The sequence below is a fragment of the Halichondria panicea genome, chromosome 3 (assembly GCF_963675165.1).
Source record: "Halichondria panicea chromosome 3, odHalPani1.1, whole genome shotgun sequence".
NCBI lineage: Eukaryota > Metazoa > Porifera > Demospongiae > Suberitida > Halichondriidae > Halichondria > Halichondria panicea.
The window spans coordinates 1,661,602-1,788,808 of NC_087379.1; the positions used below are offsets into that span (position 1 = coordinate 1,661,602).

At 41.7% G+C, this 127,207-nt stretch overlaps 17 protein-coding genes and 3 long non-coding RNA genes across 35 annotated transcripts in view; 9 read left to right on the forward strand and 11 right to left on the reverse strand.

The window, feature by feature from the left end:
• LOC135334274 (uncharacterized) overlaps nucleotides 1-3,277 on the reverse strand; it is an 8,010-nt gene extending 4,733 nt beyond the window's left edge. The window contains exons 1-4 of one of the 2 annotated variants that reach the window (XM_064529400.1): nucleotides 899-3,277; nucleotides 695-851; nucleotides 194-629; nucleotides 24-146 (exon numbers count right to left, since the gene is read on the reverse strand). The gene's annotated coding sequence lies outside the window, so the exon portion shown is untranslated. Of the gene's footprint in view, nucleotides 1-23; nucleotides 630-694; nucleotides 852-898 lie in introns of both variants that reach the window. The other variant, XM_064529399.1, reaches the window with a different exon arrangement.
• Nucleotides 3,278-4,281: 1,004 nt separating this feature from the next.
• On the forward strand, nucleotides 4,282-11,552 carry LOC135334264 (kinase and exchange factor for Rac A-like). The gene is made up of 3 exons (XM_064529380.1): nucleotides 4,282-4,424; nucleotides 4,497-6,116; nucleotides 10,571-11,552. Exons 2-3 carry the CDS (start codon nucleotides 4,506-4,508, stop codon nucleotides 11,498-11,500), a joined length of 2,541 nt encoding a protein of 846 aa, XP_064385450.1. The 5' UTR covers nucleotides 4,282-4,424; nucleotides 4,497-4,505; the 3' UTR covers nucleotides 11,501-11,552.
• Nucleotides 11,553-12,349: 797 nt separating this feature from the next.
• On the reverse strand, nucleotides 12,350-15,094 carry LOC135334277 (CWF19-like protein 1). 2 transcript variants are annotated; one of them, XM_064529404.1, is made up of 7 exons: nucleotides 15,004-15,094; nucleotides 14,822-14,932; nucleotides 14,416-14,620; nucleotides 14,213-14,307; nucleotides 13,792-13,908; nucleotides 13,290-13,403; nucleotides 12,350-12,561 (listed from the first exon to the last, which is right to left on the reverse strand). In XM_064529404.1, the coding sequence occupies exons 3-7, from the start codon at nucleotides 14,504-14,506 to the stop codon at nucleotides 12,439-12,441; spliced, it is 540 nt and encodes a 179-aa protein (XP_064385474.1). In that variant the 5' UTR covers nucleotides 14,507-14,620; nucleotides 14,822-14,932; nucleotides 15,004-15,094; the 3' UTR covers nucleotides 12,350-12,438. The 2 variants fall into 2 exon arrangements, with proteins under 2 accessions (XP_064385474.1, XP_064385475.1); XM_064529405.1 differs by lacking the exon at nucleotides 15,004-15,094 and having other exon boundaries at nucleotides 14,822-14,990.
• A 4,954-nt stretch (nucleotides 15,095-20,048) lies between these two features.
• On the forward strand, nucleotides 20,049-23,462 carry LOC135334287 (probable serine/threonine-protein kinase drkD). The gene is made up of 3 exons (XM_064529417.1): nucleotides 20,049-20,188; nucleotides 20,271-21,607; nucleotides 22,491-23,462. Exons 2-3 carry the CDS (start codon nucleotides 20,282-20,284, stop codon nucleotides 23,412-23,414), a joined length of 2,250 nt encoding a protein of 749 aa, XP_064385487.1. The 5' UTR covers nucleotides 20,049-20,188; nucleotides 20,271-20,281; the 3' UTR covers nucleotides 23,415-23,462.
• Nucleotides 23,463-23,935: 473 nt separating this feature from the next.
• Nucleotides 23,936-26,379, reverse strand: LOC135333092 (CWF19-like protein 1). Its single transcript, XM_064528020.1, has 7 exons — nucleotides 26,245-26,379; nucleotides 25,833-26,141; nucleotides 25,638-25,730; nucleotides 25,217-25,333; nucleotides 24,714-24,827; nucleotides 24,201-24,551; nucleotides 23,936-24,139 (listed from the first exon to the last, which is right to left on the reverse strand). Exons 1-6 carry the CDS (start codon nucleotides 26,377-26,379, stop codon nucleotides 24,528-24,530), a joined length of 792 nt encoding a protein of 263 aa, XP_064384090.1. The 3' UTR covers nucleotides 23,936-24,139; nucleotides 24,201-24,527.
• A 78-nt stretch (nucleotides 26,380-26,457) lies between these two features.
• LOC135334291 (uncharacterized) lies at nucleotides 26,458-27,802 on the reverse strand. Its single transcript, XR_010394236.1, has 4 exons — nucleotides 27,332-27,802; nucleotides 27,162-27,268; nucleotides 26,786-27,100; nucleotides 26,458-26,514 (listed from the first exon to the last, which is right to left on the reverse strand). It is a non-coding gene; the product is annotated as an uncharacterized LOC135334291 (long non-coding RNA).
• Nucleotides 27,803-27,897: 95 nt separating this feature from the next.
• On the forward strand, nucleotides 27,898-34,088 carry LOC135334288 (serine/threonine-protein kinase dst1-like). 2 transcript variants are annotated; one of them, XM_064529419.1, is made up of 3 exons: nucleotides 27,898-27,975; nucleotides 30,560-32,181; nucleotides 32,921-34,088. In XM_064529419.1, exons 2-3 carry the CDS (start codon nucleotides 30,571-30,573, stop codon nucleotides 33,848-33,850), a joined length of 2,541 nt encoding a protein of 846 aa, XP_064385489.1. In that variant the 5' UTR covers nucleotides 27,898-27,975; nucleotides 30,560-30,570; the 3' UTR covers nucleotides 33,851-34,088. The 2 variants fall into 2 exon arrangements, with proteins under 2 accessions (XP_064385489.1, XP_064385488.1); XM_064529418.1 differs by lacking the exon at nucleotides 27,898-27,975 and adding an exon at nucleotides 29,303-29,611.
• A 4,282-nt stretch (nucleotides 34,089-38,370) lies between these two features.
• Nucleotides 38,371-39,366, forward strand: LOC135334290 (uncharacterized). The gene is made up of 2 exons (XM_064529421.1): nucleotides 38,371-38,476; nucleotides 38,639-39,366. The coding sequence occupies exon 2, from the start codon at nucleotides 38,650-38,652 to the stop codon at nucleotides 39,364-39,366; it is 717 nt and encodes a 238-aa protein (XP_064385491.1). The 5' UTR covers nucleotides 38,371-38,476; nucleotides 38,639-38,649.
• Nucleotides 39,294-45,171, forward strand: LOC135334289 (uncharacterized). The gene is made up of 6 exons (XM_064529420.1): nucleotides 39,294-40,154; nucleotides 41,605-42,802; nucleotides 43,032-43,174; nucleotides 43,384-43,479; nucleotides 44,088-44,251; nucleotides 45,023-45,171. Exons 1-2 carry the CDS (start codon nucleotides 39,432-39,434, stop codon nucleotides 42,601-42,603), a joined length of 1,722 nt encoding a protein of 573 aa, XP_064385490.1. The 5' UTR covers nucleotides 39,294-39,431; the 3' UTR covers nucleotides 42,604-42,802; nucleotides 43,032-43,174; nucleotides 43,384-43,479; nucleotides 44,088-44,251; nucleotides 45,023-45,171.
• Nucleotides 45,172-46,522: 1,351 nt separating this feature from the next.
• Nucleotides 46,523-56,247, forward strand: LOC135332818 (uncharacterized). Its single transcript, XM_064527739.1, has 3 exons — nucleotides 46,523-46,623; nucleotides 49,158-50,734; nucleotides 55,166-56,247. The coding sequence occupies exons 2-3, from the start codon at nucleotides 49,169-49,171 to the stop codon at nucleotides 56,084-56,086; spliced, it is 2,487 nt and encodes an 828-aa protein (XP_064383809.1). The 5' UTR covers nucleotides 46,523-46,623; nucleotides 49,158-49,168; the 3' UTR covers nucleotides 56,087-56,247.
• LOC135332820 (uncharacterized) lies at nucleotides 52,663-53,308 on the reverse strand. Its single transcript, XR_010393643.1, has 2 exons — nucleotides 52,866-53,308; nucleotides 52,663-52,820 (listed from the first exon to the last, which is right to left on the reverse strand). It is a non-coding gene; the product is annotated as an uncharacterized LOC135332820 (long non-coding RNA).
• Nucleotides 56,248-61,013: 4,766 nt separating the features above from the next.
• LOC135334306 (Bardet-Biedl syndrome 2 protein homolog) lies at nucleotides 61,014-84,613 on the reverse strand. The gene is made up of 17 exons (XM_064529442.1): nucleotides 84,440-84,613; nucleotides 83,935-84,177; nucleotides 83,435-83,560; nucleotides 83,194-83,317; nucleotides 82,483-82,604; nucleotides 82,142-82,306; nucleotides 81,580-81,741; nucleotides 81,410-81,451; nucleotides 81,166-81,297; nucleotides 63,716-63,749; nucleotides 63,531-63,594; nucleotides 63,100-63,337; nucleotides 62,692-62,832; nucleotides 62,439-62,513; nucleotides 62,050-62,225; nucleotides 61,597-61,745; nucleotides 61,014-61,248 (listed from the first exon to the last, which is right to left on the reverse strand). Exons 1-17 carry the CDS (start codon nucleotides 84,554-84,556, stop codon nucleotides 61,148-61,150), a joined length of 2,211 nt encoding a protein of 736 aa, XP_064385512.1. The 5' UTR covers nucleotides 84,557-84,613; the 3' UTR covers nucleotides 61,014-61,147.
• LOC135334336 (uncharacterized) lies at nucleotides 70,074-71,298 on the forward strand. The gene has a single exon (XM_064529489.1). It carries the CDS (start codon nucleotides 70,174-70,176, stop codon nucleotides 71,200-71,202), a length of 1,029 nt encoding a protein of 342 aa, XP_064385559.1. The 5' UTR covers nucleotides 70,074-70,173; the 3' UTR covers nucleotides 71,203-71,298.
• On the forward strand, nucleotides 78,414-79,712 carry LOC135334340 (uncharacterized). Its single transcript, XM_064529493.1, has one exon. It carries the CDS (start codon nucleotides 78,593-78,595, stop codon nucleotides 79,502-79,504), a length of 912 nt encoding a protein of 303 aa, XP_064385563.1. The 5' UTR covers nucleotides 78,414-78,592; the 3' UTR covers nucleotides 79,505-79,712.
• Nucleotides 84,614-86,365: 1,752 nt separating the features above from the next.
• Nucleotides 86,366-89,640, reverse strand: LOC135334331 (mucin-22-like). Of its 8 annotated transcripts, XM_064529473.1 has the most exons (13): nucleotides 88,372-89,640; nucleotides 88,242-88,304; nucleotides 88,117-88,188; nucleotides 87,970-88,023; nucleotides 87,652-87,741; nucleotides 87,506-87,595; nucleotides 87,360-87,449; nucleotides 87,214-87,303; nucleotides 87,068-87,157; nucleotides 86,922-87,011; nucleotides 86,776-86,865; nucleotides 86,630-86,719; nucleotides 86,371-86,579 (listed from the first exon to the last, which is right to left on the reverse strand). In XM_064529473.1, the coding sequence occupies exons 1-13, from the start codon at nucleotides 88,427-88,429 to the stop codon at nucleotides 86,413-86,415; spliced, it is 1,134 nt and encodes a 377-aa protein (XP_064385543.1). In that variant the 5' UTR covers nucleotides 88,430-89,640; the 3' UTR covers nucleotides 86,371-86,412. The 8 variants fall into 8 exon arrangements, with proteins under 8 accessions (XP_064385546.1, XP_064385549.1, XP_064385544.1 ...); XM_064529476.1 differs by lacking the exon at nucleotides 87,652-87,741 and having other exon boundaries at nucleotides 86,366-86,579; XM_064529474.1 differs by lacking the exon at nucleotides 87,970-88,023 and having other exon boundaries at nucleotides 86,367-86,579.
• A 5,625-nt stretch (nucleotides 89,641-95,265) lies between these two features.
• LOC135334317 (Bardet-Biedl syndrome 2 protein homolog) lies at nucleotides 95,266-100,125 on the reverse strand. Of its 3 annotated transcripts, XR_010394237.1 has the most exons (11): nucleotides 99,701-100,124; nucleotides 99,325-99,567; nucleotides 98,908-99,033; nucleotides 98,667-98,790; nucleotides 98,196-98,317; nucleotides 97,884-98,048; nucleotides 97,291-97,452; nucleotides 97,100-97,141; nucleotides 96,814-96,905; nucleotides 95,818-96,091; nucleotides 95,270-95,623 (listed from the first exon to the last, which is right to left on the reverse strand). XR_010394237.1 is itself a non-coding variant. In XM_064529457.1 (10 exons), the coding sequence occupies exons 1-10, from the start codon at nucleotides 99,878-99,880 to the stop codon at nucleotides 95,872-95,874; spliced, it is 1,476 nt and encodes a 491-aa protein (XP_064385527.1). In that variant the 5' UTR covers nucleotides 99,881-100,125; the 3' UTR covers nucleotides 95,266-95,871. The 3 variants fall into 3 exon arrangements, 2 of the variants coding, with proteins under 2 accessions (XP_064385527.1, XP_064385528.1); XM_064529457.1 differs by having other exon boundaries at nucleotides 95,266-96,091; nucleotides 99,701-100,125; XM_064529458.1 differs by lacking the exons at nucleotides 95,270-95,623; nucleotides 95,818-96,091 and having other exon boundaries at nucleotides 96,814-96,900; nucleotides 99,701-100,089.
• Nucleotides 100,126-104,565: 4,440 nt separating this feature from the next.
• LOC135334363 (uncharacterized) lies at nucleotides 104,566-106,644 on the reverse strand. Of its 3 annotated transcripts, XR_010394252.1 has the most exons (4): nucleotides 106,525-106,644; nucleotides 105,257-106,343; nucleotides 105,024-105,135; nucleotides 104,574-104,974 (listed from the first exon to the last, which is right to left on the reverse strand). It is a non-coding gene; the product is annotated as an uncharacterized LOC135334363 (long non-coding RNA). The 3 variants fall into 3 exon arrangements; XR_010394250.1 differs by having other exon boundaries at nucleotides 104,566-104,974; nucleotides 105,024-106,343; XR_010394251.1 differs by having other exon boundaries at nucleotides 104,570-105,135.
• Nucleotides 106,645-107,213: 569 nt separating this feature from the next.
• On the reverse strand, nucleotides 107,214-110,887 carry LOC135333095 (Bardet-Biedl syndrome 2 protein homolog). The gene is made up of 5 exons (XM_064528021.1): nucleotides 110,759-110,887; nucleotides 110,077-110,247; nucleotides 109,920-109,961; nucleotides 109,625-109,764; nucleotides 107,214-107,516 (listed from the first exon to the last, which is right to left on the reverse strand). The coding sequence occupies exons 1-5, from the start codon at nucleotides 110,885-110,887 to the stop codon at nucleotides 107,387-107,389; spliced, it is 612 nt and encodes a 203-aa protein (XP_064384091.1). The 3' UTR covers nucleotides 107,214-107,386.
• LOC135334351 (Bardet-Biedl syndrome 2 protein homolog) lies at nucleotides 110,108-112,948 on the reverse strand. Of its 2 annotated transcripts, XM_064529516.1 has the most exons (8): nucleotides 112,773-112,946; nucleotides 112,351-112,624; nucleotides 112,123-112,229; nucleotides 111,733-111,858; nucleotides 111,486-111,609; nucleotides 111,071-111,148; nucleotides 110,759-110,923; nucleotides 110,108-110,247 (listed from the first exon to the last, which is right to left on the reverse strand). In XM_064529516.1, exons 4-7 carry the CDS (start codon nucleotides 111,811-111,813, stop codon nucleotides 110,889-110,891), a joined length of 318 nt encoding a protein of 105 aa, XP_064385586.1. In that variant the 5' UTR covers nucleotides 111,814-111,858; nucleotides 112,123-112,229; nucleotides 112,351-112,624; nucleotides 112,773-112,946; the 3' UTR covers nucleotides 110,108-110,247; nucleotides 110,759-110,888. The 2 variants fall into 2 exon arrangements, with proteins under 2 accessions (XP_064385586.1, XP_064385585.1); XM_064529515.1 differs by having other exon boundaries at nucleotides 112,123-112,624; nucleotides 112,773-112,948.
• A 6,832-nt stretch (nucleotides 112,949-119,780) lies between these two features.
• LOC135334338 (uncharacterized) lies at nucleotides 119,781-121,149 on the forward strand. The gene has a single exon (XM_064529491.1). It carries the CDS (start codon nucleotides 119,946-119,948, stop codon nucleotides 120,948-120,950), a length of 1,005 nt encoding a protein of 334 aa, XP_064385561.1. The 5' UTR covers nucleotides 119,781-119,945; the 3' UTR covers nucleotides 120,951-121,149.
• The last annotated feature ends 6,058 nt before the right edge of the window (nucleotides 121,150-127,207 follow it).

A 127,207-nucleotide genomic window follows, 5' to 3' on the forward strand; every position in this document is an offset into this window, starting at 1 on the left:
CACCTTAATTCAATGAATAATACCTGGACTGACTGAGAAGTTGACATAATTTTCCACATTGGACCACAGAAGATTTTTACCCATTTCGTTTCGAAGAGAGTAAACATGGACACTAGCCACTTTCTGTAGTCATCAGGGCAACGAACCTTAAAAACACCAGGAGTACATGGCACTGTAATTATATTGAACATACTGTTGCATATCAGACAAACAGAAGAAATTAGAGCAATACTCAATGAGTCCCATTGGCATTCTTGAGACAGGTAGCCGTGATTCCTGACTGTTAGGTCTCTTCGTGCCTATTGCTTTCGCCAAGTTGTACATCACATTGGTTCTACCACCATGATCCAATTGCACCATAGCCTCAAGAGAGAGAATTAGATAATCGGAAGGATGAACTCTTTCATAATAAAGAAGTGCATATTCCTGGAACAGCTTAGTCACCACACCGATCTGTTCTTCTCGACAGAGCTCTGATATTGTCTGATCAGTGCCTGATAAAACACAATTGTTCATCATTGGGCAAGAAGAGTTTGTTTTATTGGTCAAATTGTATTCAGCCTTGGCATTGTCAGGAGAGGAAAAACGGTTTTGCAGCTCCCTCTGAACAGTGTTTCGACAGGCATCAGCTACAGTAGATGAGATAGAAAATTCACCATTATTTTTATGATACGAACATCTAGTAGCAGTTTACCTGTGCGTACTGCTTCCATGTTTACAAAGAGAAATTCAGAGGTATCTTTCCAAAACTGATGTTTTCTTCCAAATGCTGGCCACCTGTCTTTGAAGCCAGCACAACACACATAACTAGTTAGCTGCTCGAGCTCATCCAAACTCCATGCGATTGCGGCCTATATACATGCATCAAGACACATAATCAGTGAGCTATTGTTTTTACCCTTGATTGAGAATTTGTGAAGCTCAAACTCTTTCTTGCAGTACTTCTCAGTTGAGAATCAGGACTCTGTTGATTTAGAGACCTAACTGAAAGAGGGGACCGGACAAGTTGCTGTGTTGGAGGTCTGTGCCTTTTGGAAGGCTGTCTTGGAGTACTAGGGGAAGACTGGGAAGACACCCTTGGTTCAGTTTGTCCTTGTTCTCGAGATCTTTTCATTTCGCCTGCTGTCTAATCTGTACTTTGATTGCGCAATGCATGCACTGCACTGCTTTTGCTGAATCAGCATAATGATCTTTTTTTTTACTAAAGAGCGTTGCTTCAGAAAGCTCAGGCGCACTCTTGTCGGACCTCCTCTGCTATCTATGGTACATCCACTGTAACTATGTAGCTACCTCAAAGTCTTTGTTCTTGGAGAGGATGCTCTGGACTCTGCTAAACAGTTGCTTGAAGTGACCCTCCACATCTCCACACACCAGACTGAGTGAGAGGGAGTACACTTGCACTAGAGCTAGCTAACTTCTTTAATTCCGAGCGAAGCGAGGCTATAATCGGGTCACGTTGAGATTTTGGCGAAGAAAATGGACAATGTACTAAGGACTCAATGGAACTAGTGGCTCTGGTTGCTGCAGACCGTAACGGTTTGACTTCAAAGTTGGAGGACGCGTTAGCCACTGTACTGAGGACACCTCAGCTCCATTCTACAGCTCAGAAGGCCTTTTTTCAAGCGTTCTGCTCATAAGCTAGACAATGTTTCTTAAATTGACGATTCGTGACATTTCGATCATTACCTAGATCTATTCTTTTCTGTAATCTGAACATGGAACTAGTGGCTCTGGTTGCTGTTTGGCAAGAAGCAATAGAAATAGGTGAGAGCTATTACATAACTAACCTAACTGTCAGAGTATTTTGTGGCGAGTATTCTGTTTCCATGCCAGCAAATGGTTCGTCCGTAACTAAACTTGACAACATTGACGATGTTGACGAATGTCTAACCGAATCTAATGAACTTTCACTCATGGGTGCTACCGTCATTGCTGTCAAGAAGTTCGAAAAGTTCAATGCTTGCACTTACTGTAAAGGTAAAGTTAAAGTCGTTGAAGATGACATCGTCGAATGCTCAAAATGTGGTGCAACACTCCTACTGTCTCGTTGCCCTTTTAATCATATGGCTAAACTGGACTTGGAAGGGCCAGATACCACGTTTGTTACGGTTGTTGTTTACAACGATTTAATCAAAGCCATTGTCGAACAAGATCAGCAAACTACTACTTCCCTCCTGAAAGCTAAACCGTTCGATATTACATACAATCAATACCATGTAGCTACAAGTGTCTCTCGGCGACGTTGACACCAGGATCAAGCTACAACTATTAACATTTAACAATTCCTTTTTCCCATGTGCTGTTTCAACAATTATTACTCAAAAGCCTTACCTATGAATTAGCCTCGATCCCAAGACAATTAAAAAGGCCTTGGATTCGAGGCTAATAGTGCGTAGCGAGGTTGCACTCCAGTGAATCCTAGCCTCTAGCCTCGACTCCAGCCCCTTGAATAGTGGGCCTTTCTCAGCGGCTTGGAATCGAGGCTACCCTAGCCTCCTTCACCGGCCTTTGACTGCTATCAGAGATACAAAAGAAAGGGGATTGGAAACGAAATTTTTACGAAATTTTTGCGTGAAGCATTCCGCGTTATAGGGCGTGGCTAAAACTACAAAGGATTATATTTATAGTCAGCATGCTCATTACCAGTCTTGACTGCTCTACAATGTGCTGTACATAGAAACAGTGAAATTGATCATTTTTAATGTTGATTTTTCTAAAAAGTAAAGAGAATTTAGCTCTAAAAAGTCGACTAAGCCATGCAGCCACTATTACTAGACAAATAAATGCTATGCAAGAAGAAATAGCCTTTACTATGAAGTCGTAGGAGGGACAGGCCCGTGGCGTGTCTAAAAGTATACTAAAGCAGTTTGAAGGACTATACTGCAAACGTTTATGAACAGTACAGCTTATTTATAGCATGAAGCCATTCTATGTAGCACTTAGATACATAATAACCAAGTCAAGCAATGTCCTTTGCTGTTTTGACTTCACAGGAGGGACAGAGAAAAGTTGACATAGAGTAATTCAAGCTAAACTCAAAAAAATTGGAAACAGAGTAAAGACAACGGACTTAGAGCTTGTCAGTGGTATAAGCTTACTTCTCTCAAGTATCTCCCAGGCCCTGAGTGATCTCTAGTGGATAGGAGAGCTAGAAACCAGGGATACAAAACTTTTCCATGTAATTATTTGCGAGCGCAATAATTACACGGAGTGCTTCACCGGATGTCAGTCCTTTTACATAGGGCGTGGGCGATCGTTTCCAATCCCCTTTCTTTTGTATCTCTGCTGCTATCGACTGCTTGCGCATGCGCCAAATTATTGGATTTTTCCCCGTAAATATTCCTATAATACTGGATACATCAGAGAAAATATCCTAAAAGTCATACACAGAGCTATATAGCTAGCTAGCTAGAGACAGAGCTGTGTAGGTTTGTTGTACTGCTATTTTCTTCTGATAGAATCAGTAGCAGTAGTATAGTAGACTTTCACCAAAGTTAGTGTTAAATGGGCGTGGCCTGTCCATATAGGCTCTTATCAGCCGTCACTCCTTTCAGACAATCGTCATCCACACTGTTGCATGCTGTGAGTCTTTTGTTAACATTAACATAGCAGGCTAAGGGTAGCTATCAGAGAATGCTATCCAATGGGCTAGAAACCTTCAATCGAACTTTCTATCTACTTCCTTCAATCCACTTCCTTTCGTTGTGATGTCATAGTTTTACTGAGCATAAACGATGTTATCCAAAGCCCCCAGATACCGGGGGATATTAGCGCATGCGCAAGCAGTCGATACCAGGCCCACTTCCCTCAGAGGAGGACGCCAGGGTCAATAGGGTCACGTTTAATTAATGAAGGATTAAACATTCTTGTTCTGGGTACTTGACCTTTGCTGCATATAGCAGCTTAGCGCTTCTGTTCATTATTTGCCTGCTTGGCTATACCCAGTGCAGCAAGCCAGTACATCTAAATTTATACCCTAGCCACAGAAGGCTAATTTCCATATCTTGTGGTTTCGAAGAATGCAATAAAAGGTCAAAGGTTGCAATTAAATCCTGGATCTCCTCTCTCAAGCTGATTCCTCTGGGGCGCGATAGCTCAACCAATTTCTGTTGTGATTATAAAGAGGATATTGGTGGTGTATAAACTCAGGGGCGCGAGGGTAAACTCAGTTTTACATGTAAAACATAGGGCCACGTGGTGTTTTAATTAGTGACCTTTTGACACTGGCATTCCTCCTCTGCACTTCCCTAGTGGGGAAGTGCGGCCTGGGATCGACATTTTCGACTTGGTGGTGCATGTATTCTAAATAAAGCACCAGCCACACCCCCCTTTTGCGTTCTCTAGCTAGCTAGCTAGCTAGCTCTCTGTAACTTCACCTCGAGCCTCTCCGGCACCTCTCCTATCAAGCTTTCTATACAATACAGGTAAGATCAACTGAATAGCTTTTAACTGCATATGCGAGCCTCACTGTCTGTCATGCTTTTCTATTCCCACAGTAACGAGCAATGGCTGTAAATCCACAAGCTTTCGAGCAGTTCACTCTGAGACAAGTTCGCATCACTGAGAATGAGTTTGGACGAGGTTCCAACGCTGTTGTCATAGAGCTAGAGTATCGAGGACTGAAATGTGCCGGCAAGAAGCTTCACGGAGTTCTCTACGAAGCTGGAATCAGGTATGCAGCACAAAGGTATCTGGAGGAGTGTCACCTGCTCAGTCAAACTAGGCACCCCAACATTGTCCAGTTTCTGGGAGTCTGTTTTGAGGAAGGCTCTCAGTTCCCCATCCTAGTCATGGAGTTCCTCCCCACCAACTTGACCAGCTGTCTCGAGCGCTACGGTATTCTCCCCGATGAGATCAACTTCTCTATCCTCCATGACGTCTCACTGGGCCTGGTCTACCTCCATGACCAAACACCAGTCATTGCGCACAGAGACCTCTCAACCAACAATGTCCTCTTGTCCACCAACATGACGGCCAAGATATCCGATCTGGGGGTTGCTCGGATATTGAACCTCACCCCCCTTCAAGCGAGTCGAATGACGGAGACCCCTGGCACCCCAGCATACATGCCCCCTGAAGTGATGGTTGCCGACCCCCACTACGACACCAGTGTGGATGTGTTCTCCTTTGGGATCATGATGATTCACACCTTCACAGCAGAGTGGCCACTACCAAGTATCGGCCAGACACGAATCGATCCTGCTAATCCCAATGGTCTGATACCAGTGACGGAAGCGGAACGACGCGAAGAGTTTCTTCAAAAGATTCCCCCAGACCACCCTCTGATGGACCTCATCACGTGCTGTCTCAGCAACAACCCTCAGCGAAGGCCTAGAGCAGCGGAGATAGTGGGTCGGATGGTGGGTGTGGTACTTGAACACCCTCCCTCCTTTGAGAACAGAGTGGAGATGCTCCAGCGAGTGAGTGCCCTACTGACAGAGAAGAGGGAGCTTGAGGAGGAGGTTGTGAGGAAGGACTCAGCAATCCAAGAGAAAGCAGGAGAGAACGAGGCACTGGCGGAGGAGAAAAGACGAGAAAGTGAAAACATTGTTCAGCGTATGCAGTTGGTGCACTCTGTGGAAACTGATCAGTTTAAATTGGAAAACGACGATCTTAAAGGTCAACTCGAAGCTAAAGAGATAATTGTTAACACGAAAGATGAATTTATTATTTCAAGAAATGCTAGGATAGTGGAATTAGAAACTCGATGTAAGCAACTCACTGAAGAGGTGGAGCAACAAATTGCCAACGTCAACTACACTCAAAACAAGCTTGTATCTAAAGCTACGAAAATAGCTCAACTGGAAACAAATCTGGAACAGGAGCAAGCTTGTTTAGCTGACAAAAACTCTATTATTGCTCACAAAAATTTGACTATTGCTGACAAGCAAAACGAACTGGTATCAAATGCTCTGAAAATTACTCAACTGGAAACAGATGTCACCAATCTCACTGCACAAGTGGAACAAGAGCAAGCTTGTTTAGCTGACATTATTGCTCACAGAGAATTGACACTTGCCTTCAAGGACACTTCCCTTCAGAAGAATAAAACCACCATTCAGAGTTTAAACAACCGACTCACCAAAACTAGAGACTACCTGACCAGCAAACCACAGGTGAGCTCATCAACTAAGTGCAGTGGCAATGGGAGGGGGGCTCCAGGGGCTGGAGCCCCCCCCCCCATATTATAAGACTTATCAAAGCTGTACTATGTAGGTAGCCTTACTCAAAAAACTACAGCTCCCCCCCCCCCCCATTGAGAAATTGTTTCCTACGCGACTGCATCTAAACATGACTGTCATATCTCTTATTGTATCACCACTCTAATAGAAGTAACTAACTGTTTAATGTTCCAATCGATCGCCAAGTACATATAGAATGGAAGTCATATTAATATTCCACCAAGGTGTTTTGAAAATCATTTTTGCGATGCCTCGGCAATAAGAATCAATTGGCTACCGTATAATTTGTGAATATATTATGTTGCAGTATATGATAATCACCATTATATAAATAACCCGAATAATTTGTGTCCCACAGGATCAATTACTGATAATATTATTTGCTGCTATGGTAATACATTCCAAATGTCCTTAATTATGCCTCGAGGCGTAGCCGTACGAGGGATACGGTAAAGCTGACTGTGTGTGTGTGTGTGTCTGTGTGTGTGTGTGTGTGTGTATTCCAGCAGTAACTGCTCAACGGTTGCAATGCGACGAAAACTAACAGCTTCTATAGGCTTCTAGCCACGTTCTCTTGGATTTTGATTCGTGGATTAGCAAACTAAAGCTTCTTTCTCGAGTTATGGCTAGTTTGACTCACATTGAAGGCTGTTGCAGTCTCTTCAGAATCTTTCATAGCATCATCTGTCCGCACAAACTTTCTATTCAACATATGAGTTAGCCTTGCACTAAAGCGCTAGCTTTTTGTTAGCTACAATACTCAGAAATTCCAGGCCGCTTGAACAAGGCGGCCTGGTATACCTTGTATGCGCATGCGTGTACATTACCCCAAAAAGGGGGTAATCCGTGTATTTGTGGATACTGTCAGTAAAATAAACCGTATACTATTTGTATTCTGATTTTACAGTCCGTTACATAGAAGTATTGTGCAAAGATGACTGAGTTCTTACGCCCTTTATTGTATCAAGCCAAGTCTCTACTTAACGACACCCTACACTGTAAGGCTACAGATGTTATAGGAAAGGCATGATGTGTTCCTGTGGGTCCCCTGATGAGGCTGTGGTAATATAGACCAGGCAAGTGTTCTGCTACTAAATCTTGCCTTTATGTTCGACAAGAAGTCATTGCTGAAGATAAAGAAGCTAATGATTACTCCTGAAAGCTTTTAATAAGCTTTAACTCGACACTCAGGAAGTTATTCACTCAAGATCTACTGATGTATTAAAGAGTCCACCACTCTTCCTAGCTGGCAGCTCTAGCTGTCTGGGAGGCTTTCTTGAACTGTCTCTTTGATAAACAGAGCTAGAAGAAGCAACACTGCTGCAGCATAATTATTCTACTTTGATTAAGGCCAAGCAAAGTCAATTTGTAGTTTCTCTGGCTATTATTTTTAAAATAGCAAGCGGATTGAGGTATTTGATAAATATTAATGATAATGATACTCATAGAATTTTAATTGAAAACACACCCCTAACTTCCTCAATAAGCGGAAGTGCATAATTTTTATTTCATTAATTTTAGTCATAATTATATTCATGACCAAAAAACCATACAAATTTATCCTTTTCTTTTCTTTTAGTGCCTTTAATTTGAGGTCACGTGATATTTAACTTTTTTGTAAAGCTGCCAATTTCCAAGCGCGAGGGCCTGAGAAACTACAAATTGACTTTGCATGGCCTAATAGTGTCTCTGAAAGCTGCCATTGTGGTCACATTGTCATACGTATTATTCCCTTTTGTAACTTTGTCCGTTTTTTTACAATTTGTATGATGAAATTGTTGTCAGTTATTTCGCGCATGCGCATACAAGGATACCAGGCCGCCTTGTTCAAGCGGCCTGGAATCAAGGCTAAGCTAGCAGTAGCCTCAATCCCAGGCCGCACTTCCCACTAGGGAAGTGGGCCTGGTATCGACTGCTTGCGCATGCGCTAATATCCCCCCGGTATCTGGGGGCTTTGGATAACATCGTTTATGCTCAGTAAGACATCACAACGAAAGGAAGTGGATTGAAGGAAGTAGATAGAAAGTTCGATTGAAGGTTTCTAGCCCATCGGATAGCATTCTCTGATAGCTACCCTTAGCCTGCTATGTTAACAAAAGACTCACAGCCTGCAACAGTGTGGATGACGATCGTCTGAAAGGAGTGACGGCTGATAAGAGAGCCTATAATGGACAGGCCACGCCCATTTAACACTAACTTTGGTGAAAGTCTACTATACTACTGCTACTGATTCTATCAGAAGAAAATAGCAGTACAACAAACCTACACAGCTCTGTCTCTAGCTAGCTAGCTATATAGCTCTGTGTATGACTTTTAGGATATTTTCTCTGATGTATCCAGTATTATAGGAATATTTACGGGGAAAATCCAATAATTTGGCGCATGCGCAAGCAGTCGATAGCAGGCCTTCTTTCAAAGGCCGGTGAAGGAGGCTAAGCTACAGGGATTTGAGGAGTTCTTGCAACTGGAATGTCGAGAGCGGAAGTACCTGTCACGTGAACCTTGGTAACAAGATTGAATTTTGGCTCATTCCAAACCAATTTTTCTCCAATAGAGCCTATTCATTTTTGTTAAACTGGGAAAACATTGACTTACATCAGAAAGCTAAGATCAAGAGCCTTTGGTAAAGGCTTTGCACCACAGCAGGTTGTCAGCTGAAGCTATCCTTGAGATTCTAAATCGTTTTGTGAGCTACTACTTGCCCCAGCCTGCCCGTAAGCTGTTGAAAGTGTATCACTAGTCTCAGTAAAATCTCTCTTAGGCTAGCTCCAGCTGGATACACAGTTTGTGTGACAGACTAATAGTAATAGCTCACGATTGGGCTCAAGGATAGCTTTAGCTGTGGTGCAAAGGCTTGCAGATAATTATATGCAGAGCAAAGCCTCCTGTATAGGTCGATTCCCCCAAAATAAACAGGCCTAAAGGCTTTATTGGAGAAAAATTGGTTTGAAATGAGAAATGAGCCATAATTACGTAACTGTTCACGTGACAGGTACTTCCGCTCTCGACATTACAGTTGCAAGAACTCCTCTTATACCACACTTACGTCACCACAAATTGATCTCATTGGTCAACAGCTGTAGGATATATAGAATATTAGCATGCAGCCCCAGGCATGCACAGTTTTTCAAGTTGTTTTTTAGTTTTTTCATTTGTTCAAGAAAGTAAGCAAAGAGAAAAGAGCCATGCTTGACGGTACTAAGACTCAAAGCGACGGCAGAAACACAGAAGGTGCTCTCCAACAAGATGGCTAAGCTTCCATGGGTCCATGGGCGCGGTTTAGATACATTTTATCCAAGAAGAGCTTGCAACTCCAGTAAGGGACGTCGAATGATCAACGCTTGGACCAAGGAAGCTCTTGAGCATCTGTAGGAGTCAACATGTTGCTCAACTAGCTTATTGACGGCTGCAAAATCCGGCATAGTCTTGTTCTTTTTTGCAGTCTGCATCGTGATTGAATTGTTGCTAGGGGGAGGTCCTTTTATAGTGCTGCGGTCACGTGGTATAAGTCAGATATGCCACACCTACTCGGAGGATATGCACCCTATATATCCTCCGCTACCGTGGTTACATACCCCTCGGCTCCGCCTCGGAGTAACCACGGTAGCGGAGGATATATGGGTGCATATCCTCCTCTTAGGTGTGGTATATCCTATACAAATCCCTGTAGCAGTAGCCATTTGTGAAATTGATCTCTTTGGACACACCCTTTAATTATTCCTGTGGATGTAATGCGCATGCGCGCTCATTCCCCCATGTGTGAGAAATATATCCAAGATCCAGATCCAGATCCTCCTGGCAGAATCATCTTTGTCTTGAGGGCCTGGTAAGCCACAAAACACTACCATATAACAATATAGATAACAATATGCATGTACACAGGTCTTTTCTTCTTATACACTGAACTCCTGGAAGAATCAATTTTCTTCTTTCTTGAGGTCCTGGTAAGCCACATAATACAATAAATAACAACAATAGATGCATGTAAATAAGTCTTTTCTTCTCAGTGACTTTATATAGATAAACTAACTTTTAATATAAAATTTATTATAGAAACTAATATAACACTCTAATACTTTTGAGCGAAAGCAAAAACATGGCGAGAGGCATTAGCACAGCGCCAGCTTGAACACTAGTTACTATAGCTATGCAATCATAAAATGAATGTCTTCCAACGAAGCATTATTTTTGCAAATCCACAAATTAAAATCCAAGAAAACATGACTAGAAGCCTATATAATAGAAACTCTTACTTGCACTTGATTCATCCTTGAGCAGTCTACACACACAGACACACAAACACACTACCGTATATACCTCGCTTGCGCATGCGCACCGAGGCATAATCACATGCAACACACAAGTTATTGACTCTCTGTATTCTCCAGTCCCTACAGGTTCAGTTGTCCTGCAGTCAATGCTCTGAGGCTCCAGTCAAGATGTTTGGTGGACTAGCGGTAACCATCAATGGCAAGGTCTATTATGGTGGAGGAGTCTGTGATGACGATGATGACGAGTACTGTGTCCACTGTTACGATCCGCTACAAGACGTCTGGTCAACTCTGCCCAGACTTCCTGTACGCTATTTTGATCTAGGAGAGGTAAAAGGTCAACTGGTAGTAGTTGGTGGTAAGGATTCATCCGGCTCTAGATCCAATGTGGTACATGTGTTTAACAAAGGAAGGAACTGGAAACAGACGATCCCACCCATGCCCACAGCGAGGATTTCACCAGCAGTCGTTAGTCTCCCAACACATCTTGTCGTAGCAGGAGGTGTGGTCTCTGGTGACTACACTGATAATGTTGTTGAGATCTACAACATCAGCACCTCCCAGTGGAGCGAGACAGACAGACTACCGTATGCTTGTTGTGACCAAAGAGGAATTGTCTACAACAACACAGTGTACCTAATGGGGGGGGGATCTGACGGTAAGCATCTAAACAAGGTGTTAGCTGCTCAAGTCGACAAGCTCATCTCAGCAGAGCGACAGGATGATGGGAGTGCCAACAAAGCCGACTCAGTCTGGAATCCAATATCCAACACACCGTCTTATTATCCCTCCCCTGTAACGATATCCGACACCCTCTTTACTATTGGTGGAAAAGATAGTGGTGAAGCCACTCAAAGGATCTACGCCTACTCAACCTCGATGGACTCCTGGCTCTACGTTGATGATCTACCATCTCCTGTAGCATACGCTGCCACTGTGTCACTGTCTCCAACACAGTGCCTTATGATTGGGGGACGGAACAATGAAGGACAAAAACAATCTACCGTCTATAAAATTAGTAACGCAGGCGCAGCAACTATTTTTTGAGTGTTTATTTGGCTTAAGATTTATGTTCAAGGATAAAAATTGTCTTAAAAGATTGATGAAATGTTTACATTGCATGAACAGAAGCACGTTATTAATTGTGACAATCGGCTTCATGCAGTAGTCTCATGAATCCTCCGCCACGTACAGAGAGTCCGGCTGATTCATGAGACTAGGGCTTTAGCAGATTGCAAAATCATTATACCCATTTTGATCTACATTACCCATTGAATTACATATATATACTTGCATGCTGACAGATTATCAGTCTGATCACTAGCCTCGATCCCAGGCCGAGTTTTCGCTTTTATAACGGTTAGGCGAACAACTGGTTGTTCGCCTAACCGTTATAAAAGCGAAAACTCGGCCTGGGATCGAGGCTATCTGATCACACAATCATTTTTTCACATAAATATTGCTCGTATCATAATTATTATCATAATGACAATACAATAATTAAATCGGAAATAATTATCTACAGAAGTGAAGGTGAAAGCGAGACTGGATAAAATTAATCAATGTTGTCAATGGGAAGTCAAATTTCTTCCTCATTTCTAGAGCAGCTTTTTTCGCCTCGTCCTTTGTTGCCAGACACGACTTCCAGTTGATCCGATTGGGCAAATTCAGAACGAGAGGAGCAGCCAACACCTCCCTGCAGCCGATATTGCAACCAATAAAAGCATTCAACATGTCATTAATTGGTTTTTAATTACCTTCCAAATTGGAGAGAGAAACGTCCGTACGTATTGTTCCAGGAACTAGAACAGTTTGTGTGTTCACTCAATAGGTATGATGACAGATTTGTGGAAGAGACATTTGCTGAGTATGCAATAGAAAGGTTAGAGGTGTGCATTGTCGGTGTGACGAGACTCACGGATATGTTCTTACCTACTCACTTGAGAGTGCTGTTTACCTCATGAGCTCAAAGTAGTAGAAACATACTATAACCTATATTCAGTGATCTGGTTGTTTGTCTGCGTAAGTTGGTGAGAAAATGGTCTTGTGAACACATTTTTCCCATCATTAAACTCTGCCAGGAAGTATGGGACACCAGTGTACGCAAGCTGTGTGTGTGTATGCATGTGTGTGGGAGGGGGGGGGAGTGTGTGTAGCAGATTCTAGCAAAGAGAAGTATCGATCACTAAAAGGCTTAGCCTCGATTCCAAGCAGCATTAAAATACGGCCTGGTACCTATTGCATGGGTGATAGTGCGTGCGCATGCGCTTCAAAATTACAATAATTATGGGTAGTTACTACGAACGTAAAATCTTAGTAATTAAATTATACCGTTTACTAAGAATAATAACGTTTCTTTATCTCCATGACCGAGTTCTGTGAAGCTGTGGCTTATGTATTGGTCTAGAAGCCTTGAACACTAATTTAAAGACAGAAGAGGCTCTCATCTACTACGTCTAGGATGGTCCTATAGCCAGATTGTCTTCACAAGTAGCAGTTAAGAGGCACCATACACTTCCCATAGCCTGTACAGATCCAAGGTAAGACATCCTGACTATCCTGACCATACAACCGTCATAAAGGTAGATGAGAGCCTCTTCTGACTTTAGACTAGTGTGAAAGCCTTCTGAAACAACGCAATACTAAGCTGATGTACATAGATAGAAAATAGATGAGAGAAAAAAAGGAGGATTCCCCAGATTCTGGTGAATAAACTAACGCACTATCACCATGCAATAGGTACCAGGCCGTATTTTAATCGGCCTGGAATCGAGGCTATAAAAGGCTTAGAGAATGGTACGTAGAACATGGCACAGCTATGATGTGTGTGTATTACCTCTGAGGGTGGTGTTTCCCTGGGCACAGTCTCAAGCCACACCCCCATACTCCGCCCATAATCTATGAGGGCTTGTCTCAGAGCATCAGATAGAATCTTGGTCACTGGAATAACCTACAATGACCACCATTACCATCACACACTAACCATACACAACTATCAGTCAACACATCTACCATACACACACTAACATGTACCGTATTTATACAATGTTTCCACATAATTATGTAAGTTTGCGAATGCTAATGGCTTCACAAATACGATTTCAAAGACCTATATTGTATGACATCACGATCTTTGCTAAATGGCCTCTTCTAAAATCCTAAAACCGTTGAAATTAAAGTCAAGTTATGGCAGCTGAAAGAGTCCAAGAACCATTGAATGATTATAAAGAGAAATCACATTCCTCTGTTTGTCCTCAAAACCTTGTAGCCTAATCTCAACACACCAACCATACAGTATCAATCACATCACATGATAATACGGCCTTGACGGTACTGACCTGTAGTTGAAGATGCTGTGATTTGTAGTTTCTCTCAAAGATGACACACGACTGATCTTTGCTGTTGAAGTACTTCCTCAGAGCACTCTTAAACTTTCCAAGCTCCTCCAAAACCTCCTACAGTAATAGAGCACAGGTCATACAGTGTACATGCATGATATATGGTATAGTGATCTCTGCTTACACAGTGGGCAGACCAACAGTGGCTGTACTAAAGAGGTGGTCTGCTAACACAGGTCCAAACACATGCTATGGAGACTTTGGGGCCCATTAACCTGGCTGTATTATAGAGGGTGGCCTGCTTACAGGCTGACCACTACAGACTGCTAAATAGTACACACAGAGCATGGAAACATACTCTCCACAATACAAACAATGACTATACACACACAGCAGTGGTACACACAGCACATGAACTCACTGGTGGTGCGTCAGTGGAGGCTGCATATAGTGACCGATGGGTAGGACCAGCACATGCTCCGGTACCATCCCACCCTTGGATAAAGCCAGGTACGTCTATATAGGGTATACAATACAAACTATTAGCTATAGTGGTCTGCTATTTGTGAGCTACATTGTATTTTGTATGTGCAGTATTAGCAAGTACAACACACTCTATCTCACATGATCTCCGATGGAGACCACGAGATGTTTCTCCACCTCCTTGTCCCCCAGACAGAACCAGCACAGCCCCATGGGCTGGGGAGGGGGTCATCTCTTTGCAGGGGGTCCTCCGTCCTCTTGTCTCTTTTGTTTGCGATGAGCTGAATCAAGAGCTCTCTGATCAAAGAAGAAGTTAGGCCCATGCAGCCTCCTCTTGAGACTCCCTCTGCACAGTGTGTGGGAGTAGGTACACAATAAACTTTGACCTCTGCAAACATGGTGGATTTAAACTATAACACAAATGGTGATATCTAGAGATACATGTAGGACTCTCAGAGTGCTACATAACGCAAGTCTTTGTTTGGACATCTACATATATTTGTCCCTTCAACGATAGCTAGACATTATGGATAATAGTTTTCCTTACCAAAGATTTGACTAGTTCAGTGTAGGGACAGTTGGTGGCAGTGGGTGGTTGCTGAGTCAGCTCTTTCTCGTCCATGGAGCTCATGGGTGTGACAGAGAATGCATACAGGTACTGCAGGTATGAAGATGATGTCATCATTAATAACATGTAATACTAATGGGACTAGAATGATTTCAACTCACTCTTTTCTTCTTGTCTGGATTTCCCACTTGAGCCAAAGCTAAGAACCGTGTCACATGATGTGGCTTGCCTTGGAGGATTTTGTGATTCCTGCATGAAATGAAGCACAATACAGTTAGCATCAAAAGTTGTGGAGGTGTTACTGTGTAGGGATTTAAAGATGAGGACATGTAAGATGTACGTATAATTATAATGAACGGTCATAACTTTAGTTTCGTTGCTCAAATCATAATTCTGATTTTCTGAGAAAGATACATGCACCTTTCAGAATGAATAAAAAATGTATACTTATTTTCAGCCTGATTTCCTGTTCTAAATTTGGGACTTGAACGAACTCAGAAAATCAACAGGAGCAGACTCTAGTACTCTAATAATATAGGGATGGACGTACTGTACCTGTACGGTATTCTCTCATAGAAGGTTTGGTGTAGAGCTGCAAAATGGTAGCATGGCTTGAGACACATGGCCAGTTTACTCAGAGGCTTTGCCCCCACTGCACTCAGGTCCAGTCCGTCCTGCATGAGCATAAGGTATTATTAAGGTACTGGTCCATCCTACAATAACTGGGAGCTAGGTCTCACAGGAGCCACTGTGAACTTGTCCACTGCCCCGGGCCAATCAGAGGTGAGGAGAATGTCCACTCCACGGTAGCCCTCTCCACTGCACTGACCCTCCAGCCAGGACACATCAGAGTCAGTGAAATATGGTCGCTAGAGGGAGAAACAAAAACTAGTTCAACAACTTTTCCAGGTGATTGGGAAGAGAACTGACCAATAGATTATCTCCATTGTCTTGATGCTGATAGGTCCTCCCCTGGTAGCTCCCACTGAGATAGGCCACCCTCAGACCACTGGACGCACTGTACACTCCACGCTGACCTGTAATGGAGTGTGACTCATGTGTGTACTGATAGAGTGGTTAACAACATGCATACACTGTACCTAGACATGTGACATTGGGGCAAAGCTCTCCTCCATCACGTGACAAGTCTCCATAGAACTGGCCATGCTCAGTCCAACACGGGCCAAGGATGAACGTCGGTAGAGGCACTGTGCATGGGGATGTAATAAATGTCAGAGGAAGGTGATTTGATATCGTTTAATTACCTGTTTCCACCCCCTCCCGATACTTGCTCCACTCCTCCTGGCAGTCAGAGCTAAAGAAAGATCCAACACACAACAGCAGCTACATAAAGGGACAATAAATGCACTGGCACTGCAGTGAGTGTGTGCATCCATTGTATGTAGCTACCTCAAAGTCTTTGTTCTTGTCATCGTTTTATCCTTTACTGGTCAAATTGTTGTAAATTTTACAACAACCTGGGAGGGAGCGTGTTATCAACTTGTGAATGTTGCATGATATTGGCAGATTGGATGAACCGATTATCCTTTGAAGTTCTGCTGAGCTGTTCAATTAGGACACACAAAAAAAAAGGTTTAAAACAAGCTATACAGCATGTAGGACTGAGTAGTATCCATTGATAGACCCTCTGGACTATCTTGGTAGCCATAGAATATTTTCGAAGAGGAAGCAGCATGCCATTTTGTACACAGGCAATTCACAAGTGGACACAAGCTCTACAATAGTCTACATGCTTGCTAAGCAGCTTAGTTGACCAGAGTGCAGCTTTTAAAGGCCACACATACTTCCATCGAGGCAGCAGCAAGGCATAAAATCGATGGTTAGTTTGTGCACAGCCATTGACCCACGCCCGGCCGAGCGCCCATCTCAACATGCGCAACAAGACATAGCCACTTCATTGGGGGCGGCGATAACATCAAGCTAATTAATTTTGGTGGGTTGGGCTCAGATCATAGATATTGTACACTCCGTGGATGTGAAACACTTTTCCGCCCACTACCAAAAGTCCTGAAACACTCATTGCAACGGATGACACGGACGAAGTATCCGGAATTCCTTATAGTATACGGAATCTACTGCATGGATACAATAATAACAGTAACTACGTGTGAGTCAGTGATTGGATAACTGAAGCTCCCAGTCCAAGTTCTTCCAGTGCTAACTGATTCTCTGCGCAGGGAGAGCCAAGAGAGATGTTCATGAATGAAAGTGGAAATGCAGAAATCATATTGGAACCTGACAACTCTAGATCTAGCTACATGTACACTGCTGACTTAATTTTTGTGATGACATTGTATATAGCACAGCATGTATGCACACAGAATATTATATAGGCAGGCATCCATGCATGGAGATAGACCTTTAATAGACAACTAAATGGACAACTAAAACTGATTTAAAGTTGAAGGAGGATTCTTCTTTGTAATGCATTACCTAAATTAAAAAAGTATGTTAGAATGCACATAATAATTTACTCCGGCCGCTGTACGATCATGTATGCATTATCATCATACAGTACATTTGTATGAATAAACATGTTCACCACAAAAAGACACGCTTTCCTGAAATAACAAAACATTTACTGAGGGTCAAAATAGATTCTCCCGGTATAAGGACATCTATATTATTGAATGACCACATCATTTAAGTGATGGAGCTTTTTGTTGGCAAGATCGCCTAACCACAAGATAGGTACTGTTGAACACCTAATCTTGACCTATCATTCAGTTTGCTGCTAGCCGTATACATTTCCTTAAGTGCTGAACACATTCTCCCGGTACTTCACTTCATAGACTAACAGGAAAGCAAAGCGAAATGTTCCAACTATAAACCCAACCAAAGATCGCCTAACCACAAACTTGTCACCTAGTAAGTTACAGAAAAAAATGAGCTCCAAAAGGCTATCCACTAATAATGCAGGCTCAATATACATGCTCTATGATAGACTTACCTCCCACCTACGAGTACAGCAGACCTTCTCCTCAACTGAAGCCACAAGTGCGCAGCTGTGCAAGAAAAACAACACTAAAAGTGGCCATTTCTGCAGCTGGGTGCCGTTGCAGTGAGTGAACACGAATACTCCGTAATCTACCCGTATACTACCTACGTTTCACATCCACGGAGTGTACAGTATCTATGCTCAGATGCAAACTAAAGTGATGGAACTGTAGTCGAGCGCCGCCGCCCTCCTTGAAGGAGGTCGGGAATCAAGCCTATCCACAGTTTTGTTCTGGCCTGTTACGCAATAGTATCATGAATATCATTTATTCTATGTGGGATTTGGAGCTGGTGGAATTGTTGGATTTCCAACAACAGAACAAAACTGTGGATAGGCTTGATTCCTGACCTCCTTCCGGGCAACGGTAGAGGGCGGCGGCGCCCGACTAATGGAACTGTTCCAGGTTCCAGTAGTCTGGCCCCAGACCACTCCCTTGCACGTGATCTGACATGTGCTAGGGAGAGGGTCTGGCATTTAATTTAGAGTCACTTTTCTTGGTTCAGATGTCAAAATTTGACATCTCCAATCAGATTCGCAAGAATGCAATTAAACTGTCACATGATTCCACTTCACAGAGGAGGTTGATAGTACTTGACCTTTGTCATTTTTAAAACTATGCCAGTAGGCAATGGCTAACTTAAATTCCTGTATACATCAACTAAAAATGTTATTTCAAGTACAGAGAATCTTTCAAATCTCACTAAATCTGTATAGGAGTAGAGATAATAGCCAGCCAGTTTTAGCATCGTAACCACGCCCATTTCCGACACGCCCACTTTTGACTGTCTGAAAACCAAGAAAAGTGACTCTGTTTGCCAGACTCTCTCCCCCGGGAGGAGTCTGGCCTCGAGACTTAGGTTCCAGATTGTGTGCGATTGACCTGGAAAGGGTTACAGGGATTTGAGGAGTTCTTGCAACTGTAATGTCGAGAGCGGAAGTACCTGTCACGTGAACAGTTACGTAATTATGGCTCATTTCAAACCAATTTTTCTCCAATAAAGCCTTTAGGCCTGTTTATTTTGGGGGAAATCGACCTAGAGGCTTAGTCTCGAATACCCGCCTCAACCTAAAAGCTTGAGGCGGGTATTCGAGACTACAGGGAGGCTTTGCTCTGCATATAATTATCTGCAAGCCTTTGCACCACAGCTAAAGCTATTTGAGCCCAATCGTGAGCTTACTACTATTAGTCTGTCACACAAACTGTGTATCCAGCTGGAGCTAGCCTAAGAGAGATTTTACTGAGACTAGTGATACACTTTCAACAGCTTACGGGCAGGCTGGGGCAAGTAGTAGCTCACAAAACTAATAGAATCTCAAGGATAGCTTCAGCTGACAACCTGCTGTGGTGCAAAGCCTTTACCAAAGGCTCTTAGCTTTCTGATGTAAGTCGATGTTTTCCCAGTTTAACAAAAATGAATAGGCTCTATTGGAGAAAAATTGGTTTGGAATGAGCCAAAATTCAATCTTGTTACCAAGGTTCACGTGACAGGTACTTCCGCTCTCGACATTACAGTTAAGAACACCTCAAATCCCTGTATGTGCCAAGACGGAATTCAGTCTTGGCCAATCAGATTGCAAAAGTCCAGTCAGGTGATGAACTTGGAGGCAGCAAAGAACTGCACTTTGCTAAACGCATTTGGATAATCATTACGATGCATTACGCATGGTAAACACTTCGTATGTACATAGAAGCTGCTGCGAAGCATAAGCAAGCCAAGCAGGGGTCCTTTGGCAAGATTCAAATAGAGAGAGATGCCTTCGCTTGAAGATTTGTACATTTATAATTATTAATTAACAATTAGCAAATACGTGTGGGCGTAAGATCACAAATTTAATTACATTCCATTGGTTTTGTGAGCAATCAACATTCCATTTTGAATTGACTTCATGACAAGAGTGCTCAGACGGTGTTCCAAAGGAACGGCGGCTGATTCATGAGACTAAGCTTGTGCACTAAGCTTGTGCATGCATGGCTTAGCGATTTCATTATGTGGTTTCACACATCCGTCCTCTAACCACTAACCACTTATCAATGCAAACAGTGCACAAGTATAACTCATGTATCGTGGTGCTCTAAGTGGCTGATAAGTGTTTGTAGTAAGTTGTGAAACCACACAGTTGCAAGGCTTAGCTATTATGTGGTTTTACACATCCGTCCTCTAACCACTAACCACTTATCAATGCAAACATGCAGCCACTTGACTGCTGCACAACACAAGTAGCTCAAGCAGTGTAATTTACCAGACGATGATATATCGGCTGGTCCACGAGAATACACTCTGCTCTCTCTGTAAATTTACCTCTGATCAAGCTTTCTATATATACAGGTAAGATAAATTGCTTGAATACCATTTTAATTGGGCTTAGATATCCAGCTGGATTGCCTATTTAATATTGCTATTCCCACAGTAACGAAGACAATGGCTGTAAATCCACAAGCTTTCGAGCAGTTCACTCTGAGACAAATTCGCATCACTGAGAATGAGTTGGGACATGGTTCTTACGCTGTTGTCATGGAGCTAGAGTATCGAGGACTGAAATGTGCCGGCAAGAAGCTTTACCGAGTTCTCTACGAGACTGGAATCGGGCATGCAGCACGAAGGTATCTGGAGGAGTGTCACCTGCTCAGTCAAACTAGGCACCCCAACATTGTTCAGTTTCTGGGAGTCTGTTTTGAGGAAGGCTCTCAGTTCCCCATCCTAGTCATGGAATTCCTCCCCACCAACTTGACCAGCTGTCTCGAGCGCTACGGTATTCTCCCCGATGAGATCAACTTCTCCATCCTCCATGATGTCTCACTGGGCCTGGTCCACCTCCATGGCCAAACACCAGTCATTGTGCACAGAGACCTCTCAGCCAACAATGTCCTCTTGTCCACCAATATGACGGCCAAGATATCCGATCTGGGAGTTGCTCGAATATTGAACCTCACCCCCCTTCAAGTGAGTCGAATGACGGAGACCCCTGGTACCCCAGCGTACATGCCCCCCGAAGTGATGGTTGCCAACCCCCACTACGACACCAGTGTGGATGTGTTCTCCTTTGGAATCATGATGATTCACACCTTCACAGCAGAGTGGCCACTACCAAGTATCGGCCAGACACGAATCGATCCTGTTAATCCTGACAGACTGATACCAGTGACAGAAGCTGAACGACGTGAAGAGTTTCTTCGGAAGATTCCACCAGACCACCCTCTGATGGACCTCATCATGCGCTGTCTCAGCAACAACCCTCAGCGAAGGCCTAGAGCAGCGGAGATAGTGGGTCGGATGGTTGGTGTGGTACTTGAACACCCTCCCTCCTTTGAGAACAGAGTGGAGATGCTCCAGCGAGTGAGTGCTCTACTGACAGAGAATAGGGAGCTTGAGGAGGAGTTTGTGAGGAAGGACTCGGCAATCCAGGAGAAAGCAGGAGAGAATGAGGCACTGGCGGAGGAAAAAAGACGACAAGAGGAAGAAAGTGAAAACACTGTCGAGCGTATGCAGTTGGTGCACTCTGTTGAAGCCGAACAACATCAAGCTATCATTGAAAATCTTAAAGGCCAGTTGATTTTCAATCAGGACATGATGGCTAAACTAGAAACTCAATATATACAACTCACTGAAGAGGTGGAGCAACAAATTGCTCACAAAGATTTGATGCTTGCCTCTAAGGATTCTTACCTTCAGAAGAAGGAAGCCACCATTCAGAGTTTAAACGACCAGCTCACCAAAACCAGAGACTACCTGACCAGCAAACCACAGGTGAGCTCATCAACACTGTACCACTAAGTGCACACATCTAAAATATCCTTTTTCTTATTTTATCGCCACCCTAATTAATAGAAGTGCCAAGTCTGTTCCAATTGATTTTTTTTGCATTGTCTCGGTATGAAAATTGCCCTGTACATTATAGTGGCTTGTGTTCGGGGAAGGGCTATGTGTATTAACAATGGTGTACTCGTTATGTTCTTACGGTATACCATAGAATAAAGAATTGGAAGGAAGTGGTGCACGTGACCATTTAATACACAGAGGCCTCGAAAACTATCCGCTTTTCGTCATATTTTTGCCGGGTAATTCGCTCGTAATAAGAAAGCTGTGTTTCCCCGAGACATCATCCCTTCAGCAATTACGCCTTATTCTGTGAGCCACGTGTGGTACTAGCTAATGACTAACAACACCCAGTAAAAGGAAACATACACAGTAGAGTTATAAGCTTCAAAGTGATATTTTAGGGTCTTTGATTGCTAAACGTGTATATATATAAGCATCTTGGTAAAATAGGTATAGATCTTTAAATAGAAGTGAGCTGCACAGAATAAGCACATCTATTTATTCTCCACAGTGTGTAGAAATATAGGCATCAGCTTGGCTACCTCGCAAACCACGCCACTTACAGATGCTTGGCTAAAGACAGCCTCTATTGAACCGCGGGGAAGAGCGGATGTTCATTCAAGGGTACTTTCGTTTCCAATCCCTCTATCCTTTATCTCTGGGTATAATTATTATACTAAGCACCTCTAATATAATCTATCTATATAAGCGTCAAATTAGTTCGTATTTGTATCCAAATATATATTTTTTACCGCTATAAAAAATAACTTTGTATCAGAACTCTGTCATCTGGCAATGCCGTATTCTCCAGTCCCTACAGGTTCAGTTATCCTACAGTCAGTGCTCTGAGGCTCCAGTAGAGATGTATGGTGGACTAGCGGTAACCATCAATGGCAAGGTCTACTATGGTGGAGGAAACTGTGATGACGATGATGGCATATACTGTGTCCACTGTTACGATCCGCCACAAGATGTCTGGTTAACTCTGCCTAGACTTCCTGTACACTATGTTGGTCTAGGGGAGGTCAAAGGTGAACTGGTAGCAGTTGGCGGTGTGGATTCATCCCGCTCTATATCCAATGTAGTACATGTGTTTGACAAAGGAAGAAACTGGAAACGGACGATCCCACCCATGCCCACAGCGAGGTATTCAGCAGCATTTGTTAGTCTCCCAACACATCTGGTCGTAGCAGGAGGTCTGTTAGACTCTGGTGACTACACTGATAATGTTGAGATCTACAACATCAGCACCTCCCAGTGGAGTGAGACAGACAGACTACAGTATGCTTGTTTTGGCCCAAGAGGAATTGTCTACAACAACACAGTGTACCTAATGGGGGGACGTGTTGGCAAGAATCTAAACAAGGTGTGTGCTGCTCAAGTCGACAAGCTCATCTCAGCAGACCGACAGGATAATGGGAGTGCCAACAAAGCCGACTCTGTCTGGAATACACTATCCAACACACCGTCTTACCAGCCCTCCCCTGTAACGATATCCGACACCCTCTTTGCTGTTATTGGAAAGGATAGTGAAAATAAAACCACTCAAAAGATCTACGCCTACTCATCCTCGATGGACTCCTGGCTCTACATTGGTGATCTACCATCTCCTATAGCATACGCTGCCACTGTGTCACTGTCTCCAACAGAGTGCCTTGTAATCGGAGGACTGAACAATGAATGTGAAAGACAATCAACTGTGCATAAAATTAAAAGTGCAACAACCATTTCTTGAGTGTTTTGGTTTGTATAGCTCAAATGTTTATGATAATTGTTGAAATAATCATAATCATGTTGCATAGATACTTGCATGGTACACGATAGAGGTTACCATGCATGCAGTGCATCATACAACGTAGTCGGGCGCCGCCGCCCTCTACCGTTGCCCGGAAGGAGGTCGGGAATCAAGCCTATCCACAGTTTTGTTCTGTTGTGTTGGAATTCCAACAATTCCACCAGCTCCAATCAGATTGCAGTATCTCAAGGGGATTGATCACACCCACTCAACTGTACCACGTGTGAATTTTACACACGTTGGATTGACTGAGAGGCGAGGCCAACACCCACTTTAATAAATTATATTCATCGCTATTGGTTAGCACCCACATAGAATGAATGATATTTCATGATACTATTGCGTAACAGGCCAGAACAAAACTGTTGATGAACTTGATTCCCGACCTCCTTCAAGGAGGGCGGTGACGCTCGACTACATACAACGTACCATGCAGCCCTTCCCCCTTAATTATCATTGGACAACAAACACAAAACGTCAATTATACAAAAGTAAAAGTGAAAATAAACTTGATCATCGTTGTCAGTTGTAAGTTGTGAAATCATGATTCAAAGTTCTTCCTCATTTCTAGAGCAACTTTCGTCTTCTCGTCCTTTGTCGCAAGACACAACTTCCAGTTGATCTGATTGGGCAGATTCAGAACGAGAGGATCAGCCAACACCTCCCTGCAGCCGATATTGCAACCAATAAAAGCATTCAACATGTCATTAATCGGTTTTTAATTACCTTCCAAATTGGAGAGAGAAACGCCCGTACGTATTGTTCCAGGAACTAGAACAGTTTGTGTGTTCACTCGATAGGTATGATGACAGATTTGTGGAAGAGACATTTGCTGAGTATGCAATAGAAAGGTTAGAGGTGTGCATTGTCGGTGTGACGAGACTCACGGATATGTTCTTACCTACTCACTTGAGAGTGCTGTTTACCTCATGAGCTCACAGTAGTAGAAACATACTATAACCTATATTCAGTGATCTGGTTGTTTGTCTGCGTGAGTTGGTGAGGAAATGGTCTTGTGAACATATTTCCCCCATCATCAAATTCTGCCAGGATTTATGAAACACCAGTGTACGCAATCTGTGTGTGTGTGTGTGTGTGTGTGTGTGTGTGTGTGTGTGTGTGTGTGTGTGTGTGTGGTGGGAGTGTGCGTGTGTGTGTGTGTGTGTGTGTGTGTGGGGTGGGGTGTGTGTGTGTGTGGGGGAGCGGTGTGTGTAGCAAAACTAACTAGCAATGTGTTACCTCTGAGAGTGGTGTTTCCCTGGGCACAGTCTCAAGCCACACCCCCATACTCCACCCATAATCTATGAAGGCTTGTCTCAGAGCATCAGATGGAATCTTGGTCACTGGAATAACCTACAGTGACCACCATTACCATCACACACTAACCATACACAACTATCAGTCAACACATCTACCATACACACACTAACATGTACCGTATTTATACAATGTTTCCACATAATTATGTAAGTTTGCGAATGCTAATGGCTTCACATATACAATTTCAAATACCTATAATATTGTATGACATTATGATCTTTGCTAGATGGTCTCTTTCTAAATCGTTTAAATTGATTTCACAGAATTCAAGTTATGGCAGCTGAGTGAAAGACTCCTGAATCATTAATAAAACAGAGAAATCGCATTACAACTTCCCCTCAAAACATTGTAGCCTAATCTCAACACACCAACCATACAGTATCAATCACATCACATGATAATACGGCCTTGACGGTACTGACCTGTAGTTGAAGATGTTGTGATTTGTAGTTTCTCTCGAAGATGACACACAACTGATCTTTGCTGTTGAAGTACTTCCTCAGAGCACTCTTAAACTTTCCAAGCTCCTCCAAAACCTCCTACAGTAATAGAGCACGGGTCATACAGTGTACATGCATGATATATGGTATAGTGATCTCTGCTTACACAGTGGGCATACCAACAGTGGCTGTACTAAAGAGGTGGTCTGCTAACACAGGTCCAAACACATGCTATGGAGACTTTGGGGCCCATTAACCTGGCTGTATTATAGAGGGTGGTCTGCTTACAGGCTGACCACTACAGACTGCTAAATAGTACACACAGAGCATGGAAACATACTCTCCACAATACAAACAATGACTATACACACACAGCAGTGGTACACACAGCACATGAACTCACTGGTGGTGCGTCAGTGGAGGCTGCATAGTGACCGATGGGTAGGACCAGCACATGCTCTGGTACAATCCCACCCTTGGATAAAGCCAGGTACGTCTATATAGGGTATACAATACAAACTGTTAGTGGTCTGCTATTTGTGAGCTACATTGTATTTTGTATGTGCAGTATTAGCAAGTACAACACACTCTATCTCACATGATCTCCGATGGAGACCACGAGATGTTTCTCCACCTCCTTGCCCCCCAGACAGAACCAGCACGGCCCCCTGGGCTGGGGAGGGGGTCGTCTCTTTGCAGGAGGTCCTCCGTCCTGTTGTCTCTTCTGTTTGCGATGAGCTGAATCAAGAGCTCTCTGATCAAAGAAGAAGTTAGGCCCAGCCTCCTCTTGAGACTCCCTCTGCACAGTGTGTGGGAGTAGGTACACAATAAACTTTGACCTCTGCAAACATAGTGGATTAAAACTACAACACAAATGGTGATATCTAGAGATAGGACTCTCAGAGTGCTACATAACGCAAGTCTTTGTTTGGAAAATTGGACAATCAATACACATGTATATTGTCCCTTCAACGATGGCTAGACATTATGGGATAATAGTTTTTTTTTACCAAAGATTTGACTAGTTCAGTGTAGGGACAGTTGGTGGCAGTGGGTGGTTGCTGAGTCAGTTCTTTCTCGTCCATGGAGCTCATGGGTGTGACAGAGAATGCATACAGGTACTGCAGGTATGAAGATGATGTCATCATTAATAACATGTAATACTAATGGGACTAGAATGATTTCAACTCACTCTTTTCTTCTTGTCTGGATTTCCCACTTGAGCCAAAGTTAAGAATCGTGTCACATGATGTGGCTTGCCTTGAAGGATTTTATGATTCCTGCATGAAATGAAGCACAATACAGTTAGCATCAAAAGTTGTGGAGGTATTACTGTGTAGGGATTTAAAGATGAGGATATGTAACATGTACGTATAATTATAATTAAGCGTTAAATGAAGTATCTTTGAACGGTCAAAACTTAACCGTTGGTCAAATCACATTGAAAAATTTAACATACCATCTGAACAGACTTCAAAAAATTAGATAACAGAACTCTGTTAAAGGAGCAAACTCAAGTACTCTAATATTACAGGAATGGACGTACTGTACCTGTACGGTATTCTCTCATAGAAGGTTTGGTGTAGAGCTGCAAAAATGGTAGCGTGGCTTGAGACACATGGCCAGTTTACTCAGAGGCTTTGCCCCCGCTGCACTCAGGTCCAGTCCGTCCTGCATGAGCATAAGGTATTATTAAGGTATTGGTCCATCCTACAATAACTGGGAGCTAGGTCTCATAGGAGTCACTGTGAACTTGTCCACTGCCCCGGGCCAATCAGAGGTGAGGAGAATGTCCACTCCACGGTAGCCCTCTCCACTGCACTGACCCTCCAGCCAGGACACATCAGAGTCAGTGAAATATGGTCGCTAGAGGGAGAAACAAAAACTAGTTCAACAACTTCTCCAGGTGATTGGGAAGAGAACTGACCAATTGATTATCTCCCTTGTTTTGATGCAGATAGGTCCTCCCCTGGTAGCTCCCACTGAGATAGGCCACCCTCAGACCACTGGATGCACTGTACACTCCACGCTGACCTGTAATGGAGTGTGACTCATGTGTGTACTGATAGAGTGGTTAACAACATGCATACACTGTACCTAGACATGTGACATTGGGGCAAAGCTCTCCTCCATCACGTGACAAGTCTCCATAGAACTAGCCATGCTCAGTCCAACACGAGCCAAGGATGAACGTTGGTAGAGGCACTGTGCATGGGGGTGTAATAAATGTCAGAGAAAGGTGATTTAATATCGTTTAATTACCTGTTTCCACCCCCTCCCGATACTTGCTCCACTCCTTCTGGCAGTCAGAGCTAAAGAAAGATCCAACACACAACAGCAGCTACATAAAGGGACAATAAATGCACTGGCACTGCAGTGAGTGTGTGCATCCATTGTATGTAGCTACCTCAAAGTCTTTGTTCTTGGAGAGGATGCTCTGGACTCTGCTAAACAGTTGCTTGAAGTGACCCTCCACATCTCCACACACCAGACTGAGTGAGGGGGAGAAGGAGATCTAGGTGAGTACACTTGCACTAGACCTAGCTAGCTCCTTACATTTTCATCCTTGACTTGCATGGTGGTACCGCGGGTAAGTTCTATTCACAAACCTTGTACTCTGCCTTGTACTAGAGGTCTACAAGCCATACCCTTTTGCTTGCAACAAAGAAGAGGGCGGATCTGTTGACCTTTTCATTTTCGTTCTTCACCTCTAGATCTATCAAGCTTTCTATACAGTACAGGTACGTAAGATCAACTGAATAATAATTATAATACCATAATTGCATGTGCTCCTGTAAGCCTGAACCTCACTGTCTGTATTTACTGAGGCTCAGGCTTACAGAAAAACAAAAGCCTTACAGACTGTAAGGCTTTTGTTTTTCTATTTATACTTTGCAAATGAATATAAGTATTATGTCTACACATAATATTATACCTAAGACCTCGATTTAAAGCGACACTTTTTAATAACTAGTGTTCAAGCTGGCGCTTTATGGAACGCCGTTTGTGACAAAATTCAGGCAGAATCTGATAGGCGTGTGCATCCAATATAAAATCGATTTTTGAAGATCGATTTTTAATAATCGATTTCTTACATTTGATTTTCGATTTACACGTGAACGATCTTTGACAATCGATCTGAAATTGGATTTTTGATAATCGATTATTGAAATTCGATTTTTGAAAATCGATTAGATACTAGCCTCGAATCCAGGCCGATTAAAATGGATTCAAGGCTACAGTTAGGCCGCCCTTGAAACTCAAAACATGCACAAACTCCTTCTCCGCGGCCTGGAATCAAAACTTGGCTTGGTTAGCTATCTCACATGATAGACTATAACGCAAAAGCGAAACATTATTGTTTTTTGGAACCATTAAAAAGGAGGGCCATAGCTAAGTCACAGTTAATTTTAGAACTGTTCAGTTGGTGCTATCTTATTTAGTTCCTTCGTGCACCCATTTTTGTATGCTTTCTCGCCAGCACTGTTTTATTTGGCCATCTTGTGTGTGCTTAGAGAAAGAGCTGAGAAAGAGTTTGGTGATTCCAGATAGAATAGAAGTCATGAATAGTGGCTTCTTCAATGCAAAATTTCTCTAAGGATAGTCTCACGTGATACAGCTTTAGACAGGGCCCCCCAGCCCACCTTCAGAGCAGTTCTAAAATCGATTATCAAAAATCAAATTTCAATAATCGATTATCAAAAATCGATTATCGAATTTCAAAAATCGATTGTCAGATCGATCGTCAAACATCGTTCACGTGTAAATCGAAAATCAACTGTAAAAAATCGATTATTAAAAATCGATCTTCAAAAATCGATTTTATATTGGATGCACACGCCTATCACATTCTGCCTGAATTTTGTCACAAACGGCGTTCCATAGGCGCTGTGCTAATGCCTCTCGCCATGATTTGCTTTCGCTCAAAAGTATAGAAGAGGAAGTATAGAAGATCTAGAGGAAGTATAGAAGAGGAAGTATAGAAGAGGAAAAGTGTATAAAATAATCTGTCTAAAACTGACTTGCAGAAGAAAGCAGTCAAAAGGTTGGTTTGTGGCTTTAATACCTGGACCTCAACAAAGAGAAGAAAATTGATTCAGATTCTGCCAGGATCTGGGGTTCAAAATGGATTCTCTTACACGTGGTATTGAGCGCGCATGCGCATTAGATCTACATCCAGGAATAGGGGTGTGTCTGCAAGTTCAATAATGGCTACTTAAATAGCTAGCTTCTTTAGCAGCTCTTTCTAACTCTTGTAGCTAACAAAAAGCTAGCGCTTAAGTGCAAGGCTAACTTATAAGTTGAATAGAAAGTTTGTGCGAACTGATGATGCTATGAAGGATTCTGAAGAGACTGCAACAGCCTTCAATATGCAATGTGAGTCAAACTAGCCGAGAAAGAAGCTTTAGTTTGCTAATCCACGAATCAAAATCCAAGAGAACGTGGCTAGAAGCCTATAGAAGCTGTTAGTTTTCGTTGCATTGCAACCGTTGAGCAGTTATAGCTGGAATACACACACAGACAGACAGACAGACCAAAGATGTAGGAGGGACAGACACACATATCCCTCATGCGGCTACGCCTCGAGGCATAATTACAAAGCCAGAGGTTGCTTCTTTTGGAGATTGAAAAATTATATTGGAGTCAGTGTTGCATATTTAGATGGTCCCATCTAATTGGAGGTAACTTTACAGAGTCTAATTGCCTCAATTTCAGGCAACTTAAAAACACTGATTTTCCAGTAGGCTACAATCGAGGCTAGGGAGTGGCTACATTTACCTCTATAGAGCGCAAGTAATTGTCAACGCAGCTGTCGCTATTTTTAGAGGTCCTGGGTGTCGCATATTTGGAGGGTCGCCTTAAATCGAAGTCTTACGGTAGCCAAAAGGAACTTGGCTTCCAGTGGCATAGCCAGGGGGTGGCAAAGGGGGCAAATGCCCCCCCTTTTTCTGGATCTCTACTACTCTGCTCAAGTTATTGTATCTGATTATCTTGCTGAGCACTCCCTTTCTTCGGAATCTTGCTGCAGTTAGCTAGCTAGTAGGCAAGCAAAACGATTTAGTCTCTAAAACTGTGAGCTATTCTGGTCTAAATCTATAGACAGTTCTTGTTCTTTGCTAAACTAGCTTCAATAAAACATCAGGCCACACCCAACTAATAGAGAAGTCAATCATGATGTCATAATTAAGAGGCGTGGCTTCCAGTCAAAATTTCGGCATTGCGCGGCTGATAAGTTTGCCCCCTCTTCCAAAAAATCCTGGCTACGCTCCTGGCTTCTATAGCTGGATTACCTATTTAATATTGCATGCTTTTCTATTCACACAGTAACGAAGACAATGGCTGTAGATCCACAAGCTTTCGAGCAGTTCACTCTGAGACAAGTTCGCATCACTGAGAATGAGTTTGGACGAGGTTCCTACGCTGTTGTCATGGAGCTAGAGTATCGAGGACTGAAATGTGCCGGCAAGAAGCTTCACCGAGTTCTCTACGAGACTGGAATCGGGCATGCAGCACGAAGGTATCTGGAGGAGTGTCGCCTGCTCAGTCAAACTAGGCACCCCAACATTGTCCAGTTTCTGGGAGTCTGTTTTGAGGAAGGCTCTCAGTTCCCCATCCTAGTCATGGAGTTCCTCCCCACCAACTTGACCAGCTGTCTCGAGCGCTACGGTATTCTCCCCGATGAGATCAACTTCTCCATCCTCCATGACGTCTCACTGGGCCTGGTCTACCTCCATGGCCAAACACCAGTCATTGTGCACAGAGACCTCTCAGCCAACAATGTCCTCTTGTCCACCAACATGACGGCCAAGATATCCGATCTAGGGGTTGCTCGAATATTGAACCTGACCCCGAGTCGAATGACGGAGACCCCTGGCACCCAAGCGTACATGCCCCCCGAAGCGATGATTGCCAACCCCCACTATGACACCAGTGTGGATGTGTTCTCCTTTGGGGTCATGATGATTCACACCTTCACAGCACAGTGGCCAAAACTAAATATCGGCCCCAACAGAATCGATCCTACCAATCCCAATGGTCTGATACCAGTGACGGAAGCTGAACGACGCGAAGAGTTTCTTCAAAAAATTCCCCCAGAACACCCTCTGATGGACCTCATCATGCGCTGTCTCAGCAACAACCCTCAGCAAAGGCCTAGAGCAGCGGAGATAGTGGGTCGGATGGTGGGTGTGGCACTTGAACACCCTCCCTCCTTTGAGAACAGAGTGGAGATGCTCCAGCGAGTGAGTGCCCTACTGACAGAGAAGAGGGAGCTTGAGGAGGAGGTTGTGAGGAAGGACTCGGCAATCCAGGAGAAAGTAGGAGAGAACGAGGCACTGGCGGAGGAGAAAAGACGACAAGAAGAAGAAAGTGAAAACACTGTCGAGCGTATGCAGTTGGTGCACTCTGTGGAAACTGATCAGTTTAAATTGGAAAACGAAGATCTTAAAGGTCAACTCGAAGCTAAAGAGACTATTGTTAACACGAAAGATGAATTTATTATTTCAAGAAATGCTAGGATAGTGGAATTAGAAACTCGATGTAAGCAACTCACTGAAGAGGTGGAGCAACAAATTGCCAACGTCAACTACACTCAAAACGAGCTTGTATCTAAAGCTACGAAAATAGCTCAACTGGAAACAAATCTGGAACAGGAGCAAGCTTGTTTAGCTGACAAAAACTCTATTATTGCTCACAAAAATTTGACTATTGCTGACAATCAAAACGAACTGGTATCAAATGCTCTGAAAATTACTCAACTGGAAACAAATGTCACCAATCTCACTGCACAAGTGGAACAAGAGCAAGCTTTTTTAGCTGACATTATTGCTCACAGAGAATCGATGCTTGCCTCCAAGGACACTTCCCTTCAGAAGAATAAAACCACCATTCAGAGTTTAAACAACCGACTCACCAAAACTAGAGACTACCTGACCAGCAAACCACAGGTGAGCTCATCAACACTGTACCACTAAGTGCAGTGGCAATGGAAGACCTGGAGCCCCCCCCCATATTATAAGTAGAGATGACTTATCAAAGCTGTACTATGTAGGTAGCCTTACTCAAAAAACTACAGCTCCCCCCCCCCCCCATTGAGAAATTGCTTCCTACGCCACTGCATCTAAACATGACTATCATATCTCTTATTGTATCACCACTCTAATAGAAGTAACTAACTGTTTAATGTTCCAATCGATCGCCAAGTACATATAGAATGGAAGTTGTTGTACATACTAACGTTCCACCAAGGTGTTTTGAAAATCATTTTTGCGATGCCTCGGCAATAAGAATCAATTGGCTACCGTATAATTTGTGAATATATTATGTTGCAGTATGATAATCACCATTATATAAATAACCCGAATAATTTGTGTCCCACAGGATCGATTAATTTGCTGCTATGGTAATATATTCCAAATGTCCTTAATTACTATAGCTACGCAATCATAAAATGAATGTCTTCCAACGAAGCATTATTTTGCAAATCCACGAATTAAAATCCAAGAAAACATGACTAGAAGCCTGTATAATAGAAACTCTTACTTGCACTTGATTCATCCTTGAGCAGTTATAGCAGTCTACACACACAGACACACAAACACACTACCGTATATACCTCGCTTGCGCATGCGCACCGAGGCATAATCACATGCAACACACAAGTTATTGACTCTCTGTATTCTCCAGTACCTACAGGTTCAGTTGTCCTGCAGTCAGTGCTCTGAGGCTCCAGTTAAGATGTTTGGTGGACTAGCGGTAACCATCAATGGCAAGGTCTATTATGGTGGAGGAGTCTGTGATGACGATGATGACGAGTACTGTGTCCACTGTTACGATTCGCTACAAGACGTCTGGTCAACTCTGCCCAGACTTCCTGTATGCTATTTTGATCTAGGAGAGGTAAACGGTCAACTGGTAGTAGTTGGTGGTAAGGATTCATCCGGCTCTAGATCCAATGTGGTACATGTGTTTAACAAAGGAAGGAACTGGAAACAGACGATCCCACCCATGCCCACAGCGAGGATTTCACCAGCAGTCGTTAGTCTCCCAACACATCTTGTCGTAGCAGGAGGTGTGGTCTCTGGTGACTACACTGATAATGTTGAGATCTACAACATCAGCACCTCCCAGTGGAGCGAGACAGACAGACTACCGTATGCTTGTTGTGACCAAAGAGGAATTGTCTACAACAACACAGTGTACCTAATGGGGGGGGGATCTGACGGTAAGCATCTAAACAAGGTGTTAGCTGCTCAAGTTGACAAGCTCATCTCAGCAGAGCGACAGGATGATGGGAGTGCCAACAAAGCCGACTCGGTCTGGAATACAATATCCAACACACCGTCTTATTACCCCTCCCCTGTAACGATATCCGACACCCTCTTTACTATTGGTGGAAAAGATAGTGGTGAAGCCACTCAAAGGATCTACGCCTACTCAACCTCGATGGACTCCTGGCTCTATGTTGATGATCTACCATCTCCTATAGCATACGCTGCCACTGTGTCACTGTCTCCAACACAGTGCCTTATGATTGGGGGACGTAACAATGAAGGACAAAAACAATCTACCGTCTATAAAATTAGTAACGCAGGCGCAGCAACTATTTTGGCTTAAGATTAATGTTCAAGGATAAAAATTGTCTTAAAAGATTGATGAAATGTTTACATTGCATGAACAGAAGCACGTTAATTGTGACAATCGGCTTCATGCAGTAGTCTCATGAATCCTCCGCCACGTACAGAGAGTCCGGCTGATCATGAGACTAGGGCTTCAGCAGATTGCAAAGTCATTATACCCATTTTGATCTACATTACCCATTGAACTACATAATTATATATACTTGCATGCTGACAGATTATCAGTCTAATCACACAACCATTTTTTCACATAAATATTGCTTGTATCATAATTATTATCATAATGACAATACAATACATATTTAAATCATAGATACTATAAAATACTGTAATTTATAGTATCTATGGTTAAATCGGAAATAGTAATCTACAGAAGTGAAGGTGAAAGCGAGACTGGATAAAATTAATCAATGGGAAGTCAAATTTCTTCCTCATTTCTAGAGCAGCTTTTGTCTCCTCGTCCTTTGTTGCCAGACACGACTTCCAGTTGATCCGATTGGGCAAATTCAGAACGAGAGGAGCAGCCAACACCTCCCTGCAGCCGATATTGCAACCAATAAAAGCATTCAACATGTCATTAATTGGTTTTTAATTACCTTCCAAATTGGAGAGAGAAACGTCCGTACGTATTGTTCCAGGAACTAGAACAGTTTGTGTGTTCACTCGATAGGTATGATGACAGATTTGTGGAAGAGACATTTGCTGAGTATGCAATAGAAAGGTTAGAGGTGTGCATTGTCGGTGTGACGAGACTCACGGATATGTTCTTACCTACTCACTTGAGAGTGCTGTTTACCTCATGAGCTCAAAGTAGTAGAAACATACTATAACCTATATTCAGTGATCTGGTTGTTTGTCTGCGTAAGTTGGTGAGAAAATGGTCTTGTGAACACATTTTTCCCATCATCAAACTCTGCCAGGAAGTATGGGACACCAGTGTATGCAAGCTGTGTGTGTGTATGTATGTGTGTGGGAGGGGGGAGGGAGTGTGTGTAGCAGATTCTGGCAAAGAGAAGTATCGATCACTAAAAGGCTTAGCCTCGATTCCAAGCAGCATTAAAATACGGCCTGGTACCTATTGCATGGGTGATAGTGCGTGCGCATGCGCTTCAAAATTACAATATGGGTAGTCGTACTACGAACGTAAAATCTTAGTAATTAAATTATACCGTTTACTAAGAATAATAACGTTTCTTTATCTCCATGACTGAGTTCTGTGAAGCTGTGGCTTATGTATTGGTCTAGAAGCCTTGAACACTAATTTAAAGACAGAAGAGGCTCTCATCTACTATATCTAGGATGGTCCTATAGCCGGGTTGTCTTCACACGTAGCAGTTAAGAGGCACCATACACTTCCCATAGCCTGTACAGATCCAAGCTAAGACATCCTGACTATCCTGACCATACAACCGTCATAAAGGTAGATGAGAGCCTCTTCTGACTTTAGACTAGTGTGAAAGCCTTCTGAAACAACGCAATACTAAGCTGATGTACATAGATAGAAAATAGATGAGAGAAAAAAAGGAGGATTCCCCAGATTCTGGTGAATAAACTAACGCATGCGCACTATCACCATGCAATAGGTACCAGGCCGTATTTTAATCGGCCTGGAATCGAGGCTGTAAAAGGCTTAGAGAATGGTACGTAGAACATGGTACAGCTATGATGTGTGTGTGTTACGTACCTCTGAGGGTGGTGTTTCCCTGGGCACAGTCTCAAGCCACACCCCCATACTCCACCCATAATCTATGAAGGCTTGTCTCAGAGCATCAGATGGAATCTTGGTCACTGGAATAACCTACAGTGACCACCATTACCATCACACACTAACCATACACAACTATCAGTCAACACATCTACCATACACACACTAACATGTACCGTATTTATACAATGTTTCCACATAATTATGTAAGTTTGCGAATGCTAATGGCTTCACAAATACGATTTCAAAGACCTATATTGTATGACACCACAATCTTTGCTACATGGCCTCTTCTAAAATCCTAAAACCGTTGAAATTAAAGTCAAGTTATGGCAGCTGAAAGAGTCCCTGAACCATTGAATGATTATAAAGTGATTTGTTTCCCCTCAAAACCTTGTAGCCTAATCTCAACACACCAACCATACAGTATCAATCACATCACATGATAATACGGCCTTGACGGTACTGACCTGTAGTTGAAGATGTTGTGATTTGTAGTTTCTCTCGAAGATGACACACGACTGATCTTTGCTGTTGAAGTACTTCCTCAGAGCACTCTTAAACTTTCCAAGCTCCTCCAAAACCTCCTACAGTAATAGAGCACAGGTAATACAGTGTACATGCATGATATATGGTATAGTGATCTCTGCTTACAGAGTGGGCAGACCAACAGTGGCTGTACTAAAGAGGTGGTCTGCTAACACAGGTCCAAACACATGCTATGGAGACTTTGGGGCCCATTGACCTGGCTGTATTTATAGAGGGTGGCCTGCTTACAGGCTGACCACTACAAACTGCTAAATACCGTATAGCGGGTATATTTCGAGGGTATAAATTTTCGCGGATGGACCATTACAAAGGATTTCGCGGATTTTATTTTCGTGGTCTGAGTTCCAGCCTTTTGGCGCATGCGCACATCAACATGCAGCTGTACCTCCACACCCGTTAGCCTCGAATCCAGGCCTAGCCTATAACGGTGAGGCACCTCTTATTGTCGATAGATGTGGTCAATAATACTGAACACGCGCGAACATTTATACCCTCGAAATATACCCGCTATACGGTAGTACACACAGAGCATGGAAACATACTCTCCACAATACAAACAATGACTATACACACACAGCAGTGGTACACACAGCACATGAACTCACTGGTGGTGCGTCAGTGGAGGCTGCATAGTGACCGATGGGTAGGACCAGCACATGCTCTGGTACCATCCCACCCTTGGATAAAGCCAGGTACGTCTATATAGGGTATACAATACAAACTGTTAGTGGTCTGCTATTTGTGAGCTACATTGGAGGGATATGAATAGCAAATGAAGATAAAAATTAATTAATACAGATAGCATCAAAAGTTTTGGAGGTATTACTGCGCATGTGTAGAAGATGAGTACATGTAGTTATGTACGTATAATTATACTACCGTATAGCTGGTTATTTTCGAGGATTGACCCAGAAAAACGAAAATTTAGTGTCTCGAAATTGGTTTACATCCAGTACTGGAACCTCTTTACTGTAGGGTGTGGTCATTTGAACCACTATCATCGAAAATGTTTTGTTTGGGCAATCTGTGAAAATTTAATGCCTCGAATAACCCGCTATACGGTATAATATAAGCGTTAAATGAAATATTCTAATCAAAACTCTATTTACAGAGCGGACTCCAGTACTCCAATATTACAGGGATGGACGCACTGTACCTGTACGGTATTCTCTCAAAGAAGGTTTGGTGTAGAGCTGCAAAATGGTAGCGTGGCTTGAGACACATGGCCAGTTTACTCAGAGGCTTTGCCCCCACTGCACTCAGGTCCAGTCCGTCCTGCATGAGCATAAGGTATTATTAAGGTACTGGTCCATCCTACAATAACTGGGAGCTAGGTCTCACAGGAGCCACTGTGAACTTGTCCACTGCCCCGGGCCAATCAGAGGTGAGGAGAATGTCCACTCCACGGTAGCCCTCTCCACTGCACTGACCCTCCAGCCAGGACACATCAGAGTCAGTGAAATATGGTCGCTAGAGGGAGAAACAAAAACTAGTTCAACAACTTCTCCAGGTGATTGGGAAGAGAACTGACCAATAGATTATCTCCCTTGTCTTGATGTTGATAGGTCCTCCCCTGGTAGCTCCCACTGAGATAGGCCACCCTCAGACCACTGGATGCACTGTACACTCCACGCTGACCTGTAATGGAGTGTGACTCATGTGTGTACTGATAGAGTGGTTAACAACATGCATACACTGTACCTAGACATGTGACATTGGGGCAAAGCTCTCCTCCATCACGTGACAAGTCTCCATAGAACTAGCCATGCTCAGTCCAACACGGGCCAAGGATGAACGTCGGTAGAGGCACTGTGCATGGGGGTGTAATAAATGTCAGAGGAAGGTGATTTAATATCGTTTAATTACCTGTTTCCACCCCCTCCCGATACTTGCTCCACTCCTCCTGGCAGTCAGAGCTAAAGAAAGATCCAACACACAACAGCAGCTACATAAAGGGACAATAAATGCACTGGCACTGCAGTGAGTGTGTGCATCCATTGTATGTAGCTACCTCAAAGTCTTTGTTCTTGGAGAGGATGCTCTGGACTCTGCTAAACAGTTGCTTGAAGTGACCCTCCACATCTCCACACACCAGACTGAGTGAGGGGGAGAAGGAGATCTAGGTGAGTACACTTACACTAGAGCTTTTACATTTTCATCCTCTTTTTCATCCTTGACTGGGTGGTATTCTAAATAATGCACTACACATTGAAATACCAGCCACACCCCCTTTGCTTGCACAAAGAAGGAGGCGTATCTCGATCACCTTTTTGTTTTGTTGGCCGCTACAGCTAGCTCTCTCTGTTGCTTCACCTCCAGCTGCTTTATCAAGCTTTCTATACAGCACAGGTAAGATCAATGTGTCCTATAAACCTGAGCCTCACTGCAGATCTGTACTGTAAGGCTTTGTTTTGCTATTAATTAATAATAATTAATTAATCACTTTTTTATTACTTTGGCTTCTATATCCAGCTGAATTCCCTATTAATATTCTTTTTTCTATTAACACAGTAACGAATACAATGGCTGTAAATCCACAAGCTTTCGAGCAGTTCACTCTGAGACAAATTCACATCACTGAGAATGAATTTGGACGAGGTTCCTACGCTGTTGTCATGGAGCTAGAGTATCAAGGACTGAAATGTGCCGGCAAGAAGCTTTACCGAGTTCTCTACGAGACTGGAATCGGGCATGCAGCACGAAGGTATCTGGAGGAGTGTCACCTGCTCAGTCAAACTAGGCACCCCAACATTGTCCAGTTTCTGGGAGTCTGTTTTGAGGAAGGCTCTCAGTTCCCCATCCTAGTCATGGAGTTCCTCCCCACCAACTTGACCAGCTGTCTCGAGCGCTATGGTATTCTCCCCGATGAGATCAACTTCTCCATCCTCCATGACGTCTCACTGGGCCTGGTCTACCTCCATGGCCAAACACCAGTCATTGTGCACAGAGACCTCTCAGCCAACAATGTCCTCTTATCTACCAACATGACGGCCAAGATATCCGATCTGGGGGTTGCTCGAATATTGAACCTGACTCCCCTTCAAGTGAGTCGAATGACGGAGACCCCTGGCACCCCAGCGTACATGCCCCCCGAAGTGATGGTTGCCAACCCCCACTACAACACCAGTGTGGATGTGTTCTCCTTTGGGATCATGGTGATTCACACCTTCACAGCAGAGTGGCCACTACCAAGTATCGGCCCCACCAGAATCGATCTCCTGCTAATCCTGACAGACTGATACCAGTGACGGAAGCTGAACGACGTGAAGAGTTTCTTCGAAAAATTACCCCAGACCACCCTCTGATGGACTTCATCATGCGCTGTCTCAGCAACAACTCTCAGCAAAGGCCTAGAGCAGCGGAGATAGTGGGTCGGATGGTGGGTGTGGCACTTAAACACCCTCCCTCCTTTGAGAACAGAGTGGAGATGCTCCAGCGAGTGAGTGCCCTACTGACAGAGAAGAGGGAGCTTGAGGAGGAGGTTGTGAGGAAGGACTCGGCAATCCAGGAGAAAGCAGGAGAGATCGAGGCACTGGCGGAGGAGAAAAGACGACAAGAGGAAGAAAGTGAAAACACTGTCGAGCGTATGCAGTTGGTGCACTCTGTGGAAACTGATCAGTTTAAATTGGAGATTGAAGATTTTAAATGTCAACTCGAAGATAAAGAGATAATTTTTAACATGAAAGATACTACAATCGCTAGGTTAGAAACTCGATGTAAGCAACTCACTGAAGAGGTGGAGCAACAAATTGCCAACGTCAACTACACTCACAACGAGCTTGTATCTAAAGCTACGAAAATAGCTCAACTGGAAACAGATGTCACCAATCTCGCTGCACAAGTGGAACAGAAGCAAGCTCGTTTAGCTGACCAAAACACTATTATCGTTCACAAAGATTTTACTATTGCTGACAAAGATTCGATGCTTGCCTCCAAGGACACTTACCTTCAGAAAAATAAAACTACCATTCACAGTTTAAACGACCAACTCACCAAAACTAGAGACTACATGACCAGCAAACCACAGGTGAGCTCATCAACACTGTACCACTAAGTGCACACATCTAAAATAATTATGATACCCTCATAATAATTATTATGATTATCACCACCCTAATAGAAGTACCAAGTACAAATCTTACTGTTCCAATACAGCACCATATTCTTTTTGCGATGCCTCGGTAATTGTTGTTGTGTAGTGTGGCTTGTAATAATGGCATGGTAATACAATTACTCTTAGTGTAGCCATCTGTATTGTATGCTAATCACTACTCCGAATCATAAGCGCCAATAGCCAATAATATAGGGCTATATTTAGTGGTTCAAGGTTACCATAGTATAACTATACCTTATAGTGGGTATTTTTCATTGGTTCATATGCCTATTTAAAATTTTCATATTCGTACAGCTCAGGATAGTGACGTTGAACATAATTATTGTGCCAGAAAAATTTTGCTGTTTAAATTTTCATATGAGCTCTACTGATAATTATGAAAAGTACAAACATTTTCACCATACGAAAATAACCCTCTATATACGATATTTGTGTCGAGCCTACAGGATGCTTATAATATATTATTTGTTGCTATGGTAACCTTGACCTAATAGCCCTCTTGTCTGATAGACTCGCAAGCCACTCCCTTTTCTCTGATTGGACGGGGGCGGGAGAAAAGGGACTGGTGACTCTGGGACACATTTTGTGTCTCTACCAGAATTTGGGTAGAGATTATTCATTGATTTTTCCACGTGATCCAAAAATTGCGTGAGGTTAAGTAGAATTGCGTAGCCTGCAAAAGTGATCGCGGGCTTCTTAGCTACAGTTTAAGAATGGATGCTAGTGCTAGAAAAGAGAAGATGATGGAGTAATAACATCATCAGGCATTCAGCTAGGATATAGTCATCTAAGACACCAGCAGAGATTAGCTTGTTTTAGTTTTACGTGATGAGAACTGGCAGCCGAAAGTCATTGGTTGCCTAAAGCTTTTAATAACCTGTACAATACAAGACAGATAATGGCAGACGGCAGCAGTTGAATTGAGAGTAGTCAGACTTGTACAAGCTGTCTTAAATCGCTGCCACTCCTCGGTTCAAAGAAGGACTGCCAAGATTTCTACGTTCATCAGCTGTTCCATGCTAATCCACAAGTTGTGGCACAACAGACACTGGTACAAGGATCTATAAAATCAAAAGGCTGGCTAGATAGATCTGTATACTTGTCTTCTGTGTGTCTTTAGCTTTTGACGCATCAGAATAAATTGGATAATTTGCACGTGACATTAATATTTAATAGCATTCCTGATTTTCACAAGCTGTAGCCCAGAGTCACCAGTCCCTTTTCTCCCGCCCCCGTCCAATCAGAGAAAAGGGAGTGGCTTGCGAGTCTACTTGTCTGAGTGAACCTTACATTGATTCCCTGTTATTAGATATGCCCCTAATCACATGCAACACACAAGTTATTGACTCTCTGTATTCTCCAGTCCCTACAGGTTCAGTTGTCCTACAGTCAGTGCTCTGAGGCTCCAGTGAAGATGTCTCGTGGGCGAGCAATAACCATCAATGGCAAGGTCTACTATGGTGGAGGAGTCTGTGATGATGAGTACTGTGTCCACTGTTACGATCCGCCACAAGACGTCTGGTCAACTCTGCCCAGCCTTCCTGTACGCTATTTTGGTCTAGTGGAGGTCAAAGGTGAACTGGTAGCAGTTGGCGGTATGGATTCATCATTCTCTAGATCCAACGTGGTACATGTGTTTAACAAAGGAAGAAACTGGAAACGGACGATCCCACCCATGCCCACAGCGAGGGATTCACCAGCAGTCGTTAGTCTCCCAACGCATCTGGTCGTAGCAGGAGGTGATGTGGCCTCTGGTGGCTACACTGATAATGTTGAGATCTACAACATCAGCACCTCCCAGTGGAGTGAGACAGACAGACTACCGTATGCTTGTCGTGGCCTAAGAGGAATTGTCTACAACAACACAGTGTACCTAATGGGGGGATTTGACCTCTTTATTCTAAACAAGGTGTGTGCTGCTCAAGTCGACAAGCTCATCTCAGCAGACCGACAGGATGATAGGAGTGCCAACAAAGCCGACTCTGTCTGGAATACAATATCCAACACACCGTCTTACCGGCCCTCCCCTGTAACGATATCCGACACCCTCTTTGCTGTTGGTGGAATGGATAGTGAACGTAAAGCCACTCAAATAATCTACGCCTACTCATCCTCGATGGACTCCTGGCTCTACGTTGGTGATCTACCATCTCCTATAGCACACGCTGCCACTGTGTCAATGTCTCCAACAGAGTGCCTTATGATTGGGGGAGAAAACAATAATGAAGAAGATCAATCTACTGTGTATAAAATGAGAACCACAACAACTATTTCTTATTTATATTATGGTATGATATTTTGTATGACTCAAATCAAACTCTGGACTCAAATGTTGATAACAGATGAAAGGTTTTGTGTGTAACCAGCCCCTCCCCCTTAGATTATTGCAATGTCAGCATAAACGACCCTCTTCCACATACGTGTACAGCTCAATGGTTCTCCTGATGAAGACACTAACTGTTCTCCTGGCCGGCTGGTGTCCTGTGCCCTGTCAGCGTTATTCTCCAGTGCTGCTGGTCTCCTGGAGGGACTCTACTGTGGCAGAGAGAGCTGCTATGACGGTCAGTCCCTACACTCACTATTGACAGAGTGTGTGTGGTTGGAGTTGTGGATTATTAGATCTGGCTAGCTAGTTCAATGCATATAAATCATTTTAGAGCTGACTAGAGATGCTGTGATTTGTAGAAACAGGTGTATCAGTATAATTATCTGTATGAGCCGTTTCTACCTATCATCCAGGCCAACACCTAACTCGACTAGCTGATAATTATTCTCGTTCCCTACATGCAGTTCTTCAAGTGGACAAAGATGTCACAGCTGTAAGTACGTGGTGGAGCTATTGACTGTGCTTACACACTGTTGCTTGGTTATAGGCTGAGATGAGGAGAGCCTATCGACACCTGGCACTGGAGTACCATCCTGACAAGAACAAGGTAACAGAGGGAGGGTTGGTTAGTCTCAGTAGATATACAGCTAGTCCTAAACCATCACAAAATGCTTTATAAGATTATCTAATGTAATGGTGCCATAGTAAAGTGAATTGCACAGTGTAGACACATTGTATGTACCCCCTCCCCTCATGAAATGAATACTATACTCTCCATTTCTTTGTGTACCCCTAATACCTCACTCCCCCCTCCAGGCTGAGGGCTCTAGGGGTTCCAGCTCATCAGCACGACCTACGAGATACTGAAGGAGGAGGAGGAGAGAGCAAATGACTACATGCTTGAGAACCCTGGTAGGCAGGGCTAGGGGGTAGTTATTACTCACTACCTACTAGTAACTAGAGACACTTCCCCTGCAATTGGTGATAACTTTACCATGGCTACTCTAATGGCAGTTCTCTGTTTGCCTGTTAATTGGATAGTTATGCTAATGGAGTTGTTATATAGAGAGATGCATTCTTAGGAAGTAAATAGTTGCTATAATAGTATCATTCATATTGTACGCCAGTAGCGTAGCCAGGGGGTGGCAAAGGGTCTACTACTCTGCTCAAGTTATTGTATCTGATTATCTTGCTGAGCATGCACTCCCTTTTTTCGGAATCTTGCTGCAGTTAGCTAGCTAGTAGGCAAGAAAAACGATTTAGTCTCTAAACTGTGAGCTATTCTGGTCTAAATCTATAGACAGTTGTTTTTTTAAACTAGCTTCTTCTATGCAAATAAAACATCAGGCCACACACTAAATAGAGAAGTCAATTGTGACATCATAATTAAGAGGCGTGGCTTCCAGTCAAAATTTCGGCGATGCGCGGCTGATAAGTTGTGCCCCCTCTTCCAAAAAATCCTGGCTACGCTCTTGTACGCCCACCACACACTCACACGATAAGTTACTGCCCCCTCACAGAGCAAGTGTACCGTCACTACTATCACTACTACCGTCGTCGAGTGAACCCCCAGGTGGACATCTGAGTGGTTGTGGGTGTGGCCATCAGCGTCATCTCTCTGGTCCAGTACCTCGACTGGTGGCACTCATACAATACAGCCATCACTGCAGCTCAGAATGCCAAGGTCAGACTAGTTTGCAATGCTTGTGTACTGATTGTTATGAGTGGGCGGTGTAATTAGGTTATACAGTGGAACCTCCATTAATAACCACCTCCAAAGAGCAACCACACGCTATATAACGGCCAAGAGCTCAGGTCCGGATTGAAACTACAATGACTTCAATGTAAAGCAACCTCTCAGGAGCGACCACCTCTCTACTCCGTATAACGGGCAGCTTTCTAGTCCCCAACAAGCTTTAGCAATAGAAAATAACCTCCCAGAACGGACAGCCACACCCAGAATTAGCAGAAATTTATTGCTGAGATAGCATTATTTTGCACAATTGTGAAAACCTGGCTGTATAGCTTGTCTCTACAGCCTTTTCAAAGCTTGTATGAGCTAAAGAAGCAGTTTGCAAAGCCCCAAGATTCATTTGCAGCAAGAAATGACTCATAGAAAATACGTAGCTGGCAATCGAAACCTCCCAAGGAAGACCACCTCTCTATAACGGCCAAAAGGCTGTTCCCCAATGGTGTCCGTTTTATGGAGGTTCCACTGTAGTGTTAGTAAGATTGTTACTGTGTCCACTCTAAAACTACAGCCTCATTTATAACAGAGCATTGTTAGTTGTGCATCCTCTTAATGTTGCAGTGGTTGTTCCATTCTGATACACCTTGAGTAGAAATATTGCTGACAATAATAAGAATGTGATCGACATACACATATATAATGCATGTCATGCATATACAGTGTAGTTTGTTAACGGACACTCCCCCCCCCCACACACACACACAGGTAGAAGATGCTTGTGCAACGTACTATGAAAGTGCCAGCCCCATAAGAAGGACTGGGAGAAATCATTACTCTCAGCAAACACTCGTACAGATGGTCCCTCTATAATTATATAACTGTCACTGATCATGCATCATTCATTATTAATTTTATCTCCCCAGTCATATTTCGAGGGTATAAATGTTCGCGGTTTTTTCGCGGATTGTGCCTGTACTGCGAAAATTTATACCCACGAAAATTATATCTTATTGAATAGTAGACGTGTTCAGTATTATTGACCACACCTATTCGACAATAAGAGGAAAGAAAAAAGGAATCAAGAGACAAGGATCCCGGTATATATAGCCAGCTAGCTTGCTCTACGTCTATGCCCAGATTGTTTTGTACTGGTGGTATCCCCTGACCATGGCCTACACAGCAAATTAACGTTCTGCTACAGGTGGACCGATTCTATTATTTTATACAGGCCAGGCCTAGATTCAAGGCTAACGGTGTGGAGGTTACTGCATGCATGCACCAAAAGGCTGGAACTTAGACCACGAAAATAAAATCCGCGAAATCCTTTGTAGAGATCCATGCGCGAAAATGTATACCCTCGAAATATACCCGCTATACGGTATATCTGTAAAAATATTTATATAATTATATACTAAAGCTTCAGCCCATTGCTGAAAATTATAATCCAATTATGACCATCATAATTACACAAGTATCAGAGCCGGAGGTAGCCTCGATCCCAGGCCGAGTTGTTCACCTAACCGTTATAAAAGCGAAAACTCGGCCTGAGATCGAGGCTAAATCTAGCCTCCTTCACCCGCCTTTGAAAGAAGAGGCCTGCTATCGACTGCTTGCGCATGCGCCAAATTATTGGATTTTTTCCTCGTAAATATTCCTATAATACTTGATACATCAGAGAAAATATCCTAAAAGTCATACACAGAGCTATATAGCTAGCTAGCTAGAGACAGAGCTGTGTAGGTTTGTTGTACTGCTATTTTCTTCTGATAGAATCAGTAGCAGTAGTATAGTAGACTTTCACCAAAGTTAGTGTTAAATGGGCGTGGCCTGTCCATATAGGCTCTTATCAGCCGTCACTCCTTTCAGACGATCGTCATCCACACTGTTGCAGGCTGTGAGTCTTTTGTTAACATAGCAGGCTAAGGGTAGCTATCAGAGAATGCTATCCGATGGGCTAGAAACCTTCAATCAAACTTTCTATCTACTTCCTTCAATCCACTTCCTTTCGTTGTGATGTCATAGTTTTACTGAGCATAAAACGATGTTATCCAAGCCCCCAGATACCTGGGGGGATATTAGCGCATGCGCAAGCAGTCGATACCAGGCCCACTTCCCTAGTGGGAAGTGCGGCCTGGGATCGAGGCTAGGCTAAATCTGACACTGATCCTGCGCGGTACTACTACGTCTATTACCAGCACCTTTGTCAGTAACGATTATTACCAAACTTCATTTTTAATGAGAAAAGTGGTCAGATTTTGGCCTGACCAGTTCTGCCGGCCCTGAGTAATACAATAATGTTGCGCATGCGCAAGCAGTCAGAGCTTTAAGCTGTGTCAAACTTCACCAAGACCAAGCTTTCTTTACAGGTAAGTTTATATAATATAAATGATGGTCCTGCAACTAATAATGCTTTACATTCCATGCATGCATGCATGCATGCAAAAAAAGCTGAAGAATGAGGGGGGGATATATCTTTCATTGAGTGTGGCACGAATTGCCATGTATTAACTACCTTGAAATCATTTGCTGCCTATAGAAACCAGCATAGAAACCACTTGCTGCATAGATGTAAATACTTTGGTATAGTTTTTTTCTGTTTTTGGTGGCTGAACTGCATGCATATTATAATAATGCTGTCTAGTAAATGTCTATAGTGTCACTATACTGATATAAAAGTAATGATTTGAAGTATATGGGTGGAGGTGGCCTCCGGTCTCAAAAGGTCACTTTTCCCCAGCTTATACAAAATAGACCAGAGTGTGTATACACAAATCCAAATTTTATGCGTAACGCTCTACACTTTTACTGGTGTGTTTCAAAGAGTCTGTAAACTCAAGTAATGGGTTCATTAAATAATTGTTTATGTTCACTCCATAGTAAACATTATTTTATGAGCTAAAACTATAGGTCTTGAGCATAAATTTGCAGTTTTACTGACCAGAATGCAGCTATATATAGCAACATTTCGCTCACTTTAGAAATTGCTGATCTATTCAAGGTTCCTTATTTGTATAATTATTGTTTCTTGTTGGTATAGTGACCTATAATTACAGTGAACCAATTTTAACAGTGTCGTATGTTACTGACCAACCACTAACTTTAAAGAGACTACACCGTTTTTCTTTGTCTATAGCATGTTTTAAAATTAATTATCTGGTGTATTGTTAGGGTATTTTGTTTCGCCCCCGCGATATTTATGGAGTATGAATATCATTGTCACTATGTTTTTAGTGTAGCATCAGACAAGTTGTACTGGAGTGTTCTTGCGTCAATTTTTAGCATGGATAAACCTGGGAATCTTCAACTGAGGGCTTTATCCAATTAAAGAAAGGTAGGGGCAGGGTCAGACAAAGAGAACTTTTGAAAAAAGTCAATCTGGTTGGAGCTAGCCTCGACTCCAGCCCCCTTTCTCAGCGGCCTGGAATTGAGGCTAGGTTGGAGCTAGCCTCGATCCTGTTTATCGGAAGATCAAACGTATTTTTAGATACTTACCGTCTACTCTTAGCTTTTACTCTCCCGTACAGGGCCGTAGACAGCGGGGGGGGGGGGCAGGGGGGGCAGTGCAGCATTCTAGATCTGCCAAATTACTGATCTGCACATGCATGCCCTAGTCTGGGGGCCAGACCTAATAGCTCGGGGAAAAATCAAGAGAGCTAGGCTCTTTCTCTCTTCCCCTCCCCCCTCTTGAGAAAAGGTCTGGCCCCCAGACCATAGATTGAAGAGTTAGAGGGATAGGAAACGGTTGGTATCTCGATTAACATCCGCGCTACTCTGCGGTTTAATCGAGGCCATCACAACAATATCTATTTCTACACTCAGTGCATAATAAACTACAAGTAACTGTGCTTAGTCCTTGCAACTCACTTATATTTCAAGGTCTATACCTATTGTAGTAGTCATAACCAGCACGCTTACACGTTACATGTTCCAATAGCTCTAAAACAGCCTTGGGAACATATAACTTTATTGGAAAGTCTCTTTTTACTGGGTGTGGTCAGTCATTAGCAAGTACTACACTTGGCTCATGGACTAGGCGTGTTATAAGTTGCTGAAAGAGATGATGTCTCGAGGAAACACAGCTTTGGGAGTTACCCGGCAAAAATGTGGTTAATAACCTCGTTCATAGAGCTTAGCGCGGATAATTTTCGAGGCTCTACTGCAGATTCAATGTAAAATCATCACGTGCACCACTCCGTTTCCTATCCCTCTAACTCTTCAATCTATGCCCAGACTAATGCATGCCCAATGCTTAGAATGATGTCATGAAATTGAGATGTGGGCAGGGCTATCTGATGCGCATGCTGACTGTTGAGAACGAGTGATGACCTTTTTTTAGGTAAAATCTAAGCTCCACTGCGCCTCTGGAAGCAGGAGTATCTTTCTAGCTAAAGCTACCTTGTTTTAGTTGGTCTAAGTTGTGCCACAGCAAGTTGGAAGTTGCCATACTCGGAGGATATGAAATAACAATTGACCTTTTTTTTTAGGAAAAATTTTCAGCTATTATTTTGCCACCCCTGCAAACCTAAGCTATCTACGGCCCTTCCGTATGAAGTTTTACAACGAATATCTCTTCATCTGGCCCTCTGGAAGGTACTTAGCTACATATAGATACCAATAAAGCTTGCTGAAAGTACTTACTGCTCTTATAAATTGACGCAAAAAATAGTCTATATATACTTGCGGTTTTGATGCCCACTTTTCTCATTCATGAATCTTTATAATCATGGCATTCTGGCATTCTTACACAAAACAATAGAAGTAGAGAGTTGATAATCATACAATATAAGTACAGCAGACTTCTTTGAACCTGCAAAAGAGAAAAAGCTAGCTGACAGAATTAAACTCATGAATATTCATGAGTGATCACAATACCCTAACCTTAATATTGCTATTCACACAGTAACGAAGACAATGGCTGTAAATCCACAAGCTTTCGAACAGTTTACTCTGAGACAAATTCGCATCACTGAGAATGAGTTTGGACGAGGTTCCTACGCTGTTGTCATGGAGCTAGAGTATCGAGGACTGAAATGTGCTGGCAAAAAGCTTTACCGAGTTCTCTATGAGACTGGAATCGGGCATGCAGCACGAAGGTATCTGGAGGAGTGTCACCTGCTCAGTCAAACTAGGCACCCCAACATAGTCCAGTTTCTGGGAGTCTGTTTTGAAGAAGGCTCTCAGTTCCCTATCCTAGTCATGGAGTTCCTCCCCACCAACTTGACCAGCTGTCTCGAGCGCTACGGTATTCTCCCCGATGAGATAAACTTCTCTATCCTCCATGACGTCTCACTGGGCCTGGTCTACCTCCATGGCCAAACACCAGTCATTGTGCACAGAGACCTCTCAGCCAACAATGTCCTCTTGTCCACTAACATGACAGCCAAGATATCTGATCTGGGGGTTGCTCGAATATTGAATCTGACCCCCCTTCAAGTGAGTCGAATGACAGAGACCCCTGGCACCCCAGCGTACATGCCCCCCGAAGTGATGATTGCCAACCCCCACTACGACACCAGTGTGGATGTGTTCTCCTTTGGGATCATGATGATTCACACCTTCACAGCAGAGTGGCCACTACCAAGTATCGGCCAGACACGAATTGATCCTGCTAATCCCAATGGTCTGATACCAGTGACGGAAGCTGAAAGACGTGAAGAGTTTCTTCGAAAGATTCCCCCAGACCACCCTCTGATGGACCTCATCATGCGCTGTCTCAGCAACAACCCTCAGCGAAGGCCTAGAGCAGCGGAGATAGTGGGTCGGATGGTGGGTGTGGTACTTGAACACCCTCCCTCCTTTGAGAACAGAGTGGAGATGCTCCAGCGAGTGAGTGCCCTACTGACAGAGAAGAGGGAGCTTGAGGAAGAGGTTGTGAGGAAGGACTCGGCTATCCAGGAGAAAGCAGGAGAGATCGAGGCACTGGCGGAGGAGAAAAGACGACAAGAGGAAGAAAGTGAAAACACTGTCGAGCGTATGCAGTTGGTGCACTCTGTGGAAACTGATAAACTAGTAACTGAACACAGTGTAGAGATAGAGGATCTCAGAGTTGCATTGGAGTTTAAAGAATCATTGGCTCCCACGTGCACAAAAGATGCACTGGTGAATTCTAAAGATACTACCATCGCTAGGTTAGAAACTCGATGTAAGCAACTCACTGAAGAGAGGAAGCAACAAATTGCCAACACTAACAACGAGCTTGTATCTAAAGTTACGAAAATAGCTCAACTGGAAACAGATGTCACCAATCTCACTGCACAAGTGGAACAAGAGATAGCAGACAAAAACTATCTTATCACCTACAAAGATTTGACTATTGCTGACAAAAACTCCACTATTTTTGCTAAAGATTTGATTATCACTAACAAAGATTTGATGCTTGCCTCCAAGGACACTTCTCTTCAGAAGCATAAAACCACCATTCAGAGTTTAAATGACCAACTTACCAAAACCAGAGACTACCTGACCAGCAAACCACAGGTGAGCTCATCAACACTGTACCACTAAGTGCACACATCTAATTTATATCGCTACTCCAATAGAAGTGCCAAGTCAGTGGCGTAGGCAGAGGGGGGCTGACGGGGCTAGAGCACCCCCATTTGTGTTTCATTAACTCCAAACCAATCTATTCTGCACTGTACTGCATGATTGTGTATAGTTACTAGAATGGAAATGTGGGCAGGGTCATCTACTGCGCATGCTTACTGCTGATGAAAAGTGATGACCTTTTTTTTAGGTGAAATTCCAAGCTATTCAGCGCCTGCTCTGGCCCTGCTCAATGGATTTGAGCCCTGCCCTTCCCAAAATCCTGGCTACGCCACTGCAAGTCTAAAGCTCATAATGAATTGATGGCCATGCATGACAACTGTGTTGTATTGCAGCGTGTAATCCAGGCTATGTGATTCTTGTTAGTGTGTCACTTACTTCCATTGTAGTGAGCCACAGGCATATCTCCTATTGCCACCCTAACTAGTGTTCAATCTGCACTGTAAAAACAAATGGGTTATTTCAACCAATTTGTTTTTACAGTGTGGCGCTGTACTAATGCCTCTCGCCATGTTTTTGCTTTCGCTGAAAAGTATTAGAGTTTTATATTAGTTTCTATTTTATATTAAAGTTAGCTTATCTATATAAAGTCGCTGAGAAGAAAAGACTTATTTACATGCATCTATTGTTGTATTATGTGGCTTACTAGGACCTCAAGAAAGAAGAAAATTGATTCTTCCAGGATCTGTAGTTCAGTGTATATAATGTCTAAGAAGAAAAGACCTGTGTACATGCACATTGTTATCTATGGTAGTGTTTTGTGGCTTACCAGGCCTTCAAGATAAAGATGATTCTGCCAGGAGGATCTGGATCTGGATCTGGATATTATTTCTCACACATGGGGGAATGAGCGCGCATGCGCATTACATTCACAGGAATAATTAAAGGGTGTATCCAAAGAGATCAATTTCACAAATGCTACAGAGTTTTTCAGGTTGCTTGCAACAATTAATTGTGGAAATTTAACTCACGTGATGTTTTGCTCACGTGCCTTATGCCTTAATTAGCTTATAAGAGTGGGTGGGAGAGAAATGACAGCAAAAAACAGCAGAAGTTGTTCAGTGTTCATACAAATGAAGAGTGATAATCTGACACTGTAATGCTGTGCAATATATTTTGTCAAATTCGTACAGGTTCGTCTAGACTTTTTAAAGACAGATCCTCAGAAAATACTCAACTCAGCAGTAAAACAGAAGAATTGGGAGCCAGCCTACAGGATTCTAGGATTGCAGTATATATTAAATTTTGTTGGAGAGCATATAGGATTTCTCCAGCATACACACAATTCTTTAATAATAATTATTGTATGTATGCTGGTAAATTATGCTCTCCAGCAAGTAATACTACACTACAGATCTAAGATCCCACTCACTTCTTCTCTGAGGGTCTAGCAACTTAAAGTCTAGTACAAAGCTTTGAATGTGTGTTGTTCAGCTAGCTACAATCTAGCTACAATGCCTGCCCCTCCCACTTTAATTTTGACTTATAAGGCTGAGGCACGTGAGCAAAACACACGTGAGTCAAATTTCCACAATGCAAGCAACCTGAAAAACTATGTTCTGCTAGCTAGCTGTTTTAATGGTGATATTAACAGGAACGTTTCCATATGCTGACTTGGCACTTTCTAATTATGATCGCCCTCTATATATTTTCTTGTGCTATCAGGAGCACAAGAGTGCTCCCTGGCCCTCTGGAGTGCCCCTGGTGCTATCAAGAGCCTTATAAATTTATTGTATGTAAGCCAATCCTATTAAATACATCATGGCTGAGTTAGTGGTTCATAATTATGGTTTCAGTATTGATCATCTTGCATGTTGGAGGAGGCATGCATAAACATTTGAAACACATGCTTTGCTTCCAAGTTTCATTGATTACCACAGTCATGGTACAGAGACTATTAATGCACATTCGATGTAAACTTGTAACAGAAATTATGTTCAGGGAAGTGAAGTGAAGTGAAAAGTTATCATGTATAGTGAGGCTGCATGTATCCCACGTTTCTTCCTCTGGAAACTCTCAGCTGAAAAGTGATAATTGTTATTAGAATAAAAAAAAAGCTGCTTACTTTTTTATTGAGATGCATCACTGGCAGCCATAACCCTTCTGTCTCCAGCCCTATATAGCGATAGAAAAAGACATTCGGCTATAGGATAGTCATACCACGCTCCAAACAGGTATAAACCAAGAAGATGCTCACGAGTTCATGCTGGCAATTCTTGACATAATCAACAGCCACCTACATACAGTACACTACTACCTGTAGTTGTATAGAAGCAAGTATTGATAAAGTGTAGTAATAATCAGACTGAGGTTCCTCCTTTTTATATACCTTTTACCTTCTTACAAGTAGATGAGTCTGGTCCACAGTAGTGTATATGCATGAGTCTAGTCTCTGGAAGAATCATTGACATGAGCCGCGCCGCTCTGCCTCACTAGAACCAAGAGTTTATGATAGATAAACTCTTCCTAGAACTACATGTAGCCAGCTGATTTAAAATTGCATATAGAGTGCTGAGTCAGCAACAAAATAATAGTGTCAATATTCGTTGAGTCAGCATATGGAAACCTTCCTGTTAATATCATCATTCCCTGTTATTATCGCCTTTCTTTTTAACAGATATTTTCTGAGTATTGTAGCTAACAAAAAGCTAGCGTTTTAGTGCAAGGCTAACTCATATGTTGAATAGAAAGTTTGTGCGGACAGATGATGCTATGAAAGATTCTGAAGAGACTGCAACAGCCGTCAATGTGAGTCAAACTAGCCATAACTCGAGAAAGAAGCTTTAGTTTGCTAATCCACGAATCAATATCCAAGAGAACGTGGCTAGAAGCCTATAGAAGCTGTTAGCTTTCGTCGCATTGCAACCGTTGAGCAGTTACAGCTGGAACAGACACACAGACCACACACAGTCAGCTTTACCGTATCCCTCTTGCGGCTACGCCTCGAGGCATAATAAAAGCTAGTGCCAAGTCTAAAGCTTACTGTTATTGAACGCCAAATCATTTTATTTGTAATGCTTGTGTAATTAGAATGACAGTTGTTGTGTATTATTATGTGGCTTATAATCTATGTGTACAATACAGTCATAGCTATGCGTACACGTACATGTATAACGTGTACAATTATTTCTATAGTATAATTAGCCATGTACGTGAATTTCACCACTCCAATATAAGAGCCAAATTAGAATAATTAATTTGTGTCCCACAGGATCGATAACTGATAATAACTAGTGTTCAAGCTGGCGTTGTGCTAATGCCTCTCGCCATGATTTGCTTTCGCTCAAAAGTATAGAAGAGGAAAAAGTGTATAAAATAATCTGTCTAAAATGATTTGCATCTATTCAATTGTATAATTATGGTATCATTGTTGTGTTTTGTGGCTGCTTATATATACCAGGATCTTAAGGATCTAGGAAGCAACAAAGAAGAAGATTTTGTTTTCAATTAATTATAAGCGGAAGTGCATAATTTTACTAATTATTTCATAAAGTTAGCTTATCTATATAAAGTCACTGAGAAGAAAAGACTTATTACATGCATCTATTGTTGTATTATGTGGCTTTAATACTAGAACCTCAAGAAAGAAGAAAATTGATTCTTCCAGGATCTGTACTTCAGTGTATAATTATAATATCTAAGAAGAAAAGACTTGTGTACATGCATATTGTTATCTATATTGTTATATAGTAGTGTTTTGTGGCTTACCAGGCCCTCAAGAAAAATATAATTCTGCCAGGAGGATCTGGATCTGGATCCTTGGATATCACACGTGGGGAATGAGCGCGCATGCGCATTACATCCACAAGAATAATTAAAGGGTGTGTCCAAAGAGATCAATGGCTACTGCTAGCTAGCTGTTTTAACAGGTATTTTCTGAGTCTTGTAGCTAACAAAAAGCTAGCGCTTTAGTGCAAGGCTAACTTATATGTTGAATAGAAAGTTTGTGTGGACAGATGATGCTATGAAAGATTCTGAAGAGACTGCAACAGCCTTCAATGTGAGTCAAACTAGCCATAACTCGAGAAAGAAGCTTTAGTTTGCTAATCCACGAATCAAAATCCAAGAGAACGTGGCTAGAAGCCTATAGAAGCTGTTAGTTTTCGTCGCACTGCAACCGTTGAGCAGTTACAGCTGGAACAGACACACACACACACAGACAGACAGACACACACACAGTCAGCTTTACCGTATCCCTTGTGCGGCTACGCCTCGAGGCATAATAATTTTTTTAGTAACCTTGTAACATTATCATCTGGCGTTAATATGTGATTAGGGTTACATTTCAAATGCCCTTAATTACTAGCTACACAATCATAAATGTCTTCCATTACACACAAGTTATTGACTCTCTGTATTCTCCAGTCCCTACAGGTTCAGTTGTCCTACAGTCAGTGCTCTGAGGCTCCAGTGAAGACGTCTGGTGGGCAAGCGGTAACCATCAATGGCAAAGTCTACTATGGTGGAGGAGGCTGTGATGATGATGATGACAACTACTGTGTCTACTGTTACGATCCGCCACAAGACGTCTGGTCAACTCTGCCAAGATTTCCTGTACGATATTTTGGTCTAGGGGAGGTCAAAGGTGAACTGGTAGCAGTTGGCGGTGTGGATTTATCCCGCTCTACATCCAATGTAGTACATGTGTTTAACAAAGGAAGGAACTGGAAACGTACGATCCCACCCATGCCCACAGCGAGGTTTTCATTAGCAGTCGTTAGTCTCCAAACACATCTGATTGTAGTAGGAGGTGATGTGGGCTCTGGTGACTACACTGATAATGTTGAGATCTACAACATCAGCACCTCCCAGTGGAGCGAGACAGACAGACTACCGTATGCTTGTATTGGCCAAAGAGGAATTGTCTACAACAACACAGTGTACCTAATGGGGGGATCTGACGGCAAGAATCTAAACAAGGTGTGTGCTGCTCAAGTCGACAAGCTCATCTCAGCAGACCGACAGGATGATGGGAGTGCCAACAAAGCCGACTCTGTCTGGAATACAGTATCCAACACACCGTCTTACCGGCCCTCCCCTGTAACGATATTCGATACCCTCTTTGCTGTTGGTGGAAAGGATAGTGGTGAAGCCACTCAAAGGATTTACCCCTACTCATCCTCGATGGACTCCTGGCTCTACGTTGGTGATCTACCATCTCCTATAGCATACGCTGCCACTGTGCCACTGTCTCCAACACAGTGCCTTATTATTGGGGGAATGAACAAAGAAAGAGAAAGACAATCGACCGTCTATAAAATTAGTATCACAAAAACTGTTTTTTGAGTGTACTGATATAATTACTAGGAGCATGCAGAGCATGTTTGGGGCGAGCGAGCAATATGTGTTTGTTGTACAGTGCATGATGTGGTAATTTAAGTTTATTTATCGAATGAAATGAAATTAGTAACAGTGATTGTGTAACAGTGAATAAAAACCGAGTAGTCTGATGCAGTGGGTTAGATACGACTTCCCTGTGCCAGTTGTATACCCGTGACAATTATTCTGAGTGGTGTAGGGTTATTGTGCTCTTTGACTGTGGTGTAACATCAAGATTCAAGGTGAAACATATGTATGAGTGAAAGTTCAGCATGAAAGAGCTGGCTATACAAACTAACATGAGGAGCAAGGTTAGGAGCAAGGAGATATTATGACTTCTTGCTGGACCCAAATTACATGATAGTATACTGTGAACAATCCTTACCGGGTAAGTAAGTTACTCTGATCTGAGCTGGTCTGACCTGCCATAGTGCTGTATTGTCTAAAGGTGCATGTGCAACTTCAGAAGTCTCCACCTGAGCTGCATGCTCTGACCTGTCGTAGTGACTGGTCTAGATCTCTGTTTTGTCCTGTTGAGCTAGCAGGTTTATTATCACAAAAACACAACACTTGTAAGTGAAACATGGCAAGTAAGCTGCTGTGACCTCCTGCAGGCGTGCCTGTGTGATCTTAGGCTCAGAAGGTCCCCATCTGAGCTGCTCTAACCTGCATGCTGTAGGCGTGCTTGTAGCCTCAAGAGTCTCTGTGTCTTGTCTGAGCCCCTTCGTTCCTGAGTGTAGCTAGCTCTTGCCAGATCTTCGAAGTCATCCTTCAACGGCCATCTTGCTGCTTCCGTGGACCTCACCATTGCGGACTCCAACCTCTCTGTCTAAATTCTGAATAATAATAATATTATAGCTTCACATTACCCTGCCATATCTATATTTCAGCCTCAGTCACGCATTCATTACATGTTTATTAAAAAAAAAAAAAAAAAAAAAAAAAAAAGCTAGCTCTTGTGCCCATGCGCAGCTTTCACGTAAAAGTTGGTAAAGGGTCACGAGTACAAAAAACAAATATCGTGCCGGTCCATGACACACACACACACACACACCAGAGATACAAAAGAAAGGGGATTGGAAACGAAATTTTTACGAAATTTTTGCGTGAAGCATTCCGTGTTATAGGGCGTGGCTAAAACTACAAAGGATTATATTTATAGTCAGCATGCTCATTACCAGTCTTGACTGCTCTACAATGTGCTGTACATAGAAACAGTGAAATTGATCATTTTTAATGTTGATTTTTCTAAAAAGTAAAGAGAATTTAGCTCTAAAAAGTCGACTAAGCCATGCAGCCACTATTACTAGACAAATAAATGCTATGCAAGAAGAAATAGCCTTTACTATGAAGTCGTAGGAGGGACAGGCCCGTGGCGTGTCTAAAAGTATACTAAAGCAGTTTGAAGGACTATACTGCAAACGTTTATGAACAGTACAGCTTATTTATAGCATGAAGCCATTCTATGTAGCACTTAGATACATAATAACCAAGTCAAGCAATGTCCTTTGCTGTTTTAACTTCACAGGAGGGACAGAGAAAAGTTGACATAGAGTAATTCAAGCTAAACTCAAAAAAATTGGAAACAGAGTAAAGACAACGGACTTAGAGCTTGTCAGTGGTATAAGCTTACTTCTCTCAAGTATCTCCCAGGCCCTGAGTGATCTCTAGTGGATAGGAGAGCTAGAAACCAGGGATACAAAACTTTTCCATGTAATTATTTGCGAGCGCAATAATTACACGGAGTGCTTCACCGGATGTCAGTCCTTTTACATAGGGCGTGGGCGGTCGTTTCCAATCCCCTTTCTTTTGTATCTCTGCACACACACACACACACACACACACAGACAAAATTGCAACGTTCATCACTAGGAAGGGACTCGCTTCGCTCGCCCCAATTATGCCTCGGTGCGCATGCGCAAGCGAGGTATACGTAGTGTGTTTGTGTGTCTGTGTTGTGTGTGTGTGTGTAGACTATTTCAGCTGCTCAAGGATCAATAAAGTGCAAGTAAGAGTTTCTATAGGCTTCTAGTCATGTTTTCTTGGCATGCTATTTGTGGATTTGCAAAATAAAGCTTCGTTCTTGAGTTATGCCTAGTTTTGCTTACTTGGAATGCCATTGCAGCCTTTTCAGAAGAGTCCGTAGCAAAACTTGTTTACCGAGTGTTGCTACTCTACTTAGTAGTTAGCTATAGCTTTGCACTAGAACACTAGCTATTGGTAGCTGCAAGAGTGAGAAGAGAGCTGCAAGGCTCTGCTGACTTGCCAGCCATTAATTTTAACGTTTGGCTTAGATAGTTTTTAACAACAATCATGGTCGATCATTACCCACTATTTGCATGTACAATGCAGCAAATTAAAATTAAAAATGTTCATCGTGATAATCAATGTGTGTATAAAAGCTAGCTAGTAGTTTTAATGTTATATAGCTTTGGCACCTCCACCGAGGCATCAGCACCCGCGGTGCTTTCATTATTATGGCTCAAATGTTAGATAAAAATTTGGAAACATAATTATGTTTGCATTGAATTCAGGGCCGTAGCCACCAGTCAGGTTAGTTAGGTTTCAACCTGACCACTTTTTCCGAGGTGAATAGGCAATGGTCGTCATTACAGTAAACACATAATGGACCAAAATAATGTGCAGTGAACTTCTTCTGCAGTGCAAAACATGCAAGCATGCTAGAACTATAATTTTATAAGTGATCAAGACTATTAGTCTATAAGTGATGCATGCTATCATTGCTATGACGAGAGAGAATCACTTCCAAGTCTTCCAGACCAAGCTCACAATCCAGCTAGTTTTTCCCCAAGCGATCATTTGGAAAGTCCAAACCAGTTCTGTGGTCTTGCCAAATAAAACTTTGCTGTTTCTCCATCATGATGAGAATCAAGATGTTGTGTTCTGTAACATTATTTTGTGTTAGGGCTAAGCTTTAAACCTAAACAGAATCTACAGTCAGTAGACAAGGGGCGTAACCAACGATACCGGAAGTGGGCGTGTACTCGGAAAAGTCACCGCGCTATGCGCGCCGATTTGTAACCTGACCACTCTAAAGTTGGTGGCTACGGCCCTGCATTGCATGAACAGAAGCATGTCTATAATGATTGCATCGGATGGGCTTCAGTAGATTGAACTAAACTCGCATGCATGCTTACATAATGATAATTATCCATCAGTCTGACAAAATTAATAGTTTTTTTAATCATAGCTTGTATCATATCGTAATCACTATGACAACACAAAACGTTATTATAACACGAGAAAATCATTGCATGGAAATATCTACTGAAGTGAAGACTGGAAAAATTAATCACAACGTTGTCAGCAGTGAAATCAAATGGTTCAAATATTTTCCAGAGCAGCTTTCGTCTCCTCGTTTTTTGTTGCCAGACACGACTTCCAGTTGATCCGATTGGGCAGATTCAGAACGAGAGGAGATAGCAGCCAAGACCTCCCTGCAGCCAATATTGCAACCAATAAAAGCATTCAACATGTCATTAATTATAATTGGTTTTTAATTACATTCCATATTGGAGAGAGAAACGTCCATACGTATTGTTCCAGGAACTAGAACAGTTTGTGTGTTCACTCGATAGGTATGATGACAGATTTGTGGAAGAGACATTTGCTGAGTATGCAATAGAAAGGTTATAGAGGTGTGCATTGTCGGTGTGACGAGACTCACGGATATGTTCTTACCTATACGTACTCACTTGAGAGTGCTGCTTCACAGAACTCAGTCATGGAGATAAAGAAACGTTATATTATTCTTAGTAAACGGTATAATTTAATTCCTAAGATTTTACGTTCGTAGTACGACTACCCATATTCTGGATAATTTTGAAGCGCATGTGCACGCACTATCACCCATGCAATAGGTACCAGGCCGTATTTTAATATTGCTTGGAATCGAGGCTAAGCCTTTTAGTGATCGATACTTCTCTTTGCCAGAATCTGCTACACACACTCCCTCCCCCCTCCCACACACATATATACATACACACACACAGCTTGCGTATACACTGGTGTCCCATACTTCCTGGCAGAGTTTTATGATGGGAAAAATGTGTTCACAAGATCATTTTCTCACCAATTGCCACTTACGCAGACTAACAACCAGATCACTGAATATAGGTTATAGTATGTTTCTACTACTTTGAGCTCATGAGGTAAGCTGTGGCTTATGTATTGGTCTAGAAGCCTTGAACACTAATTTAATTAAAGACAGAAGAGGCTCTCATCTACTACGTCTAGGATGGTCCTATAGCCAGATTGTCTTAACAAGTAGCAGTTAAGAGCTGGGCACCATACACTTCCCATAGCCTGTACAGATCCAAGGTAAGACATCCTGACTATATCCTGACCATACAACCGTCATAAAGGTAGATGAGAGCCTCTTCTGACTTTAGACTAGTGTGAAAGCCTTCTGAAACAACGCAATACTAAGCTGATGTACATAGATAGAAAATAGATGAGAGAAACATTAATTTTCGCTATCTTCTGGTGAAATTATTGCGACTAGAATACATAATTATAATCCGCAAGTGGCTACAATATAACTTAATTATAGGAACAACTGTGAGTTTTTTGCATTTGACTTGTATACGCTCGGATCGAGGTATGCTTTCTCGTTCAACATCAGATGCCAGTATTGGTTCCAGTTTTTCATTTCTTAACAGTCTCTACATGTATATACTTGATTTTTTGTATTCTAACAAACTTGTGCCGTACATTCATGGAAGCGATTCGTAACAACCAAAATTAAAAGATGACATCTTATATATAGTAGGAGTGCTGATACTTCCACAAGCTTTAGCAATTAGTCGTTATCTACCAGCATTAAGTTTGTACTGTTTCTATAACACATGCATGATGCATTATTTTTGTTGACTTTTACAATAATTAATCCACAATTAAAACAATTAAAATCCAATGGGCACATTAATTTTTAATTAAGTGATCGGTTTGCTGTGATAACAGGTCTGTCTATACATTTAATTATTAGACACAGTACATGTACAAGGGCTAGTTAGCACCAGATCTCATGATCTTGAACAGTGTCTCCACCTCTTTGTTCTTTATGGCAGTCCTACAGCCCGAGATCACTTTAGCCTTAGGGCGACCGACTGCAGGTGGATGGGATGGAAAATATAGTTAATGAGTTTTATATGGAACATCGAAGCAAGCATAGCTAATTAGGTATAGTAATGTAGTACATCAATCGAATCAACATTTTCATTTGAGTATTAAGGTAAAGAGCATACGTTTTGTTTAATTCAATCGAGTGACGTACATACGATCCAATACAACATACAAACACATACACACAAACAGAAAAGTTTTCTTGCTATAGTGTGGGGCTTGTTTCTTTTTTTTACTTGCCCATCAAATCAAAAGTAACAGCACTACATAATTTATTCTTCAGGTATTTTAGCAACACGTACATGTACATTGTATAGTGGTATTGGACCCACCTCTCAACTTCCCAGCTTTCTGGATGGCCTGGTTGACTATCTTGAGGCATTCCAGCAGCTCCATGTGATTATTGGAGCGTATCTTGTAGCCGGTTACAATGTCCTTGTTCAGATCGTACAGCTGCATGTACGCCTTCTTCATGTTGGTCCTGCAGAGCAGCAAACACCAGTCAAGAAGGGCACATGAGTACCATGTCATGGAATTGTACTTGTAACTATTGTGTCATTTGAATTCAATTTCTCATATAAAACGCTTTTTAGTAACGCTACGTTACCGCTGGGACATAGGAATGCAATTAAATAGAGGTTGTCGCCTGCATGGACATTACACTCAACAACTAAATTGCATGTACCAAAATCTACTTCACAAATCAATAGTTCAGCTGTAATGTATGTACAATAGATAGATACGTACAAATGTATACAGCTTACGCCCACACTACACCCACTCACATATCGTTCATCATCCTCGCGTCCTCTGCCCTCACCACCAGGTTACGTATCACGCCCGAGTTGTCGGCCATCTCAGCCGTGAGTCTCTGTCGTACCTTGTGGTACTCGTCCACCTGTGACAACACACTACGCAGCTCCTCCATGTGCTTGGGGAACTCGGCCACCACTTCCAGATCCTGCAGGGAAAAGAAAGGGATTGAGGGATCATCATAAGTTTGAGAGGCCATAACTTATGTTGCTTTTTTATATTTAATAGCTCTTTGATAGTTTTAAAACATTTGAGTTAAAACTAATCTCGTGACTTATTGCAAAAGTAGCTAGACATGTAGACGCATTGTCACGGTGACAAAGCACTGCAACTCAGCATACAATATAAACTACTCACTCACCTCAATTCCTAAATAGGTGGCCAGAGATTGAATGATGTCACCGGCCAGGTCCATATCGTCAGTGTGAAGGGTGGTCTGTAGAATAACATAATACCAGGAGCATATACGTATGTCTACACAGTAAAAAATGAAGTGCGGTGGGAACACTAAAACGGTCGCATAATTATAGCACACTTTTTTTTTACAGTCTATACACTCTGGAGACGATGTGACGGGCCACAGTGTGTGTGTGTGTATGTCATGTGACACTGACCTTGCCGATCTGAGCAGGGTCCATGGTCATGAGGAGGGGGCTGTTGGTACGCAGTGAGAGGTACGCAACGGAGAGAGTGGGCGTGGTCACTGCATCGTCACCAGGGGCGTACATGAAGCTGTCATCAATCCATGACTTTAGCTACAAGTGGAAAAGGTCATAATGTAATTGATTTGCACAAACCATTATGGGATGTACATGTATCAAGTATATATAGAGATGCTCCCATGAGTTTCTTCACGTCAAACTTAGCTATACTAATCTCAACCATAACTTGTGCACTTAATTGAAGTTATGTTTACCTGCTTGTATTTTTCCAAAAACCCGCAACTTTGTGGATGTGGTATTCATATTTAATTATCTAATTATCTAAACATTCATCTATATAGTCTACATGTACATACTTACTCTGTCCAGTCTCTCAGAGAGGTTAAAAGTCACTGTGCCAATTGGACGGGGCTGTATGTCGACACTGCAGGGGATGTACAAGGAGAATCTCGGTAGAGGGCGGGAAGCCTCAAAAACGTGGTATTGAGTGCTTGAGACTTGACCCACAAATACTTTCACGTTTAGTTCCACTGGAGTGTCTTTCTGGGGGAAGAGGGGTACCTTGATTGTGTTGCTCAGTTTGGAGGGAGGGGGGTGCCTGTGTGTGTGTGTGGGTGTGTGTGTGTGTGTGTGTGTGTGTGTGTGTGAGGGGTGTGTAGGTGGTGAAATATCTGCCTATATCGGTTAAGGCCATTGAACAGAACACATGCAGCTATAGCCTTGCAATTACACACAATCATGTACATACAATATTGGTAAAGTATACAATTGGTACACAGCTGCACACTCACACGACATGGCTCTCCCCCTCAAACAATCCTTCGGCAAAGACTATCACTGAGCGGATAATTGTGTCTGTAGGGGAGGAGGGCAATATGGACCATACACATAATTATGGGGGTAGAGGTATATCTCGCTAAATTAAAACACATCAATCAGTAACACGTACATCACATGATTCACTAGCGACACTCACCATTGCTGGTAACGACAGCGAGTTCTATGTGAGGCTGTGTGTGTGTGGGTGGGGGTGAGGGAGAGTATGTGTGTGTGTGTGTGTGTGTGTGTGGAGGGGGGTGGGGGGAGAGTGTGTGTGTGTGTGGGTGCATGGGAAAGGGGGGGTTGCATGACCATTATAGTATAAACCTAAACAGTCTTATCGTGTGATTCTGAACAGAAAACCCCAGCACACATGTAGATAGCTACAGTCACATGTGCATGCAGACAGAATATAGTTTAACCAATGTTTTTACATCAGGAAAAACAGGACAAAAGTACCTTTCTACTCACACAAGTTACTCAACAAATTCATACAAATTAATCTGCTATTAATTATTAGTTCTGCTATATTTTCCACAATGTTTAGTTCGGTTGCTTCATGCATGGAGACTCAGTGGCGACCTTTAGCCCCGGCAAAGACTCTGTTTGCTTTACACACGGGACATTTTGGGCTGGCTCGGCACTTCACACAAACACTGTGCGAACACTCGTATATACACATCTTTGTAGGAAAGAGCATGTTTCCCACATTTGTCGCAATTTTCAAATCCGTTAGTTGGCATTATCTCGACTTTTAGACATGGTCTCTTCGTAAGTATATTGAGTTGTGAGTATAGAGTCCAGTCCTTTGATGACAGCTATATTATTAATAGTAGAGACACACGCTTTTATAGCCATGTATCGATAAGGACTTGATCACTTTCACTTTTACCTAGAATATTAACTGGCAAAAAAACTGTCCAATAAATAAAGCCATTTCCGGGTTTCAATAAAGGTTACTATGTCAACTGCAATCACAACAAATCAACATGCAGTGATCCATTAATCAACTGTCAGCTTTTGAGAGCGGCTTTGTACATTACAACAGATTGTATACGGAAGTGTAATAAGAAAACAATAATTTACATGATAGCGGTTTAATGCATGCAGCTGTCAATCAATTAAGGTGCATTATACAGAGATGTGCCCACAAATACTAACCATGCATACCAGTATAGTGGGTAATTTTTGGGGGACAAAATATTCGTGGTTCAGCAATAATTTTTTATTGAGACATTTCGTGGGAATATTTTCGTGGTTGCTGCTTGCACTGCAGGTAAAGGTAGGCAAGGTCGCTTCATTCGTGGGTAAAATATTTGTGGTCAGACCTTCAATCATAAAAACCACGAATATTTTGCCCCACGAAAATTACCCGCTATATGGTAGCCCGTCCGTTTAAAACATAAAAGAGGAAAGTTTGTGAGTTGAATTGAGACTGCATGCATGATTGATAATAGTCACACTTCTGATTATGTAACCATCTCCTTGTTTCCTTGTTCCTATAGCTATAGCAACAATGGCATAGTGAAGCTAATTTTCACAGTTCACAAATTCTATATAAAGACACACCAAATGTGGAGGTTGGGTACAATTAACCACCACGCACTCGTAGTAATCTGACACTCGTAGTAATCTGATAAGAGACATCACGCTGGTGTATAGTTACGGGGGTATCCAGGGGAATGATACTATAACACTCTAAAAACAACTATGACGCCATTCTACTAGTGTAGGGTAGTGAACAATGGATTTTTCCCTGAGGCAATGCAGCGACTATAAAACAGCAACAATCAACCAGTGCAATAAAACAGTCAAGGAAACAATTAATACAAGAATCATCGCAATCAAATCAGGATTTACATTGAAAGATGGAAGAGCACAATTCCACTAACGAGTACAACTTTGAACTCCGAAAGAGATCTCCCAGCTGCCCTATGAGCGAGGATGACTCAGCTCGTAGAGTACACTTTGCCAGTCATCTAAAGCGACGGAGAAACCTGAAACCAGGCGACCATATCTACGTGTACCGAGCCCTCCATTTATACCAGCACCACGGTATCTACACGGGGGAGGAGGGAGAAGGAGAGGTCATTCACGTCAACGGACACAAGTTCAGCAAGACTTCGGCTACTGTCACCTCCAGCAGTTTATCAGAGTTCCTTAATGGTGGACTTCTGCATCTGGTCTCCTATAACGATCCACGCACAAACTTTAAGATACGAGGAACTTGTCACACGAGTCGCAGCAGATCAGCTGAAGATGTGGTGAGAACGGCAAAAGAATTCTTAAGCAACCCAGAGAGCTGGGGCACATACAATTTAGTTTATCGAAACTGTGAAACTTTTTCCTACCGCTGCAAAACAGGGACGGAACCTTTGATTGGTAACAACGCTATCAACAATCAGGCTAGAGATCGCTCGGCAACCAACAGAGTACAAGGCACAGGACCAATGGGATATTTACTAGCTCCATTTGTGAATACAGACGAGGAAGGAGATTGAGAATTCTATAGCTATTATAATTATATAATGTCACACACATTCCTACATCAGCATCACATGACTTGTATCAACCTGCATATAATGTTCAACATCAATAATATATCAATTTAATATTCCAAAACTGTTAATTTTCAGTGTGCAGTAGTAACCCACAAGTTATGGCCACCGTAATTAAGCTTAGTTAATACAATCAATGACGTACAACGTAAAATACATAAACGTAGAAGATATAGTATGAAGTAGACGATTGGACAACAGAACCACCAAACAATACATAATTATGTGAATACTATACACTCAGATATTTACACGTACTAAAAATGGCTGCAAAGTTACGAAACTATCCACCTAGCCATATATCCGTTATAATGATATAGACGTATCAATAGAAGTTGCTATGTCCACTGTATATAGTATAACCAATGTATATATAGACAACAAATCAACAGTGATGCAGTTAATCAACTGTCAGCTTCTCTATTGTTGATCTTTTATGTTGGTGGTAAAGAAGTGTACAGTTTTGTACATTGAGATATAAGTGACTGCCGGATGTACACCATGCATCACCAACACAAAAGACAACAATCACTCATGTGATAGTTTAATGCCAACAGCTACATCGATTATGGTGCAGCTGTCAATCAAAGTACGTACATTATGTAACATTTCCTCGCTCTATATCAACAATGAGGTATAGTGAAAGTTTAATTGCACAGTTCACATGCATGCAGTTCGCAATTTTATTAATCAAGATACACAACATGTGGAGGTCAGGAACAATTAATCACCCATGCATAGAAATAATTATAGATAGGAGACATCAGGCTGGTGTATAGTTACGGGAGTATCCAGGAGGTAGAATGTTAATGCTCTAAAATCAACTATATGACGCCATTCTACAATAGTATAGCATAGTGAACCATGGACTTTCCCAGAGGAAAGCAGCAACTATAAAACAGCAATCAATAACAACCATACCAGGAAAATTATCGCATACAAGAACCACTGCAATCAAATCAAGGTTCATTGAACGATGGAACAGCTCCGTTTAACTGAGTGCACCGGTGGACTCGGAGAGAGGTCTCGCAGCTGTCCTACATTGAATGAAGAAGACGACTCGGCTAGTAGAGTACACTTTGTCAGTCATCTAAAGCGACGGAGAAACCTGAAACCAGGCGACCATATCTACGTGTACCGAGTCCTCCATTTATACCAGCACCATGGCATCTACACAGGGGAGGAGGAAGAAGGAGAGGTTATTCACATCAACGGACACAAGTTCAGCAAGACTTCGGCTACTGTCACCTCCAGCAGTTTATCTGAGTTCCTTAATGGTGGACTGCTACATCTGGTCTCCTATAACGATCCTCGCACAAACTTCAAGATACGAGGAACTAGTCACACGAGTCCCAGCAGATCAGCTGAAGATGTGGTGAGTACAGCAAAGGAATTCTTAAGCAACCCAGATAGCTGGGGCACATACAATTTAGTGAATCGAAACTGTGAAACTTTTTCCTACTATTGCAAAACTTTATGCATGCATGGGGCAGAAGATTTGATCAACAATAAACCTCGGGAACGCTCGGCAACAAACAGAGTCCAAAGTACGGGACCATTGGCCAGATGTATATTACCTCGTGCAGACAATTTAAACAAGGGCAAAAAAGATACAGTTGGATAATGAGCCCATCACATGACTTTGTATTATATGAACCTTTCCTTTGCTATAATTGTATAATGTCAATATTGTTTTGTTGTGCTGCTCATGATCTAAAGCTACAATCTATACTTGAGGTAAAATCAAAAAGAGAACCTTGGATCCTTTTTGAAAGGCGCAAAACCTTGATTAGCTGACTACATGCAGCAGTCAGTCCTAAAGTTCAAAAGAGCATACATGCAGGCACAGTTTAAAAATTCCCTTGTAGACCATGCATGCAGCGGATATGACATTGTGAGCGCTGCCTACAACACTCAGATGAGTGGGAGAAGAATGATTTCTTCAAATTATGGTCGTTCAGCGAGGCCTAAAAAGAATTTATATAGAGAAACTGTAGCTACAACCATAGATATATAGACGAAAAGAAAGGGATTGGAAACGCCTATCTGGCCAATGTATTAGAGGCTAGTTACGGTCACATGACAAGAAACTCTATATTGGAGATGTGAAATTCCGTGCAGGGGAGGTTAAATGTAGAGAAATTAACTCTTCTGCCACTGCAAGCTCATAGCAACGACGAAAGGTATACATGGCTCATATCCAGGTATTAAAGTAATACCAAAAATAAATGTCATATTCCTAGCTGTTATACTAGCATAAACAATTAGAAAACACATTAACCGCTACTCATGCTAACTTAGAAGTCACTGTGGAGGAACGGAAACATGATAGAGAAAATTTACTACAAGGAAAGTTATTTTACCAATTATTATAATAGAATGCCAGCATTGATGGTTATTCCCTTTCTATTAAATATGGGCTTTCATATAATGCAGGATTCAGTAAGTAATAGACTCGCAAAAGTGAGATAATTATAGGAACAAAACCTTAAAATGTACTGTTTTGACCACAAATCCAAGCATATGCAACTGCCTGCAGTGAACACACTAGAACATCAGCTGGAGCTATCTGGGAAACCATGTGGATGCTAGAAGCCCAGTGTATACCTGGATTTCCCCCTGTAGAGATCAGCTGAAGAGAAAATTGGGCAGAGCTCAACCAGTGCATATATTCTGGAGCGTAACAATTAAGCCTACTGAAGGTGTGAATTAAGCCTACTGAAGGTGTGACGTCACACATTGCAATGGATTACGTGAGGCGCTTCCAATCCCTTTCTATTCGTTTATCTATGCTACAACACACAAAATTAATGGTCATTATATGATTAAACAGTGGCGTAGCCAGGGGGTGGCAAAGGGGCCTCCCTTTCTGGAGCTCTACTACTCAGCTTAGGTTAGTGTACTTTGATTATCTAGCTGAACACTCCAAATATTGCAGCAGTTAAAATTATAGCTATAGCTAGGCAAACAAAATGATACACTCCCTGAACTGTGAGCTAAATCTATGGATTAGTTCTTGTTCAGTCTTACCTAAACTAGAACATCAGGCCACACCCAACTATGTAGAGAAGTTAGTTATAACGTCATTAATAAGAGGCGTGGCATTCGGTAAAAATTTCGTCGCTTGGCGATCACTTTTTGCCCCCTCCGTTTCAAAATTCCTCTTATCCCTTTACCGGTGAAATTGTTGTAAATAATACAACTACAAAGGAGCATGCTATCAACTTGTCAATATTGATCAATGTTGATATTGGATTGTGTGGTAGATTGGAGAGTGTCATGAATGCGATTATCCTTTGAAGTTTAATTGCTAAGCTGTTGAATTAGCTGACACTTGAAACTGGATTGGCTCTGGAAGCACTATTGATTTTGTGCTCTTTTTTTTTTTCCTGCTGATCTTAACTGCTTAGTCTCCAGTTCAGCCTTTGTCTGTGGCTAGCTACTGCTCCTATCTAGATCTACACCACCTTTAAAGATGCTAAGTTATACTTCTTCAGACACAACTCATCTTTTGTGTGTCCTACTGTATCCCTTTACCAGTCAAATTTAAGGGTATAGACCAGCTACAGCTTTTAAAGGCGACACATACTACCATCGAGGCAGCAGCAGGGCATAATCAACTGGTTAGTGTGTGTGTGTGTGTGTGTGTGTACACAACCATTGATCCACGCCCATCTTCTAAGCCAAGTGTTCGTTGGGGGGCGGCGATCAAATCAAGCTAAGTTGGTGAGTTGGGCCATAGGTTGGGTCGGCCGACCACAAATTCAAACTAAAGTGATGACCCTTTTCCCCACGGTTGCGAAGGACCTGGAAAGGGTTAACAAATACAATATACTACAAGTAGCTAAACCAATTCATGGCTATGTATGGAGAGTACCAATCACAACATATAAACCAAAAAGTTTATCAGAGAAGGGACTGTCCCTGGGGAGTACCCTATGTGGCCCACCATGCACTATCAAGATAATGGGTATACCTTTATAAGGAACCATTGTGTTCCTGGGTACCCTTAGTTGAAGAGTCAACATAATTATACAGAGCATTTTTACTCAAAACAATGGCTGACTCACAAGACAGAGTGCAGGTTTGGAATCAGAAAATTGAGAGAGATGAAGTGAAAGCTGGTGATCACATATACGTCCATGAAGCTGGAGGCATCTTTAACAAGCATGGAATTGTCATATGGCAAGATAATGAAGATATAATTGTAGCCTACTACAACGAAGAGTCCAATTCTATCGATACATACTCATTGGAAAACTTTGCAGATGGAAATTGCATTCGGTTGTATGTGTATGGGGTTTCAAAGATAAGGAAACAATTTACGCGGAGAGGAAGTTGTTCAATAAGGAGATGCCCGTTACCTCAAGAGGTGGTGCAGAATGTACTCTACTACGTTAATCACCTAGATGAAGTTCAATTCAAGACTTTTCGAAACCAAAGCGAATCTTTTGCCACAGCGTGCACTAGTCGTACATCACTAGTTGTTAAGAATCCAGAGTTTCCCGAGACAGATGATTCTTCTCTCAGAGTGAAATATTTTACTCACAGAATTCAGCAAGACGACCTAAAACCAGGAGACCACATCTATGCTTACAGAAAGTTGAGAATCTATGCCCATCACGGTATCTACATCGGCAAAAACAAGTCGGGAATACACATTGTAATCCACTTCACCGGAGATCCAGGGACCAAGAAATCAAAGTCCTCGGCTAAAATAAGGAGATCAAGTCTGGACGACTTTTTAGATGGAGCACATCTGAGACTCGTATCTTACGACGATGGCCCGTCATTTATTAAAAGAAGCGGTATATCACAATTTGTGGAGAGTCTGCCAGCTTCTGAAGTGGTAGGAATGGCTGAGACCTTCGCTATGGATCCTGATACATGGGAGGACTACAACTTTTTCACTAACAACTGTGAACATTTTTGTATCTTTTGCAAGACTGGAAAAAAAGTTAAACTTGCTTATGCTACCTTTGAAGGCATTATGGATCAAACTCATAACATGTGGGTGTTTCCTGTTGCGTTTGCATACAACACACTAGACATGCTATCAGAAGCGATTACATCACCAATGAGATGAACAACAACATATGTATGTGTGTTACTAGCTAGTAGAATTCGTATGATGTATAATTATTGTAATTACTGCATTTAAAGTTTGTTTGTTTGTATCACATTCGGACCAGTAATTGCATGTCATCAAGCGCTGCAATTGCATGTGGATTGTTTTCAAATAATGGCCGCGGCTAAAATGCAACGAAAACATCATAACGATGTACTGCAAGTAAGAATAGATGAGTAAGTTTTAAGGTCTACTTAGATAGATTCACCAGGAAGAAATATAGCACACTAACATGCAGAAGAAATGGTATAGCTAAAGATACAAGAAGCCATTGCAAAAAATCCCACAGCATGATGAGAGTATAACCTGTTCACTAACAACAGCGAGTCTTGTGATTACTGCAGGACACGAAAAGAAGTTAGCAGGTGAAGGAACCGAGGTCAAGTACAAACAGACCTCTTCATTGCAGCTACTCTTATATAGATACAGCGGACCCCCGGGGGGTAGTCTGTTTATCAGACATGCATGCACTAACTAAAGACACAAAGCCAAAGAGAAAAAAAGTGAAGGCCACCATACACCAGGCAACTTTAATTCAGGCAATTTGTTGCCTATATATACAACCAACTGTTGCCTTCAAATTTGCAAGCAACAAGCAGCAAATATACTTATATACCCTTATGTACCCAAACAAAAATAGCGGATAAATAAATTATGACAGCATAATGGTTTAGTATAATAATTAAATATCTTTTGATCTTCAGGTCATATAATTATTGCCTGAAGTTATCAACTTCATGCAGGCAACAGATTGCAAAGCAATTTTGTACGAATTTCCTGAAAGTTGTCTGGTGTATGGTGGCCTTTAGTGAAATGGAAGGAAAGCCAAAAACTGTCACACGCTACCACTGTATGTCCCTGCATGGTTGCCCAGAACCCCCCCCCCAGGAGATTCCTGAGAAAAATTGTAATGCAGAGTTATTTATACTTACTAAAGTTACAGGTCATAATTATATACAAAATCACTCCACACCTTCATTGTATATGAACCTAAACTTTGTATGTGTATGCCCATTTGTAATCTTGCCAAGTCAGTGTACTGACCAATCATGCTGAGATAGACTATAATAATTATGATATTGGTGATCAGTGCCACAAATGCATTCCCCTGGGTAACTCCCATCAAAACAAGAGCTACCTACGTAGTATATCAATCAACAAAAACCAATGGAAATTCCCTTATAATATAGATAACTATAGTGCTCCCCACACAAAAAAAGAAAGCGGGCGTTCCCACTCAGCCTCTAAACATTAATTTTGGCCCAAAAAACTGGCTAACTATACATCTGCGGTCAGCTTTCCGTGCACCTTTTTAGCTGATGATCATGTCCTACGTATTTAATTAAACAACCTATATGGGGCAGGGCCGGGCCAGATGTAAAAATTTCGTAGAGAATCAATTAAGACAGTGATTGATAATTGGACAACAAAATCACCACACAACACACACAATAATTAGTAGACCCAGGACTCTCAGTTTGTTTGCATAGTTAAATAAAAGCCACCTATAGTATCCGTTAGATGTATCAATAAACGTTGCTATATCAACTGTAACCACATGCAGACAGTAACAGTGTAGACAATAAATCAACAGTAAAACGTATAATGCAGTTCAATAGCTACTTTTTAAAAACAGTTTTGTACATTTAGATGTAAGTGCAACTATTATGAATGCATAACTATGGAGACCACTAACATGAAATGATAGTTTAATGCTAACTGCAGTTATGCTGACATCGAAATGGTGCAGCTGTCAAAGTACGTACATTATGTAACCATTTCCTTGCTCTATCAACAATAAGGTAGTGAAAGTTCATCTGCACAGTTCACAAATCTATATTAAGACACACCAAGTATGGAAGTTGTGAATGATCCCTTCAAAATATTTGTCCTATAATGAATATTAATTGCATGGTATGAGAAGAATCACTCACCACAAAGGTCACTTCCTGGGAGACTCCCTGCAAGCATGCATTATAATAGATCAAGATTTATAGGACTACACACTATAATAAGAAAATGGCAGCGGCTGTACAAGAAGGGGAGAATGTACAAGAGAGAGTTAAATTTACCAGCCATGCGGTCCAGCGTGAAGACTTGAAGCCAGGTGACCACATCTACGTCTATAGAAAGCTAGGGATGTACGCACATCACGGTATCTACGCTGGCAAGAACAAAACAGGAGAACAAATGGTGATTCATTTTGTTGACACGGGCACGTCAAAGCTAAAAGTTTCTGCATTTTCAAGACAGCAGCCAACAGACCCAACAGAAGTAGACTTCGCGGATGTAACAGAACCAACAAAAGTTGACTCTGCGGATGCAACAGAACAAGAATCGACAGACTCCACGCAAACAACTATCACCAATCCATTGGCTATGAACAGTGCGGATTTGACAGAGGCTTTACCGGGTAAAATCGAAAAGAGAACATTAGATCGTTTTTTGAAAGGAGCAAAACCTCGATTAGTTGACTACAGTGTGGATGAGTTAGTCCTAAAGTTCAAGAGAGCAGGCACAGTTCAAAAATTGCCTTGTAGACCAGCGGATGACGTTGTGAGTACTGCAGAGTACTACCTAGAACACTCAGATGAGTGGGAGAAGCCCTATGATTTATTTACAAACAACTGTGAGAAGTTTTGCATATACTGTACGACAGGAGTTGACGATATAAGTTTGTACAATGATCAGAACAAAGGTGCTATTGCGAAAATTATGAAAAAAATTCTATAGTATATACAGTCCTTCAGCGGTCTTTTGGCAACATCAGTTGAAAGCCTTACAGAAAGAGACATCATTATTATATAAAGTGTGGACACTCAATTAATATATAGGAACTGTATTTCAAAGCAAGTACATGCTGTTTTTACGTTTGGTTAAAGCTATGAATAAATGATGCACTTCCCAATGATTATTATGCACCCACCCACTCAATCGACCACTATAATTATACTACAGAACTACTCTGAGTGTGTCTCTACACGCCAAGAAAAGTGGACGAGGTTTAAAAATGTTTATGTGTCCTATATTATACGTTGTTATAATTATGCATGTGCTAAAAACTATGTGAATGGTGAAACACAAGCAGCCTCAGGGTACCTACGTAATACATACAATGGAGTGCAGCATTACCACATCCCATTGAGCCAGAATTACGCACGTACAGTACACGTGTATGGTTACGCACAATGCTATATGTATAATTATAGCTAGAGCACTAAAGTGCAAACCCTCGGCTCACACACACTCACACACTCTCTCTCACACACACACACACACACACACACACACACACGCACACACACACACACACACACACACACACACACACACACACACACACACACACTCAGAGGCAGTGCTGGAACAAAACTGGCCGGAAATATAACTCTTACACGTAGGTGACATGAAACCAGAAGAGAGATATACAATTATAAATGCAGTGCATGCATGTAGTGTGTATGACTGAGTTGCATGTCTAGCTCAGTAACTCGGGGCAAATAACAGACTGGAGGCATGCTGAAACATTATTTTGAGAACAGAGTTTCAGTGGTACATGAGACATTGCACTGTGGACTAGGATCACAGCAAAGAAGCCTTCCAAGACAACTAACCATAATAATTACTCAATTCTAGCTTTCTATTTTAGTGACCCTTTACCATTATTCCTGGTACGGGATCACTTCAGCTGCAAATGAATAAAGACCGCGTGCATGTAGCTAGCTCAATGAGCTTCTTAGCCCTTTTATTAGACAACAAAATTTAAAATCAAAAAATCTGCCACTGTCAATACTAAGGTACTGTAAACGCGGCGCTAAGGCATCTATAGGTGAGTTTGCACACACACAACAAACCAACAGACTATTATACGCTGGCCTCGGGTTAATAAGGACCACTAAGTCACAAGATATCGCACCAGCAGAGGGGACTGTCCCTATGCGGATAAAGTGTGAATGCTACAAAAACTGCATGTCCAATAAGTCACCTATAGCATTTCCGAGCCATCTATAATTATATATAGCATTTCCGTAGACGTATCAACTGCATGTATAGAAACAAAGTAATCAACAGTAAAACATTTATTCTGACGCTGTCAATCAACTGTACTAGCTACTGTATCGAGAGCAGTTTTATAATTATAAGTTCAATCAAACAGACATACCATCAACATGAAAGACACTAAGAAATCGAATAGCCAACAACTACATCGATTATGGTGCAGCTGCCAATCAAGGTACGTACATTATACAACATCTCCTTGCTCTATCAACAATGAGGTAAGAAAAGTTAATCTGCACAGTTCACATTAATACTTAAGAAGCACCACATGTGAAATCACTCGATGTATAATTATAGTAATTATAAAAAACTCAAAATTATTGCTTATTAAATATCAGCCTAATCATTTTCTGTAACTGCCCTTTGCAGCTCACTTGGAAGTTTGGGGCAAATACAATACTATAGAGCAAGGGACAAAGTTTAAATTTTGGAACAGAAGATTCAGATCTTTATGTGGATATATAGATCTTGCTATACCTAGTCAGTATTCAGCATAAACTACTAGTTGGGTAACCATGTCCTTATCAGAGGAGTTAAGTGGCGTATTATATGTATGTGGCAGAGAATTTGAGGCATCAGGCTGTTTCACAGTCAACAATTTATCTAAACCACCAGGCAGTGTATACCATTATCAAGCTACCCCTAGAGCCCATACTTTCCAAACATGACGAATATCTACTGGTCCATGCGATTATTTGCAGAAAATCCCTGTGTGAAATCAGAAAGAAGCTGAACAAGGTCATGCACTGGGGTTACAGAATCTACATTAAAGCTAGCTACACTCTAAGACAAAACTGAAGATCTGGTCTACAAATTTTCTGCAATTTTTGTCCCTTGGTCTAATACAACACTGTAGTATTGTGGTTTCCTGTTACACTTATCTTAAGTGGTTTTTTGCTATTTGCCCCAAACTGAGCTGCAAAGGGCAGTACTAGCCTCGTTCCCAGGCCGATCCGTCTCCAATTGAATGCTAGGTCGACTCCTAGGCCTGGTATTGATTGTATCTGGGCGTGGTTGGAATTTACTCAAACGAGCGAATTCCTAAGCGACCACATCAAGGTGTTTAGCTAGCTAGCTACCTGTGACTCGACTATGGAGACTTCAGTTCTGGATTTCGATGGACAAGGGGAGCGCTGGTCCTACCAAGCTTGTAGTCCATCAAAAATGGTAGCAGAGAGACTTGCCATACCCTGTTGGGAACCACACAAACACATCCCTTCCCTCAGGCAGGAGCTTGAGGGCCTGGGCCTGTTCCTTCAAGAGAGTATAAGGCCTTCTTGCTTCATGCAAGACAGGGCATAAGCTATTGCTCCATCGAAATCTAGGAATTCGCTCGTTTGAGCGAATTCCAACCACGCCCAGATACAATCAATACCAGGCCTAGGAGTCGACCTAGCGTTCAAGAGAGTAAGGCCTTCTTGCTTCGTGCAAGACAGGGCATAAGCTATTGACGGATCGGCCTGGGAACGAGGCTAGTTTAGCTTGTAATCTTACTACTTCCTACCACGGGTGCGCATGCAGGTATGCATCAGGAACGATCGAGGCTATAGACCCATTGCAGTGACGTAATTAATAATGATGTCATTGGAATGTCAGCCATTTTGAGGTACCAGCAGCAGACTTTTACATACAATGAACACGATTTGGCTAGTATTTAGCACCAAAAAGATACCCTTTGTAGAAGGTTATTTATCTTCAAAACAAGACCAAGGTGGCAAGAAGAAGTACCTGAACAAGCTAGATATCATTATTGTGCTAGATCCTTCAAAATGCGGCTGAAAACAAGGAGTGAAAAGATGGCTCTGTACTAGTGGAAATGTGCACATTGCAATGACATAGAGTTATTTTCAAGTTTATGTGTGTTAGCTATTATTTAGCTATATGATTTGTGACATGTGTGTGCAAGTATGAACTGAATTGAACATTCTATGAAAAAGTTACAGGAACAGCAAAACTGCTGAAAATACACAAGCCATTCTCCATGTCTCAGGCTGCTCAGCTCTAATTGTTTGTCTCTTTGACTTGGGATGACACTTGGGAGTCAGTAGAAGTTCTTGTCTTTATCCCTACTACTAGGATTTCCACAATATAATAAATACAAAAATCACTATTTTTACCTGTAAACTGCACAAATCTGTTTGATGTGGTACCCCAAATGGCGGCTATCATCGAAATATCAAAGCGTGACGTCATAACCACACCCACTGCAATGGGTCTATAGGAATGCATGCATACAGATACCAGTTTTCCCTAAGAACAAAGGGGTTCTTTCAAAAGGTTTGAAATACCTAAAGAGAAAATAGACTGGATTCTAGAGACAGTAAAGTGTTGACACTCCATTGATAAGGAACTGTATTTCAAAATAGCTACAGCACACATCGATTAAATAATTACGTTTGGATATACTATGAAGTCATGTCTACCAGTGGGTCAATTAGGCTGCTATAGCCCATAGACCCATGACCACTAATTGCTACAATAGTCCTTTCCACACAACGGTAGAAGGAATTTAATTAGAGTTAATTAGCTTTTCCAGCAGTATGGGGGACGGAAGTGCTGCTGTCACGCCCACTTTTACTATCAACTGTGCATGAAAATGATCATTTTAGTTGCAACTGCATTCTGTACTGCCATGTGCTTGATCTATTTATGCAAGACTGCATGCAAAATTGAAGTTTAGCTATTGAATAATCCAAGAGTGATTGTTAGCAAGCGCTCAGGAGAGGAGCTACAGCCCACAGAAAACAAGCAGATAAGACAGTAATCCAACCAGTAAGAGTGATTTTTCTGCAACAAATCCTGCCTATACCTTAGCTTACTGCATACTGTAGCTATACAGACAGTATTACTGCAAGTTGCCACTCTTGTTTTGTTCACAGAAGGTTGGATTTACTGTCATAACTGCTTGTTTTCTGTGGGCTGTAGCTCCTTTCCTGAGCGCTTGCTAACAATCACTCGTGCAATAGCTAAAACTTCAATTTTGCATGCAGTCTTGCATAAATAGATCAAGCACATGGCAGTACAGAATGCAGTTGCGTCATTTTCATGCATATTGATAGTAAAATGGGCGTGGCAACAGCACTTCCGTCCCCCAGTGAGTCATTGTGGAAACTAATCACAATGTCAGCACATTCCATTGAGTTAAGTAAAAAGGTCTATTGCCAATAATCTGACTTGTGGCAAGAATTCTGATTTTAGTGTGGACCAGATTCTCCTCTTAGCTAGACATCTATACAGCACAGCACTAAAGGTATCTATACAGTGCTCACAAGACATAGTACATACAAAAATGGAGGGAGCAGGAGTGAGAGCTGGTAACCACATATACATCCATCATGAAGCTGGAGGCATCTTTAACAAACATGGAATTGTTTACAAGAACGATGAAGAAGGTGCAAGTGTGGCCTACTATGAGAAAAGTTTGGATTCAATTGTTGCGTGCTCACTGGAAAACTTTGCAAATGGAAATCCTATTTCGCTGTATCACTATGGGGTGTCATACCTTTGGAACTTGATGGCACAGAAAGGAAGTTGCTCAACAAGAAGATACGTACTATCACGTCAAGAGGTGGTGCAGAATGTATTCTACTACAATAAGCACCTGGATGAAGTTCAAATCACTCATCAAAACCGAAGCGAATGTTTTGCCACAGCATGCACTAGTCGTACACCACTAGTTGTTGAGAATCCAGTGTTTCCCGCGACAGATGATTCTATCTTCAGAGTGTATCATTTGAGTCACACAATTCACCCAAACCACTTGAAACCAGGAGACCATATCTATGCCTACAGAAAGTTGAGAGTATATTCCCATCACGGTATCTACATCGGCAGGAACAACTCAGGAGTACACATTGTAATCCATTTCACCGGAGCTCCGGGGACTTATAAATCAAAGTCCACGGCTAAAATAAGAAGAGCAAGTCTGGACGAATTCTTAGATGGGGCCGACCTGCAATTGGTATCCTACCACGAAAACGCAGTGGAACAACCTGGAATATCACACGCACGAAAGAGTCAGCCAGCTGCTGAAGTAATAAAAATGGCTGAGTACTATTCTATGAATCCTGATACATGGGGAGACTACCACCTTTTTAATAACAATTGCGAACATTTTTCCATCTTTTGCAAGACCGGAGAATTTGTTGGTATCAACAGTGACATTCAAGATCAAACTAAAAGCTCGTGTACCATTCAATGAACAATGCTCTACGCTGCACACAAAAGTACTGTTAAACATTGTAGTGAATACGTGCATGCACATGTGTGTTAAAATTAAGCAATGAAAACACTGCAGGTGCTTATGCCTCGGTGGAGATGCCAAAGCTACATAACATAAAGCTACTAATAGCTTTTATTGCATGCAAACTCAAATAGTGGGTAATGATCGACCATGATTATTATATCAAGTTGAAGCAAATTAATTAGTATACATGTTTGAACCTTTGAAGGTCAATTTCAGATGAGGAATTAAGGAGATTGAGAATTCTAAAGCTATACAGAGACACGATCCAACATCCTACGTACGTATTATACAGCATCACATGACTTGTATCATCAACCCACGTATAATCAATCTACTCAATATCATCATAATTTAACGAAGGGAACATTATTTTGTACAGTAACTTGCTCAAGTAACTTTCTCAAGATGGCCAACATTAGCTTGCATGCATGGTAATGGTAATGATCTCCCATCAACTATAATGTATACAGTATACAATGTAGAATATAAAGTATAGACAATTGGACAACAAAACCACCACACTAGCTATAATAGTACTTTACCAGGGATGCTCCCACACTGGTCGGTGGTGGTTGATACTAACCACCACTAGACAAAAAAGAACTACCACTTAGGCCCTATACAGGTACATGTACATAAACGAGCGTGTGAGTCTGAGGTTTAAAAATAGCCACTATTCCAAAAATGTTGGGCACATCACTGACTTATACTTATAGAGGGGTACTTTAGACTAAAATTTGTTGGATTACTTCATGGCCATAAAACACATCAGTATAAGGCTCTTGTGTATCCCATTGATAATAGCCATAAACACATACATAAGAGTATGCTACATAAATAAGGATCACAATGATCACAACAATTATGTCTCCATTAGAGGGGACTGTCCATGCATGGGGGGGGGGGGGGGGGAGTACCTATTATAGCTATTAATCAGTCAGTATAATTATGTATACATACATGTAATAGTTAGACACTGTTTTGGAGGTGTCTATGGGATTTAGAAGCCCAAAGGCACTGATCCCGGGTGTAGCGAAGGTACTACAAGTGGCTGAGGGCTTCTAAATCACATGGACACCGACAAAACAGTGCCTAGATGCTAGTGTGCATGCGCAAACCTCTTAACTACAATACAACACGTTTACTTTGCTTAACAACGGAATACTAAGTAAGTTGCAGGTATACAAGTCCCATAGTATACCTCCTCTGTGGCACGTACTTTCCCGTGTACTTGCCATGTAGATCTTATCAACAGTGTCTATAAAGTACAATAGCAAAACCAATGGCTGACAAACAAGACAGACTGCAGGTGTGGAATCAGAAACTAGTGATCACATATACATCCATGAAGTTAGAGGCATCTTTAAAAAGCACACAATCGTTTACAAGGATAATGAAGGTAGCCTACTATGGCAACGACTGGGATAGGATTAGGCATATTTTTAGCTTGATTAGCTATCCCAAAGAAATGCTCTATAATTATAGCTAGCATATTATTAATATGCATATTCACCAACGGAAATCATAAAGTCAGGAATCAACAACCCCACCCCCTCATTCCGTTTCCAATCCCTCTTCCTTTTCTATCTATGGTTCTCACACACCCCCCCACTCACTGAGACGTTTCCCTGTGCATCTCCGTCAGGAATGATGACTCCGAACTCTGTCTTGAGCATGGTACTGGCGGGGATCACCCCCATAGGACCGGACACACCCACCTCCCCCTCAGGGTCCTTGGACGAGGCTACCTGCCAGCCGGGGGTACAGATCACAGAAATTAATACTGAAAATTATAATTATTGTAGCAATGAAATATGCAAAATTATTACAGAGTAGTTACTAATCGACAAAGACATTTACCTTTTCATTGATTTCGAAGTTCTTTAGCTCCATCGTTAAGTTCTATATAGGGACAAAAGGATGGACCTTACTTAACTTGATAGTACCAGTGATAATATTTGTAACTTACGGTACCAAAACAGTTCGAAACTATCGATTCTCATTCACCCCACGCCCACACACTCTCACACCTGTCTCCTCTTCGTAAGCTCCTGGAGTGCCTTGCTCTCCGGCCCTAATGACAAGCTGTGTTGCTGGGAGACCATCCCCATACTAGCGGGCAAGTAACCTCTGACTTCTCCCTCCACTGAGCAACAGATCAACTCCTCCTTGCCGTCCAATCGGTAGTCAGCCTGAGAGGGGGGGGCGGGGTGTGGGTAAAGCCATACACTATAGCAACACAATGTGATGAATGTGCTTGGAAAGGCCTACTGCACAGGGCCAACTTTAGAATGCAGAGTGTACACATGTTACTGCAGGTAGTTCCAAGGGCTACCAAATGTATCTTTCTGCTGAATTGTGAACCTATAGCTCAAGTTATCCTATAGCTCAAGCAGGAGTGCGCACTCAAGTTATGACAAATCCCCAAGGCTATGTTTTTTCTTCTCAAATGGAACTGAAAGCAATCACTGATCTAAACACATCATTAGATATTGCACCAATACAACTACAATTGATACACAATAATCCTCTCCCTACACACAGAGCTCACTATTACTGTACATGTACGATACGATACACTAATTCCCTCACCTGCACAATGCCGGCCACGGTGGAGGAGAAGGTGTCCTTGTAAATGACGTTACCGGTCTGACTGCTACGAACGTCCACTTTCCCACTCGACCATCCTGTTATAACCTCAGGCACTCCGTCCTCGTTCATGTCAAACCCTGCCATACATATCGGCTGGTGCTTCGACTGTGTGGGTGTGTGGGGTGAAACAGTACTCATAGCTATCTTTGAATATCCATCCCTTGATTGCACACATTTTCAGTTTTCAAAGTTAAGAAAAGATTAATACACATTCAAAGTTAAGATACACATTCTACAGGCTTTTTTAGAGGGGCAGCTAGTTAGACACACCCCTCACGCACTTTGATCCTCCAGAATCTCTCTTGTCCGCTGTACACGCCCACTATTCCATTGGCAAGGGCGTAACTGAACTTGTCTCCCTGCAGGGGACATAGCGCCACCACTGCCTCAGCCTCGTTAATCTCTGTGGGGGCACACATAAGATACGTCAAGTGAAATTATGACAGGGCAACACGTGTGTACTTTAAGCTACTACTATCCTATCTCTTATCCTTCCAAACTCTCCCTAAGTGTCAAATGGTAAATATACAATCATGTATATAACTAGTTGAACAGTACCGTTGATCCAATGTCAATGAACGCTTAGAAAGAGACATAGAGACATTTCAAATAATGCAAAATTTCGCCAGAGTCACAATTTGTCAATTTTCAGCTTTGTACCATGGGCTATAATCCAAGGTATGGCCAAATATTGGCAAATATGAACGTTGATGACACCATTTGAAAAGTCTTGCTTCAGAAAATCATAAAATTGTTGAAATTAGATCCATGGAATTCAAGTTATGGCAGCTGAAAAAGTTCCCAAACCACATAAGTCTGGGCACTCTAGTTATAATTATGGTCACAGTTTACGTACAAAACAACCCCTTAACAAATGCCACCTCCGTACATTTATGGCCTAAACTTTGCTCTCTAAATGTACAGGAGATGCCACTGCACACACACCACGTGTTCATACACACAGAGCTATACAGATGCAGACACTAGCTCACCTGCGTACAGTTCATCGCCCTGGAACACTCTGATGTCATAGTCCTCAGAGCCGACCAGCAGCTCATTCCTCCCATCAGAGTTGAAGTCTGCCAGGGCCAGCGAGCACACATTGTCCCCGGTTACCTAGGCAGGTTGTCAAGGCATGAGCATAGCTATAATATTGTTACATTTGGTAGTAGCTACGTCTTAATAATTTATTGAAGAGGAACCATTTCATAGTGGTACTGAGTAGATACTCACTGTCCAGAACGAGTCTTGTCCCTCGTGGTCCAGTCCTGTGATTGCACAATTACCCCCAACAAAGGCCAGGGGCTTACTCATGTCCGCCAGCTGCCCTATCAGTATGGTATTAGCTCCGTCAGGCAGCTGCATGGAGAGAATAAAGTGTTTCAACCTGTGTCATAGTAAGTCAAATCTTGGGTGGCCACTATAGACAGTTTTTACTATCAGGAGATACCCAGTACAATCACGGTTGTTAGTAAGTCACCTCTTTATTACAGCCATTGTTTGGGGTGGCCACTGTAAAACAGTTTTTACTGTATGTATACTATCAGGAGTTACCCAGTACAATCACGACATTAATTGTGCATTAATTATATGAACTGGCTGACTATTTAAATCTGCATTTTGTGTTACATGTAGTAACAATCTACATGTAGAAAGGCAATACAAGGAATCGTTCAAAATCACTTGTCATTCCTACCCCAGGATAAACCACACCCACCACCCCTCCCCCTCACCTCCTTATAGAACAGCTCAGAGTTTTGCTCCACATCGTATGCTAGTACGTTGGTCTGGGTACCGACCACCAACACGTCCTGGTTCAGTTCCGGATCCAGTTTCCCCGCTGCCAATGATGTCACATGTTGTCCGATGCTCAGCAGAGTGATGTCAGAGTCTGAGGATGAGACTGAGAGACGTGCAGTGGGTGTGGTTGAGGGGGAGGGGCTAGACATACGACGGTGAGGTGTGTGTATGAAAACCTGCACAGGAAGAAAACTAAATGTTAGTATGATCGACATGAAACAGTAGTAAAGATACATAGCAGTATGCTCAACACTTTCATGTTGACTGTAAAAGCTAGAGTGATCTTTACTTCTACGCAAGTTATTATAGCATCTGTTTAGGTCATAATTACAATGTACATAGACAGTAATCTGTTGTATATTGTAAGCACAGGGCTAGGGAACGTATGAGCCAACGTGTGAATGTTGAGAAGTGCACTGTAATTAGAATTAACACTACCTTTCCACCATTTGTAGCTGCAGTTAGTGATGGATGCCTGCCATCGTAATGTCCGACCGTCACCAGTCTGGGGAAGATCTTTTGGTTCAGTTTGAGCGTGAAAATGGGCACCAGCATCTTTGTTTAGATGGGCTTGATTGCAAAAGGATAAATAAAGGGGGCGTAGCTGCTCGCCTGCAGCCTTTTTTATCAACGATCATTTCCATTTGAGCAAATATTTTCTTCTTCAGAAGAGAAAATTGGAGGAACAAAGAAAGAAAGAAGGAAGCGACAAAGAAAAAGGAGAGCATGCCTGCTTTGCTAAGTCGCGTGATCCCCTAAATTTTAACGAGCGTGGGCGAGAGAAAAAACCTCAATAACTGTCCTCTCCAGGTAGCCTCTACGCAGGCTCTCCTTTTTCTGTTCTTTATCACAATCGTTCAATAAGATAAAATACTGTATTATTCGTTCAATGAGATAAAATACGGTATTAATTGGAGGAATAAAGAAAGAAATAGACGTAAAGTTATGAAAAAGGAGAGCGTGGGAAGTCGCGTGAGGGTAGAAGGGTGGTAGAAGGGTGAAAATGAGCGTGGGCATACTGAGCTAGAGATGTTGGACTGCCCACGCAGAGGTCTACGACTAGTAAAACTTTGCCTGCTGCAAGCTGGACATGGACTTGGAACTGGAAGTTTGCAAGCACTATAGCTAGCTATACCTTAGGCTTAGCTAGATGATCTACTAGTCTAGATTGTGTGTTTAGATTCTATCACTATTACCTTTTCTTGTGTCTTTCTACATGCTATAGTAGAATAGCTTAGTCATCATTATCATATAGCAGGTAGCTACTGCCACCAGAGCTGGCCACGCTGGTTCTCTGATCTGACTTGCAGCACAGCTTGGTGGTTGTCTCAGTGCAGTACAGTACAGTCTTACTCTGAATGCGTGGGAGAATACCTTACGTCACGATTGTGGGCTACATATCGCCCACGTTCATAAAAATCCTTGTGGATCACGCGATTTCCCAAACCAGGCCTTACGTTTTCTTAACTGTACGCCCATTTCTTTCTTTGCTGCCTCACTATGTCTTTCTTATGTTTATGGATGAACAGTGACAACAGCAAGAAAAAGTAAGGCCTGGGAACGAGGCTACTCTCCAGGCCACACAGTAGAGTCAGCGATCAATAATCGGAGCGATCAATTATCGTCAACTTTTTCTCGTGCAAGAGTGACTTACAACAAACACTGGTGCTACACAGAGGTGGACCTGGGTCTAAGCAGCAAGGATCCCAAAGAAGGCCGCTCAGATTCCTTTACCTCGAAAATAGCATACGCTAGATTGCAAAAACTGGTAATATCAATAGTCACACGATAACGATCTATCTTCGATTAGCTGCTATAACTTGGCACTCAGTCAGAAAACAAAGAATATTCCCTTGCACAAAGATAGAGTAGATACTAAGCTAGCCTAGTAGTCGAGCGCCGCCGCCCTCCTTGAAGGAGGTCGGGAATCAAGCCTATCCACAGTTTTGTTCTGGCCTGTTACGCAATAGTATCATGAATATCATTCATTCTATGTGGGTGCTAACCAATAGCGATGAATATCATTTATTAAAGTGGGTGTTGGCCTCGCCTCTCAGTCAATCCAACGTGTGCAAAATTCACACGTGGTACAGTTGAGTGGGTGTGATCAATGCCCTTGAGATACTGCAATCTGATTGGAGCTGGTGGAATTGTTGGATTTCCAACAACAGAACAAAACTGTGGATAGGCTTGATTCCCGACCTCCATCCGGGCAACGGTGGAGGGCGGCGGCGCCCGACTAAAGCTAGCCCTGCACAAAAACTTAAGGTCAACCAGAGTTCATATCATTTTTCGTTCACGCATGCGCACTAAGAAATAAATACTCTTGTGTAAACCACTTTTATGGAAATCAGTCAACAGGGGTGAAGCTCCAGCTTAACAGCAAGTCAACAATTCAGCAAATGAACAATTCATGACAACAGTTTTATCATTATAAAAATACGTTTTAAAGTTTGCAGTTTACACATAAAAATGATATTGATGCAGCTGATTTTGATGATACCTTCACACAAATACAATGGTACATTTGGATTTTGGGCATTCAAATGGAAACACTTGGCTTGCTCGCAAGGAGAAGCTGCATGGTGGAATGTAATAGTTACATACTTTGCTCTTTAGAATCATTACCTTTAGTAGCACTTGAAGTATGTACACCACTTCGTGCACCCTTGCTCCTAGTTGTGGGAAGTTTCGTGGCAACACCAGCTTGCTGACCCTCTATAAAATAGGCAATGCATTCAGTGAAGCACCCTCAAAAAAGAATTACAAATTACCTTTAGTATCACTTGAAGTATGTACACCACTTCGTGCACCCTTGCTCCTAGTTGTGGGAAGTTTCGTGGCAGCATCAGCTTGCGGACCCTCTATAAAATAGGCAATGCATTCAGTGAAGCACCCTCAAAAAAGAATTACAAATTACCTTTAGTAGCACTTGAAGTATGTACACCACTTCGTGCACCCTTGCTCCTAGTTGTGGGAAGTTTCGTGGCAACACCAGCTTGCTGACCCTCTATAAAATAGGCAATGCATTCAGTGAAGCACCCTCAAAAAAGAATTACAAATTACCTTTAGTAGCACTTGAAGTATGTACACCACTTCGTGCACCCTTGCTCCTAGTTGTGGGAAGTTTCGTGGCAGCATCAGCTTGCGGACCCTCTATAAAATAGGCAATGCATTCAGTGAAGCACCCTCAAAAAAGAATTACAAATTACCTTTAGTAGCACTTGAAGTATGTACACCACTTCGTGCACCCTTGCTCCTAGTTGTGGGAAGTTTCGTGGCAGCATCAGCTTGCTGACCCTCTATAAAATAGGCAATGCATTCAGTGAAGCACCCTCAAAAAAGAATTACAAATTACCTTTAGTACCACTTGAAGTATGTACACCACTTCGTGCACCCTTGCTCCTAGTTGTGGGAAGTTTCGTGGCAGCATCAGCTTGCGGACCCTCTATAAAATAGGCAATGCATTCAGTGAAGCACCCTCAAAAAAGAATTACAAATTACCTTTAGTAGCACTTGAAGTATGTACACCACTTCGTGCACCCTTGCTCCTAGTTGTGGGAAGTTTCGTGGCAGCATCAGCTTGCTGACCCTCTATAAAATAGGCAATGCATTCAGTGAAGCACCCTCAAAAAAGAATTACAAATTACCTTTAGTACCACTTGAAGTATGTACACCACTTCGTGCACCCTTGCTCCTAGTTGTGGGAAGTTTCGTGGCAGCATCAGCTTGCTGATCCTCTATGAAATAGGTAATGCATTAAATAATGGTGAGACTCTCTATGTGAATATATTAAGAAATTAAGGAGCATAATTTATCATACATACATCACGTGATACGTGCATGTATACTTCATATTTAAATGATGCACACCACAATCAGAATGTACGTGTAATTAAATACAGAACTTGAAATGATGCACACCCACGCACGCACACGCACACATCAACTAATAACATATAGTGTACCTCCTGTAGCCTTCTTCTCAGATCCGGTAAGGTCCTCCTTATCCAACTGAGTTCCTACACAAAATACGCATAGGGTTCTTGTAGTACTCAGTGGATCGAACTCCTCAGGCATGCAACTATAGCTTACAAAATAATGTGTAAACTTACTTGTATTGTTGGCTAAACTTGTTTCGGATTCTGAAGAAGAATACCCGTACGATCCTCCCTGATTCCAGTCGCCTAAAAGAAAGAAATTAGCAATTTAAACAACGTTTACAAGAGTCTACAGTTACCTGCAAGTTCATCCCAATTCAACTCCTCATTGCCAGAAGGCTCAGACTGATTAGCAAGCGATTCTGTAACAGAAAGGAGCCTTATAATACATAGTGCGCATACACGATCAACTCACATGCACACACATACCTAATAGTGCACCTGCAGCTGTTTTCTTCTTCTGTGCAGGGCCTTTGCGCTTCTTCATTTCAGCCCTTTCTTTCTTCTTTCTCTCCCGCTCATCTTTTGCTCGAATTTTTCTCAACTTTTCCTCTTTACCCTTTTTTTTGCAAGCAATTCTTGAATCTTATCTGAACGTGTGACAACACACCCAGGACTGATGCCTCTGGGAAGAGGCTGGGTAGGTGGAGGCTCCTTGACGTCAAGAACTTGCTTAGTGCACTATCTTGCGACTGACTTGGAGGCATATACACCTTGTCCAGTTGAACAGTACCAGTGTTTCCAGTCTCTTGAGGGGAAGTGATGTTCCCAGCCTCTTGAGATGTTGTCAGCGGAGAGCTTGCGTGTGTAGACTGAGAGTTCACTTGATCAGTGGGATGATTTGAGAGAAGCCATTCATTGTACCTATGGTCTGTGATTATATCGTAACCATTCTCAAATCGGCGCTGGAACGTTGTCTTCTCTTTGGCTGTAAATTGAATACTTGATTTTGGAGCTCTTTTGGGCAATGGGCTAAACATTGGCAGGAACTGTAGACGAGGGCCTTCATTGTCTTCCATATCCTGTATCTTGGCTAAAATAGCATCTCGCCTAAATGGATAGATCCCAGTAGTGGCGAATCCAGATTGGACATTTCGCATAGTCATCGATTCCATCCAAGCATTAGCAAAAACCCTTGAGAAAGTATAGCGAGTGACACTTTTGCCTGGATTTTGACTAATAAACTGATGGCATGCTTCTCGCCAAGCTGACTTCAATGGAGAAAAACATCCCTTATCAAGGGGCTGAGTTAAATGTGTTGTATTGGGCGGCAGAGTGAAAATTACAACTTCATCAGGGGCAGATCCAGGAAAAACAAAAGGGGGGGGCTAGCTAGAAAGGGGCGAAGCCCCGTATGAGGCAGCCTCGCCGGAGGCGAATTTTTTGTAAGATTTGACCTTTGAACTTTCATATTAATACGTTGACCTCTGCACTTACTTTTAATACTATGGTGATACTGTACTGATCAGATGTACGTACGTACGTACAGCTAGCTAGCTAGCTAGGTACGTCCAGCTAGCTACCCTAGATCCTTTATACTCCTAGTAGCTGTTGTCTAGCATCTCTCAAGTGATTTCAAGTGAGTCTACAGATGCATAATTGGTGGCAAAATTGTTGTAGAGTCAGACTACAACACATGGTAGTTTTTTCAAAAGGGGGGGGCTTCAGCCCCTCAAAATCACCCCTGGATCCGCCCCTGTTCATGCTTGGCAGCCATAGCCAACATCTCTGGACAAAAATGGGAAGAGTGCCCGTCAAGGAGCAAGAGAAGTGGTCTGTCCCTTGGAGCAAATCGGAGAAAATGATTGCAGAACCAGCCATCAAAGATTTCTGCAGTCATCCAGCCACGTTCAGATAGAGCATAGCGTGTTCCTCTAACCTCTCCTTCATGCAGTAAGAGCCAAATTGAGAGTCTTGCGATCCCTAACTACCATCGGTGGCATACAAATTCCAGACGCACTTACACAACCAACAACAGTGATCTGAGTCTTATCACCAGACGACATTGCTGTCACATATTTTGATTTGCCAGCTACCACCTTTGGGGGTTTTGGATTCAATGGCATTCCGGTTTCATCCATATTAAATAGTAACTCTGGGCGGTCTCTAAGATTATAAGTATCCAGTGTCTCCTCCAGCAAATCGAAATAAGCATTCATACTTTCCGAGTTAGATGCTATGGCTCGTGCCTTACTCATAGGGGCAGGATTTTTCAGAGACAATTCAGGATGTCGCCTAGAAAAGGATGTCCACCATCCATCAGTCACAGTGCGTGCTACGTCTTTGTAATCTAATAGTCGTTGCACAATAGACATTAGCTTAGTATCTACTCTATCTTTGTGCAAGGGAATATTCTTTGTTTTCTGACTGAGTGCCAAGTTATAGCAGCTAATCGAAGATAGATCGTTATCGTGTGACTATTGGTTTTTGCAATCTAGCGTATGCTATTTTCGAGGTAAAGGAATTTGAGCGGCCTTCTTTGGGATCCTTGCTGCTTAGACCCAGGTCCACCTCTGTATAGCACCAGTGTTTGTTGTAAGTCACTCTTGCACGAGAAAAAGTTGACGATAATTGATCGCTCCGATTATTGATCGCTGACTCTACTTGGAGCGAATTTACCAGGAACATAATCTGTCAGTACAGTCATACTATCTATGGTACAGTACAGTACAGTAGAGTCAGCCTTCGTGAGGCCTTTAGTCAGTAGAGGAAGTATGAAAGACTAGAGTAGAGTAGACTATAGTAATACTATGCGATGTCAGACCGATTTTCATTTTTGCTATTTCTAACTCCTATGTATTACTATCTCTTTTGAACACTCTAGGCAAACCAGAAAAACTTTACTGCACTGGATTTGGTCAAGCAAATGCAGAGATACAGCGTTTTGAAGAACACTAGTCAGGGGAAAAATTCGTACAAAAATTTACTGCATTTTAATGTACTTGGGCGGGACTTATGAAATTTGTTGTTAATACCGGAAACGATCTTAAAGTTAGCATATCTGCTGAACCGCTTGGTCTATTCTCTTTTAAAAAAGTATGAAATGGACACTCAGGACTCAGGAGTTAACATTGTAACCATTTAATATCTATTATGAAGTTTATAATGTTTCTGTAATGTATATCTTTATGATGTAACTATGATAGTATGATGTCTCCTGCTTCAGAGAGTTCTTTTGGATTTAAAGTAACCATGCTATCTTTTCAGTATAGTGTATCATGTTTCAGAACTCTCATCAATGTCCACCTTACGCTTGTATCTGTTTCTTGATCTTTATAAGCAACTTTTCTGTCAATTTCATTTGGTCTAAATAATACGTTTTTAGTGTGATGTAGATTTAAGGCCATACAACTATAAATCTATGATACAACTCTGTTGACAGCTTCTAATTAATACAGTAGATTACTCTTGTCTTTTTTGTGTGCAAATTGAATCAGTTCTTGCAATTTAATAGTTTTGGTAGATTACATTGTTGTCCCTGGAATTCTCTCCAATCTTTCTTGTTTTTTTTTCAACAGAGGCTTTCAGATTGCTTCAATAAATACTTTCAGTAACTTCTAAGAACTTCTAAGAAATAAGTACAGCTATTGGTACACTTGGCTTGATTTTACTGCATTTCTATTCTCGGCTCCACCCATCTATCCATGCAATATGTGATTCCGCAAGAAATAAAAGCTTATTGTAGCAACTTTTTGCATAATCTGGAGAGAGTTAGAGATGAAAGACATGTTCACTTGTGTTTTTGTTCATTTTCATGTTTGATTGCCATAATGATGATCACCTTTGAGAAAAAATCACACACAAAACAAGCATCAAATGCTAAAATCATAAAAAACTGTTATAAAAATCAAATTCTACTCTATTTTTTACCCCTGGGAACAGCTGTTGTTTGCTAGACTCTTCCAGGGCTTGCGGAAAGCCCTTCTTGTTCACTCACTTTCTGGTCCCGTTTTTTATCATTAAATTACTGTACGAAAATACGCCCACGCACTACTTCCGGTCTGACATCTCTACTAATAGTATACTGATGTAATAACTATTCTGCACTGGCTTACTATCTACGATGCTATAGCGCTATTAAACATAATTATGTTAGAGTTTGCAGGCTCCGCCCTATGGGGTGCCGTTTGTCTCAAGAGTCAACGAGGTCAATGTTTACCTAGACTCGCAAGCCGTCACTGTTGCAGGCGAACAGTGACGACGGCTTGTGAGTCTAGTGTTTATACCTACCAGATCGATGTTTAGAGACACATTTATGCTTATCAGATGGATGTTTAGCAACCAAATCGATGTTTAGCAACCAGATCTTTGCAGACCAGATCGATGTTTAGAGACTAGATCAATGTTTACCTATCAGATCGATGTTTAGAGACCAGATCGATGTTTAGCAACCAGATCGATGTTTAGGGACCAGATTGACGTTGCAACCAGGTCAATGTTTAGCATGCAACCAGATCGATGTTTAGCAAAGCTACAAGATCGCACAAAGTGCAGATAATTATTAGGGCGTTGTTTCTTGTGACGAATTGTGCTAGCTAGCTCGCACAAAGTGCAGATATAATTAGGGCGTTGTTTCTTGTGACGAGTTGTGCTAGCTAGTTGCAAGATGTTATAGCCATTGCTCTTATACTACTGCTGTTACAAACAGCGGTTTACTTAATAGATTCTGAAGATGAAAATAGCACTGGCTATAATTAGGCAGAGTGGGCGGCATTCATCTCTCTAATTAAGGCGTATCACAAGAAACCACGTCCTAATATCTGCACATTGTTTTGAGACAAACGGCACCCCATACCGCGGCGCCCAGCTATAGTGGTTGCCCACACTCATTTTCACTTGTGGGGCTAGGTAATGAGGCCAACACATTTTACAAAAGACTGGCATCATTACTGGCAACCAAATGGAACAATCCCTACAGTAGCACTATGTGCTGGCTAAGATGCCGACTATCTTTCTCTCTCCTCCGATCATCAATCATGTCCATTAGAGGAGCAAGTAGCCTCGATTCAAGGCCGATTAAAATACGTATTTTAATCGGCCTGGAATCGAGGCTAAGGAGCAAGGTCCTCATGTGGGCACGCAGCGTTAACCCCTACAGCCGTGGACCTGGTTAACTCTGAATCTAACATTACATTATGAACTATTTCCCTTTTTTATCACTTACTTTGAACCTTCTAAAAAAATAAAAAATAAAAAATAAAATTTTTTCGCTTGATCTTGCTGCCCTCTATACAGTATGATGAAGGGGAGCTCTATGAGCAGTTCAGCGTGTTCTACAACGATGTGCTTCCTGAGTTCAGAATGGCTGGAAAAGTCGTTCAGTTTAAAGGTAAGTATCTAGATCTACCGTCACGCGACTTAGCTGGCGCTCTCCCTTGATTTGTCCCGTATTTTATCTTATTGAACTATTAAACATCGCATTACACACATATGGTCTGCTGTGGTTGTAGCCTCGAGACCAGGCAGATTAAAATACTTATTTTAATCGGCCTGGTCTCGAGGCTACTGTGGTTGCGGCCCACTCGGTATGGTAATACCAAGGGCGTATACGCCCTTGGTAATACCTTCACTCCTTTTTTCTCTGTGTCTAGTAAAAGCCTGGAACAGTCACCACAATGCCGATTGGGTTAATTATCCGACTGATCGTGCATAGCCTGAAGCTCCTGTTATCCTCCATCAAGTTGTGTATTGTTTGCTACAAGAATGGATACTGCTCGTGCTCACGCTGTCATAAAGAAGCTGACTTAGAGACTGAACAAGAGACGGAATCACTCCTGAAAAAAAGGCATAATCAGTACGTGGAGATCTTATATCGAAACCATGTTAAAATAAATAATGCAACAGTCTGAATTTATAATTATATTTTCGTATGGTGAAATTCTAAGTCCTTTATGAGTCTCTGGTTGTTGAGCATCATACAAAAATTAACTACGCAACCGCAATTACGTTAAACGTAACTATCTTGAACTGTACAAATTAATGTTTAAATTTAATTGGGCTGTAATTAATACGAAAAATTTGCACCAACGACAATTACCCCTCTATAATACGGTATTCGTGCGCTCCTGGTAATTATAGTTGTTGTGTTGCATGACAGACACAATTAGGACTAGACTGCATGCACGCATGCAATAATTTAAGCCAACTATATATATAGCAGCTATATAATAACAGCTTGAAACACAACATGTCATGCTATAGAGGCTTTTGAACAGAGCAGGTATATAGGAATAATATAATTATACAACAAGGTGCATGACCACACTGAAGCCACAATAGGAGGGGTGTACCATAGGTCCATAGCAACCACTTTGAAGTGCACGAGTTCATCTGATTGTATTGTATATAGGGCTAAAATAATGAGCACAATAACAATAAATATGGTTACAATACTACACTCTGTATTTGCAGCGATGATTTCATCAACGCTGCAAATGCAGACTAATATAAATTACACAGTGCAGCCTAGAGAGTAAAAAACGATGGTAATAAATATCTTGTGATGGGAATATTTCTAAGAAATTTTACTGATACCATTGTGTAGAGAAATGAATACTCTAAAACATTGGTATGGGAACCAAAGGTGGTGGGCCGGGTATGTGGTAGTTTATATAAGAGCAAAAATTGAATATTCTATAGTGGACAATCGCTTAGCGATGAAAAAGACCAATCGTTGTCGGCTAAGGGAAGGGAACTCTGGCACAACATTCCTGAATAGTTTATCGCATGATTTCATCAAGTTTACGGTTTACATAATTATTTTATGTGTTTTTTGGGTGACGTGCATTTTCGCTTAGCGATGGAACTCAAGCAAATTTGTTGGCTAAGGTCTAATTATTTTTGCACATTAATTGTTAATCTTTTGAAAGTCCAGAAATACTTAGTTTCCGGAGATATTTAATGTTACAAACATTTTTTTACGATCACCCCCATTTTCACCTTCAACTTTTGGGGAAATATTAATGTTGCAGCTTATTCATTTAGCTACCTATATAATTATACACAATGGTATCAGCACAATTTCTTATAGAAATGTTCCAATCTTGAGATACATGTAAGTATACAACTAGCTACACTCCCCTATATTGTGGTATTTTACTCGATCTCTATATAGGCTGCAATGCAAGCACTGTATATATATACATGTCGTATAATTATACACAATGTACTAATATAGAAGGTGGTGTGAAAGCTCTCCATCTCGGGGCATGGAGAGCTAAGAAAAAATTACATTGTATACAAAAGAAGGAAGTAGTTTAGTGATAGTAATTATATGTAGCAGTCAAAAATAAAAACAAAGCCAATATAAGTAGTTCATAGATGAATTATGTATTCAGGGGGGGGACGCGCCCCTCCTGAGATACAAGGTTGATATTGTCCATGTAAACAGGTCTATGCAACGATGAGCGGTTTCCTCGAATGCACATTATTGCAGAGCGAATTGATGCAAAAGATAGCCTGCATCTAAAGCCATCCCATTACAGCTGGGTAGGGATTTTGTCTTTTCGAGGCTAACAAATCAGCGAGCCTCTTGTAGAAGGTTGCTGCTTCTTTGCCCATTCCTCCCCAGGTTGAGAGGACTAAGGGTGTGAAGACTCCCCGCTCGATTTCTCTGACCCTTTGTCCGTATTCCCTCTTTTTGGCTTGCTCGTGTCTCCTGTAGGCATCTCCGGAACGGTTACTAGGTGCGGGGAATACATACAACTGCACGAGGTTGTACAATAACAATACACACACGCAGATATCCATACAGTAGCTTGTACTATGAACACGTATTGATTAGATTCTAATTTAGAATTAGTAGTAAACACTCTTTGATCCCTGCCATGCATGCACTGTGCACATTTTGTGTGCGTGTGCTTGCAATTGACAAACCTGATGGATACTGAACAATTGACAAGTGTTTCACTGACTTCCGGATAGAGTGATTCAACTTTCTCTTGTCCTCCTTCGACCACTGCATGGAGTCGCTGTTCTAATTGTAAACGTGCATAAAGTACTCCTCTCCCACTCTGTAGTCACCCAGTGAATCGGCAAGTCATTCATGAGAGATGTCCATTCTCTCAAATTGGGAGTTTGATTCTTTAACCCTCTTTCTTGAGTGCTGACTTGCACTCTTTGCACTTGTACCAGGATGGAGCACAAGCAGCTGTGTGTGTGTATGTGTGTTGTGTGTGTATGTGTGTGGGGGGTGAACAGTAGACTGGAGAGCTACCACTACTTTAGCATGCATAATTATATACCGTATAGCGGGAAATTTTCGTGGGGTGCAAATTTTCGCGTTTTTCGAGGGCAGAGTAGTCAACGCGAAAATTAAAACTGGGATAAACTCCCACGCACCGGTATACGCAGGTGCAAAACCTATTGGTGGGTGTGGTTTATTGGCATTGACACGAAAATTAAAACCGCGAAAATTTCTGCTGAGGGCTCTGGGAGCCAAATAGCGAAAATTTGCACCCGCGAAAATTTCCCGCTATACGGTATACAGAAACCAGTTTTCCCTAATGAATATTGGTACAGGAAAAACCCACAAGGGCTCATTTCCCATCAATAATTAATGTATTGTCAGGAGTGTATGAAGAGGAGTATGCGACTCCCACGCACATTTTATTCTACATCTCGGACTGAATTCGTCACTAACACTTGAACAATGTAGTTGTGTAACTGTTAGCCATGAATAAAATTAAATGTGGGCTATAGAGGTACAAACCACACGTGTGTATGCTGATATCATTTTTAACTAATTAACCACTATACCTACGCACCCACTTAAGATGCGGTCTGATAGTGACGTGGTATGACATACTTGTACCGAAACCTGGTTTACACTACAACTTCTACAGTTGGTGTACAAGAGAGAGTTAAATTTACCAGCCATGCGGTCCAGCGTGAAGACTTGCAGCCAGGTGACCACATCTACGTCTATAGAAAGCTAGGAATGTACGCACATCACGGTATCTACACTGGCAAAAACAAAGCAGGAGAACAAATGGTGATTCATTTCATTGACACAGATAGAGGCTCGTCAAAGCTAAAAGTTTCAGCATTTTTAACGGAGACAAAGGAAGCAGAGACTCATGCAACCTTGGACTCAAATAAACTATTAATGACACACTCTGTTGCTGATCGACAAAGCCATTTTCACGTACTATTTTACCTTTTCGTTGATTTCAAAATTCTTTAGCTCTATCGTTAAGTTCTGTAGGGATAAAAGGATCAACCTTAACTTGAGAGTACCAGTGATAATATTAATTTGTAACTTATGATACCAAAAAACAGTTCGAAACGATTAATCCTCATTCACCACACACTCACACCCACACACCCCACGCCCACACACTCTCACACCTGTCTTCTCTTTGTGAGCTCCTGCAGTGCCTTGCTCTCCGGCCCTAATGACAAGCTGTGTTGCTGGGAGACCATCCCCATACTGGCAGGCAGATAACCTCTGACCTCTCCTTCCACAGAGCAACAGATCAACTCCTCTTTGCCGTCCAATCGGTAGTCAGCCTGAGAGGGGGGCGGGGTGGGAGGTTGCTAAAACCATACACTAGAAGCACGATCTAATAGTGTGTTGGAAACGCTTACTGCACAAAACCAACTTTAGAATTCAGAGTATATATACACATAGCTATATGATATTACAGGTATACACGCAGGTATTTCAAAGGGCTACCAAATGTATCATTCTAATTGTGAACCTATATAGCTCAAGTTATGAGCACTCAAAGTGAGCTTTCAAAACAGGCCCATTTTCGAACAAATCATCAAGGCTATAATAGCCCATGTTAATGGATCCGAAGCAATCACTGATCTAAACACATCATTAGATGGCCATGTTGTACCAATACACCTACATGTGTATGCGATACACATATAATCCCCTCCCTATACACAGGGCTCACTGTTACTGTACATGTACGATACACTAATTCCCTCACTTGCACAATACCGGCCACGGTGGAGGAGAAGGTGTCCTTGTAAATGACATTACCGGTTTGACTGCTACGAACGTCCACCTTCCCACTCGACCATCCTGTTATCACCTCAGGCACTCCGTCCTCGTTCATGTCAAACCCTGCCATACATATCGGCTGGTGCTTCGACTGTGTGTGGGTGTGTGGGGTGAAACAGTACTCATAGTTATGAATATCCATTACTTGATCGTCCATACATTTTCAGTTTTCAAAAATAAGATGGATATTCATTCTACAGGCTTTGAGGGACAGATAGTTAGACACACCCCCACTCACTTTGATCCTCCAGAATCTTTCTTGTCCGCTGTACACGCCCACTATTCCATTGGCAAGGGCGTAACTGAACTTGTCTCCCTGCAGGGGACACAGTGCCACCACTGCCTCCGCCTCATTAATCTCTGTGCGGGTAAACATAAGATACATCAAGTGAAGTTGTGACAGGCAACATGTATGTACGTTCAGCTATCCTATCCAAACTATCCCTAAAGGTGGACCAAATAGGCAATCTCTCAAATATGACCGTTGATAACATATTAAAAGGTCTCGGAAATTGGATCCACGTAATTCAAGTTATGGCAGCTGAAAGTACTCTAACTATAAGCACTCTGGTTATGTGGTCACAGTTTGTGTACAAAACAACATCTCTGTATAATTGCCTAAACTTTGCTCTCCAAATGTACAGCAGGAGGCTCCACTACACACAACACATGTCCATACACACACACAGCTATACAGACACTAGCTCACCTGCGTACAGTTCATCGCCCTGGAACACCCTGATGTCATAGTCCTCAGAGCCTACCAGCAGCTCATTCCTCCCATCAGAGTTAAAGTCTGCCAGGGCCAGCGAGCACACATTGTCCCCGGTTACCTAGGCAGGTTGTCAAGGCATGAGCAATAGCTATTGTTACATTCGGTAGTAGCTAGCCTTAATACATAATGCAATTGAAGAGGAACCATTTTATAGTGGTACTGAGTAGATACTCACTGTCCAGAACGAGTCTTGTCCCTCATGGTCCAGTCCTGTGATTGCACAATTACCCCCAACAAAGGCCAGGGGCTTACTCATGTCCGCCAGCTGCCCTATCAGTATGGTATTAGCTCCGTCAGGCAGCTGCATGGAGAGAATGAAGTGTTTGGACCTGTGTTAGTAAGTCACCTCCATTGTTGGTTTTGGGGTGGCCATAACAGTTTTCCCTGTACATACTACCATCACCAGTTAGGGCCAGTTCAATCACGATAATTATTGTGCATAATTATATGACTGGCTGACTATTTAAATCTCAAACTAATGCATTTGTGCTAACAATCTCGCTAACAATCTCAAAAGGCAATAAGTAATAATTTAAAATTACTTGTCATTCCTACCCCAGGGTAGACCACACCCACCACCCCTCCCCCTCACCTCCTTATAGAACAGCTCAGAGTTTTGCTCCACATCATATGCCAGTACGTTGGTTTGGGTACCCACCACCAACACGTCCTGGTCCAGTTCCGGATCCAGTTTCCCCGCTGCCAATGATGTGACATGTTGTCCGATGCTCAGCAGAGTGATGTCAGAGTCTGAGGATGAGACTGAGAGACGTGCAGTGGATATGGTTGAGGGGGAGGGGCTGGACATACGATGGTGAGGTGTGTGTATGAAAACCTGCACAGGAAGAAAACTAAAGTTACTTTTATGATTGACATAGACAGCAATCTATTGTATATTGTAAGCACAGGGAACGTACGAGCCAAAGTGTGAATGTTGAGAGGTGCACTGTAATTAGAATGAACACTACCTTTCCACCATTTGTAGCTGCAGTTAGCGATGGATGCTTGCCATCGTAATGTCCGACCGTCACCAGTCTGGGGAAAATCTTCTGGTTCAGTTTGAGCGTGAAAATGGGCACCAGCATCTTTGTTGATGGGCTTGATTGCAAATAAAGGGGGCGTAGCTGCTCACCTTCAGCCTTTTTCATCAACGATCATTTCCATTTGTGATTTGAGCAAATGTTTTCTGCATTTTTTTTTCTGCATGCATGCTAGTCTATGGAGTGCTAGCCTCCCTCCTTTTCTGTTCTTTGTCACAGAAGATAAAATTGAGAAAGAAAGAAGGAAGCGACAAGAAAAAGGAGAGAGCCTGCTTGCTAAGTCGCGTGATCCCCTACTCACTACTGACGTAGACACATTTTAACGAGCGTGGGCGAGAGAAAACCTCAATAACTGTCCTCCCCCAGAGGAGGTCCTCAGCAAAAACATACGACGTGGGCGGGGGGTGGGCGGATAATTATTGCAATTGCCTGAGCTGCACTGCGCCAAGGGCGTATACAGAGAAGAGGGCATGCAACTCACTATGTACCCTACGTTAGGGTTTCCACACAAAAAATCTAATCTCTGCAAAATGGTATTTTGAGTGATTGTGCATACAAAGCAACTAAAATAAAGCAGGCAGCCAAAATTTCGCGTTGAAATACCTTTTCTTTCTTGCACAATAGCAGCCGTAAACTCTCACTGTTTTACAACTAAATGCGGAATAAGAATACTGATAAATATACTACAATTTACGATTACCAAGATTCTTGGTAATTCTGGCGCATGCGTAAACAGTGTATACCAGGCCGCCTTTCTCAGCGGCCTGGAATCGAGGCTAGGCTGGCGCTCTCTGTCTCTTCCTTCTTTCTTTCTTTGTTCCTCCAATTCGTCCCGTATTTTATCTTATTGAACTATGACAAAGAGGAGTGGCTGCGAAGGAGTATTCTGGTTACACGCACATGGTTAGCCCAGAGATACAAAAGAAAGGGGATTGAAAACGACCGCCCACGCCCTATGTAAAAGGACTGACATCCGGTGAAGCACTCCGTGTAATTATTGCGCTCGCAAATAATTACATGGAAAAGTTTTATATCCCTGGTTTCTAGCTCTCCTATCCACTAGAGATCACTCAGGGCCTGGGAGATACTTGAGAGAAGTAAGCTTATACCACTGACAAGCTCTAAGTCCGTTGTCTTTACTCTGTTTCCAATTTTTTTGAGTTTAGCTTGAATTACTCTATGTCAACTTTTCTCTGTCCCTCCTGTGAAGTCAAAACAGCAAAGGACATTGCTTGACTTGGTTATTATGTATCTAAGTGCTACATAGAATGGCTTCATGCTATAGATAAGCTGTACTGTTCATAAACGTTTGCAGTATAGTCCTTCAAACTGCTTTAGTATACTTTTAGACACGCCACGGGCCTGTCCCTCCTACGACTTCATAGTAAAGGCTATTTCTTCTTGCATAGCATTTATTTGTCTAGTAATAGTGGCTGCATGGCTTAGTCGACTTTTTAGAGCTAAATTCTCTTTACTTTTTAGAAAAATCAACATTAAAAATGATCAATTTCACTGTTTCTATGTACAGCACATTGTAGAGCAGTCAAGACTGGTAATGAGCATGCTGACTATAAATATAATCCTTTGTAGTTTTAGCCACGCCCTATAACGCGGAATGCTTCACGCAAAAATTTCGTAAAAATTTCGTTTCCAATCCCCTTTCTTTTGTATCTCTGGTTAGCCTCGATTCCAGGCGTAAGAGCGGCTGGGATCGAGGCTAGCACATGGTTAGCCTCGAATCCACGCCGATTAAAATACGTATTTTAATCGGCGTGGATTCGAGGCTAGCACATGGTCTGCTTTGGTTGCGGCCCACTTGGTAAATACCTTCACTCCATCTTTCTCTGTATCTAGTAAAAGCCTGGAACAGTCACCAATGCCGCGCCGATGATTGGGTTAATCATCCGACTGACCTTCAAGCTCCTGTTATCCATCATCAAGTTGTGTATTGTTTGCTACGAGAATGGATACTGCGAGTGTTCACGCTGTCATAAAGAAGCTGACTTAGAGACTGAACAAGAGACGGACTCACTCCTGAAAAAAAAGGCATAAATCAGTGGAGATCTTGTATCGAAAACCTGTTTTATATATAAACAAGCAACAGTCTGAATTTATAATCATATTTTCGTATGGTGAAATTCTAAGTCCTTTATGAGTCTCTGGTTGTTGAGCATCATACAAAAATAAACTACGCAACCGCAATTACATTAAACATAACTATCTTGAACTGTACGAATGTTTAAATTTAATTGGGCAGTAATACGAAAAATTTGCACCAACGACAATTACCCCTCTATATATGGTATTCATGCACTCCTATTATTATACTGGTTTTGTATCATGCATGTGTTGAAGTATGACCAAAGTCTGTGTCAATTGATTAACTTAACCTGATCAAAATTATAGTTGTTGCATGACAGACAATTAGGACTAGACTGCATGCAATAATTTAAGCCAACTAGCTATATAATAACAGCTTGAAACACAATAGGTCAAACACAACATGTCATGCTATAGAGGCTTTTGAACAGAGCAGGTAGGAATAATATATACAACAAGGTGCATGCATGACCACACTGAAGCCACAATAGGAGGGAGTGTACCGTAGGTCCATAGATAGCAACCACTTTGAAGTGCAGAGTTCATCTGATTGTATTGTAGGGCTAAAATATGAGCACAATAACAATAAATATGTTTACAATACTATACTCTGTATTTGCAGCGATGATCTGCAAATGCAGACTAAATTATACAGTGCTTGCAGCCTAGAGAGTAAAAAACGATGGTATTGGTACATAAATATGTGATGGGAACATTTCTAAGAAATTTTACTGATACCATTGTGTAGATAAATGAATACTCTAAAATATATACTCGAAATTGGTTTTATGGGAACCAAAGGTGGTGGTTATGTGGTAGTTATATAAGAGCAAGAATTGAATATCCTATATAATTATAGTGGACAATCGCTTAGCGATGAAAAAGACCAATCGTTGTCGGCTAAGGGAAGGGAACTCTGGCACAGCATTCCTGAGTAGTTTATTGCATGATTTCATCAAGTTTACGGTTTACATAATTATGTGTACAAAACTGTTTTTTAGGTGACGTGCATTTTCGCTTATAGCGCGCGATGGAACTCAAGCAAATTTGTTGGCTAAGGTCTAATTATTTTTGCACATTAATTGTTAATCTTTTGATACAAAAAATAAGCCCAGAAATACTTAGTTTCCGGATATATTTAATGTTACAAACATTTTTTTACAATCACCCCCATTTTCACCTTCAACTTTTGGGGGAATATTTAATAATGTTGGCAGCTTATTCATTTAGCTACCTATATAATAGTTAGACACTGTTTAGGAAGTTTCTACATGATTTAGAAGCCCAAAGGGCTGGTTGTAGTATCCCGAACGCAGTGAGGGTTCTACTAGCCCTGAGGACTTCTAAATCATGTGGAAACTTCCTAAACAGTGTCTAAGCATTTTAGATCATAGCAACCATATCATGAGTATTTAGCCAATCAGATTTGAATGTTCTTATCTAATCTTTGCTACATGATTTTCTAAGTGAAGTACATGATTTTCTATTGAAGTACTAGCCTCGATTCCAGGCCGAGTTTTCGCTTTTATAACGGTTAGGCGAACAACTGGGCCTGGTACTAGTTGTCTGCGCATGTGTCAATCGTTTGTCAGATTCTGACAAATGGATATTCTCGTTCACTTTCGTGACATTTATATTTGTGCGGTACTATCGTGTACTAGAAGTCAGTTCCCGTTTTATCATTATTGGAATCGATTGGAATGGCTCTTAGCTGAAGCTTCTCTCTTCTCTGAAGCTTATTCTGAAGACTGAACAACAAGGGAAGAGGTATAAAGCTTTGTCAAGCTTGTTAAGGTCAGATATTTTTGTGTGGGCCCTATGGCCGGCTATGCTATCAAGTCTTGTTCATGTTTGGCAAGAATGTAGGTAGACTATAGTTTCATCATTAATATGGTGGATCAAGTGAAGAGTGTGAGCTAGAGAACTTGGTGCTGCCATCATCAGCTCGTCGACAATGACACTATAACCGAGAAATATAATATGTATAGATCTACACGTATTTAAAATGTCTACTTCTCTGTACAGGAGCAATGGCTAATATCCAGCTATCCCAACAGTGCTCCTCTTGGCTATACTAACGGACGAGACTGGACAGTTTGAGGTAAGGGTTTAACCGTCTTTGGTTTCTTTTAATATTGTCCTATACTCACAGACACCGGACTGGAGTATGACCTGCTCATTCGAGCGTTGCTGGGTAGCTCAGAGACATTAAGAGAATCTATGTTTTCTCAAGCAATGAGTTACGAGTTGGGGCCTAGAATCAGAGAAGTCCAGCAGCCTGCTAAATCTTTTTGAAACGTAATTTGAAGGCATTCAATCATCCTGAAGTTGCCCTGGGTCACTGTAATTGTGCTGCATCACAACTGGCAACTCCCCAGGCCTTTGTGAAGCAGCTCCCTATGTGCATCTTTTGTGTACTCACGCTGTGCATTTTCTGTGTACAAATTTCTATTATTGATTTATTAAATATTTTTGCCGACCACAAATATACAATGAAAATTTGACGCATGCGCAGACAACTAGTACCAGGCCCAGTTGTTCGCCTAACCGTTATAAAAGCGAAAACTCGGCCTGGGATCGAGCCTATTGAAGTACATGATTTTCTATTGAAGTACATGATTTTCTAAATTGGATAGAACATTTCCTCTAACCAATCAGATTGCAGTATTTATGACAAACATGATCTAAACAATGGTATCTAGCACAATTTCTTATAGAAATGTTCCAATCTTGAGTACATGTAAGTATACAACGTACTTTACTCGATCTCTATATATAGGCTGCATGCAAGCACTGTATATATACATGTCGTATACATAATGGACTAATAGAAGGTGGTTGAACGTATGAAGGTGCACAAAGGGGTGACAATGCATCCTAAAATAGTAGTTTCGCGGAACCAGACCCGACTGACGAGACTACTAATATAGAGTGAGCTAAACCCACGAGTCCTCTTGTGATGGCTCCTCTTTAACTCTTTAATTTCTTCTTCTTTTGCCGACGAGGAGCCTCGATTCCAGGCCGCTGGGAAGAAAAATAAAAGGCCTAGTTTCAAGGGCGGCCTGGAATCGAGGCTAGCCTGCGAGATGTGGATTGCAATGACTGCATGGAGGAATCTGACACCAGTACAATGTATGTAACACACACTTACACATTTGTGGTAACACCAGAGCTATTATCAATATCTGGCTGGTACAACAATCAATTCAAAATGTTGGGGTAGCTGCTCGCCTGTAGAATTTTTCGTAACGATCATTATTTTCCTGTATAATTATATGTATAAGTATAATTATTTTCACAATACAAAAATAATGTGAGCAATGCAAGCTATTATTATGTATACATGACAGTTATTTGATATAGTCCACATCTTTGATCACATACTTGGTTGCCAGTAGCGACACCACTCTCTTTACGGACTCCAGTCCCAACTCACAATCCTTCCAAGGGAGCTGGCCAGATGCCCTCCAGCAAAATAGATATTCCCCTGAGGCTTGACCATTGCAGGGTACAGAACTCGTGGAATTGTCCAGGCAGGTAGTATGTCATTCCCCACCAATCTATTTCGCTCAGGAAATGTTCACCCCCTGCGTATTCTTTGGCAATGTCCACTTCCAGTGCATGGCGTAGCCAGGATTTTGGGAAGGGCATGCAGGGCTCAAATTAGTTGAGCATAAACTCTGCGCACTTAAGGCCCGGGTCCAGATTTTAACACCAAAATTTACACTATGTTCATACTGCTGTATTATTTGCAATATACAGTGTATGCTGCATCAAAATGATCCAAAATGAAGCTCAATGTTTTCTTTTTCCAAAAAACTAATTAGCTTAATTCAATTATGCTAATTAGTCCCATAAATGATGATGACGTCATGCCACTTTCAGAAAGAGAAGTGCAAATACGGCGTTGAAGATGCCAAGATCAAGCTTCAAAAACAAGGCTAGATGAACATCTCATAGCTAGGTACTAGTATCCTTGATGGGAAGAGTAGGAGTTATTGTATTCTTGAGATACACAAAATAGCCTACCTCTAGGGTGGCTGTCAGAGCTAAAGAAGCTAGCATAGCTAAGAAAGTTTTGGACATTTTTACTTCCCATCAAGGAAACATAATCATAACAACATAATCTATCTTTTGAGGGCCTAAACAGCTACTCTTACCTTGTTTAAGTCCGCCGTATTTGTTGCCAAAGATAATCTATAATAGTTCTAGCAGCTAGCTAAGCAAATACATTGACCTTATGACGTCATGTGCAATGAATAACATTAATAAACATTATGAATCTCATTAACACTACATGATCTACATGATCTACATAAAATGTAGGCAATGAATAAAATTAATCTTATCAGTGCCTGACCCAGGCCTTAACTGCCCAGAGAAGTCATTGTCTACAGATAGGTCATCACTTTTTATGCCTCGAGGCGTAGCCGCAGGAGGGACGGTGCAGTCATAGGTGCAGTGAAGCTGACTGTGTGTGTGTGTGTGTGTGTGTGTGTGTATACGTGTGTGTGTGTGTCTGTTCCAGCTGTAACTGCTCAACGGTTGCAATGCAACGAAAGCTAACAGCTTCTAGCCACGTTCTCTTGGATTTTGATTCGTGGGTTAGCAAACTAAAGCTTCTTTCTCGAGTTATGGCTAGTTTGACTCACATTGAAGGCTGTTGCAGTCTCTTTAGAATCTTTCATAGCATCATTTGTCCACACAAACTTTCTATCAAATCTCTTTGGACACACCCTTTAATCATTCCTGTGGATGTAATGCGCATGCGCGCTCATTCCCCTATGAGAAAATAATACCCTATAGCGGGTATATTTCGAGGGTATAAATTTTCGCGGATGGACCATTACAAAGGATTTCGCGGATTTTATTTTCGTGGTCTGAGTTCCAGCCTTTTGGCGCATGCGCACATCAACATGCAGCTGTTACCACCACACCGTTAGCCTCGAATCCAGGCCTAGCCTATAACGGTGAGGCACCTCTTATTGTAGATAGGTGTGGTCAATGATACTGAACACGCCTACTATTCAATAAAGATATAAATTTTGGTGGGTATAAATTTTCGCGGTAGAGGCTCAATCCGCGAAAACCGCGAACATTTATACCCTCGAAATATACCCGCTATACGGTATCCAAGATCCAGAATCTCCTGAGGGCCTGGTAAGCCACAAAACACTATAATTTTTTTATACATGCATATTATTGTTATATCATATAATAATAATTATAGATAACAATATGCATGTACACAAGTCTTTTCTTCTCAATAGATAATTATTATATACACTGAACTCCAGATCCTCAATTCTTCTTTCTTGAGGTCCTGGTAAGCCACATAATACAATAGATAATAATAATAGATGCATGTAAATAAGTATTTTCTTCTCAGTGAGTTTATATAAATAAGCTAACTTTAATATAAAATTCATTATAATTATGAAACTACTATAACACTGCATGGAGTCGCTGTTCTAATTGTAAACGTGCATGAAGTACTCCTCTCCCACTCTGTAGTCACCCAGTGAATCGGCAAGTCATCATGAGAGATGTCCATTCTCTCAAATTAGGAGTTTGATTCTTTAACCCTCTTTCTTTAGTGCTGACTTGCACTCTTTGCACTTGTACCAGGATGGAGCACAAGCAGCTGTGTGTGCATGTGTGCATGTGTGTGGGGGGTGAACATTAGACTGGAGAGCTACCACTACTTTAGCATGCATAATTATACAGAAACCAGTTTTCCCTAATGAATATTGGTACAGGAAAAACCCACAAGGGCTCATTTCTGTATTGTCAGGAGTGTATGAACAGGAGTATGCGACTCCCACGCACATTTTATTCTACATCTCGGACTGAATTCGTCACTAACACTTGTACAATGTAGTTGTGTAACTGTTAGCCATGAATAAAATTAAATGTGGGCTATAGAGGTACAAACCACACGTGTGTATGCTGATATCATTTTTAACTAATTAACCACTACACCTACGCACCCACTTAAGATGCGGTCTGATTGTGACGTGGCATGACATACTTGTACCGAAACCTGGTTTACACTACAACTGCTACAGTTGGATACTCGAGTGTATTGTACATAAATAATTAAGAAAATGGCAGCGGCTGTACAAGAAGGGGAGAATGGACAAGAGAGAGTTAAATCTACCAGCTATTTGATCCAACGGGAAGACTTGCAGCCAGGTGACCACATCTATGTCTATAGAAAGCAAGGGATGTACGCTCTACGCTGGCAAGAACAAAGCAGGAGAACAAATGGTGATTCATTTCATTAAGACAGATAGAGGCTCGTCAAAGCTAAAAGTTTCAGCATTTTTAACGGAGTCAAAGGAAGCAGAGACTCATGCAACCTTGGACTCAAATAAACTATTAATGACGCACTCTGTGGATGTATAAGAACAAAGAACGACAGACTCCCTGGAAACAACTATAAATAGTGCAGATTTGATGGAGGCATTACCAGACGATAACAAGGGAAATATCGAAAAAAGCACGTTGGATAGTTTTCTGAAAGGAGTAACCCTTGATTGGTTGATTACGGAGTGGTGGAGTCAATCCTACAGTTCAAGAGAGCAGGCACAGCCCACAGATTGCTTTGTAGACCAGCGGATGACGTTGTGAGTACTGCAGAGTACTACCTAGAACACTCAGATGAGTGGGAGAAGTGTGATTTATTTACAAACAACTGTGTGAAATTTTGCATATACTGTAAGACAGGAGATGACGATATAAGTTTGTACAATGATCAGAACAAAGGGGTTCTTGCAAAAGGTTTGAAATACCTAAAGACTGGATTCTAGAGACAGTAAAGTGTGGACACTCCATATAATGAACTGTATTTTAGAATAGCTACAGCGCACATCGATTAACTATGAAGTTTGAGTTATCACTTTGTTTCTTTGAGCGCACATCGATCATTTGGTAATTATGCTATGAAGTTTAATTGGGTTATTACGTTGTATAAATGTTAGACCTAGCCATGCACTCACATACATTGAAGACCACTCCCTTTTTTGCCTTCAGAAAGGGACTGGTAAGCTAGCGGAATGTAACATTACGTAATAGCGGCTTTGGGCACTCGGATTGGAAGAACGCGGCATATCACACGCACAAAAGAGTCTGCCAGCTGCTCAAGTGCTCAAGTGATACGAACAGCTGAGTACTATTCTATGAATCCTGATACATGGGAGACTACCACCTTTTTAATGCGAAAAATTTTCCATCTTTTGCAAGACTGGAGAAAAAGTTGGTATCCACAGTGACATTCAAGATCAAACTAAAAGCTCGTGTACCATTCAATAACAATTATCTAGTATGCTGCACACTGTAACAAATTGTAATGCATTGTGTTAAAAAATTGATAATGGCTAATTATAGATGAAGCCAGAATAAGACGTACAGTAAACATAAAACCCTTGTTATTCCGGCTCTCTAAAGACATCCACCTCAATATACCGTATAACTAGAATGTTTTGCGAGCATCAAACATTTGCGAACTTTGCGATGGTCGATCAATTCGCAACAATAAAATCCTATATTACTAGTAAATACACACGATCCCTGCCAGAACGCAATAGTTAGATCGCAAAGGGTCAACTTTTCTGCTGATTTGGCTCATTTGAAAAGGTTTTTCACCCGCAAAATATTCTAGTAATACGGTACCGGCCATTTTTAAGCGTATATTATTGTAATATTCACCAATAGCCAGGAACAAACAGCTCCACCCTCTCACACACCCACCTACTCACTGAGGCGTTTCCCTGTGTCTCTCCGTCAGGAATGATGACTCCAAACTTTGTCTTAAGCATGGTGCTGGCCGGGATCACCCCCATAGGACCAGACACACCCACCTCCCCCTCAGGGTCCTTGGACGAGGCTACCTGCCAGCCGGGAGTACAGATCAGAGCAATTAATATTGTAGTAATAATTATTGTGGCAATGAAACATATGTAAAATTAAACGCCAATCAACAATTTTTAAGTTTGGTGTAGAAAGTAGTTGCTGATCGACAAAGCCATTTTCACGTACTATTTACCTTTTCGTTGATTTCAAAATTCTTTAGCTCCATCGTTAAGTTCTGTAGGGATAAAAGGATCCGACCTTAACTTGAGAGTACCAGAGATAACGTTTGTAACTTATGATACGATCGATCCTCATTCACCACACACTCACACACCCACACAGTCTCACACCTCACACACCTGTCTTCTCTTTGTGAGCTCCTGCAGTGCCTTGCTCTCCGGCCCCAATGACAGGCTGTGTTGCTGGGAGACCATCCCCATACTAGCAGGCAGGTAACCTCTGACCTCTCCCTCCACAGAGCAACAGATCAACTCCTCTTTGCCATCCAATCGGTAGTCAGCCTGAGAGGGGGGCGGGGTGTGGGTAAAGCCATACACTATAGCAATACAATGAGTGTGCTTGGAAAGGCCTACTGCATAGAGCCAACTTTAGAATGCAGAGTGTACACATAATATAATCCTATGGATACTGAAGATTATCACGAGTCTGTGCCTAGTAACTGTCACGAGTGCCTGCAATAATATATGTATACACGCATGCAGGTACTTCAAAGGCCGGGCTACCAAATGTATCTTTCTACTGAATTGTGAACCTATATAGCTCAAGTTATGAGCACTCATAGTGAGCTATCAAAACAGGCCCATTTCAGACAAATTCCCTATAATTAAACCATATTTTTTTTCCTCAAATGGAAATGAAAGCAATCACATAATTATCATTACATATAGCCACATTGCACCAATACACCTACACCTACACCTACACCTACATATAAACACATAACCCTCCCTACACACAGGGAGGTCTAGAACTCACTGTCTACTGTACAATACGATACACTAATTCCCCCACCTGTACAATGCCGGCCACAGTGGAGGAGAAGGTGTCCTTGTAAATGACGTTACCGGTCTGACTGCTACGAACGTCCACCTTCCCACTCGACCACCCTGTTATCACCTCAGGCACTCCGTCCTCATTCATGTCAAACCCTGCCATACATATCGGCTGGTGCTTCGACTGTGAGTGGGTGTGTGGGGTGAAACAGTACTTATAGTTATGAATATCCATTACTTCATCGTCCATACATTTTCAGTTTTCAAAAAGAAGATGGATATTCATTCTACAGGCTTTGAGGGACAGATAGTTAGACACATCCCCACTCACTTTGATCCTCCAGAATCTCTCTTGTCCGCTGTACACGCCCACTATTCCATTGGCGAGGGCGTAACTGAATTTGTCTCCCTGCAGGGGACACAGCGCCGTTGTGACAGGGAAACATGTATGTACTTTCAGCTATACATCTAAACTCTCCCTAAGGGTGGACCAAATAGGCAATCTCTCAAATATGACCGTTGATAACATATTAAAAGGTCTCGGAAATTGGATCCACGTAATTCAAGTTATGGCAGCTGAAAGTACTCTAACTATGAGCACTCTGGTTATGTGGTCACAGTTTGTGTACAAAACAACACCTCTGTACAATGGTCTAAACTTTGCTCTCCAAATGTACAGCAGGAGGCTCCACTACACACACAACACATGTCCATACACACACAGAGCTATACAGACACTAGCTCACCTGCGTACAGTTCATCGCCCTGGAACACTCTGATGTCATAGTCCTCAGAGCCGACCAGCAGCTCACTCCTCCCATCAGAGTTAAAGTCCGCCAGGGCCAGCGAGCACACATTGTCCCCGGTTACCTAGGCAGGTTGTCAAGGCTTGAGCAACAGCTATAATTATTGTTACATTCGGTAGTAGCTAGTCTTAATACATAACAAAATTGAAGAGGAACCATTTCATAGTGGTACTGAGTTGATACTCACTGTCCAGAACGAGTCTTGTCCCTCGTGGTCCAGTCCTGTGATTGCACAATTACCCCCCACAAAGGCCAGGGGCTTACTCATGTCCGCCAGCTGCCCTATCAGTATGGTATTAGCTCCATCAGGCAGCTGCATGGAGAGTATAAAGTGTTTGGACCTGTGTCATAGTAAGTCAAATCTTATACAGACATTGTTGGTTTTAGGGTGGCCACTATAGACAGTTTTTACTGTACATACTATCAGGAGTTACCCAACTGGTACAATCACGGCATTGCACATACATGTAAATCTCAAACTAATGCATTTTGTGCTAACAATATATAGAAAGGCAATACAAATAAGTAACCGTTTACTACCCCAGGGTAGACCACACCCACCACCCCTCCCCCTAACCTCCTTATAGAACAGCTCAGAGTTTTGCTCCACATCATATGCCAGTACGTTGGTTTGGGTACCCACCACCAACACGTCCTGGTTCAGTTCCGGATCCAGTTTCCCCGCTGCCAACACAGGGAAAATATTTAAATTTCCTGCTACAGTGCTGCTACATTGCAGCCCATAAAATCTGCACATTTCCTGAAAAATGGCAGGTGTCCTGCAAGTGTCCTGCAACCTACTTACAAAGGATAGTGCAACGTTTCCTGTATAGTTTCCTTTACTATTCCTGAAGAAGTTCAGGACATGTGTAAGATTCATAAAGGAAAGTCTACAGGAAATTTTGTACTATCCTGAAAGTATAGGAAATTTAGATATTTTTCCTGTGCAATGATGTCACATGTTGTCCGATACTCAGCAGAGTGATGTCAGAGTCTGAGGAAGATACTGAGAGACGAGCAGTGGATATGGTTGAGGGGGAGGGGCTGGACATACGCCGGTGAGGTGTGTGTATGAAAACCTACACAGGAAGAAAACTAAATAATTATTAGTTTTATGATCACGTAGACAGCAATCTGTTGTACATTTATTGTAAGCACAGGGAACGTCGAACGTAAGAACCAATGTGTGAATGTTGAGAGGTGCACTGTAATTAGAATTAACACTACCTTTCCACCATTTGTAGCTGCAGTTAGTGATGGATGCCTGCCATCGTAATGTCCGACCGTCACCAGTCTGGGGAAGATCTTCTGGTTCAGTTTGAGCGTGAAAATTGGTACCAGCATCTTTAGTTGGGCGGAGTCCAACCAACGCTTCGCTCATGCAGCGTTGGTTGGACTCCGCCCAACTACAGCATCTTTAGCTAGCTATCAATCAGAGGAGGGAGGACACGGTTAACCTTAGCTCTAATTAGCTAATTATCGCGACCTTTTAATTACATTCTTTGAACGATTCATCTTTTCTTTCTTTATAACCTCTACATATTGGGTAGAGCAAAGTAAGCCTTTTCTCCTACTGGAGGTACCCCTATGGCCAAGTTGTCAGGACCTGAAGGTAATAGGACCCCTATAAGAAGCACCTCAAGTACTCCTATCTCTAAGATCCCTGTGAGAAGCATCCCAGGCACTCTGATCTTGTCTCTGTGAGAAGCACTCTTGATCCTGGAGACAGGATCCCTATGAGGAGCACCACAGGCACTCCTGTCTCCAAGATCCCTGTGAGCACCCCAGGCACTCCTGTCTCTGTGATAAAGCTGCAACATGGAATTGTTTAGTTCAGAGTGTCTCCAACATGAAGAAAATCAATGACACTAACAGTCTCAGCTTCTAGCACCCCTTTATTTGTATGGTTTGCTCTGTGGCCTGTGCCTGCAAGAATTGCCTGTCACTCATACTATACTACAGTACTGTTCTGTGTGTCCCAATATGTAGAGGTTATAAAGAAAGAAAAGATGAATCGTTCAAAGAATGTAATTAAAAGGTCGCGATAATTAGCTAATTAGAGCTAAGGTTAATCGTGTCCTCCCTCCTCTGGCTATCAATGGCTTGATTAAATAAAGGGGGCGTAGCTGCTTGCCTGCAGCCTTTTCATCAACGATCATTTCCATTTGAGCAACATTTTTAATTTAGACTGCAATTATTCAACATTAATTAATTTGCTCACTGCACAAAAATCAAGTGCAAACAATGCAAGGTATACATGACATGACAGTTATCTGATATAGTCCACATCTTTGATCCCATATATACTTGCATGGTTGCCAGTAGCGACACCGCTCTCTTTGCAGACTCCACTGAGTCCACTCAATCCATTCAAGTGAGCTGGCCAGAGCCCTCCAGCAAAATAGATATTCCCCTGAGGCTTGACCTTTTCAGGGTAGAACTCGTGGAATCGCAGCAAATTGGCAAATCATCATGAGGGATGCTCATTATCTTAAACTGGGAGTCTTTGACCAACTTTTAAAAATCCCTGAACCCTCTTTCTGGAGTGCTGACTTGTACACTCATAGAACTCGTACAGGATAGAGCACAGCTGTGTATGTATGTAGGGAGATCGGGGGTGAACAGTAGGATACTAAAGTATAGTGGTTACAAATGGGCCAAACTTAATTTCAGCCGATATACGGTTGCACACCAAAAATTATAATCGCTATGCTACACAACACTAGCGGACACTTCAACATGACTGAGTTTGTAGAACATGTAATGAGTACAAGCAAATAAGTACAAATTACAGTACACACAACAAAATAATGTGTACCCTATATTCTCATCATTCCGGCAGCAAAAATGATCTTCTGCATGAGTGTTGTCTTGACTACGTGAGCCGTGTGAGGAACGACAGACCCTCTCCAGTCTGGACCAGGCTGCATGGAGGGAGGGACACACCACGTTAGAGCTATGTAGCTATCAATAACCTTTACTAAACTGATCATCACAATTGAATCTCTATAACAATTAATGGCATAATAAGAGCCTCACTGAGTGAGAAATCATAAATGGGACAGGCTTATACAGCCTCATGCAGGTTACCTGACCTAACACGAGCATATATATAATGCTGCGCATGCAGCACTATATAATATCCTATTGAGCCAGACTTATGTATAGTATACATGCATAATAATTACGGTTATACAATAATTATACTATAAACAAACTCAATGCTAGCCTCGACCCCAGGCCGATCCGTCTCCAATGGAACGCTATAGGTCGCCAATTTCGTTCTATTAAAAAAAAATCGGCCTGGGACCGAGGCTAACTCAATGCATGCATGTCTATAATAAGCGACCCCAGGCCGATCCGTCTCCAATTGAACGCTAGGTCGCCAACTTCGTTCTATTAAAAAAAAAATCGGCCTGGGACCGAGGCTAACTCAATGCATGCATGTCTATAATAAGCACTATATAGTCACAAGATATCTCACTATAGCAGAGGGGACTGTCTCGGGGGGAGTACCTATATAGCCATAGTCAGTATTAAAACACAATGCATTAATCTTTGTATTCAAACAATGGCTAACACACAAGACAGAGTCCACGTTCGAAATCAAAAATTGAGAGAGATGAAGTGAGAGCTGCATGGTGACCACATATACGTCCATGAAGCTGGAGGCATCTTGGAACTGTTTACAAGAAGGAAAATGGAGATATGAATGTGGCCTACTATGATAAAAGTCAGCTTCAATTGCTACGTGCTCGTTGGATGAATTTTCAGAAGGAAATTGTATTCGGCTATACGTTTATGGGGTTTCAAGTTTCAGGAAACGGCTCACACGAATTGGAAGTTGCTCAACAAGAAAATGCATATCACCAGAAGAAGTGGTGCAGAATGTACTAGACTATTATCTTGAAAACTTCGATCAAGTTCAACTACAAATTCATCGAAACCAAAGCGAAGCTTTTGCCAGGGGGTGTACTAGTCGTACATCACTAGTCACCAAGACTTCAGTGTATCCTCAAGACTGATGATTCTATCCTCAGAGTTAAGTATTTTAGCTACAGAATTCACCCAGACAACTTGAAACCAGGAGACCATATCTATGCCTATAGAAAGTTGGGAATGTATGCTCATCACGGTATCTACATAGGCAAGAACAAGTTGGGAATAAATATCGTAATTCACTTCACCGGAGATTCAGGGACCAAGATTGCAAAATCCTCGGCTAAAATAAGAAGAGCAAATCTAGACGACTTCTTGGAAGAGGCTGAGTTGAGATTGGTAACCTACGATGATGAATCATGCATTCTTTAAAAGATGCGGTATACATCACAAGTTTTGAAAAGTCTGCCAGCTTCTAAAGTGGTAGGAATGGCTGAGACCTTTGCTATGAATCCCGATACATGGGAGGAATACAACTTTTTCACTAACAACTGTGAACATTATTGTATCTTTTGCAAGACTGGAGAAAAAGCAGTGACATTTCGGATCAGACTCAAAACATGTGTGTTTCTCCTTTGGCTTTTGCATACTTCCAGCAAAATGGGACTTTTTGAATAAAAAAACCATTTTATATCTTAATTGATACTCTATAATTATAATGTGTATACATAATTTTATGTTAAACGTTTCTAGTTACAATCACTATAAGAAATAAGGAAGAAAAGTAAGTATAGCAAATCACACACCTAAAACAAACAATATAGACAAACGGAAATCTGATATATATACAATGCACGTACATATATAAAGAGTTAGCTACAAACTATTAAAATACCAACAACCCCATGCACCCCCTCACTGAGACGGTTAAAAAAAAGGACAGAACCTATGATTGCGAATCAACGTAAACTACAAGCTTCAGGTTGCTCAACAACCAACTAGCTAGAGCACTAAAATGCAAACCCTCGGCTCACACACACACACACACACACACACACACACACACACACACACACACACACACACACACACACACTCACTCAGACTCAGTGCTGGAAACAAAACTGCATGGCCGGAAATATAACTCTTAAATGCAGGTGACATGAAACCAGAAGAGTGATAAATGCAGTGCATGCATGTATAGTGTGTATGACTGAGTTGCATGTCAATAGCTCAGCAACTCGATGCAAATAACAGACTGGAGGCATGCTGAAACATTTGAGAACAGAGTTTCAGTGGTACATGAGACATGCGCAAAACTAATGAATACACTAAAATTCATTCAAAACACACGTCTTTTTTATGACCAATCAGACGAGTTTAACGTCATTGGGCAACAAGTTAGTTATTGCAGGCGCCCTCGTGCAACATGCCATATATATTGTTGTGAGCTAAAGCCATAACGTTTAGCTACTTCCTAACATGGGTGCGCATGCAGGTATGCATCAGGAACGATCGAGGCTATAATTATATATATAGGTATGCATGCATACAGAAACTAGTTTACCTAATGAATATTGGTATAGGAAAAACCCACAAGGGCTCAATTCCCATCACTAAGTAATACATTGTACATAGAAAATGGAAGTGACTGTACAAGAAGGGAAAATGTACAAAAGAGAGTTAAATTACTATGCAGCCATTTGATCTAACGCGAAGACCTGCAGCCAGGTCACCACATCTATGTCTACAGAAAGCTAGGGATGTACGCACATCACGGTATCTATGCTAGTAAGAACGAAGCAGGAAAACAAATGGTGATTCATTTTATCAACACAAGTACAGGTTTGTCATGCTGATTTGATTGAGGTATTACAAGATAATGACAAGGGAAATATCGAAAAAAAGAACGTTGCATGGATAGTTTCTGAAAGGCGCAAAGCCTCGATTCATTGCATAGCCCATGCACAGATTGCAGGGAAACTCAAAGAGTGCATGGGAAATGATCGACTGTGATTGTTGCAAAAAAGATGCCAAAAGTTCAAAGTCTAAAAATAATGGCAGCTCAGCTGTAGCATGCAGTCTATATACACAGACAGACACACAAGACACATACACATACCGTATACCTAGCTTGCTTGTGCATACTGAGGCATAATAATGAAAGCACCGTGGGTACTGATGCCGGCCGCCTTGATGGAGACAAAAAAAGATTTATTACAAGGAAGCTAAAGTACTATAGCAGACTATTATTAAATACACACATCTACAGTTACAATTTACATTTAACATTATTTTAATAGGTGAAAAGAGTGGGAAATGATTGGCTATGATTATTGCTAAAAAGGCTTAAAGTTCATAATTATTAATAGCTGGGCTTTGCAGCTCTTTTCTCACTCTTGCAGCTATATATACCATGCAATAGCTAGCATTCTAGTGGAGAGCTAATTACTAAATAGAATAGCTATATAAGTTATATCAACAGATTTGCCATACGCTAGAGCCTGAAGAGTTGCAACATGCAGCCTTCAAAGTCAACAAAACTAAGCCATAACTTGAGAACAAGCATTATTTTGTAAATGCAATCCAAGCCTATAATTTATTAGATATACTCTTACTTGCACTTTATTTATCATTGACCAGCTGTAACAGCCAGTATACAAAGACAGACAGACAGACAAACACACTACCGTACACCTTGCTGCGAATGCACACCGGCCGAGGCATAAATACTACCTTGTTGCCGAGAAACTAGACAATGCACTTTGATCAGTTAATACAGAGTAAAACATTTCGTTTGATTCAGTTAGTGCACTGCATTGCATGCGTTCCGGTAAATCACGCCTACATTTTTCGTTGGTAAAATTTTCATATAGAGGTCATGCATGCAGCTTGCCCATAAAAATTACCTAAGGTTAGCAGACAATAGTTAATAATATAGTATAGGGCCAGGACTAGTAGATATTAATTATACCTATACTACATTATTACCATATCCTCATTGTACGAACCTAAACATCATTTTGTATATGCATGTATATGCACATTCGTAATCTTGCCAGTCATGCTGAGATAGACTAATGAATATTAGAAAATTCATTCCCCTGGGTAACTCCCTCAAAACAGCAGCTATGTCATTAAAACACCCCAAAAAAACCTATGAAATTTCCCTCTAAGCAATATACACCAATGGAATTCCCCCTAGGCAAACAGTAACTATAAAAGTGCATCAATCAAAACTTATAGGTGATCTACAAATTCGTAACAAGATTGATAGCAATGATGGAAGAGCACAATTCTACAAATGAGTGCACTGTTGTACTCGGAGAGAGGTCTCACAGCTGCCCTACATTGAATGAAGAAGATGACTCGGCTAGTAGAGTACACTATATCAGTCATCTACAGCGACGGAGAAACCTGAAACCAGGCGACCATATCTATACGTGTACCGAGTCCTCTATTTATACCAGCACCACGGTATCTACACGGGGGAGGAGAGAGAAGGAGAGGTCATTCACGTCAGTGGACACAAGTTCAGCAAGACTTCGGCTACTGTCACCTCTAGCAGTTTATCTGAGTTCCTTAGTGGTGGACTGCTACATCTGGTCTCCTACAACGATCCTCACACAAATTTCAAGATACGAGGAACTTGTCACACGAGTTGCAGCAGACCAGCTGAAGATGTGGTGAGCACAGCAAAGGAATTCTTAAATAATCCAGACAGCTGGGGCAAATATAATTTAGCATATCGGAACTGTGAAACTTTCGCTTACTACTGCAAAATAGGGACAGAATCTTTGATCGGTAACACAAGCGTTAACTACAAGCCTCGGGAACGCTCAACAACCAACAGAGTACAAGGTACAGGACCACTTGCCAAACATTTACTAGCTTCATTAGTGGATGAGGAAGAAGTTTGAGAATGGATTATGCTAATTAAAATATATGTCACACACATGCACATTGATATACATTATAATAGTGAGCCTGTATAGAATATACCTGTAATACTAAGTTGATATATAACATTTTTTCTCGTTATACATATTATGTGCTGATATATATCAATGTAAAAATTAATGGTGTTCAATCACAGAGTACTTAATTTAAAGCCATAATAATTATATATTATATGGACTGATAAAAAAAACAAGGTAGAAAAGATTGTAACGCAATAGCTTTGTTGTGTGTGCATGTGTGTGTGTTCCTGATCCAATCTGCTATATTCATTTACGTATAATTATGCCAAGCGGTATAGAGCGTAAACATAGTTACAAGATGTCACCCGCAGAGTAGAGTGGGGCTGTCCCGGGGGAGTACCCATCGTTCTTGCAAGCCATATATATGTATTCATGAAACTTTAGTCTATGAAAATCATTAACCTAGCTTGACAGAATCAAGATCGAGGCAGTCAGTATTGTTCAATGACTTATAGTAAGGTAATAGTAACTGCATGTACAAAAAAACAGAACACAAGTTGAAGAGTCAACATAATTATACAGAGCATTTTTACTCAAAACAATGGCTGACTCACAAGACAGAGTGCAGGTTTGGAATCAGAAAATTGAGAGAGATAAAGTGAGAGCTGGTGACCACATATACGTCCATGAAGCTGGAGGCATCTTTAACAAGCATGGAATTGTCATATGGCAAGATAATGAAGATATAATTGTAGCCTACTACAACGAAGAGTCCGATTCTATCGATACATACTCATTGGAAAACTTTGCAGATGGAAATTGTATTCGATTGTATGTGTATGGGGTTTCAAAGATAAGGAAACAATTTACGCGGAGAGGAAGTTGTTCAATAAGGAGATGCCCGTTACCTCAAGAGGTGGTGCAGAATGTACTCTACTACGTTAATCACCTAGATGAAGTTCAATTCAAGACTTTTCGAAACCAAAGCGAATCTTTTGCCACAGCGTGCACTAGTCGTACATCACTAGTTGTTAAGAATCCAGAGTTTCCCGAGACAGATGATTCTTCTCTCAGAGTGAAATATTTTACTCACAGAATTCAGCGAGACGACCTAAAACCAGGAGACCACATCTATGCCTACAGAAAGTTGAGAATCTATGCCCATCACGGTATCTACATCGGCAAAAACAAGTCAGGAATACACATTGTAATCCACTTCACCGGAGATCCAGGGACCAAGAAATCAAAGTCCTCGGCTAAAATAAGGACATCAAGTCTGGACGACTTTTTAGATGGAGCACATCTGAGACTTGTATCTTACGACGATGGCTCGTCAATTATTAAAAGAAGCGGTATATCACAATTTGTGGAGAGTCTGCCAGCTTCTGAAGTGGTAGGAATGGCTGAGACCTTCGCTATGGATCCCGATACATGGGAGGACTACAACTTTTTCACTAACAACTGTGAACATTTTTGTATCTTTTGCAAGACTGGAAAAAAAGTTAAACTTGTTTATGCTATCTTTGAAGGCATTATGGATCAAACTCATAACATTTGGGTATTTCCTGTTGCGCTTGCATACAACACACTGGACATGCTATCATAAGCGATTAAATCAAATGAGATGAACAACAACATAATATTATGTATGTGTGTTACTAGCTATAGTAGAATTCGTATGCTGTATAATTATTGTAATTACTGCATTTAAAGTTTGTTTGTTTGTATCACATTCGGACCAGTAATTGTAGCCTCTTCGCAGGCCTTCCTTTTTCAGTTATAATTTTGTTTCTGTTGTTTGTCACAATGTTAACACCATACGGGAATAATTGGAGGGAGCAAAGAAAGAAAAAAGGAAGGCCTGCCCCGCTAAGTCTTGTGACCTGGTACTGACGTAGCCAAATTTAATTGAGCGTGGGCAAGAGTAAAACCGCAATATCTGTCCTCCCACACACTGTGACACAGTACTTTAGTCTCGATTTCCAGCCTTACCAGGAACTAGAGGCAAAGCAGTGTTACAAGATGAAACATGAAAGGCTAGAGTACTACTGTATCTGATAATAGCACTTGTCAAAAGGACCTGGGAAAAGAAGGAACCTATCCCAGATCCTGGACAACTCACAGCAATGCTTCTGACATGCCAAAATTGACAGATCCCTTCATGTCATCAGTTTTAGTCCAAGTCATAATAAGAAAAAGAAGAAGATTGCCCTAGCACAATCACACTATCCAAACTAGAAGGGCAAGGGCAACCAATTTTATCCTCGGATAATTACAGTAGAACTACAGCAGAACTACAGACTACAAGACTCGCCTTATCAAACTCAATGTGCTCCCACTCTCAAGACCTCACGTTCGACCTAGTCGAGTGTTTCAAATTACAGCAGACAATGTAGACCTGAGTGCTTATCTGCAGGTTTTATTTCCGTATCCACTATAGAGCTGGTTCTACTGCCAGAAAGTTTCCAAAAGGAGCAGAACCTCTAATACTACTACAATAGGATTACACGACTATGGAATTGACAGGACCCTATCGATCTTCAATCTATTACATGTATTGAACTAAAGGAAAATTCGACATTGGTGCTCGTGCCCCTGTGAAAACTGTCTCATGCACACAAATTAGTATGGTTTAGTCACTCTGTCAGTACTCATGAGATCACAACCTTGCAACATTGTCATGTCATTCTCAAATACACTGTTTCTAGACTAGACTACTGCTCAATAATAACTCAAGCCTCAATTTGAGGCTTGAGGATATAGGCTCAAAGACAGACCTTTATTAGTCTTCAGACTTCACTATAATTATGCTAGGTATTTAAAGCCATCGTCTATGATATAGATAATATCTCCAGACTTGCATATGAAGTAAGTCTGCAATGCGTAGGCATCCTGCAGAGGAGGAATGCCAGTGTCAAAAGGTCACTAATTAAAACACCACGTGGCCCAATGTTTTACATGTAAAACTGAGTTTACCCTCGCGCCCCTGAGTTTATACACCACCAATAGCTTGATCCTCTTTATGATCACAACAGAAATCGGTTGAGCTATCGCGCCCCAGAGGAATCAGCTTGAGAGAGGAGATCCAGGATTTAATTGCAACCTTTGACCTTTTATTGCATTCTTCTAAACCACAAGATATGGAAAATAGCCTGCCGTGGCTAGAGAATAAATTTTGATATACTGGCTTGCTGCACTGGATAGATCTAGGTGTATAGTAAGCTTTCCAAGCAGGCAAATAAAGAACAGAAGCGCTAAGCTGCTATATGCAGCAAAGGTCAAGAACCCAGAACAAGAATGTTTTATCCTTCATTAAACGTGACCCTATTGACCCTGGCGTTCCTCCTCTGGGGCATCCTGTGGCTTTGTTGCCTGTCAGGCTCAGCCCATCTACTGAAAGCCCACGCTCATTTTCACTGTGCCACCACTGTGCCACTGTCACGCGACTTAGCGAGGCAGGCTCTCCTTTTTCTTAGACGGTTCTTTCTTTCTTTCTTTGTTCCTCCAATTCTTACCGTATTTTATCTTATTGACCGTGGACAAAGAACAGAAAAAGGAGAGGCTGCGGAGGCTAGCTTTTATACACACATTGAATCACAGGGAAACTCAAGGAGTGGGTAATGATGGGCGATGATTGTTGTTTAAAACGATCGATGCCAAAAGTTCAAGTCAGTGCTGCAGCAGAGCCTTGCAGCTCTCTTCTCACTCTTGCAGCTACCAACAGCTAGCGTTCTATAGTGCAGAGCTAACTACTAAGTAGAGTATATAGCAACACTCGGTGAACAAGTTTTGCTACTACCTCTTCTAAAAAGGCTGCAATGGCATTCCAAGTAAGCAAAACTAGGCATAACTCAAGAACAAAGCTTTATTTTGCAAACCGACAAATACGAATGCAAGAAAACATGACTAGAAGCCTATAGAAACTCTTACTTGCACTTCATTGATCCTTGAGCAGCTGAAACAGCGTACACACACAACACAAACACACTACAGTATACCTCGCTTGCGCATGCGCACCGAGGAATAATTATATACACATGGGTGCAGTTCTGGGGAGTTGTATACGTCCTGTGATAAGGTGTCGATTCAACCATGCATCGATGGACCTGTGACAGCATGAATTTCTCACGTCTCTGACCATGCATCCTATAGTTGATTACACAATTGCACAATATCCATCCTATTATGATATGAAATCAATTCATTACCATGCAGGAATATGCATATCTCATACTACTGACATGTCACATTTGACCTATAATACAATAATTATATAGGCTATATACACACACAGAGAGGTGTATAATCTTTAAAATGAAAGCACCGCGGGTGCTGATGCCTCGGTGGAGATGCCAAAGCTACATAACATAAAGCTGCTACTAATAGCTTTTATGCACATGATAAAAACAATTTAATTTTGCATGCAAAAACTTAGATAGTGGGTAATGATCCACCATGATTGTTGTTAAAATGATTGATGCCAAAAGTTCAAGTCTAAAATTAATGGCTGCCATCAGCAGAGCCTTGCAGCTCTCTTCTCACTCTTGCAGCTACCAATAGCTAGCGTTCTAGTGCAGAGTTAACTACTAAGTAGAGTAGCAACACTCGGTAAACAAGTTTGGCTAAGTGCTCTTCTAAAAAGGCTGCAATGGCATTCCAAGTAGGCATAACTCGAGAATGAAGCATTATTTTGCAAATCCACGAATTAAAGTCCAAGTAAACATGACTAGAAGCCTATAGAAACTCTTACTTGCACTTGATTCATCCTTGAGCAGCTGTAGACTAGCAGTCTACACAGACACACAGACACACAAACACACTACCGTATATACCTCGCTTGCGCATGCGCACCGAGGCATAATGATGATCTCATAGAGATAATCTATATAAGCAAAGGCTATACAATACTTTGACTATAGCTGTAGAAAAGTTAAAGCCACACAGTCAGCTATAGAGATCCTACTGCAATGGACAAAGAGAGGTTGTCCGGTTATTTTAATCAAACCATTGACAAAAATAAAATCAGAGCTGGAGACCATATCTACATTCACGAAAAAAGAGGGTTAACCAACAAGCATGGAATTGCAGTCTTTATGTCAATGGTGGTTTTCTATGATACTCGGAACAAATCGATCGTTAAAAAATCACTATCTGAATTTGCAGGCTGTAACATCATAAGACTTGCTCTATATGAACAACCACGGCTTAAAAATATGTTCAAAAGAAAAGGCACTTCCTTTGAAAAAAAGAGTATGCCACCTAAAGTAGTTGTGAATTCTGCAGAATACTTCAATTCGAATCCTGATGAGTGGATAGAGACTCATTCTCTTAATGAAAGTGAAGAGTTTGCACGACACTGTAAAGAAGCAACAACCAAAGCGATTCCAGTAGTCGAAAGCTGCCTGAAGCCAGGAGATCACATTTGTGTGAGAAAATGTTGTCCTCTACCAGGCAGTGACGCAGTGTACTTATACACTCATCATGGTATATACATTGGCAAAAAGGAGGTCGTTCACTTCAGTGGAGAGCAAACATCTAGCAAAAAAACAGCAAAAATTAGACGCGATTCTCTGGAAGTTTTCAGCACTAAAGCAAAGAACCTTTACCGGTATGGTCGAACACATATGTTTGTTAATGTAAGTGAAATTTTGCCTGTGCATAGAAGAGATTCAAATGAAATAGTTAAGCAGGCCATTTACTATGCAGATAACTCGGATATGTGGCCACATTACGACTTATTTCGAAACAACTGCGAGTTTTTTGCGTTACAAGTGACATTTGGAGGTCAGCTTTGTGTTAAACTATTTCAACATCAGATAAAAAGACTAGTTTCGGTTTTCTATTTTGCAACAAGTAATATTTACTCTATACTTAAATTTTTGTCTGACAGTGTATATGTACTTCAAGAAATGACGGCTGGTACAATTCCAAAAGAACGTGTACTTCAGAAATTACTCAGCATACTCATGGAAGCTTCAGAAGCAATTGTTAACAAGAAAATAGCACAACAACTAAACGAATTTATTGAGAAAGTGGGTGCTGGTACAATTCCAAATGCTACTGATCTTATTTCTTGTATTTCTAGTTTACCACCATTGCCATAACTTTGTACGGTTTTTTTTACATTTTTGTAGTGTTACATTTAGTCCGCACAAATAACAAATTTCAATTAAAGTGTTCGGTTTGCTGTGATAACATGCAACATAATAAATAGATGCAGTACATCAGGAGTGTATTAAGAGGAGTATACAACTGTAGCAATTGTAGTGTAAACCAGGTTACAGTGTCATACCACGTCACTATCAGACCGCATCTTAAGTGGGTGCGTAGGGAACGAAAGAACCAATGTGTGAATGTGCACAGTGCATGCACAGCAGGGATCAAAGAGTGTTTACTACTACTCAGTTGTAAATGGGTTGGATAACAGCTTCTAATTGCTTCCAATCAATACGTGTTCATAGTACAAGCTACCTGTACCATGGATATCTGCGTGTGTATTGTCATTGTACTACCGAGGGCAGTTGTATGTGTTCCCTTGGGCTGTGCCCTCGGGGAATACATAGAACTGCACGAGGTAGTACAAATCCAATACACCCTTGATATCCATGGTACAACTATTACTTATACGCTTATTTTGTACGATTCTATTATGTGTGGTATTGTATGTGCAACTGACATAATTATTTTGCTGCTGCAGGACCAACACGAAGAAGGCGTACGTATACGTACACATGCATACAGCCTATACAAACATATGCCACAGAAAAAAGATTTCTTTGTTTAATTATTAGCATAGCCGCTCGGCATGAGCAGGGTCCAAGTAATACAGAGGGGTGTTGGTGCGTAGTGGGAGATGGCAACAGAGAGAGTGGGTGTGGTCACTGCATCCTCACCAGGGGCATGCATGGAGTTGCCATCAATCCACGACTTCACCTAAATGTACAAATCTGCTATAGTTGCATACATATTATATTTACAAGCCTGGTCTGAACAATCTACTCTATTTCAACCAATTAAAGCAAGTGCAAACAGATGACTAATAATTATAAAATAGCTACAATTCCATTATGTGGCTCAATGTTGGTGTATGCATGCATGCATGCCCTCTGTTCCATTATACAAGTACCATGATGTGTGGCTCTCTTATGCCTTATATAACATGCACCCATTAAAAGTGACGACTATTTATACCGTATACGGGTAGAAAATTTCGAGGTGTTTTTAATTTCGCGTTTTTCATGGGTGGCTGCAGAACACGAAAATTAAAACCCGCGAAAGGCTTTGTTTACGCATGCGAGATAGTGACACACCCTAACTCCACGAAATTTACTACCCGCGAAATTTTCCAAATAAGACAGAATATTGAATTGCACGAAAATTTACACCCTCGAAATGTTCTACCCGTACGGTAGATTACTTCACTTGACAATGTAGTACGCATTATAGTCTCAATGCATCACGTGTTTTTTCCTTTCTATAGATACACTTATTATATACATGCATGCATCCTGCGCTCTACCATTATGACATATTCTATGTACATGTACAATAATGCTTCAAACCAAATTTACATACATGCAACAGGAACTTAATGCACATGCAAGTATATATATACTCACTGTACAAAGAAACATCATTTGATATCCAATTGAGTGAGATTCACACATGTACTGCATGATTCATGGCCATGCATAAAGACGTAGGCGTCATCTGCAAGAATCATGACATGTATAGTCACAAGATATCTCCAGCAGAGAGGGACTATCCCGGGGGAAGTACCTATATAGCTAATAATTATAGTCGGTATAATTATGCACACAATGCAATCCGAGGCGCATAGGCGGCCCCAGGTAAAAATAGTAG

Coding starts and splice junctions, on each gene's coding strand:
- LOC135334264 (XM_064529380.1), top strand. CDS start 4,506: ATGGCTGTAAATCCACAAGCTTTCGAGCAGTTCACTCTGAGACAAGTT. Junction 6,117..10,570: donor ACCTGACCAGCAAACCACAG/GTGAGCTCATCA, acceptor TGTATTCTCCAG/TCCCTACAGGTTCAGTTGTC.
- LOC135334277 (XM_064529404.1), bottom strand. CDS start 14,506: ATGACCCCCTCCCCAGCCCATGGGGCTGTGCTGGTTCTGTCTGGGGGA. Junction 13,909..14,212: donor CCTCCACTGACGCACCACCA/GTGAGTTCATGT, acceptor CTATTACTGTAG/GAGGTTTTGGAGGAGCTTGG. Junction 12,562..13,289: donor GGGAAACACCACCCTCAGAG/GTAATACACACA, acceptor ACACACACACAG/CTTGCGTACACTGGTGTCCC.
- LOC135334287 (XM_064529417.1), top strand. CDS start 20,282: ATGGCTGTAAATCCACAAGCTTTCGAGCAGTTCACTCTGAGACAAATT. Junction 21,608..22,490: donor ACCTGACCAGCAAACCACAG/GTGAGCTCATCA, acceptor CGTATTCTCCAG/TCCCTACAGGTTCAGTTATC.
- LOC135333092 (XM_064528020.1), bottom strand. CDS start 26,379: ATGACATCATCTTCATACCTGCAGTACCTGTATGCATTCTCTGTCACA. Junction 24,828..25,216: donor CACAACATCTTCAACTACAG/GTCAGTACCGTC, acceptor TGGTCACTGTAG/GTTATTCCAGTGACCAAGAT. Junction 24,552..24,713: donor GGGAAACACCACTCTCAGAG/GTAACACATTGC, acceptor ACACACACACAG/ATTGCGTACACTGGTGTTTC.
- LOC135334288 (XM_064529418.1), top strand. CDS start 29,569: ATGAAGGATTCTGAAGAGACTGCAACAGCCTTCAATATGCAAT. Junction 29,612..30,559: donor AACAGCCTTCAATATGCAAT/GTGAGTCAAACT, acceptor CTATTCACACAG/TAACGAAGACAATGGCTGTA. Junction 32,182..32,920: donor ACCTGACCAGCAAACCACAG/GTGAGCTCATCA, acceptor TGTATTCTCCAG/TACCTACAGGTTCAGTTGTC.
- LOC135334290 (XM_064529421.1), top strand. CDS start 38,650: ATGGCTGTAAATCCACAAGCTTTCGAGCAGTTCACTCTGAGACAAATT.
- LOC135334289 (XM_064529420.1), top strand. CDS start 39,432: ATGGACTTCATCATGCGCTGTCTCAGCAACAACTCTCAGCAAAGGCCT. Junction 40,155..41,604: donor ACATGACCAGCAAACCACAG/GTGAGCTCATCA, acceptor TGTATTCTCCAG/TCCCTACAGGTTCAGTTGTC.
- LOC135332818 (XM_064527739.1), top strand. CDS start 49,169: ATGGCTGTAAATCCACAAGCTTTCGAACAGTTTACTCTGAGACAAATT. Junction 50,735..55,165: donor ACCTGACCAGCAAACCACAG/GTGAGCTCATCA, acceptor TGTATTCTCCAG/TCCCTACAGGTTCAGTTGTC.
- LOC135334336 (XM_064529489.1), top strand. CDS start 70,174: ATGGCTGACTCACAAGACAGAGTGCAGGTTTGGAATCAGAAAATTGAG.
- LOC135334340 (XM_064529493.1), top strand. CDS start 78,593: ATGGAGGGAGCAGGAGTGAGAGCTGGTAACCACATATACATCCATCAT.
- LOC135334306 (XM_064529442.1), bottom strand. CDS start 84,556: ATGCTGGTGCCCATTTTCACGCTCAAACTGAACCAAAAGATCTTCCCC. Junction 81,452..81,579: donor AGCTTACGAAGAGGAGACAG/GTGTGAGAGTGT, acceptor GTCCCTATATAG/AACTTAACGATGGAGCTAAA. Junction 81,298..81,409: donor ACTTCGAAATCAATGAAAAG/GTAAATGTCTTT, acceptor CCCGGCTGGCAG/GTAGCCTCGTCCAAGGACCC.
- LOC135334331 (XM_064529473.1), bottom strand. CDS start 88,429: ATGAAGAAGCGCAAAGGCCCTGCACAGAAGAAGAAAACAGCTGCAGGT. Junction 88,024..88,116: donor AAGTTTAGCCAACAATACAA/GTAAGTTTACAC, acceptor TATTTTGTGTAG/GAACTCAGTTGGATAAGGAG. Junction 87,304..87,359: donor TACTTCAAGTGGTACTAAAG/GTAATTTGTAAT, acceptor CCTATTTTATAG/AGGGTCAGCAAGCTGATGCT.
- LOC135334317 (XM_064529457.1), bottom strand. CDS start 99,880: ATGAAAAAGGCTGAAGGTGAGCAGCTACGCCCCCTTTATTTGCAATCA. Junction 98,318..98,666: donor GGGCGATGAACTGTACGCAG/GTGAGCTAGTGT, acceptor TTACCCGCACAG/AGATTAATGAGGCGGAGGCA. Junction 97,453..97,883: donor CCGTGGCCGGTATTGTGCAA/GTGAGGGAATTA, acceptor CCCCCCTCTCAG/GCTGACTACCGATTGGACGG.
- LOC135333095 (XM_064528021.1), bottom strand. CDS start 110,887: ATGAATGAGGACGGAGTGCCTGAGGTGATAACAGGGTGGTCGAGTGGG. Junction 110,248..110,758: donor CTGTGGCCGGCATTGTACAG/GTGGGGGAATTA, acceptor CCCCCCTCTCAG/GCTGACTACCGATTGGATGG. Junction 109,962..110,076: donor AGAGAAGACAGGTGTGTGAG/GTGTGAGACTGT, acceptor TTATCCCTACAG/AACTTAACGATGGAGCTAAA.
- LOC135334351 (XM_064529515.1), bottom strand. CDS start 112,425: ATGAATCTTACACATGTCCTGAACTTCTTCAGGAATAGTAAAGGAAAC. Junction 111,859..112,122: donor CTGAGCTGTTCTATAAGGAG/GTTAGGGGGAGG, acceptor CTCTCCATGCAG/CTGCCTGATGGAGCTAATAC. Junction 111,149..111,485: donor GGGCGATGAACTGTACGCAG/GTGAGCTAGTGT, acceptor TGTCCCCTGCAG/GGAGACAAATTCAGTTACGC.
- LOC135334338 (XM_064529491.1), top strand. CDS start 119,946: ATGGCTGACTCACAAGACAGAGTGCAGGTTTGGAATCAGAAAATTGAG.